At 34.8% G+C, this 144,179-nt stretch overlaps 4 protein-coding genes, 1 non-coding gene and 1 pseudogene across 7 annotated transcripts; 3 read left to right on the top strand and 3 right to left on the bottom strand.

Moving 5' to 3' along the window:
* The first annotated feature begins 11,036 nt into the window (after positions 1–11,036).
* Positions 11,037–13,452, top strand: LOC123885654 (translationally-controlled tumor protein homolog). Its single transcript, XM_045934954.1, has 5 exons — positions 11,037–11,191; positions 12,282–12,355; positions 12,472–12,597; positions 12,695–12,852; positions 13,207–13,452. The coding sequence occupies exons 1-5, from the start codon at positions 11,164–11,166 to the stop codon at positions 13,322–13,324; spliced, it is 504 nt and encodes a 167-aa protein (XP_045790910.1). The 5' UTR covers positions 11,037–11,163; the 3' UTR covers positions 13,325–13,452.
* A 41,592-nt stretch (positions 13,453–55,044) lies between these two features.
* LOC123884327 (kinesin-like protein KIN-13A) lies at positions 55,045–62,764 on the top strand. Of its 3 annotated transcripts, none has more exons than XM_045933409.1 (13): positions 55,045–55,571; positions 55,658–55,924; positions 56,333–56,554; positions 56,983–57,168; positions 58,068–58,172; positions 58,356–58,433; positions 58,611–58,692; positions 58,966–59,128; positions 59,558–59,893; positions 61,121–61,339; positions 61,451–62,024; positions 62,134–62,199; positions 62,429–62,764. In XM_045933409.1, exons 2-13 carry the CDS (start codon positions 55,727–55,729, stop codon positions 62,612–62,614), a joined length of 2,415 nt encoding a protein of 804 aa, XP_045789365.1. In that variant the 5' UTR covers positions 55,045–55,571; positions 55,658–55,726; the 3' UTR covers positions 62,615–62,764. The 3 variants fall into 3 exon arrangements, with proteins under 3 accessions (XP_045789365.1, XP_045789364.1, XP_045789366.1); XM_045933408.1 differs by having other exon boundaries at positions 55,115–55,571; positions 55,675–55,924; XM_045933410.1 differs by having other exon boundaries at positions 55,115–55,571; positions 55,661–55,924.
* Positions 62,765–71,383: 8,619 nt separating this feature from the next.
* LOC123886564 lies at positions 71,384–112,254 on the bottom strand (annotated as a pseudogene).
* LOC123887801 lies at positions 99,319–99,425 on the top strand. The gene has a single exon (XR_006801795.1). It is a non-coding gene; the product is annotated as a small nucleolar RNA R71 (small nucleolar RNA).
* A 7,350-nt stretch (positions 112,255–119,604) lies between the features above and the next one.
* Positions 119,605–128,042, bottom strand: LOC123886983 (ubiquitin-like-specific protease ESD4). The gene is made up of 9 exons (XM_045936245.1): positions 127,068–128,042; positions 126,184–126,260; positions 126,010–126,103; positions 125,784–125,882; positions 124,341–124,433; positions 124,124–124,243; positions 121,616–121,719; positions 120,571–120,643; positions 119,605–120,209 (listed from the first exon to the last, which is right to left on the bottom strand). The coding sequence occupies exons 1-9, from the start codon at positions 127,770–127,772 to the stop codon at positions 120,147–120,149; spliced, it is 1,428 nt and encodes a 475-aa protein (XP_045792201.1). The 5' UTR covers positions 127,773–128,042; the 3' UTR covers positions 119,605–120,146.
* Positions 128,043–134,442: 6,400 nt separating this feature from the next.
* Positions 134,443–142,792, bottom strand: LOC123886982 (ABC transporter C family member 14-like). Its single transcript, XM_045936244.1, has 11 exons — positions 140,405–142,792; positions 139,814–140,134; positions 139,484–139,570; positions 138,132–138,755; positions 137,873–138,037; positions 137,151–137,445; positions 136,234–136,448; positions 135,702–136,007; positions 135,531–135,594; positions 135,055–135,294; positions 134,443–134,788 (listed from the first exon to the last, which is right to left on the bottom strand). Exons 1-11 carry the CDS (start codon positions 142,535–142,537, stop codon positions 134,694–134,696), a joined length of 4,545 nt encoding a protein of 1,514 aa, XP_045792200.1. The 5' UTR covers positions 142,538–142,792; the 3' UTR covers positions 134,443–134,693.
* Between the last annotated feature and the right edge of the window lie 1,387 nt (positions 142,793–144,179).

The following is a 144,179-nucleotide window of genomic DNA, read 5'->3' as shown; positions in this document are numbered from 1 at the left end:
GCTTTCTTCTAATTTGACGTCTTTTACCGTTATAAAAACGATTCTCAATTTTAGCGATAGCTGCAGTACTATCACAATGGATCAAGACAGCAGGCATAGGTTTTTCCCATAAGGGAATCTCAGATAACAAGCATCTCAACCAGCTTGCTTCTTCACTAGCAGTTGCTAGTGCTATCATTTCAGATTCCATAGTGGACTGTGCCAAAATGGTCTGTTTCTTAGACTTCCATGATACATCTCCACCGGCTATACTAAATATAAAGCCACTAGTTGCTTTGGAATCATCTGACAAGGTGTTCCAATCAGCATCACTGTACCCTTCAAGTACAGCTGGAAATCTCTGATAGTGTAATCCGAGATTCATGGTCCTTTTCAGGTATCTCATGACTCTCTCAATAGCGTGCCAATGCTCATTACTGGGTCTGCTGGTAAACCTACACAAGAGTCCCACGACATAGGCGATGTCAGGTCTAGTACAATCAGTGGCATACCTAAGACTACCAATGATGCTCGCATATTCTGTTTGTCTTACGCTATCACCAGTGTTCTTAAACAGTTTTACACTGGGATCATAAGGTGTGCAGGCAGGTTTACAGTTAAAGTAACCGTATTTCTTTAGGATCTTTTCCACATAATGTGATTGATCTAGGGATATCCCCTTCTCAGACCTAGTGATTTTTATTCCAAGAATCACACTTGCTTCTCCGAGGTCTTTCATATCAAAGTTGTTACTCAACAGTGATTTCACATTATTTATGGCAGAAAGGTTTGAGCCAAATATCAACATGTCATCTACATAGAGACATATTATAGTGCAAATGTTGCCATCACATTTATAGTAAATGCATTTGTCACTCTCATTGAGTCTGAACCCATTCAATATCATTAAGTTATCAAACTTTTCATGCCATTGTTTCGGAGCTTGTTTAAGACCATACAGAGATTTATCTAACTTGCAGACCTTAGTTTCTTGTCCATGTATAACAAACCCTTCAGGTTGTTCCATATAGATTTCTTCTTCTAAGTCACCATTTAAAAAAGCAGTTTTAACGTCCATTTGGTGTACAATTAAGTTATAAATAGCTGCTATTGAAATAAGTACTCGAATGGACGTTATTCTAGTGACAGGTGAAAATGTGTCGAAGAAATCTATATTTTCTCTTTGTCTAAAACCTTTGGCTACAAGGCGAGCCTTGTATTTTTCAACCGTGCCGTCGGGTTTTAGTTTCTTTTTCAAAATCCATTTGCAACCAATTGGTTTGCAACCGGGAGGTAAGTCTACTAAGTGCCATGTTTTGTTAGATTCTAGAGAATCCATCTCATCATTAATAACTTCTTGCCAAAGATCTGCATCCATCGATGACAAGGCTTCTTGAAGATTTGCTGGATCTTCATTCAATGTAAATGTCGCATAATCTGGACCATAGTCTTTAGCAACTCTTACACGTTTGCTTCTACGAAGTTCATTTTCTACTTCGTCATTGCTATCCGCATTTGGTATCACTGGTACGTGACTCGACTCAGGAATATTATCCTGTTCAGTGCCCCCACTATTTCTTGATTTAAAGGGAAATTTATTTTCATAGAAATCTGCATCATTAGATTCTATGATCACTTTTTCATTTAGGTCGTAAAACCTATATGCTTTACTGTTTGCTGCGTAACCAATGAATACACATTCATAGGCTCTACTAGCGAGTTTAACTCGCTTCGGGTCCGGTTTACGGACATAGGCTAGACATCCCCAAGCTCTTAAATAAGACAAGTTTGGTTGTCTTTTCTTTAATATTTCATAAGCAGATTCGCTTCTTTTAGATTTGGGAATTCTATTCAAAACAAAGCAGACAGTCAAAATTATTTCCCCCCACCAATGTTTAGCGGCACCAGAATTTAACATAATAGCAACTACTAATTCAGTAAGAGTTCTATTCTTTCTTTCTGCTTTACCATTCATTTCAGGGGAATATGGTGCAGTTGTTTCATGTATAATTCCGTGTTGTTTATAAAAATCATTAAATAAACTAGAATTATATTCGGTTCCCCTATCACTACGAAGTCTCTTGATTTTCGTATTAAATTGATTTTCTATTTCTTTCACAAAAATTTTGAACATATCAAAAGCATCACTTTTATTTTTCATTAAATAAACAAAAGTATAATCTGAACAATCATCAATAAAAGTGATAAAATAACGTTTGTTATTTCTAGTCATGGTTCCATCTAGTTCACATATATCAGAATGTATAAGGTCCATTGGTTCAGATTCTCTTATAACTGATTTATGTTTGATCTTTGTTATTTTTGCTTGACTACAAAATTCACATTTTTCTTTGTCATTAAAACTAAGTTTAGGAATTAATCCTAAATTACTAATATTCAAAATTGAGCGTTTATTAACATGACAAAGTCTAGAATGCCAAATATTAAAATCACACAAAGAGTAAACAGAAGGAGAAATTTTATTCATAATAAATTCATCAACATTGAGTTTAAACATGCCATCAGAGGCGTACCCTTTCACAATAAAAATACCATTCTTAGTGATGGTGTACATATCAGCCCCTATAGTTTGATTAAACCCAGCCTTATTTAAGAGGAAACCAGAAACAAGATTCTTCTTCATCTCAGGAACATGAAGGACTTCTTTCAAGATAAGAGTCTTTCCAGAGGTGAACTTCAAAACAACATCTCCAACACCAGCAACATCAGATGTATGAGCATTACCCATCTGCACCTTCTTGTTTTCAGCATTCGTGTATGTTTTAAACATAGCACGATCATAACAGACATGGCGGGTAGCACCAGTATCTATCCACCATCCATCAGTACCACCGACCATATTAATTTCGGTGATCATAGCAGCATATGGCTCATCAGCCACATTCACATTAATATGTGCAAGATTAGCCGGTTTAGGCCTCTTTGGATTTCTGCACTTCTTTGACATATGACCTGTTTTCCAGCAATTGAAGCAATAAAATGGCTCAACAGCGTCATTTCTAGGAGGTGGTTGTTGCTGTTGTTGCTTAGCAATATGGCCCCTAACCGGGTTACCATTCTTAACTCGGTTTTGAATGCGGCTCTGATTCTGATTTTTCAAAGGTTTGCCCGTAGGCTTCAGAGCTGCACCGAATTTCTTTTTATTGGTGTTAGAAACAACCAATATCTTTTCTTCCTCTTTCATATCCTGTTTCCGAGATTCTTCTTCTATACGAAGACGGGTAATCAGACCCTCAATGGAAAACTCCTTTGTCTTATGACGGAGCTGATTCTTAAAGTCCTTCCAACTAGGGGGTAGCTTATCAATAATAACAGAAATTTGAAACTGTTCATGTAAAGGCATACCTTCAGTTATTATTTCATGAGCAATCTTCTGCAGTTCATGTGACTGCACTTCCACTGACCTTTCATCAACCATCTGGTATTTCAAATACCTACTGACAGCATACTTCTTCACACCAGCTTCCTCAGTATCATACTTCTTACTCAGAGCCTCCCACACATCACTGGCTGTATTGTAAGTTCTGTAATAATCATACAGATCATCTTCCAAACCATTAATGATATAGTTTTTGCAAACATAATCATTATCAATCCAGAGCTGCCTATCTATTTCTAGTTGCAGCGCTTTTTCTTTAAGCTGTTCTGCCGTGGCCTTGCCTTTATCTTTCTCGGCAGATACAGCATCACCGTTGGTGTTAACGGTCTGTTCATTAGTTCCAGAAGACGAAGCTTCAGCAGGAACAACAGGAATGGGCTGTTTCAAAACATAGGCACATTTTTTAAGAGTCAGGAAGAAAAACATTTTTTGCTGCCAACGTTTGAAATGGTTACCCTCAAACTTAAACGGCCTTTCGGTAGCACCGACAGATGAATTACCAATAATCTCTTCGTTTGCCATGATATTTTCGACTTGTCTTAAAATTGTTGTTAAACGGTTTGCTGAGTTTTAAAAAAAACAGAAAATGAATTTTTTCAAAAATGGCAACGAAACTATTATTGGCTGAGTCGCGTACTAGGTCGCTTTCTTTAAGACGTTTCGCGGAACTACTCGAAGAAGTGCACTGTAGTATATCAACCGCGAAGTCCCCAGGATAAAACAGCCGTTTTTCAAAGAAATACCGATAAACTACTGCACTGTAGTATCAGCCAGAATAACACCAAATATGGTACGAAATATCGAACCACTCTATTGATATACGAATAACAATTCTACGGTTTACAACCGTTCAAAATTTTGAAACAACAAAATAATTTCGAAGAAGAAAAAAGGAGAAGGAAAGAAGCAGTTTTCTCAGAATGCAGAGAAAAAGAAGTGAATCAAAACTGAAGAAATGAAGTGGTATTTATAGGCAAGTAGGGAGCTGGAATCAGAGGATTTTCAGGAACTGAAGGCACACGTAATTCGACCGTTTAATTGCTCAGTCAAATTTCAAAACGTGGCAAAAAATTAGGGACACGTAATTTGACCGTTTAACAGATAAATATCTGTTTCAGACTTGGTCTAAGCACATTTAACATGTGCGAATTAAGGGACACACATATAAAAGAAATTTAAATTAAAAAATTTCTTTTTTCTTAGTATTAAAAAATTAATATATCACCCAAGCCCGGCCCGTCCCGTCCCGAACCGAGCCGAGCCGAGCCGAGCCGAGCGCGCGCGTGATATTCGACATTGTGTGTGGTCTCCCTTTCTTACACGTAATTTGACCGTTTAATTGCTCAGTCAAATTTCAAAACGTGGCAAAAAATTAGGGACACGTAATTTGACCGTTTAACAGATAAATATCTGTTTCAGACTTGGTCTAAGCACATTTAACATGTGCGAATTAAGGGACACACATATAAAAGAAATTTAAATTAAAAAATTTCTTTTTTCTTAGTATTAAAAAATTAATATATCACCCAAGCCCGGCCCGAACCGAACCGAGCCGAGCCGAGCCGAGCCGAGCCGAGCCGAGCGCGTGATATTCGACATTGTGTGTGGTCTCCCTTTCTTACAAATGTGGGTACCCCAAGGGCACACCCTTGGTTGCCAACTTGTGGTATATAAACACTACCAAGTAGTGTGATTTTTCCAATGTGGGACTCAAAGAGTCTTTTTTCAATTCACACTACACATGGTTCTTGAACTTGTGTTTATTTCAATACCAAGTTCCCTCCAAATTCTTCATCATGTTCCAACATTCTCTTCCAGGTTTGGACTTGGAGGAAGAATGAATGAGAGATAATGACGTTGGTTTGTGAACAAAACTCATAATTTTAGGAAATGACATCGCATAGACTACTGTTAGAAAATAAATAAATAAAATATGTATACATGTAATATTACACTAGTTGGTTACCCATGGATGATTTTATCAACACCGAACCCGACTGCCTTTGTCCATTAGAACTTGCGAATTGGACCCGCTAACCCGCAAATATGTTTAAAACTGACCGTTTTCTTTTTTCTAGTTCCGACTGGGAGGATTATGCCGGATTTTGGATTCTGTCCACCCATAGTTTTGTTTGTACCCTCTGTTTAGGATTCCTTGAATTGCCAAGGCTTTGATTGTAGTATAGGAGTTTGTTTAGGTAGTTGTTGCTACTTTGATATATGTTGGTGGTTTTGTAACTTGGCAACATAAGCATCGTTACTATTTTATGAATTTGTTGGAAAGGTGAATCTTTGTAGACTTTGTTCTATTCGACATTTCTTATACTTTTTTTTCTATTTAAATCTCCTCTACTGTTGCAAGAAAAAAAAAAGAGAGAAGAGAATAGTGCACTCATGCTGATATTTCATTAGTATGAATAATTAGATATACAGTATGGTATACACCCATGCTATATAGCTAATTTTTCCAAAATACAACCAAAGTACATATGGGTGGGAGGAAACAAAATACTCAAACTCCCGTCGAAAATGAGTTTGAAATTCTACTTAATATCCCTATGAAAATTGAGACGAGTATGGGATACCCAAACTTTATAAATTTTGGCCAATATTTCTTCACCCATAAATTGGTCCGATTGGTGGTTTTGCACTCAAATTCAACCAATCTAGCTCGTTAGAGATTTATTTTTTGCCACCCTACCAATATTTCTTCACCCATAAATTGGTTCTGTTGGTGGCAATGTTTTAAGAATCGGACCGGAGATTGAACCGGTGAGACTTTCGGTTCATGGTTCAATCGGTTCAACCGGTTGAACCGTTATTGAACCAATTGAACCGGATAATTAATAAATAAATAAATATATTTTTTTAAAGTATATAAGAGTATTTTTGAAAAAAAGGTATATGAGTGAAAATTGTATCACAGCCCAATACATTGAGCCCAATATATTGAATACTCTTAGAGCCCAAACTTTTCAATATATATAATACTCATAAACAAATTGTAAGCTTCTTCTAACCCTGATTTCAAACAACACAGCCGCACAACTTTTCTCCTTAGTGAATATATGCCAAACTTTTTATTCTTGCTTACTTCCTTCTTTCTATTTCTTTTCACAATTTTCTTCTTCCGTCCTTAGATATTCCTTGTATTATTTTATTTTGTTTCTTCTCAATCTCATCCTTGCCTTTCCAATATTATCAATTATGTCACAAAATTTCTTCTTATTTAATTCATCATCGCCGCCTCAATATCAAGCACAACAACATAATCTGCACAGCAAAACAAAGCTCGTGCAAAAATAGCTTCATTAACGGTCGAATATGCAATCAAATATCAATTACTAGTAGACAATTGAACCTCATCTTCATCTTTACTATTACAAGATCTAGGATTACAAATGCAAATATCTGTATAATAAAAAAAAAAAACAGTTTGTTTTTTTAACTGATGTTAGAGAACTGGAAAATTAAAAATCAATGCTTTTTAAGTTTCACGCGTTTCAATGTTTTTTTTAAAAATAATTCAGTTTTTTTTTTTTAAAACAAAGAGAAAACCGGCTGGTTTTCCCGGTTTACCGGTTCACCGGTTTTTCCGGTTCTCACCGGTTTATACCGGTTCACACCGGTTTTTTCCCGGTTCTACTGACTAGCGGTTCTGGCTAGTCGTCCGGACCGCTGAGGGCACCGGTTCACGGGCGAACCGGTCGGACCGGCCGGTCCGGTCCGGTTTTTAAAACATTGGTTGGTGGTTTTGCACTCAAATTCAACCAACTCAACTAGATAGAGATTTACTTTGTCACCCTACCAATTTCAGCTCATTACCCACTCGTAGATCAAAGTATCAACATTTCACAAGCCGTGCAAAGAATCCAACCCATATGGATAAATAGAAATAAAGTGTGAAAAAGAGAAAATAATAATAATAATAATAATAATAATAATAATAATAATAATAATAATAATAATAATAATAATAATAGTAATCTATTATTTATATATTTATGAGTTTCTCTCTCATGGTCTTATTCCTATGTGGCACCATTTCCTTGATCCAGGTCTTATGTGGCATTCTAATATTTCTCCAATTCCTATGTGGCTAACTATGAAGGCCTTAGCAATTTCTCTAATACATGATGATATAATTTTACTTAGAATCTTTGGCTAATTTGGAAATTCAATCATTTTTCATTTATTGTTTATAAATCGAATTTAATGCACCTATTAAAAATAATTTTAAAAGGAAATAATTTTACTTAGAATCTTTAGTGTTTTTCTGAATCAAAATCATTTTAACATTTTACTTTCTGATTCTTGGTTGGACAATCCATTTAAATAAATATTGTTTTTGAAGTGCTATATATAGCAAGCAATTATATAGTCATTATTTTTGTTGACCGGAAATCATAAATTTACTCTAATAATTATTTTTGTACCAATTTCGTCAAAAAAAAAAATTATTTTTGTACCAAAGCAATTGTTTTTAAATTTTTTTTTTATGAAAGGAATATTGCCAACTGCATATAATAATTAGGTATAATTGTCAGTTGGATATAATAATTTTTATGGTCTTCAAATTCAATTAAAAAAATATTAAATCTTTATGGTCTCCAAATTATTCTCTCACAAATTTTTTTCTAAATGGTCGTGTATCAAAATACTAAGGTCACACACACACACACACACATATATATATATATATATATTGTATTACGGTAAAAAAAAATTATATATTTTCATAATTTTATAATTATATAGAGTCACATAATATAATTAATATTTTATTATTATTTAAAAAAATTTGAATATGTGTGTTATATTCATGTGCATTGATTTATTTAATTTATTTATAATATAATGGAATATGTCTTATTTACTAATTTACTAATTTACTAATATATTTTTAAAATTAAAAATGAAATCAATATATTTGACTTTAATGAATTTAATTTCATATTAAAGACAAAATTACTCATTTGTCCATTTTTTTTTACTATATATATAACATTTTACTGAACTCTAAAACTCACAATTTTTCAATCTTCATTATCTCTTATTCATCTCTCTCGATAATCACTATTTTTTCTGTATATTGTCACCTTTTTAAATTTCTTTATTTTTTCTTCTTTGTTCGATATTTCTTATATTTTTAATATATTGTTTGTTTTACCTTTTAGATTATTTTCTTTTGGTCATCTTTTTATTTATTAATCCTATTTATTTTCGTGACAGGGAAATAATTGAGAGGCAAGACGAAATGCATCACATTCTCACAAAATGGATTGAATTGAGAGCTCTGAGTCTGTTTTAACGACTGTTGTTTTATTTTTTTATAAAATCTTGCTTATAGCACTTTATCAATATCAATGATGTCTTGGATACAAGTTGGAATATCAATGATGTATTTACTTGATGAATCTATTAACAAATTAATCAAATGATGTATTTTTTCAATAGTATTAAGTTCATCATTATTGTATATTTTTCTATTGCAATTTTTATTTTATACTTCTTTTTTTTAAAAAAAGGAGATCTTTATTTTTGTGAATCTATCTATTATTTATATGTTTAAGAGTTTTTTCTCAAGGAAACAAATCTGCGTGTCACTTTCTTATGAATTTTAATTTTTATTAATCCAATGTGGCATCCTATCATTCATCATAATCTATGTGGCAACAATTGAGAACATCTTTTCTATATGGCAATTTAGAGAGCATCTTCAATAGAATTTATGTGTGGTACTCATATAAGGAATATTTTTTCTTTAGTGTTTTTCTGAATCAAAATTTAATGCTAATTTACAAATAATCATTCAAAATGAAACAATCGAATACGTTTTAATTTTTTTTAACAACATTACCAATTCTCTTTACAATCATTATGAATTCTTATTATTTATTTTTTTTACCAATCCATTTTATTTTTTTAGAAAAAAAACTCATTTCATATTATTAAGCACACTTGAAAGACACAAAATAAAATAAAAAAATAACAACCGTCAATATAAACTTCAAATATATATTTTTTAGAGAAATAATGTTAACATATTATTATTATTATTAATACATGCATACAGGTTGCTTTCGCCGTAAAATAAATAAACATTAAAAAAAAATTCAATTCCACAAATCAATCAAATGATTTCAACTAAATCAAATCAAGTAGTAATTCAAAATCATTAATACACGATCTCTCAATTAATGTGGATTCAAAATTTCAAATCATTTGTTACCAAAAAATAAATTCAAATCATTCTCCATTATCTATTATCTATCTATTATTATTATTATTATTATTTAGGAGGGTTTGATAGAAGGATTCTGTACACATGGCGTTCCCAAATGCATTTTTCTCCCATATTTTTGGCCATAAATGAATTAAATGCTTTATATGATTTTTTTTTTTGCATTATTACAAAAGGAATTGTTTTTGAAGTGCTATATATAGCAAGCAATTATATAGTCATTATTTTTGTTGACCGAAAATCATAAATTTACTCTAATAATTATTTTTGTACCAATTTCGTCAAAAAAAAATTATTTTTGTACCAAAGCAATTGTTTTTAAATTTTTTTTTATGAAAGGAAGATTGCCAACTGCATATACTAATTAGGTATAATTGTCAGCTGGATATAATAATTTTTATGGTCTTCAAATTCAATTAAAAAAATAATTATGACAAACAATTCCACTGTTCATTACTTTTAAATAAATAATATTAAAATCGGCCCATTTTGCTTCTCAAATGTGAAATTTTTTCACACGGGGACATGAGATAAAATACTCCTGAAGAAAACAAATGTCTAAAGGAGAGACATGACGATTAAGAACAAGTATATTAACCGTTAGATTAGTTTTTGCATAATGACCTTTTTTTTATGAAAATAAAAGAACAAATATATGAACATGTGAGTTTGGAACGAGGAGTGGAGTATCACTCTCCATTATGCCATTTCTCCTTAAAATCTCTAAAATTTGGATCTTTTATCATATTTAAATAAACTATTACATTACATATAAAATTAATTTTACAAATAATTAAAAAAATCACAATATTAAAATTTTAATAATCCATATTTTTCATGTGTGAAAAAAAAATGATCTATATTTTTCATAGAACATTAACCCGGGCGATAGCACAGGTAAGTTATACTAGTAACAATTTAAATGTAACCAAAAAAAAAATAATAACAATTTAAATGTAACAAAAAAATAATAATAATAACTAGTGGGTCAGGCAAACGCGTTCCGCGTCTGCTTGTGTCTAACTTATGTCCAAAAAAAAAATATGCACTATGTTATGATGAGTTTGTTAATAAAAGAGTTTTGCTGCTAAAAAAATTTGCCTTATGTTTTGGTGAGTTTGTTAATAATTTTTTTTTTGAGCAGTTAATAAAAGATTTTTGTTGCTACTAATAAAATCAAGGGTATTATTATTGATATTATAAAAAGTTCACACCAAAACTCATGTATGCTCTTTATATATAGTAAGTATAGATATAGATAACAATTTAAAAGATTTTTCGTAAAAAAAAAAATAATTTAAAAGATTTGATAAATTTTTATTTTTTTTTAAAAAAATTAGTATAAAAAAGTAGTAGGAGAAAGTGGGTATTTCACGAAATATAAGAGGCGTTTATGTAATTTTCAAAAAAAAAAAGTACAAACCCTAGTCTATATATTCCACACGCACACCTAAAGTTCAACTCCTCTTCACTCTCTGGTCGCTCCGTACCCTAGTTCAACTCTGCGTAATCAGGAGCGATCCAAGAGAACTCTGCAATCATGTTGGTTTACCAGGATATCCTCACAGGTAATTCAACTACTCTAATAGATCCATCGATTCACTGTTTTTTTTCTCTTCAATTTTGTTTTTTATCATTCTCTCATAGATCTATTTGAATTCTGCTTCCGAATATGATTGTTAGGTATGGAAATTTTCTTATTGTTTTGTGGATTATCTGGATCTGGAAATTGTTTTGTTTTTTGGTTCAATTTCAATTGATGCATATTCTGAAAATTTGTGCTGTTATTTCTATTCAGATTTATTCTTGAATTTTAATATTTGAATAACAAGTTTTTTTAATGCATGAATTCATTGTTTTTTTTGCGTGTAGTATCTTTGTGATTAGGTTGTGTATTGCCTGTGACATGTTTTATTGACTATTGGTTCTACAATTTTGTTTTAAGGTTATTTAAAAAATTATAATTTTTGGATGAAAATTGAGGGAATTTCTTCAATTATGGATAATAGCTAGTGTTACAATTTTATATGATTCTGAATTGCTTGATTGATTGATCATAGAGTATATAGAATGGTTAATTCCGGGACTTGGATCCCCTTTTGTGAATAATAATGACTCAGTATCTGGCCCATCCGATTGAGATCGGATGACTCATGTTCCATATTTGCTATGTTAGAAATTGATTAATCTGTTTTCAATTCAGATCAATTGCTTCACTGTACTAGCTGTCATCAGTTGATCATAGAATCCAAATCCATTTACTACTTATACTTACTTGCTCCGGCCACGAGCAAAAGACCACTTTTCAGATTCATTTGAATAATTGATGAATCAAGTCTATACTATTATTCAATGAATCTGAAAAATGAACTTTTGCTTGTAATCGTGGCCAAAGTAGTATGCTTGAAAGATAGTTTTTGGGAATCTTTTATTTAACATATGAATTTATACAGTATGTATCTGTTTGCTAGAATTGCTTGAGCTTGGTAATTGTTGATCGACAGTTTTTTTATTTATGAAATGTGTAAATTTATTATCGAAAAAGTTTTGTGCCATTCATCGATCCTTTTTTTTTTATAGTACTGTGTTTTTTGTTTGTAATATGTAATAGTTGAAAGCTTGAAGTAACATTGGTTGCACATATGGCATGTTTTGTAGGTGACGAGCTTCTGTCTGATTCTTACCCATACAAGGAAATTGAGAATGGCATGTTGTGGGAAGTTGAAGGAAAGGTTAGTTCAATGTTGTGCAATTCTTTAGACTTTTAAGTTCGTTCATCAAAAAAATGTTTTTTAAGTTGTTTTGCGGATGAATGACAAGCTTAAAACTGTTTCCATTTGGTGTGCAGTGGGTTGTCAGTGGACCTTGTGATGTAGACATTGGTGCTAACCCTTCTGCTGAAGGGGGTGAAGATGAGGGAGTTGATGACACAGCTGTTAAGGTTGTCGACATTGTTGATGTATTCAGACTTCAGGTTAGTCCAACCACCAACATTGTCGACATTGTTTATTTTTCTTAGCTCTACTTGATTTCGGAAGATAATTTTTTTTGTTATGTATTAACTTTTGTAGGAACAACCTGCTTTTGACAAGAAGCAGTTTCTTGGCTTTGTTAAGAGGTACATTAAGTTGTTGACACCCAAACTAGATGCAGAGAAACAAGAGCTATTTAAGAAGCACATTGAGGGAGCAACTAAATTCCTCCTTAGCAAGCTCAAGGACCTTCAATTGTAAGTGAACCTGAACTCGAGAACCTCTATTATGCACCTTCAAGAAGGATTCATTGTTTCATTATATTTGTCACTTTTTAGGTTTCGGTATTATCTTTTCATTGATTATTAAATCAAGAAGACAATAATTTTTAGAACTTTTTCCTCGTCTTTTGGCTGTCTCTTAAGACTGCGTCTAATGGAAAGTGAGAGTAATATGTTTAAATTAACTTATAATTTATATTTTTTATGTAATTAAGAGCATTTAACCTTAAACCACAATCATTTTTAAATGGTAGCTTGGTGTAGTTTCATGTAGTTCATTTTGATTTAGTGTTTAATGAAAACAATGTACTGAATTGAATTCTTGTGCAGCTTTGTTGGTGAGAGCATGCATGATGATGGTAGCTTGGTCTTTGCCTACTACAAGGAGGGTGCTACTGATCCAACATTTCTCTACTTTGCATATGCTTTGAAGGAGATCAAGTGCTAAGTGCTGATGCACTAGGTTTTCTGCTTCTAATTTATCCTGTTTTTGTTCTACATCGTGTTCTTAAGTTATACTCGACAATTGAGACTATGATTTGGTATTTTTGATAATGATGTGATGGTTTGCACTTATTTATCATTCCCATTTAATTGAATCAGATTGGTTAGAACTCATAAATATGTTTGTTCTTGTGTTTTGAAAGGCACCTTAGTTGTCGTCTTCAAATTTTGTTCGGTTGTCCTAAAATTGTTTCAGTTTATCCTTAATACTACTTTAAAAAAGAATCCAGATTCCAGACTTCTATATCAATGTTTTTAATATTGACAAGATTATAACCAATGTAGTCCGGTTCTCGCACCGGGTCTTAGGTTCTTAAGATCCTACGAGCTCGTGAAGGCCAAACGAGCTTAGAACCCATGCAGGTTCCTTTTTTGACCTGTCTGTAGTCAGGTTCTCGCATCGGGTCATAGGTTCTTACGATCCTAGAGGGTTTTTGACCTGAGCTCTAGACGGCGCTGTAGCCATAGTGTATGTTTGTTCTCACTCCTTTCTCATTTTTGTTCACTTCTCTCTCACTTTCAACCATCTCTTTCACTCAAACCTCTGTCTTCACTGAAACCTTCTGAACTCATCTCTTTCACTCTCAAGTTTCAACCCTCTGTTTTAATTTATTTATTTTTAACCCTATTGTTGCTTCTTATAACCCTCTGTTATGAACTTATGAACATTTGGAATGATGTCTATGAAATATTAATTAATTAAGTTTATTTTGTTCATGTATTATATTTTTTTTATGTTTATGTGTATATGTATATACGTGAAGTTACAATTTTATCCTTGAGTAGGATCTTACGAATCGAGCTACGATCCCGATCTTACGATTCTCAACCAGCCTACCGATCCTACGTAGGATTTCGAACCTGACTACATTGATTATAACAACATAAAATTAGACTTGGGAGAATTTATCCAAACCATTGAAAACCCTCCAAAATCTCTATAATGCAATTTGTATTTCCTTAAATAAGAGAATTTTTTTTTATTTTGTATTATAAAGAAAATCCTCCGAAGTCCCCCGTTTTTCTTCCACTTCATCCTTACCAATACCATTCCCTTCCATTCATTTTTTTTTTCTTTTTCAAAATCCTTATCTCCCTTCTCCTAAATTCCCAAACACACACCTAAGACATTCAACGAGTTACATATTTGTATGGTTTAGTGTAGCTTAAAAATTGAAACTTGGTAAGTTCTATAGTTGAAAATTGATAACCTCTCTTTGTGAAGTTCTTGCATGACTAGATTGCGACTACTGGCCACTTTAATTGTTACCAAAAGCTGTGAAATATTCCAACTTCCATCCATATAGGGTTTATCATAGTTAGGTTGGTGAGTTACAGTTTACTGTACCAAAGCTGTGAAATATTCCAACTTCACCTATTACTTATGACTATTAAAACCATACGTTCTTCCAACTATTACTTATGACTATTAAAACCATATGTTTTTTGTGAAAATTATATATATATATATATATATATATATATATATATATATATATATATATATATATATATATATATATATGAGTTTTACTAATATACACCCACTAAGAAATTAGAAGGTGTGTTTTAGCGAGCCACACCTCATTGATAAAGACAAAACACCCAATTTTTTCTTCTTACAAAAATCAAATCAAATGGGCATGATTGTAATTTAAATCAATTATCTCTATTCCATTGGTCGTGGCCCCACCACATCATCGTTTTCCAACATCCATGGCTGTCTCACATGGTCATCCATAACCAGTTGAATTGAATATAAAAAATGTAAACTCAAGGAAATATATTTCAATAAGCAAATACAAAATATTTTCTATAGCAAAACCAAAGATCAGTGTTTTAAAAACCGGACCGGACCGGCCGGTCGGACCAGTCGGACCGCAAACCGGAGGTATATCGGTCTGGTTTGACATCTGGACCGGGTATGCAATTGAACCGGTGTAAATCGGAAAAAACCGGAAAAAATCGGAAAAACCGGCGAACCGGCGGTTTTGAAAACCGGCGGGTTGACTACTTGACTGTTTTTTTTTTTTTTCCTCTTCGTCGGACGAACAGAAACATCAACAAACAAGTCCAAATCCAGATCTAACAAATTCATTATACATAAAAGTATCAATAAACAATTCCAGATCCAGATCTAACAAATTCATTATACAAAAAAGTATCAACAAAGAAGTCCAGATTTAACATTGAGATTTTTAGAAAGAGAAGAAGATTAGGAAATAGCAGGACGAAGGAAGCCAATAGATCAGTTTAATCATGATGTTTTTGTCTGCTTTGATGTTTAGCTGAGAGGAGAATAAAAATACAAAGAACATGACAACATACATTTGAAAGAAAACCAGAGAGAGAGAGATTGAAACTAGGGTCTCAAAAGAAAAAGTATAAATGGAAGGTAAATATTTGACGTGAAAAAAAAAAAAACAAATACTCCTAATAAAGTGGTAGACAGCTGTGTGTGGTAAATAATAGTTTTTATTATGAATTATTATAATACATATACTCCAATTGTATCTAAATTGAGATATGAATTTATTATATAAACTTTTACTTTTTTTTTTTCCTCTTAAACTCAAACTCCAATTTCTTAAACAACATTTTTCGTTAAAAAAAATTCCCTTATTTTAAATATTTTTAACTTCATTTTAATTTATAGCAATAGTAATTGTAATATATTATAATTAAAAACACATTTCTTACTAACTTGGTTGTTAATTTTGTTATAGAGACCAATTTATTCAACTAAATTTTACGATTCGACCGGTTTAATAACTATATAATTTTATTATGGAGACCGGTTCATTCCATCGGTTTAATTCGGTTTAATCCGGTTTGTCATGCGGTTCGACCAGTGATCTAGTGGTTCGACTAATGAACCAGTGACCCAGTACCCTCGCCGGCTCGATGACCGGTCCGGTTTTTAAAACACTGCCAAAGATGCCAACGTTTTTTTTTTTTTCTGTCACAAATTTTTATTTTTATAGGGCATGCCATCATTCCTTCCATGAGATCGGGAGAGAAAAAGGGTTGTTTCATCATTGCTGGACGATGAAGGCTGGTTGGGGACGAAGAAGACCATTGAGCTAAAAGAATATTGGGGTTTTCATTTTTTTTAATAAGTTAAATTACTATTATACCCTCTTTTTATTTAATTCTTGTAAGAAGAAAAAATTGGGTGTTTTGTCTTTATCAAAGAGGTGTAGCTTGCTAAAACACACCTTCTAATTTTTGAGTGGGTGTGTATTAGTAAAACCTTATATATATATATATATATATATATATATATATATATATATATATATATATATACACTAGAACATCGACCCGTGCGGTGCACGGGTCTGATTAGCTGTAAGGTATATGATTAGCTGTAAGGTATAATGATTAAATAAGATATGATAATTCCAATAATGTAAGGTATATGAAAAAAGTTGACTAACATTAAACGATAGTTCAACAATAATTTTGGATAAATATTCATACAAAGAAAATTATGTTATATTACGAAAGACTTCCTTATAGATCACATTCGAAGTCTTAGTCGTATCTTCACCGTCGTCATCGATCATCAATATTTTTAACTAGCGATATACCCGTGCTATCGCACGGGTCGTAACGTTACGCCGATTTTTTTTTTAAGTCACACTTTTCGATATCAGATTTAATAAAGAAATTATTTCATTAACACAGTAATTTGATAAAAAGTAGATTTTAATTAAGTAGACATTGATAACATTTTCTTAACATACATTTGCTTGCATAACCTAAAGTAGGTATCAAAATAAACTTACATGAGCACAACATTGTTGATTAAAATGTCATTGTCAACCAATCCATTACAACTTATATTTTAAACACACGAAACTTGAATTGAATTCCAAACTTCTAGTTGTCTAAGTACTGAACAATGTAGAGGCAAAATTCAAACTAATAATGACAAATTTAGGTTTTGAGCAACAACTTGTTCTTGAAGTATAATATTTTCAAGAAACTTGTCCTCAAATCATTTAAAATTTTCATGAGCAACAATTTGTTCCCCGTATATAATAGTTGATTAAAAAATTTCATCAACAACAATTTGTTCTTTGTATATAATAGTTAATAATTTTTTCATCAACAACAACATCTTCCCCGTATATTATAGTTAATATACGTTTTTCATAACCAAATACCTTGTTTCCTGTATAATAGTTAATTTAAATTTTTCATCACCAACAATTTGTTTCACGTTACGCCGATATTTTTAGAAGTTACACTTTGCTAATAAAAATTGAAAAAAATATAAATTTATTTAATCAGTATTATGAGTCAGTAGTATAATTTGTCCCATGTATGAATTTAAGGCTTAAATAGTCTATTGGTCCCTTAAAAATATTTTAGGTTTCACAATGGTCCCTTAAAGAAAAAAAAGGTCCGGATTGGTCCTTTAAAGAAAAAAAAGGCTCGTATTGGTCCCTTAAAGACATATATGTTTGTCATATTGGTCATTTTCGTTAAATTTTAACTCCAAATATAACAAAAAATTCCAATTGTTAAAATTTTGAAAATTAATAAGGTTTTTGGTGGACCACTTACACTTAATGACATCCACAATTCAGTCAACTAAAACTAACGTTTTTTGTAAAAAATTGATGGAAAGAACCAATGTGAGAAACAAATGTTTCTTTAAGGGATCAATCCAGACATTTTTTTCTTTAAGGGACCATTGTGAAACTTACAATGTCTTTAGGGGGCCAATAGACTAATTAAGCCTTAATTTAATATATATGATAGTTATTTTGAAATTGTTATTAGTTTTATGAATCAGTAATATAATTTGTCCAATATATATATATAATGATATATTTTCTTCCAATATATACTTTATTTAGTATATTATAGTTATGTGTTTCCCGTATTAGTTCATTATAAATTATAGATAAATGTTTCTTGTATTTAAAAAATTTATCACTTTTTTTTAAGCAAATTTTTTTTATCACTTATTTATTACAAATATTTCCCGTGTATAAATTAATAATATTACTTTGTCCCTTGTTTAATTTTTTGAATAATAGTATATTTTTAGTCTATGATTTATTTTCTTAAAAATACAAAAATAATTTTTTACTTATTTAAAAATACTAAAATAGGTTTTTACCTATCAATTAAAAAAAAAAAATTTGTAAAAAGATAATTAAAGTGAAGTCCAATTATTTGATGAGAAGAGACCAATATTGCAGCCCAAGCCCAAAAATTCATTACCCAACACAAACCTTTATTATTATTATTATTATTATTATTATTATTATTATTATTATTATTATTATTATTATTATTATTATTATTAAACTTTTTCTTTTGTTTGTGAATTTTGACAGACAAATGAGTCAATTTTTTAAGTTTAACATTAAATCTCTCACAAATCATTTACTCTTTTCTTTCTCTCTCTTCATCAATTTTTTTTTAAAGAACCTCTCTCCCCTCTGAAAACCCTAGCCGCCCAGCACCCACACAACCTCCTTCAATATGTTTTAGACCTTGTTTGGTTGTTCAACCATCATCATCTTCATCCTCTCATTATCCTCTATTCTTCTATCAAATTTATTTTCAGATTGGAGACATTTTTTAATATTCTAACCGCCACCTTTTTGCTAGATCTTGACCACCATACAACATCTTTGAAAAACCATCACCATATAAAGACACTCCTCCATCTCCTCTACAAAACCCATAAATTAAGAAAATATCAAGATTTGAGCACTTCGTCGGTGACCACCACGCCGAGAAATACAATCTTTGGCCGGAAAACACATCGTCTTTGTTGTCTTCCTCTTCACTTCTTTAATACATGCAACAACAATGACAACATCAAAAAAATCAGGGTTTGGATATCAATTTTTTGCATATGCTGGAAAATGTGTATGTATTTTTTTTAGATCTGTTTCTTTTGTTTGATTTAGAAAAGATTATATTTGGATTTTATGTTTTTTCGTGAATAACACATATTTGTACTTTCTAAAAACCAATAAAAGTGAAGAAAAAAAAAGTGTATGTATTTTTTTTAGATCTGTTTTTTTGTTTGATTTAGAAAAGATTATATTTGGATTTTATGTTTTTTCGTGAATAACACATATTTGTACTTTCTAAAAACCAATAAAAGTGAAGAAAAAAAAAACATTCAACCTGTTCTTTGTTTTGTAAAACACCACATTTTTATATTTTTTATTTGATCTATTTTTTTTTCAAACTGTTCTTTGTTTCATATTTATTAAAATAAGTATTATCATATTTATTAAAATATTGTTCTTTATATTTCATTTCACTACTTTTTTTAATGTGCAAGTTGTACTTTTGTACTTGATTACTACTCTTTTATCATATTAAATTGTGTAAATGATCTTGATCTTCATACAGTTCATACAGTTGTACAGCTTGCAAGCTGTACTTGATCTTGATCACTACTTTTATATCATATTAAAATGTGTAGAACTCTCTTGAGACCCACAAAACAGAATAGTACTCACAGTCTCCCAAAACTTTAATCCATTATTGATTATTGTGTATCTTTCATCTGTTTTATTTTTCCTGACTAAAGAAGAGAAAGAAAATTTAAACAATGTAAATGAAAATTCATTGAAGAATATAGCATAAGCATATAACTGGATGTTTTATTTTTTCTAAACTTTTACCCTTGCTATTGTTCTTTTAACGGTGTTCTATTATTCCTCTTATTTGTTCTTCCTCATATTTTGTACTCCAACTGTCTACTGTGTAGTACTATACTACCATACCTGACAAATCACATCAAATATATGATATTAAATAGTTACAAAATGAAAAATTAAACTATACTGCATCATTGTAGCCAATGTTCCTCTCTCCGTATCCTTTTCTATTTTTTTGGTTATCGATCTAATCTAATAAAATTACAAAAATGATGATGTGGTGATTTTTAATGTTTTGAATGGTATTACTTGGTATATTTTAGTTTATGTTTAAATCTGTTTTTTTATTTACATACAATTATATTTTGGATTTTATGTTTTTTTTAATGAATGAGACATATTTTTTAGTCTACCTAAAGAGTGTTTAAAATCAAATTGTTCTTTGTTTTATTTTGTGTAACATTACATTTTTTTATTAATAAAAGCAGAGAATATTTTTATGAGTTCAGAGAACATAGAAAAAAGATTTTAACATAGAATAAAAGAATGAAGTTCAAAAAAGAATTGGAAGATAACAAAAATGAGTTTGATTTTCATACCTTCATACATGTGTTTGATCTTCAGATATTTATTCGGTTGTGATGAAGTTCAAGAAAAAAAATCATAAACATGATATGATAGAAAAAAGAATGAAGAAAATTGAGTTTCATCTACATACCCATGTTGTTGTTGTCATTAGATAGAGATGAACTTATTTGGCTGTCATGATGTTCAAGGAAAAAAAAAATCATAAACATAATATGAAAGAAAAAATAATGAAAAAGAAATATGAGTTTAATTTGCATACTCGCGTTGTTGTTGGATTGAGATGAGTATATTCTTGTTGTTGTTAGATAGAGGTGAATGCCTTTTATTTTTTCTACAAAACACAAAAAAAAAAAAAAAAAGATATTAGTAGAATGGAGAATACCACAAAATATGAATAAGAAAAAGCAAGAGAGTGAAGAGTTAAAGGTAGAAGAAAGAATGATGAGAGATAAATGATATATCAACTTTTTGATTTGAATTTTGAATTTGAAAGTTTGCCTCCACTTTGATGAAAAGGAAGTTTTGTCCAACTGTGATGTGACATAAAGCCACCAATTGAAATCCAATTGGTATAGTTTAAGTGGAACCATGACTTGCAATAAAGTGGTATTTTGTCTCTCAAAATAGCTATTTGGCTTAGTTAGCCAGCAATATGGCTTGGTTAGGCAGAGATCTGGTTCCATTACTTAATTTTTGGACTCAAAATACCCTTCAAAAGGACAGGTGGCATTTTATTAAGCAAGGGCAAAACTGATTTTACCATTGTCATTAGTTTTCTTATATTGTAATTCTTATATTGTAATAGATCCTTTTCTAGAAGTAACTCTTGAAATTGCAACATACAACTGACCATGTGAAAACACTGGCGACGGAAGATATATCCCAACATGCTTTAAAGATTGTCCCTAACTCTTATTAATAGTCATCGCAAAAGAAATCATTATAGGAAATTGTCTCCGGTGAAATTTAAAAGGAATTCTCACGTCAGATGGTGTCAGAGAAAATCTAGGTATGAAAACCTGATCACCAATATTACTTCATAAAATAATTTTTCCTTCAAGAGCACGTTTTCCCAATCTCGTAATAATAAGTCTTGTTCCATTGTATAATCCTAATTTTTTATTCAAATTCCTTAATAGCATAACTGGAACTCCAACTTTAAGTCTCAACTTGTGATTTGGAAGTTCCGACGTAGAAATCGTGTTAAAAAATTCGGGAGTATGAACATCATCCACTGTTTGACCGTCTACATTTTGTGTGAGTGGAGTATCATAACTCAAATATGTTTTTTCTTCACCAGGAATTAAATCCGACATATAATCATTTATTATGTCGACTATTGAATTTTTAGGAGCTAGTATAGCTCTATTTTGGAAATACGTTATATCGTTCATGTTTTGTAAAAGTTGGGGATATGTGCTTTCAACGATAGAAGCAAGAGGATCACCTGAATTTGGAATCAATAAATCTGATGGAATGTCAAGTTCTAAATCATCGTCGTTGTCATCTCCAATTTCTCCATCGCCAACACCCAAAACCCATTCAGAAAACAATCTTCTTTGTTCAACGTCTGCACTCGAAGCACCACCGAGAAGCCTCATGTTTTTACTCAATGTTAAAACTTCACAAAAGTTCCAAAGAACCGAAGAATTAATAATAGCATGAACAACTTCTGGCCTTGTACCTTTGGGTATTACTGGTAGAATTTGTCTAAAATCTCCGCCAAAAACAACAACTTTTCCGCCGAAGGGAATGTGTTTATTTTTTTCATCAACAGACTTGAGAATATCTTTTAAAGTTCGATCAACAGTTTCGAAACAGTGTTTGTGCATCATTGGTGCTTCATCCCATATAATGAGCTTTGCTTTTTGTATTAATAGCGTCAAAGAGCTTTTAGGAGCTATGGTACATGTTGAAAACTCCTTAACATTTAGAGGAATACAAAACCTTGAATGTGTTGTTCTACCGTCAGGTATAAGCAATGCAGCGATTCTACTTGAGGCAACTGTTAAAGCTATCTCACCTTTTGAGTGTAATGCGGCTGACATGGCCCTCCAGATAAATGACTTCTCTGTACCGCCATAACCATAAAGAAAAAACACACCAGGTTTGTTTTCGTTAACTCTTGTCATGATTATGTCATATACTTTACGTTTCTCTGAAGTCATAGTTGACATCAATCTAACATTTTCCTCAGCTAATGATTGTCTGTTATAATTCAATTCGTCGTGTATTAAACTATTTTGTATATCAGGAACTAATGATGTGTCTGCTCTAGGCATTGGAGGATAACCTTTTAAACTCTTCCGACAACTACGTAACATCATCTCAATATCTGCTAGTGCATATTGTATCAATTGATCATCAGTTAATATTAACTCTGCAATGTTAAAATCAAAATAATGAATGTGATTAGTGACATGACTATGATTGTGTTTGGTTGTATTGCAAAAAAAATTGATTTAGCAGAATTGGGTTTGATAGATTTGATTTTGGTTAAAAGTGAGTTAAAAAGAATTGATTTATGTTTGGATACATTAACGTAAAAATAAAGGGTATTTATAAAAAATATCAATTCTTTTTCCATTTTTTTTTGACAAAATTCTTTTTCCAATTTTAAAAAACTACAATTTAATAAACTGCATAATAAATAATTTAAAAAGTGATATAAGCAAGGTTACATGAGACATTGAAATGTGAAAGATACTTTTTTTTTAATAGATTTCAATATTGTTGAAGGTGTTATAGTATCAGAATATATATATAGAGTCAGGATCCGTTGACACCAACTAGTTTGACACCAAATGTTACACCTCTCAATAACGTTTTAACCGATATAAATTTTATAAAATCAACCGTTGGATTGAAAGTTTACATCATATAGATTATTTGTGTAAAATTTCAAATAAATCCAAAATCATTTGATATGTTATTGAGATACATCAAAATTAACGGTTTTTGTATTTTTTTAAATGCCGTTAATCTTTATGTGTCTCAATAGCATATCAAATGATTTTGGATTTGTCTGAAATTTTACACAAATGATCTATATGATGTAAACTTTCAATCCAACGGTTGATTTTATAAATTTTATATCGGTTAAAACGTTATTGAGAGGTGTAACATTTGGTGTCAAACTAGTTGGTGTCAACGGATCCTGACTCATATATATATATATATATATAACTTTCCAAATCTCACATGATAATTATTCTCTAAATTTATGATCCGGTAGAAAAAAAATCATTGATCAGGAAAGACATAAAAATATTTCGTGATGAATAATATAGTCAACAATAATTTTGATATGATATATTTTTAAAATTGATGGTGCTTATCCATTATTGCACATAATTTTAATCACAATTGGTATACTTGCTATAGTGATTAGAAATATTGCTTTGCACTAAAGGGTTGTGGGTTTGAATCCTAATCAAGACAAAATTGTATTATTTTTTAATAAAAATTGTAAGAAAAAATGGAGGGAAAACAGGGAAAATAAATTAGGGTTTAGGATTAATATAAAAGATTTGAGACTAGCTCACTTCAGAGTATCCCAAAATTGTAAAACTTGACGAGATTAATTTTGTTGTTCGATACACTTTATTTTATTTATTATGTGATGAATGTTCATAAAAATTAGGGCAAATTACACTAACCTCCCCAAAGTCTCTTTAAATGACACAAATCCTCCCTCTATTTTTAAAACATACAATAACCTCCCCTTAGTTCTCTTCAAATGGACAAGCACCTCCCTTGCTCATTAACACCGATAGTTTCACCTAGGGGTGATCGTATTCGAACCAATCTGTAATGGGTATAATAACAGAGACAGGGAATGGATTGAAGGTTACTCTATTTATTAATAATCACTTACAAGCAAAAGCACTTATAAATGAAAATTGAAATTCTGGTATCACTAGAATGATGTTACCGAAGATGTCCCAACAACTACTTTATGAATAATGTTGTTTCTATTGTTGGCACATCTTACATAACATATAAAATACTGACAGAAAATAAATAAGGTGCACAAGTAATTGTTAACCCAGTTCAGCCAACTGCCTACTCTGGGGGATACCAATCCAGGAAGGAATTCCACTAATAGATCTAGTCACTAAGACCTCCAGCAAACCCTTTGAATTTACGTCTTACACTAAGACCTCCAGCAAACCCTCGGTTTACGTCTTACACTAAGACCTCCAGCAAATCCTAGGTTTACGCCTTATGACCTCGACACTACTCATGCAACTTCTGCCTAGGAACTCCTAGACATGAGATCCCATCTCACTTCCACACAGCCAACACAACCTGTGTTGTTTAAACAATGTTGGGAATAATGTAGCGACAACTTACTAAGACACCACTTCACTTTTGCTTAAAAGCTTCAAGTGAATCACACACGGTAAACTCCGTACTTCAAAGCTTAGGAGTAACCTTAAAATAACAAACTCACTTCTTAACTTGTGTTATAGAATCCACAAGCAAGAATTACAATCAAATAATAAAAGACTCAACAAAGACTCAATATGTGTAACTAATACTTTTCAATGAGATACTTAGTCTTGAGCTTGGTCTTCGTATATATAATGATCAGACACGCTCCTCTTTCTTCACAAATGCTCAGACGCTCCTTGAGAATCATAAAGGATGATCTGATACTTTTTCAATCTTCATTAAGGATATATCAAGACTTTCCAAAAGTGTTTAAAGGACTTTATATGATAGGATAAGTCATCCAGCTATTTCATTAAGTTTGTCTTATCCTTAAAACTCCTGATCAGATCAAATCTCCATTGAGCGTGCTCTTTAAGTGGATTTCCATAAATAGCAGATGCTCTCATAAATGCGCGAGATTTCCTTGAATAAATAGGATGTTGTAACATGTTTTCCAACATCTTGTTAGTATATTTGTTTTAGCAAAATTAAGCCAATTCAAATATCCAACAATCTCCCCCTTTGGCAATTTTTGGCTAAAACAATTTCAGGCCATTACCCTTGAGAGATTAAAAAGCGCAATCCTTCAAATCACCATGATCACACAAAAGAAGGAATGTTAGAGCATCATTTAAACAAAATTTCACATAGGTGAAAAATGTATGCATCAGAGGCAGCAGCAGCGGAGTTATCATTAAATAGCCTCGAGCAAAAATAGAACGTGGTATCAGAGCAAATGGTTACTCATATATCATATGTCATCAAAGTTGTTGTGACATATGGGAGCACATCTTCTAGCACCTGTTCGTCCAATCAGGGCGGCATCCATTCAGTAGCAAACTCCCCCTGACTTCATCAGCTTGTGCATCATCTCAGGGTAAAAAAAATTTTACTCCCCCTGAATACTTGCTTACTGCTACTTAAAAACATGTCATAACAGAAGACACAACAACATGTAGCAGAAACAAACAAACCAAAATGCTACTCCCCCTTTTTAGCCACAAAATGTGCCAAAACAGGAAAGTAAAGTATCCAAAGTGCAGAATTTAAACAAAGTACAGACCATGCACTCAGAAGGTGCTAAAATCCATGGCACAAAACCCACAAACCAAATAACAAAGTACAGTAAAACTTAAACAGATTACAAAATCATTCAGCATCACTGCTATCAGAGTCTTCATCCTCATCTGTAGCAGTTTCATATCCTTCATCCTCATCTGCATTGTTGTGATCACCTGTAGCAGCCACATTTGCACTAGCTTTGACAGGGACCTCATCAGCTTCCAAGCCTTCAATCATCTGCAAGAACACTGTCTTCCTCTCCTCAAGCTCAGCCTGCTGTTTATCAATGTCCTGACATTGAATTTTCAAACCAGCAATAATCTCCTTTTTGGTCATAACACCAGCTCCAGCAGCAGATGTTCCAACATGATCAGTGACATTATGATTACCAAACAGCTTGTGGTGAAAAGTAAAACCGGATTCCCTCTTCTTAGGTGTGTCAGTCACAACCTTGATGTCTGGGTATTGGGCCAAGATAATTCCACATAGTAAAGATGGAAATGCTATTGGCATCTTCACAGCAGTTATTTCAGCACTCACAACATCATTGTCAACCTCTAATTCAGCCTTAGGTTCTACAGACCTACCTAAGTAATTATTGATGACAACAGGAGAAAAATTGATACATTTACCTCTGACAAAAACTTTGTGGTAGTCCTTGCTCAGTGGGTTATCACATTCTTCAGGGATGTTCACAAGAAATTCTTTCACCAGCAGCTCATAGCAGGGACTGAAGTCACAGACTGTCTTCAGCAGACCAGCTTCCTTGATGTAGTCAAAGATGTCTTGACATTTCAGAGCATCTTTGGTCAATTCCCTTTCAACAGCTAATCTCCTCTGGTAGATGTAATCCCATCTCAGTGCAAAGGCAGCACGATGGAAGGAAATGTTGTCACAGGGGGCTTCTTCAACACCTTGAGGAGCCTTCTTTGCAGTAGCCTTCTTAGGGTTGGGAGATGAGATGATAACAACATCTTCAGCAGCATCATAATCTGAGTTACTGGATGACTCCATCTTCCTCTTCAGGGTCTCCTTTTTCTTGCTTTTTCCTCCAAGGCTCTCCACTTGTATTGGCCCCATAAGGTCTATGTGCAGCAATTCTAGCACCCTTGTTGTGGTAAGATGTTGCAACTTTGGATGTGACATCTTTATCTGCTTCCCTATTTGGCATTCTCCACATATGCTTTGTAACACCCAACCCCTTAACGCGTATTTATTAAATATAAATAAATAAAACACTTAAGAAAATCTAGGCGTCACATGTTAATAAAACAAAACCTCGGCATAATTAAATCATGCTAGCACAGCGGAATTAAAAGCGAAATTTATCATAGTGCAAATCATACAATGATCATAATTGTTCACTCAATATCCCTAGGCTCTAGGCCATATCAACAAAGGATATTATGTTTACAACAAAAGAGTAAAGTATTAGCAAGGTCAATATGCCATCACGGGCTTAGATACAAATCAAGCGAATATCCCAACACGGTATTACACCTAATCAGAGCAACTCTATACAACCCATCAAAAGAGACATACAAATATATCTAAAGGAGTAGTCTAAGCTAAACTCCTCACCAAAAAGCGCTACACTAAGCACGAGCAACTCCTCTAACTTCGAGCAGGATCCTCAACCTGAGAATCTGAACCCCCAACGGTCCAGCACATAACACAAAGCATGAGAGTTAGATCACATAATCAAAATACAAGTGCAAGTAAAAGGGTACTTACACACTTCTTCAATAATCATGCATATATCATACATTCATGCATATTCATCAACATTCTACCATCCAATTATAAGTACATAAACACATATAATCGAATACTCACACAATCAATTATCATTTATCACCATTAGCCAAGTATGTGTCACATATCACTTATCACATAAATGTACACATAACCTAATGCATTCTAATGCGTCAACTTCATGCAATGTCACCCTAGACATATCTAATGCATGTGGTACCGTTTCGTCTTTATTAGAGTATCTCACCTCTAATATTCGTCTTTATCAGATAAATATAATTCGATATCCGTCTTTATTGGAATATCCAATATACAACAACAATTCATGAATGCATGTGTATGTTTTTCATGAATTCATCAACAATTATTTAGCATAAAGCTCGTCATTTACTATGTGGAACACTATCCAACATACGTCATTATTAAGATTAACAAAACCTCAATATTCGTCATTTACAACTTCATACATGATTAACAATCGTTATAAACATCAACAAGCATCAACAATTCATGTAAGAATACCATTAAACCATGTTACAAGTGTCTAATTACACTTACAAACATCAACAAAAATTGCTGAATTAGTACTGTTCGCTAAGCGAACCCGTAGCGAACAGGTAGCGAACTAAGTCAGGGTAGTTCGAGCTCGTGGCGAACCAGTAGCGAGCAATCAGCGAACTATTCGCTAAGCGAACCCGTAGCGAAGGCCTCCTGTCAGGACAGTTCAAACCTTGCGATTTTCATCTCAAATCACCCAAAAATCCCATTTTTCATGTTATAAATCCCAAAAGAGTTTGTATTCACATATAACAAACATAGATAAACACAAAAGGACGGTCCATTTCTCAGATCTACCTCAGAAACATCGAAAAAGTAAGGATTAACACTATTTCATCAAAACTCTCAAGAACATAAAGTTCTTGAGTTTAATCCATTAGAAAACTCGTTTTTAACCATTATTTCCGTTCATTAATCATGTTACAAACATGTTAAACATATCAAGAACCTTAGGAACGATTTTCATCAAGAAAATCCATTCCCATCCAAAACGAAAATGGGGTGGAGGAAGTTCGGGTGAGGAGAAATCGACATTCTCCCCTTCCTCGGATCACCCACGATTAAGGAAACTACTCTCATACCTGGATTCGAAGAAAATACGAAGATTTGATCTTGATTCTCCTCACTTTCTTCTTGCCCTAGCTCCCAAGCTCTCCCTTCTCTCAAGAACTCATAAGAACATGAGAAAATGAATGTTCTCTCTCCCTCTTTGGCCATATGGGCGCCCCCCACTATGCTCACAAGGCCCATTGGGCCTCAAGCCCATTGGCTTGGCCCAATTCAAGTTAACTCTCACTACTCGCCTAATAACTAAAGCATTCGATAAATAACTAAAGTTATTAACTTATTTAAAATGCCACGTCAATAAAACATTTTAACACATAAAAACGAATAAATGAAAATTGGGTCGTTACAACTCTACCCTCCTTAAAGAATTTTCGCCCTCGAAAATTACCTGAGAATAACTCCGGATACGAGCTCCTCATCTTGCTCTCCAATTCCCAAGTTGCATTCTCACCAGCGGGTCCTCCCCATACTACCTTCACCGAGGCGATATCCTTGTTTCTCAACCTCTTCACTTCTCTACCTTCAATCCTCAAAGGCACAGTCTCGACCGTTAAGTCATCCCTCACTTGAACATCATCCGATTCAATCACATGTGACGGGTCTCTTACATACTTCCTCAATTGTGACACGTGAAACACATCATGCAAATTCACCAATGATGGCGGCAAAGCAATCCTATACGCCACTTTCCCCACTCTTTTCAAAATCTGATAAGGACCAATAAACTTCGACGTCAACTTCCTTGACTTCAAAGCACGTCCAATTCCGGTAGTCGATGTAACTCTTAAGAAAACATGATCACCTTCTTGAAATTCAATGTCTTTCCTCCTCTTGTCATGATAACTCGTTTGACGACTCTGAGACGCTTTCATCTTCTCTCGAATCATTCTAATCTTTTCCGTAGTCTCTTGTACAATCTCCGGACCAAGAATCACACTCTCTCCGGATTCAAACCAACAAAGCGGTGTTCTACACCTCCTCCCATACAAAGCCTCAAAAGGTGCCATTCCAATACTCGAATGAAAACTATTGTTGTACGTGAACTCGATCAACGGCAAACACGAATCCCAACTTACTCCTTGCTCCAAAACACAAGCTCTCAACAAATCTTCCAAAGATTGTATTGTCCTTTCCGATTGGCCATCCGTTTGAGGATGATAAGCCGAACTCAACCTCAACTTAGTCCCTAAAGCCTCTTGTAAACTTTCCCAAAATCTCGAAGTAAACCTCGGATCTCGATCCGAAACAATACTCGACGGAATACCATGCAACTTCACGATTTGTTCCACATAAATCTCGGCCAACTTAGGCACCAAGGTACCTTTCTTAATAGCAATAAAATGCGCACACTTCGTCAAACGGTCTACTACCACCCAAATCACTTCATAACCTTTAGTAGTCTTGGGTAAACCTCCTACAAAATCCATCGCAATACTATCCCACTTCCATTCCGGGATAAACAAAGGTTGCAATAAACCAGACGGTTTCTGATGTTCAATCTTCGACTTCTGACAAACTAGGCAAGCATAAACAAACTCAGAAATTTGCCTCTTCATTCCTGGCCACCAAAATAACTTCTTCAAATCTTGATACATCTTGGTTACTCCAGGATGAATACTCATCCCACTCCTATGACCTTCTTCCAAAATCATCTTCTTCATTTCGGGCACATCGGGCACGCACACTCTTCCATGAAATCTCACAACTCCATTCTCGTCAACTTTGAAATTAGCTTCTTTTCCTTCCTCAACTACTAGTGCCAACTTCTCCATTAACTTCTTATCCGTCTTTTGACATTCTTTGATATTCTCTAGAAAAGGATTCGTCAACTTCAACATTCCCAATTTCACACTCTTAGGAGTCACTTCACACACTTGACTTAAGTCTCGAAATTCTTCAATCAACTCTAACTCTTTCACCATTAGTGATGACATGTGCAACGATTTCCTACTCAACGCATCGGCCACCACATTAGCCTTTCCGGGGTGATAACTCAAATCTAAGTCATAGTCCTTCAAAAATTCGAGCCATCTTCTTTGTCTCATATTCAACTCCTTTTGATCGAATAGATACTTCAAACTCTTGTGATCACTAAAGACTTCAAACTTCGATCCATACAAGTAATGCCTCCACACCTTCAATGAAAACACAACTGCGGCTAACTCAAGATCGTGTGTCGGATAATTCCTCTCATGAACCTTCAGTTGTCTCGACACATACGCTACCACTTGACCTTTTTGCATAAGCACACCTCTTAGTCCCATCTTCGAAGCATCACAATACACGACGAAAGATTCCTTAGCATCCGGCAAAATCAACACAGGCGCGGTAGTCAACCTCTTCTTAAGCTCTTGAAAACTTTCTTCACACTTCACATCCCAAACAAACGCTTGATCCTTCCGAGTCAACTGCGTCAAAGGCAAAGCCAACTTCGAAAACCCTTCAATGAATCTCCTATAATAACCAGCCAATCCAAGAAAACTTCTTATCTCAGAAACAGACTCCGGTGTTCCCCACTGTAACACGGCATCAACTTTCGCTGGGTCAACCGCTATTCCTCCACTTGAAATCACATGACCAAGAAAACTTACTTCTTTCAACCAAAATTCACACTTCGACAATTTGGCATACAACTTCTTCTCCTTCAAAACTTGTAAAACAATCCGCAAATGCTCCTTATGTTCCTCTTCGGACTTTGAGTAAACCAAAATATCATCGATGAATACCACTACAAACTTATCCAAGAATGAATGAAAAATCCTATTCATGTACTCCATAAAAACACCAGGTGCATTGGTCACACCAAAAGGCATCACCGAATATTCATAATGACCATACCTCGTCCTAAAAGCAGTCTTTGGTATATCCTCCGTTTTCACTCTAATCTGATGGTATCCGGATCTCAAATCGATTTTACTAAACACGCAAGCTCCAACCAATTGATCCATCAAATCATCTATCCTCGGGAGTGGATAGTTATTCTTGATCGTCACTTTGTTCAACTGACGGTAGTCGATACACAATCTCATACTCCCTTCCTTCTTCTTTACTAACAGCACAGGTGCACCCCACGACGATACACTAGGTCGAATAAACTTCTTCTCAAGAAGTTCTTCTAGTTGCTTCTTCAACTCATTCAACTCTGACGCTGACATTCTATACGGTGCCATAGATATCGGACTAGTACCAGGTACCAAATCAATCGTAAACTCTACTTCTCTTTTCGGCGGCACATCTGACACGTCTTCCGGAAATACATCGGGAAATTCACAAACAACCGGCAACTCTTCCACCTTAACTTCACCTTCCATCTTCAAGGATGCAAACAACGCATACACCTCTACAGGTTCCTTCAACGATTCTACTACTTCCTTCTTACTCATCAAATGCAAACTCTCCTCCAGTTTAGGAAACACAACAGTCTTCTCGCAACAATTGATATGGACTCGATTAAATATCAACCAGTTCATACCAAAGATAACATCTATTCCACTAAGTTGGATACACACTAGGTCCATTCCAAAGTGTCTACCAAACACGGTTACGGGACAGTCACGACATACGAGACGGGTAGTTACAGAACCATTAGCAGGAGTTTCTATTTCCATACGACCAGACATTTCAGACACAGGTATACTAAGACGCTTCATGCAATCAACGGATATAAAAGAATGTGTTGCTCCCGTATCAATAATCGCAATTAAAGGAGTGTTATAGATGAAACACGTACCTCTAATGAGATTATCCCCCTGATCCGCATCATCTCCACTCAAAGCAAACACCTTTCCCATAGTCTTCTTCGGCTTCTTGCACATAGGACTCTTGTGACCCTCTTCACCACAATTGAAGCAAGTCACCTTCACTTGACAAACATCAGACCTATGTCCCCACTTTCCACAGTTGAAACACTTGTCTCCTTTCCCTGGGCATTCATAAGACTTATGGCCCACTTCTCCACACCTATAGCATTGACCGCTACCTTTCTTCTTCCCACCACTAGTCTCAACAACTTTCTTTCCCTTGTCACCATAGGGTTTCCCACGGTCTTGACCTTTTCCTCTTTTGTCACTCATGGCCTTGTAGTAGTTAGTCTTGGCATTTCCATCATCATCACAGATACGGCACTTATCCACCAAAGTTGCAAAGTCTCGGATTTGAGAAAATCCGATAAGATGCTTGATGTCCGGGCGCAACCCACTTTCGAACTTGACACACTTGTCATTCTCAGCTCCCACGGTGTTGTAGTGTGGACTAAACGCACATAGCTCTTCAAACTTCACGGAATACTCCGCCACAAACATGTTTCCTTGCTTGAGCTCCATGAACTCCACCACTTTCTTGTTCCTAATATCAGCCGGAAAGTACTTCCTCAAGAACTCTCCCTTGAACATCTCCCAAGTGATTACCACACCACCAACTCCCATCCTCAGCTTAGCATTCTTCCACCACTTGTTAGCTTCCTCACGAAGTACATAAGTACCCAAGGTCAACTTACTCTCCTCGGTACACCTCATAGCCTCAAAGACAATCTCAACTTCCTCTATCCACTTGACAGCAGCTTCCGGAGCATAGCCTCCAGTGAAAAGCTTCGGATTATGCTTCATGAACCTCTCCAACCTCATCTCATCTTCCCTCCCGGGTTGATGATCTCTAGCCACGATGTTGGTCAAAGTAGCTATCGCATCTGCCATCTGATTGTGACCTCTTCCATTACCTCTTCCAGCCATGATCCTGAACAATCAACCAATCCAAGAACAGACTTAGAAAGGTAATATCAACAGTGTTATCTCTACACAAGTTGAATAAATGGGCAACTAATCCTAATTGGTTCCACATGAACCGACCTTGCTCTGATACCACTATTGTAACACCCAACCCCTTAACGCGTATTTATTAAATATAAATAAATAAAACACTTAAGAAAATCTAGGCGTCACATGTTAATAAAACAAAACCTCGGCATAATTAAATCATGCTAGCACAGCGGAATTAAAAGCGAAATTTATCATAGTGCAAATCATACAATGATCATAATTGTTCACACAATATCCCTAGGCTCTAGGCCATATCAACAAAGGATATTATGTTTACAACAAAAGAGTAAAGTATTAGCAAGGTCAATATGCCATCACGGGCTTAGATACAAATCAAGCGAATATCCCAACACGGTATTACACCTAATCAGAGCAACTCTATACAACCCATCAAAAGAGACATACAAATATATCTAAAGGAGTAGTCTAAGCTAAACTCCTCACCAAAAAGCGCTACACTAAGCACGAGCAACTCCTCTAACTTCGAGCAGGATCCTCAACCTGAGAATCTGAACCCCCAACGGTCCAGCACATAACACAAAGCATGAGAGTTAGATCACATAATCAAAATACAAGTGCAAGTAAAAGGGTACTTACACACTTCTTCAATAATCATGCATATATCATACATTCATGCATATTCATCAACATTCTACCATCCAATTATAAGTACATAAACACATATAATCGAATACTCACACAATCAATTATCATTTATCACCATTAGCCAAGTATGTGTCACATATCACTTATCACATAAATGTACACATAACCTAATGCATTCTAATGCGTCAACTTCATGCAATGTCACCCTAGACATATCTAATGCATGTGGTACCGTTTCGTCTTTATTAGAGTATCTCACCTCTAATATTCGTCTTTATCAGATAAATATAATCCGATATCCGTCTTTATTGGAATATCCAATATACAACAACAATTCATGAATGCATGTGTATGTTTTTCATGAATTCATCAACAATTATTTAGCATAAAGCTCGTCATTTACTATGTGGAACACTATCCAAACTACGTCATTATTAAGATTAACAAAACCTCAATATTCGTCATTTACAACTTCATACATGATTAACAATCGTTATAAACATCAACAAGCATCAACAATTCATGTAAGAATACCATTAAACCATGTTACAAGTGTCTAATTACACTTACAAACATCAACAAAAATTGCTGAATTAGTACTGTTCGCTAAGCGAACCCGTAGCGAACAGGTAGCGAACTAAGTTAGGGTAGTTCGAGCTCGTGGCGAACCAGTAGCGAGCAATCAGCGAACTATTCGCTAAGCAAACCCGTAGCGAAGGCCTCCTGTCAGGACAGTTCAAACCTTGCGATTTTCATCTCAAATCACCCAAAAATCCCATTTTTCATGTTATAAATCCCAAAAGAGTTTGTATTCACATATAACAAACATAGATAAACACAAAAGGACGGTCCATTTCTCAGATCTACCTCAGAAACATCGAAAAAGTAAGGATTAACACTATTTCATCAAAACTCTCAAGAACATAAAGTTCTTGAGTTTAATCCATTAGAAAACTCGTTTTTAACCATTATTTCCGTTCATTAATCATGTTACAAACATGTTAAACATATCAAGAACCTTAGGAACGATTTTCATCAAGAAAATCCATTCCCATCCAAAACGAAAATGGGGTGGAGGAAGTTCGGGTGAGGAGAAATCGACATTCTCCCCTTCCTCGGATCACCCACGATTAAGGAAACTACTCTCATACCTGGATTCGAAGAAAATACGAAGATTTGATCTTGATTCTCCTCACTTTCTTCTTGCCCTAGCTCCCAAGCTCTCCCTTCTCTCAAGAACTCATAAGAACATGAGAAAATGAATGTTCTCTCTCCCTCTTTGGCCATATGGGCGCCCCCCACTATGCTCACAAGGCCCATTGGGCCTCAAGCCCATTGGCTTGGCCCAATTCAAGTTAACTCTCACTACTCGCCTAATAACTAAAGCATTCGATAAATAACTAAAGTTATTAACTTATTTAAAATGCCACGTCAATAAAACATTTTAACACATAAAAACGAATAAATGAAAATTGGGTCGTTACATGCTTCCTTCCTCTATTTTGAGCTTAGGAAGACCTCTGATTGTCTCTTTAGCTATTGCCCTTTTCATGCCCTTAAGGTGCAGGTGGCCAAGTTTTTGGTACCACAACTTTACCTCATCTTCTTTGCTAATAAAACATGTGGATAAATTGTCTTCTTCTTTAGGGATCCAAAGATAACAGTTGTCTCTTGACCTTACTCCTTTCATCAATAGCTCTCCTTGCTCATTTGTAACTAGGCATTCAGTTTTTGTAAAGTTTACTTTCATGCCTTGATCACAAAGTTGGCTTATGCTGATTAGATTTGCTTTAAGCCCTTTTACAAGCAACACATTATCTAGCTTTGGTAAGCCATAGTTTGCAAGTTTACCAACTCCCTTAATCTCTCCTTTGGCTCCATCTCCAAAGGTCACAAAACTGGTAGCATATGACTTCAGATCTTCAAGGTAGTGTTCAACACCTGTCATATGTCTAGAACACCCACTATCAAAGTACCAGGTTTCTCTTGAGGAAGCTCTCAAGGATGTATGAGCTATTAGACCTGTGATCTTCTTCTTTTCTCTCCATTCCTTTCTTGTTGTAACATTAGAGAAGGCAGGAGTATGAAATTCTTGATGAACTTTTCTTGGATATCCATGCAGCCTATAGCAGAAAGGCCTAATATGTCCTTTCCTTCCACAATGATGACATGTCCAGTTATAGAACTTGGGCATAGGATGTCCCATAGATTGTTGCGACAATCCTCCTGACACAAACGTGTTGTTGATTGGAGTATGTATGGTGGCATTGTTGAACTTCATCTGCTGCTTTACTATTTCATGTTCAAAACCAATGGGCTTAGGTTTCCCATAGTTTTGTTTTTGTAACATTTCTTCAAAGTCATCAGTACCTTTGGTCATCATTTTAGCCACTTTTGTGACTTGATCCAAGTCAGTATTTAGCCTGGTCACTTCTTCACCTTGTTCAGCAATTTTACCTATGAGATTGGATTTCTCCAGTAGCAACTGATGAATTTGACTACTCTGATCTTCAACCTTAATGTTGAGATTTTCAATGTTTGTGAGTAATTCAATTTTTTCAGCTTGTAGTTTGCCATTGATTTTCTTTTGTTTCTCCAATGCTTTGCAAACCTCTATGCTTCTATTATGAAGATCTTTGTAAGTAGCAGCTAGTTCTTCATAAGTTACCTCATCATCACATGATTCTGAGTCAGATACACAAACTCCTGTTAATGCATTAACAAATTTAGCAGATTCTTCTTCCTCTGAATCTGTATCAGACCATGAAACCACAAGGCTTTTCTTTTGCCTTTTTAGAAAGGTTGGACATTCTGTTCTGATATGGCCAAAACCTTCACATTCATGGCATCTTACTCCTCTTTCATCTTCATTTGTCTTTTTCTGAAAGCTGGACTGTTTGTTGTTGTTGAATCGACCATTTGACTTGGGCCTTTGGTCCACTTTCTTCATCAACTTGTTGAACTGTCTCCCAAGCATAGCCATAGACTCAGCTAAGCTTTCTTCTCCTTCAGATTCAATTTGTAAGTTATTAGCAGCACTTTTTGAAGAAAATGCTAGATTCTTATCTTTCTTTTCATTCCTCCTGTTCAAGCCAATTTCATAGGTTTGGAGTGATCCTATGAGTTCATCTAAATTTAGACTTGAAAGATCATGAGCCTCCTCAATGGCTGTCACCTTCATATCAAATCTTTTAGGCAAAGATCTGAGTATTTTTCCAACTAGCTCCTCATCTGAGATAGGTTTTCCAAGTACATCAAACGAATTTGCAAAGTCAAGCACATTCATTTGAAAGTCATGAATGCTTTCCTCCTCCTTCATTCTGAGATTCTCAAAATTGGTTTTAAGCATCTGAAGCTTAGATAGCTTTACTTTAGATGTTCCTTCATGAGCTTTTCTCAGAATTTCCCAGGCATGCTTAGCAGTAGTACATCTCTTGACAAGCCTGAACATGTTAGCATCCACACCATTGAAAATTGCATACAAGGCTTTGGAGTTGCCAAGTGCTAGATCATCCTCATCTTTTGTCCATTCGTCAGCTGGCTTCTTTACATCAGTTTTCTTGCCATCCTTGTCAAGAACCATTGGTGGTTCCCATCCACGCATCACAGCCTTCCATGTCCTGCTGTCAATTGATTTTATGAAAGCCTCCATACGAGATTTCCAATAGTCATAGTTCTCAGGACCTGTCAGTAAAGGGGGTTTAGACAATGACCCTCCTTCTTTATCCATTGTACCAGAAAGTACTTCCCTGGAGCTCACCCAAAATAACAGAACAGGGTGCCTGCTCTGATGCCAATTGAAATTCTGGTATCACTAGAATGATGTTACCGAAGATGTCCCAACAACTACTTTATGAATAATGTTGTTTCTATTGTTGGCACATCTTACATAACATATAAAATACTGACAGAAAATAAATAAGGTGCACAAGTAATTGTTAACCCAGTTCAGCCTACTGCCTACTCTGGGGGATACCAATCTAGGAAGGAAATCCACTAATAGATCTAGTCACTAAGACCTCCAGCAAACCCTTTGAATTTACGTCTTACACTAAGACCTCCAGCAAACCCTCGGTTTACGTCTTACACTAAGACCTCCAGCAAATCCTAGGTTTACGCCTTATGACCTCGACACTACTCATGCAACTTCTGCCTAGGAACTCCTAGACATGAGATCCCATCTCACTTCCACACAGCCAACACAACCTGTGTTGTTTAAACAATGTTGGGAATAATGTAGCGACAACTTACTAAGACACCACTTCACTTTTGCTTAAAAGCTTCAAGTGAATCACACACGGTAAACTCCGTACTTCAAAGCTTAGGAGTAACCTTAAAATAACAAACTCACTTCTTAACTTGTGTTATAGAATCCACAAGCAAGAATTACAATCAAATAATAAAAGACTCAACAAAGACTCAATATGTGTAACTAATACTTTTCAATGAGATACTTAGTCTTGAGCTTGGTCTTCGTATATATAATGATCAGACACGCTCCTCTTTCTTCACAAATGCTCAGACGCTCCTTGAGAATCATAAAGGATGATCTGATACTTTTTCAATCTTCATTAAGGATATATCAAGACTTTCCAAAAGTGTTTAAAGGACTTTATATGATAGGATAAGTCATCCAGCTATTTCATTAAGTTTGTCTTATCCTTAAAACTCCTGATCAGATCAAATCTCCATTGAGCGTGCTCTTTAAGTGGATTTCCATAAATAGCAGATGCTCTCATAAATGCGCGAGATTTCCTTGAATAAATAGGATGTTGTAACATGTTTTCCAACATCTTGTTAGTATATTTGTTTTAGCAAAATTAAGCCAATTCAAATATCCAACAAAAATAGTGATGAATGGATTACAAGTAGGAGAAAACATTTGACTCAGAGAAAAGAAGAGAAATTAACTACTCAAATCATCCATCAATCACATCTCAATCCTAATTGCTTATATATTACTGCTCATCAAGAAAACCACCCGGTATAGAGTAATACCATAACCAATTACCACTTAAAAATCCTTCAACCGGATATTTGGGGTGCGAGTGCGTTTTTCGTGCACATTCTCAATCGGTATTTCTTGTCCTCTAGTGTTGACTGTGCTTTCTTCTATTATGTCCAGCTGGCTCTCCTCTATTGGCTCTCTTACATCACTCCCCCCTATCACTTCAACCTTGTCCTCAAGGTTGTAATTTGGAAACTGCTGTCAAAAATCTTCCAGCTCTTCCCATGTTGCTTCCTCTGCAGTCAAATTTTCCCACCTCACCAGTATTTGTTGTATGGTTTTCTTGCCCTGCACAAGTTGTCTTGCTTGTAAAATGTCCCCTGGTTGTAATACAGGTCCTAATTCATTAGTAAGGGCTGGTAGTGGAAAATAAGGTTGAGAGCAATTTCCTTTGAATAGTTTCAGTTGTGATATATGAAACACAGGGTGAATTTTAGCTTCAGGGGGTAGTTGTAACTTGTAAGCTACAGTTCCAATCTTAGCCATAACAGTAAAAGGACCAAAATAACGCATACCAAGCTTCTGATTTTTTCTTAGGGCAACAGATTGTTGACGATAAGGTTGTAGCTTGACCAAGACATTGTCACCAACTTCTAGCTGCAGTTCATGTCTTCTCTTATCTGCTTGTGTCTTCATATACTGTTGTGCTCTCTCTAGATTCAATTTAGCCTGTGTTAAGATTGCATCTCTGTCCTGCAATTGTTGTTGCGCCATAGTTGCTCCAGATGTTGAAGATTCTTGTCTTATAATGGTTGGGGGGTCTCTGCCATATAAAAGCTTGAAAGGAGTCATTCCTAAGCTTGTGTGAAAAGCAGTATTGTACCACAACTCAGCCAAGTCCAGAGCCTTGAACCATGACTTAGGATTTTGGAATGTTAAACAACGCAAATACATTTCCAAACATTTGTTGAGAGCCTCTGATTGTCCATCACTTTGTGGATGATACGCTGAAGTCATTGCTAAAGTAGTGCCTTGTAATTGGAACAACTCTTTCCAAAACTTGCTCATAAACACTTTGTCTCGATCAGATACAATAGACTTGGGTACTCCATGTAGTTTGACTATATTCCTCATAAAAACTTCAGCCACAATCTTACTAGAGTAGTCAGTTTTTAAGGGGGAAAAATGACTGTATTTGCTCAACCTGTCAATCACTACCATAATGACAGTAAAGCCATATGAGTTAGGTAAGCCTGTTATAAAATCCATGGCTACATCCTCCCATACTTGGTATGGTATTGGAAGTGGTTGTAATAAACCAGCCGGATTTCTTGTTTCATGTTTCGCTTGTTGACACACTACACATTGTTGGACAAAATGTGTAATATCATTTTTCATGTTTTTCCAATAAAACTGTGCAGTGATTCTTGCCATTGTCCTTGCAATCCCTGCATGACCCCCTATAGCAGAGTTGTGAAACTCCTGCAAGATCTGATCCCTGATGTGACTAACTTGTGGAACCATCAATCTTCCTTTCCAAAATACTAAATCGTCTTTGATAGTCACATGTGGATTATAGCCACGATTCTCATTCCATTTCAATTTGATCTGCTGTATCTCCTCCTCTTGGTTGCAAGCTTGTTTAAACTCTTGTAAAAATAAACTAGTTGGCTGAGACCAAGCCAAAAGCATAACTCTGGACAAGGCATCTGCAGCAAGATTTTCTTTTCCAGGTTTGTACTCCACAGTGAAATCATATCCCAGAAACTTGTGAAGCCAAGCTTGTTGTTCAGGAGTTTGAAGAGATTGATCCATCAAACTCTTAAGACTCTTTTGATCTGTTTTGATAATAAATTTGTGCCCCAAGAGGTAGTGTCTAAACTTAGCTATTGCTTCAGTGATAGCAAAGAACTCTCTAGTATATGCAGATTGCTTCTGCATTCTTGGTCCCAACTTCCTTGAAAAAAATGCTATAGGGTGACCATTCTGACTTAGCACTGCTCCAATACCTGAGCCAGATGCATCTGTTTCCAAGGTGAAAGGAATTGTGAACTGGGGCAATGCTAGCACAGGGGCAGAAGTGATAGCTTTTTTCAATGTGCTAAAAGCCATTTCAGCTGCATGATTCCACTTGAAAGCATCCTTCTTAAGTAACTCAGTCAAGGGTGTAGCAATTTGGGCATAACTCTTGATGAATTTTCTATAGTATCCAGTGAGTCCCAAGAAACCCCTCAATTGTTTGATATTCTCAGGTGTAGGCCAATCCAACACAGTTTGAATTTTGCTCCTATCCATAGCAACACCAGAGCCTAAAACTGTGTGGCCTAGATAATCCACTTGTTGAATTCCAAAAGCACATTTTGATAATTTTACAAACAGGGTGTGGTCTTGTAAAATTTGTAATACTATCTCCAAATGTTTGAGATGAGCTGCAAAAGAGGGACTGTATACCAGAATATCATCAAAAAAAACTAGCACAAATTTTTTGAGAAATGGTTGAAAAATTTGGTTCATGAGACACTGAAAAGAAGCTGGAGCATTAGTCAAACCAAATGGCATGACCAACCATTCATAATGTCCCTGGTGTGTTCTGAAAGCAGTTTTGTGTCTATCTTGTGGATCTACCAAGATTTGGTGATAACCAGACCTTAAGTCTAGTTTGGAGAAATATTGTGCTCCAAATAACTCATCCAAAAGCTCATCTACAGTTGGCATAGGAAAAGAATCCTTCACAGTGATAGCATTTAATGCCCTATAATCTGTGCAAAATCTCCAAGTGCCATCCTTCTTTTTCACTAGGACAATTGGAGAAGAAAAAGGACTAGTGCTGGGTTGTATAATGCCTTCCTCCAACATCTCCTTTACCATTATTTCTATCTGTTCTTTTTGACTCTGAGGGTATCTGTAAGGCCTCACTTTAACTGGTTTTGCCCCTGGTTCTAAAGGAATAACATGGTCTTGTAGTCTCTGAGGTGGTAATCCAATTGGTTTACCAAAAACTGCTTTATATTGGTTGAGTAATAAGGCTAACTCTGGATCCATGTCTTTAGCTAGTGTTAGCCAATTGTCTTGTGGTCCATCAGGATCACTTCTTTGTATGGTGAAATATTCAGAAATAGCCTCAGTAGTGTGCAGTCTGCGCATGTGATGTAGCTGGGCTTGTTGAGGGGTAGTGCTTTTATCACCCTGTAAGGTAATAAAGTGTCCTTGCTGGAAAAACTTTAATGTTAAAGCCTGGTAGTCAGCTACATGTGGTCCCAAGGTAGCCAGCCATGTGGCACCTAAAATCAAGTCAGCACCCACTATAGGCAAAAGATAGACCGGTAACTTTAATTCTTGCCCTTGTACAGATACCTTTAAATCTTTAACTATACCTTCTGATGTCAAAGCATTTCCATTACCAACCAGTACTTTAAATAATGGAGCAGGTTCAATGTCCAATTTGAGAAACTGTGCTATTCTAGGTTGGAGAAAATTGTCTGAACTCCCACCATCAACCAAAATCTGCAATGGTGTGTTGCTCACTTGGCCGGTAAATTTGATAGTGCCAAGGCCACTGGCCCCTTTCAAAGCATTCAAAGAGAGGTGTAGCTCTAAATCTTGGTGGTTAGAGTCAATTTGTGTATGGTTTGATTGGTCTATTTCTGGTTCAATTTGGGAGTCATCCTCAACTATGAGCAGCATAACATGTTTGTTGGGACACTTGTGGTTAAAAGACCATTTGTCTTCACAGGTGTAGCACAAGCCTTTCTCTCTGCGCAATTGCATTTCAGCAGAGCTAATGTTTTTGACAATGTTGTTCTTTTGTGTGAATAAGCTAGGTTTTGTTGAAGGGGTGGGTAATAGTGGTGGTTGTGTGGGTCTGTTTGGGTTAGGGTTGTTGGTGGTTGAAGCTTTTTGGTAATAGTTTGATTTAGAAGGTGGTTGACACTTTTCTTCAAAAAGTTTGGCTAAAGCTACGGCTCTTTGAATGGAGGTGGGTGTGTGTGCTATAACTTCACGTTGTAACGTAGGGTTTAAACCACTCACAAAACAATCAAGCATAGCTTCATTACTAAGACCATAGACTCGATTTGCCAACGAGGTAAATTCCATATAATACTCATTAACAGTATTTTTCTGTACTAACTTAAATAAAGTAGCTCTAGGACATTCATAAACAGAGGGGCCAAAATCTACCTCAATAGCACGAGTGAAAATCTGCCAAGATTGGAAAGGATTTGTACGCTGCATCATCTGGTACCATGGTACCACTTTCTGGTCCAAGTGAACAGCTGCAATGGTCAAACGATCCTCATCCGGTGTTGCATAATAATCAAAGAACTGCTCTGCTTTGAAGATCCATTCAATGGCATGGTTACCATCAAATCTGGGGAACTCCAATTTCACATTTCTGGTTTGAAAAGGAGGACGATGTCGTGAGTTCGCTGCATCACGTTGGGAATCTGCTGCGTTCTGCAGTAACGATTCGACGGCGGTTTCGATTCGTGCTATACGATCATCACTACTGTCTTCAAGTTGAGTGAATCGATTAGCAATATCACGGTCACGGATATCCAGGTTATCCATGAATTTCTTCAACTGGGATTGAACATCTTGTCGAATTTCATCTTGAATCTCCCTTAGGTTTGCAGAATCCGTCATGATGTTAATGAAAGCACCAATGTAAATGGGTATAATAACAGAGACAGGGAATGGATTGAAGGTTACTCTATTTATTAATAATCACTTACAAGCAAAAGCACTTATAAATGAAAATAGTGATGAATGGATTACAAGTAGGAGAAACATTTGACTCAGAGAAAAGAAGAGAAATTAACTACTCAAATCATCCATCAATCACATCTCAATCCTAATTGCTTATATATTACTGCTCATCAAGAAAACCACCTGGTATAGAGTAATACCATAACCAATTACCACTTAAAAATCCTTCAACCGGATATTTGGGGTGCGAGTGCGTTTTTCGTGCACATTCTCAATCGGTATTTCTTGTCCTCTAGTGTTGACTGTGCTTTCTTCTATTATGTCCAGCTGGCTCTCCTCTATTGGCTCTCTTACACAATCCAAAAGTAAAACCGCAAATCGAACCAAACCAAACCGAAAACCGCAAAAACCGCATTTGGTTTGGATGTATTTGGATGGCTTTCTTACTGAACCGCAAACCGCAAAACCGCAAACCGCAAAAACCGCAAAAACCGCGGATAACCGCAAAAACCGCATTAAGTTACTATTATATATTTATATTCCAATATCGTAAAAGAAAATATATTTATATTCCAATATACATGCCCAATTACCAAGTCAGTCGACCAAATTAATCGAACTTCAAGTTGTTTTTATTTTTTGTACTGAAATTTTATTTTGGTGTTGTAATGTTATTTTAAATAAACAAATTTTATCGGTACCGTGATGTTATTTTAAAAATTCAATTTTTTTATATATTTAAAATTGTAAGTTATTATAATGTTATTTTGGATAAATAATTTTTGTTGGTACTACAATGTTATTTTGGAACTTCAATTTTTTATTTTTTTTTTATGCTTAAAATTGTTCGGTACAATCGTTATGTTTTAAACCGCACCAACCGAACCGATCCAAACCGCATTGGTTTGGTTTGGTTTGGTTTGGATGACTTTTTAAAAATCAACCGAACCAAACCGAACCGCATGCATTTTTATCTCGCGGTTAGGATGACTTTTATGCTCAAAACCGAACCAAACCGCACCGCGATCACCCCTAGTTTCACCGTTAGAAAATACAAGCAGAAGAAAAAAAATATTAAACACACAAAATTTCGATTTCAGTCTGCAACTACAAATTGAAACCATGTTATACTACACCCTGCAAAGTAGTGCACTCCCTGCAAATGAAACTAATTTTAAATGCTAATTTTTAGAATTTCACACACCAATTATGTGCACAAGGTACAACCACGACAAAAAATATCAAGATTTAAATTCTAAAACACCCCAATCAATTGAAAGCGGTTTGGTAATTGAGATACTTGAAAGTGATATAGTATTGCATAGATGATCAACTGATAAGACTTGATTCCAAAAACCTCACTAACTAATAGGTAAGGAATTCATTGAGACGAAAAGAATGTCTCACTCTTCACATTATTTGATTTCAGATATATCAACGGGTGGAAAGATATAAAAAAAAGCGATGGAGTAGACGGAGCTAAAAGAACTTTGACTCTGTGACGCAGTACGGAAGCGGGAAGGAATAGCAAACGCTAATCTTATAATAAAATACAGGTTCACAAGCGAAAGTTCTGGAATCCACCAAATCTCCGAAATCCACCAGAAAGAGTAATTTGGAATCCACCAAATTTGAGAAAATTCTCTATAATTTTATTGAATCAAAAGGTTGCCTTCAAGACTACAATGGTTTAGTTTGAATAGTAGTGAAAAATAAAAATAGCAAATCGGCTAAAAGATATTAAAAGAAAATAACACATCTAGCAAAAATAAAAATATTAAATCTAACTAAAATAGAAAAATAATAAATCTTGCTAGTAAAAGAAAAATAACAAATCTAATTAAACTAGAGTAAAATCAAATCTTCACTATTTTTCAAGTGAACCTTTCTTGCGTGCCACTTCGTCTTCAATCCGGCGCGGCCAGCCTTCCTACATCAGTCTCCTCTACCTCAAAAGAACTCGACTCCGAGTTCTCATCTTGATAAAGGACCTCATCGACATGGTATTCATATATATTTGCTACATTGAAAACTTTAACACTTCTACATTTTTCAGCAACTGCTTTATTCTTCTGCCTAGTATCTTCTAACTTAGTCTTGACAGCTTCTTTAACATCCTCATCAAGCTCCACTTCACTTTGCGTCATCAACAAGAAGCTAGACTTCTTTTCCCTTTGGTTCTCATCAAAGTGTAAAATAGGAGCCATAACAATCTTATGTGTGCCCCATGTAAATATCATCACATTATCCCGTCCTCGATAAGTGATATCATGATCATACTGTCAAGGTCTACCAAGTAAAACATGACAAAAAACATGACAAACATCCATATCAAGAACATCACAAAGTACCTTTTCTCTGTAATGCTTTCCGATGGAGATAACTCGAACTTGGGAACCCTTGCTTACCCAACCGAGGGTGTATGGCTTCTGATGAGGTTCAATGGATAACTTCAAATAGTCTACTAGTTTATGCGACACTAGATTTTCCGTGCTGCCAGTATCCACAATCAGATTACACACTTTGTTATTGATAGAACAATGTGTTTTAAATAAATTTTTGTGCTGCCCTTCATCTTTGGATGCTAGTAAAGTTCTTTGCAACACAAAACTTACCCTCTCATCAGATTCTTCTTCAGCAAATTCAGATTCTGCGTATTCATCTTTGTCAGCAGGATGCTCATCATCATCATCATCCCTTTCCTCCACTACTCCAGTAACCCTCCTTGATGGACACATATTGGATTTGTGACCCTTCCCACCGCAACGGTAACAAGTATCATCGATAAGCTTCACATAAGGGTTGTGTTGTTTTTGGACGGGGGCCTTGAATTGCGGTGCACTGCCAGAATTGCCTGCTTTGTTAACAGGGTTTGAATCTTTGGTTGTTGCACTTTTCTCTTTGTCATCAGCATTATTCTGTGGAGAATACCTTCTGAAATTTGAGAAATTTATGGGGGATTTCTCTAATAATTCCGCCTTCAAAGCTAGGTTCGACGCTTCAGCAACAGTCCAAACAATATGTAATCCCATCTTCTCTTGCAACAAACTTTTCATATAACGAGCCACTTTCTGATTCTCTGACTCACCTAATTCATTAAGTTCAGAAAAACGTATGAATTCAGCCGTGTACTCGGTCATTGATCGCTTGCCCTGAACACATTCAATATACATGACCGCAGTCTGGCAAGTGGACCAGTCTGTCGTCGAGTAATACTTCACACTCTAGTGTTTAGAATGAGTTTGTATCAACATGGATCGTGCCAAGGCGACTAGTTTCGTTTAAGAATTAAGATAATTTTACTTTCGCTTTGTTTGTTTGAAAATGGTTTTGAGACATAAGTTAGATAATATAAGACTAAAGATAAGAAAGAGTTCAAGATGATAAAAGTAGGTTAAGTGCTTTCGAATCCCTCCCCTATTCCTGCTCGGTAACTGACGCTATATCTGCTCACTTTATTATCTGGTAGATTAATTTTTATTAAGATAAGTTCAGTGTTACCATTCCTTACCTCTATTGCAATTGACTAAGTGAAATCAACCGTTGGTAGGTTTCCCCCTTGTTTTTATAGTATCTCTACCCTGAAGTTCAACGTTTAACAAATTATGTTTTTATAGTATCTTTACCCTCGAGTTCAACGTTTAACAAGTTGTCACGTGTTCTCCTACCTTGTTTGATTAACTTAAATCATGCAGAATTTAATTATGTGATAATCTTAATCACAAACCTAACCTCAGATACTGAATTTAATGGTTTCATGTTGGTTGGTTATATTATCTCTTTAGTTCAGAGTCTCATATGTGTCACGGGATCCACTTCGATTCTAGTTACTAACAAAATATGCGGCCATTCATATATAAAAGTGTATAAATAAGCAGAGACAATAACAGATAATAACTAAATAGTAATTGTATATAGTCTTGTTCGAACCAAATTACATGTCTGAGCATTCATAAGGGAGTTCATCTACTCGACCTAACCTAAAGAGACTTAGCTCTTATTAATCATATTGAACAATATAGAAAACATGCATAAAAATAACCTCGATTCCTTGCGGAGGAAGTTTCGTCTCCCGATGGTGGGGGGAGTCTCCTTCTCTTGAGAGCTCCTTAGCCCTCCTTGTTCCTCCTCCTTTTCTCCTTAGAGGCTTATAACTCTCTAAACTTCTGAATGAATAATTGTGAAGGAGGGGAGCTCTATTTATAGTTTTTCAGCTTGGGTTTGGGCTTTTTCCTGCGACCCATCGTAGCCACGATGACGTTCAAATTCGCCTCATCATGGCCACGATGGATCTTATCGTGGTATGATGAAAGATTTGCTTCAAATATTCTTTGTTGTTAAACCGCATTTCATCGTGCTGCGATCAATATCATCGTGGCTACGATAGTTTGTGCGTTTTCAGCCATGTTTGCTTGTCATCGTGGCCACGATGTAACCCATCGTCGCCACGATGGCGTCCATAATTTGATTTTCTCTTCAACACGAAAGTTGTAGCTCTTTGTCTTAGCTTACGCATGGTCACATGCCTCGATCCGACACTCGTAGCTCCAGTTATGGCGTTTTTGGTACGATGTGGTTTTGAGTGTTTTTCTTCCTTTTTTGCTCTTTTTATGCATTTTCCACTTTTCTTGCTTCTTGGTCAAGTAACTTCGTAACTTTAGGTATTTGCTTGGATTTGATCTTCAAACACTACTAAAACTACTAAAAACTAACCTAAAATACTACTAAAAACATCATATAATTGACTGTCATCAATAAATCTTATACAAAATTTGTTTGTAATCTTTAGGTAAAAATCTTTCAAGCATCAACCGTTTCATCTTTCTCCAAGTTCGAATAGGGCGTTTCTTTTGCCTCTTCCTCTGAACAACGAGTCTATCCCACCAAACAACCGCGATACTTTTCAGCCTAATCGCCACCATCTTAACCTGCTTGTTTTCCGGGACATCCATGACGTCGAAAAACCTGTCAACATCGATCTGCCAGTCCATAAATTCTTCCACCCCCATTGTTCCGTGAAATAAGGGAATATCAACCTTTATGCGATAATCATGGTGATTCCCACGTTCACCTCCATCTTCAGACACAACTTCCTCATCCTCAGAACTCGAGTCATCGGTAGTAGGGTTGTTGCGGTTGTTGTCGTCGTTTTTGTTGTTGTTATTGTTTCTATTACGGTTGTTGTCGCTGTTTCTATTGTTGTTAGCAATGTCGTCTCCCTTAGTTGACATAGCTTTGACCATTGTGGCTAAACCGTCAAATTCTGCCCTCGTAATAGGTTGATCTCCCATGGCTGAATCACGTTCACAAAGAACATGGAAAACCTGCTCTGATGCCAACAAACGCAGTACAAAAGCGGGAAGGAATAACAAGCGCTAATCCTATAACAAAACATAGGTTCGCAAGCGACAAACCTGTCAGATAAAGTTATGGAATCCACCAGATTTCCGGAATCCACCAGAAAGAGTAATTTGGAATCCACCAAATTTGAGAAAATTCTCTATAATTTTATTGAATCAAAATGTTGTCTTCAATGCTACAATAGTTTAGTTTAAATAGTAGTGAAAAATAAAAATAACAAATCTCCTAAAAGATAGTAAAAGAAAATAACACATCTAGCAAAAATAAAAATACTAAATCTAGCTAAAATATAAAAATAATAAATCTTGCTAGTAAAAGAAAAATAACAAATCTAATTAAACTAGAGTAAAATCAAATCTTCACTATTTTTCAAGTGAACCTTTCTTGCGCGTCACTTCGTCTTCAATCCGGCGCGGCCAGCCTTCCTACATCACTCTTTTTGGTAAAAAATAGCGGATAACTGATAAGATAGCTTATATCAGATGAACTTATAAGCTAGCTTTTAGTTTTTAGCTTATAGCGAATAAGGTAGCTGATTAAATTTGTAGTGTTTGGTAAAATTAGTGGTTGAACTAACTTATAAGTATGAAATGACGATATGTTTAATTAATATTTAATTTTTTTTCAAGTAAGATAATAAGAGTAATATTGGAAGAAAATATGATAAGGTATAAACTCATAAGCTACTTGAAATAGCGTTTGAAAAATAAGTTAAAAACTTTTTTTAAAAAATTGTTACCAAACAGAATTTTTAGCTTATAAGTTATATATAAACTAGCTTATTGGCCTTCACATACAGAGATATTTTATTTTTTATCTTATTGTTACGGATTGTTCATTGTTGTATAAGAGTCAATTTTAATCTTATATGTTAGGCTTAATTACATATTTGGCCCCTTACGTTTATTTTAGGTTTCAATTTGATCCCTTACGTTTAAAAAGAATCAATTTGGTCCTTATGTTTCCATTATGTTTCAATTTAGTCCTTTCCATTAGTTTTATCACTAACACCGTTTGAATTATACATGTGTCACTGTGTCAAAGTGTCCACGTGTCAGTCTACATATGCAAATTGACTGCCACATGTGACAAAATTGACGGAAAGGACTAAATTGAAACCTAATGGAAGCGTAAGGGACCAAATTGATACTTTTTAAACGTAAGAGACCAAATTAAAACTTAAAATAAACGTAATGGACCAAATGTGTAGTTAAACCTATATGTTAACTATATGGATTTCTTTAGAGAATTATTGTTGAAAATTGTGACGGCTGATGTTGAAATTGTGATGGTGATGATGTTGAGGTTATAGTTATAGACAAAAACCACGTGAGATTAGCGGGATAGCCATGTTACCAACTTAGATTGTCGAAAATGTGTTGTTGGTGTTGGATGTACATTTGGGACATCTAACAAATTTAATTATTAATCAACAAAATTAAAATAGTGATATCTTTAATTCAAACTTGTGTTCCTTCTTAATTGTTGGATTAAGGCTCTCATCATCATGCTTTAAGCAAAAGCAATGACTTTTGCTCAAAAGAAGTGAATTGCAAGGTTTTACAACTAGTTTGGCATGATTGAGTTGAAGAGGATTTCCTTTTTTATATCCTTTAACTCACTTTGAAATTCTTGTGCGTCACTTCCTATCATTCATGTAGGGCTACAATGTGATTCAAACATGATACCCCATTTTTTTTTTTTGCTTAAAAAGAAGATACTATTCATTTTTGTCCTTTTTATTATTTCTTTGAGATTATGGGAATTATTAGGGCAAATTAACTTTTTTTGACACAAAAAAGGATTAATTAACTTTTCATACATATAATTTAATTATTTTGTTCTAGTACTAATTCCTAAAAAATATTTTTTTAAGGTCGAGTTTTTATTTTTATTTTAGTCCTCAATACACGCTGAGTTTGATATGTTGAGCCAGATAAATGAAATTATAAAATGTCGAATTTATGCAAGTAAAAATTTTTTATTTTTTACTACGTGTATTCGGCCGACTTGACTGTCTATTATGGTTTGGGGGTCAGCTCATCTCGATCGCAGTTGTGGGGGATAAAACGATGATTCTCTATCAAATTCAACGTCAATCATCATTGAATCAACTAACTATTAATGCGTAAATACAAAACTTATATCATAAAAAACTACTCTCTCCGTCCCAATTTGATTGACACAGTTGACTGTTGGGCACTATTCACACATGTTACTTTGACCTTATTTTTCTATTAATAAACAAAAATAAATATTAGCATATAAGATGTTGTTTGATTCGTCTCGATGAGTATTTTCAAAATATCAAATTTTTATAATTTTTACTATTATACAATTAAAAATATTAATCGTCAAAGTTATACATCGACATGCGTGAAACAATCAACTGTGTCAATCAAATTGGGACGGAGGAAGTATATAGTTAATTATTCAATACGTTGGAACATGAGTTGGAACATAGAATTCATTATTTTACATACCCATCACATAGTTTACACTCTAAAACAAAAATGATTCTTGGCTTTAATGCAGTTTTGATCCCCCTATTTTGAAAAACCTGAACTTTTGATCCCCTTATTTTAAAACTCAGCACTTTTGATCCCCCTATTTTAGTTTTTTGTTAGTTTTAGTCCCCCACCTCAATTTGGTCAAACTTTTGCTAATGTCTCATGCTCACTGATGACGTGGCATTGTACATGTGGACAACTTGCTATGATGATGTCAGAAAAATTGGTGACACACAATATTTGACCTATAGAGATGCATGTTTTGCAATGAGATTCCTTAAAGATGATCGTGTTTACATCACTGCAATCAAAGAAGCAAAAGATTGGGGCTCGGGACACTATCTAAGGAAATTGTTTGTCCACATGTACAATGTCACGTCATCAGTGAGCATGACACATAAGCAAAAGTTTGACCAAATTGAGGTGGGGGACTAAAACTAACAAAAAACTAAAATAGGGGGATCAAAAGTGCTGAGTTTTAAAATAGGGGGATCAAAAGTTCAGGTTTTTCAAAATAGAGGGATCAAAACTACATTAAAGCCATGATTCTTTAAGAAAGATCCTAACTCGGTAAATGTCTTGCTAAGAAAAGTTAAAATGGTACACATAGTAGGAGTACACATTACTATTACTAATAAAAGTAAAAAATGGTACACATTGCTAAGAAAATCTTATTTACATGATGTTGAACTTTCATTTTTTTATACAATGGGTACTTTTATTACATGATGCTTGCTTGATATACCAATAAATTCTCTTTCTCGTGTTGATTTTAATTTGTACTTGTATGACATGAGTATGAGTGTAAGTATATGACTAACTAACACGTTCATAGAGTTTGGTCAAAAATAAATAAATAACACGTGCATAGTACAGTAATATCATTATTATGCCATTAAGGTAATGGGTGCGTAATCCTAATGTCACAAAACTAAGATCTTTATCTCAAGTTAGTAAGCATTTATGGACATTTGGTAGCAGTAGTAGTGTGGCTTACACGAATACGTAATCAGACATTTAACTAAGTACGTACTACAAGTATAACTTTTCCTTATTTTATGTATTAGCCAAGATATTTTGGCCAGTTTTTATTTTCTAAGGGACAAAAATAGGCATGAGAGACTAGAGTTGTGTGCAGTCGGGTAAACAGTGACTGCAGTGCAATCGAACCAGTAATAATTGTGAGATTATGATCGTACGATCTAAAAATTAAACTTAAACATTCAATTTAAAACAATTCAAATTCATTATAAAATTTGGACCTCTGATCTTAATCGGACGATTCAGGTGCTGTGACTGCATGTTGTCGACTACATTGAATCAAAATCCCAATAAAATAGAATATTTTTGTCTTCTTCGTTTTTGAATCTGATGGGTTTGAGTAACTATGTTTCCATCACTCTAAATTTTGACGGATATAAAAAATAGAATCACAATCTCATATTTAATTATGTTCCAGTATTTATTATTCAATCTCATGTGAACTTGTAATGTATTTTTTTAATTTTTTTTTAAAAATAAAATATTCAAAACTACGTCGTTTTGACAATTTGATATTTGTCTTCAAAAAACTTATTTAAGAGTTTGTTGAAGAGTTTATAAGTTAAGAGAGACAAAATTTATTTTTGGTAATACAAAGTATCCCGATTACTCCGCTCCATTTTATGAAATCGAGAAAAATTCAAACCCAGTCAGTCCATTTGGATTTTTCCTGTCAAAATCAGGGTGGGTACCCACAAGTACGAGTTTTGTTATTATGCATAGACTAAAAAATTACATAGATTTGGAGACCAAATACACAATGTATTAAAATTCTAGAATGAATATATCATATCGAAATCACTTCTGCGATTTCTTTTGGGCAAATTTAAATATCTTTTGATTTTTTAAAGCTCCATTTATGACCATTAAATATAAGATCCGCTTATAATTAAGGGCGACCGACTTTTTGTATTAAAAGTCTTGTTAACAATGTGGTGATCATACAACTTGTTATGTTGATGTGTGTAAGCCAATGAAAATGTAAGTAACATGTAAATGCTTACATTTTTCATTGGCTCGTATGTTTCATCCACAAATACTCATGCATATGAAAAATTTCGGTCGGAAAGGGAGAATGTTGGGTTATCCCTCCTATTTGGAGTGACCTAAATGTATGTGGGTTAGTGACCCATATGTATATGTCTTTGTTATTATCCAACAAAGAGTAATATGGTTATTATTACGTGAAAAACAACAAAAGAAAAGAAGAGAAAAATGAAAGAAGTTGCAGCAACATCATTCCTACAACCATTTTTCTGCCATAATTAGTCCCACAAAATCGGAGTTTTGGGTCGTCTTGAAACTTTGACACTGTGTTCATGACGCATAGGAGCACATTTTGACGGTTGAGATTTGGATTTGGAGCTTTCTAAGTCTGTCCGTTGAGTCCATTTGTGAGGTACGAAAATCATGGTGTTTTTGGGTTGTTTGTCTCTCTTGATTCCTGTATTATTCCAAGATTGATTGTAGATTTTTATGATGTTCATGTTTGCCTCTAACTAGTGTTAGAGAGAACCTTGTTTGTACCCATTGTTGATTATAATGGAGATATTAAGTGGCCTAAGGGTCTCGTGGTTTTTACTCCTAGTTAACGGAGGTTTTTTCACGCAAAAATTGTGTTGTGTTGTTTAGTGTGTTTTTGTTAATTTTCATTGCATTTAGTATTTGGGGGAGATTGCATTGTTGAATTGTTCCGTTGCGTTTATGATTTCCTCCTAACAGATAACACACTTTATATACCCCACATATTTCTTGTTGGAGATTATTAATCAATGATAAAAATTTCATACCATGATAAAGAAAAGAAAAGAAATCTATGTACCAAAAAAAAAAAAAAAGAAATCTACAATAATTATCATGGTAAAAAAGAAATCTACAATAAAAAAAGAAATCCACCCCATATGTCTTAAGGTCACGTGACTTAAGGGCACATATTAAAAAGATAAATATAAAAATAATTTATTGAACTTGTGATATATTCAATTATCTATACATTAAATTTTTTATATCATTAAATACTATATTTTTAAATACCTTAAATCCGCCTTTAGGCCATAAATTAACATGAACCAAAAACAAAAAGCAGTTCGTTGTACGAGAATTTGGTAGAGTACCGACTAATTTAGCTGCGGTGGCGTTTGTTTGATTCATAATGTCCAATTAACCATCGTCGTTGTTAATCTCAACTCAAGGGCATATTAGTCTTTTAAAACTCGTTTGGTTCGTTCTACTTCAATGACATAGCCGTTTACATAGGTTTTGAAAATGCGAGGATTAATCCTTAATCAATCAAATCACAACGATCAATTAATCTTTAATTAATCCTTAATTAATCTACAAACAACAAACAAACTCTGCATTTCATTTTCATTTTCATTTTCTCCCTCTGTTTCGCATTCGAACCCAAAAAAAACTTTCATAACAACGTTCTCTCTCTTCGCCGCAAACAACCGTAACAAACGCCAGTTTCTTGTTACCGATTCTGTTTCTGCAATCGCATCATTTTCAGATCTGAATCGCACAAATCTAAAGTTTCTGCAATTTTCTCTTCACTTTCTTCCGATTCGGTTTCTCTCACTTTCATGTTCTTCTCGTGAGTTTCGCTTTTTATTTTTCTTCTAATTTCATTCAATTTTTTTTTTCCTATTTGTTGATTTTTTTTTTGATTATGTGTTTAAGAAGCGCGTGTGTAACAGATCTTGAAAATTGGCGCCTCAACGACGTTCCCAGCGCCACGTGGCTGGCCAAATGCCGCCACAGGGTAATGCAGGAGCAGCCGCCGCGATTTATGATCAAGCTGCCGGCGGCTCCCTGCAAAGCTCGTCAACTGATGCCGGAGATGCTGTCATGGCGCGGTGGCTTCAGTCCGCCGGTTTGCAGCATTTAGGCTCTCCGCTTGCTTCATCCGGTATCGATCATCGCCTTCTCCCTAACCTTCTCATGCAGGTATCGTTGCTTCTCTTCAAAGATATTGGATTTTCTGTTTTGGAGTGATTTAAAATTTGTAGCACTTGCTTATTTGATTATGTATGTATATGTATATTTAATTTAATATTTTTATGCTTTGTGAAATTGGAGTTTGAGCTAAACTATAATTTAGGGATGATTATCGATGCACTGTATTTTCGTTAGAGGTTTATCAATGATAATAATTGATTTTGAATGCATTGATTCTTCAAAATTGATAAAAATGAGTTGAGTGTAAAGTGAATTATGATTCATATAAAAGTGAATTGAACAATAATTTAAAGGCTAAAAATCAATTCTGGGTTAAATTTGTCCAATGTTGTGTATATTTTCTTTTTGATAGTATGAGGTGACTTTATATGAATATTTTGTATGATATTTGGGTAGGGTTATGGAGCACAGTCTGCTGAAGAGAAGCAGAGGCTTTTGAAGTTAATGAGAAATTTAAATTTTAATGGGGAATCTGGTTCGGAGTTGTATACGTCCAATGCTCAAACTTTTGGTGGAGTGGCTGCATCGGATGGATTTTATACTCCTGATTTCAGAGGGGATTTTGGAGCCGGGCTTTTGGATCTTCATGCCATGGATGACACAGAACTTTTGTCTGAGGTATGAATATGACTCACTGTGATTATTATTATATCATAATGTGTATGCTTAGTCTGGCTAATTTTCTACGTATTATAGAGAGAATATATTCAACCTGTAGTGTTGTTATATGTGTATCAGATAAGGTTAACAAGTAGTATGGGCAGTTTGTCCTGAAAAGTTTTAAAACGGTTTATACCATCTTATACTACAATTTTAGTTTGCAATGGTGAAAAACTAGGTTATATATCCAGCAATTACACACCAATGTTGGATCTGCATGTGCATGTCTAAACTTACAGCACTTCTGTTTCAATCAATTTATTTCCTTCTCAAATGGCATGTCTATTGTCTATGATCCTTGATAGTCCTGCATTCAGCTTAAATTTCTTGCAGTAATCGTCAGTATGTGCTCTCATATGTTGCTCTGATTTCCCCCCTCTTATCAGCATATGATTTCAGAACCTTTGGAACCATCACCCATGCCTGGAGATACAAGAGTATTTGGAGATGATTTCTATCCAATTAACAGCAAGCTGGAAAAAGAAGCAGATGTTGATGCATCAATTAATTTACCTATGAATGAAAAAGAGAATAGTACAAGGGAGAATAACGTCGCTAAGATTAAAGTTGTGGTATGTCAAAATTTTATAGACACTTATGTGCTTGCATAGCTTCACACTTTATGCGTTAAATAAATAGCATAGAAAGATTATTCTCAATGTGCTAAGTAAATATTGGAAGTTTGACTTCTTCCTTTATTTGGCTCTATAACAAAAAATAAAAGAACCACGACTACTACTGTCACCCTTATCACCATTGTTTCCCTAACTAGCAGAAGAGTTTCACCAAACTCATCATCAGTTGATGGTGTAAAACAGAGAAGGAAAAACATCAATTTATGCAGATTTACTACATTTTAGTTCATTTTATGTAACCTTATATAGTAATATAGAGCCTTCATTTAAGAGTGAGATAATCTTTCATTGTATCCATTTTCTCCTCAAGACATGTCAATGTTGTTTTCCATTGAAAACTACCGTTTTCTGTTTTTCCGAAATTTCTCAAACGAATCTCTTTCAAAAAAAAAAAATTATTTATTTTTTTATTTATAATTTCCTCTTTTTTTCAAACTCATAGTGACTGACACGTTCAAATTAATTACTTTTATTGTCCGCCTCTATATAAATTAGAATATGCTCTATTGAGAGTGGCTTAGTCACGTAGTACACTCCATATTAAAGGATGACACGTCATTCTTAGTTTTATTTTAAAATTTTGAATTTAAACTCTTTTGAAATAATTATACATATTATATTTATAATTTATAAACTGAAACATATTTTTTCTTTGAATAAGTCCTTTACAATTCTACATGAACTAATTACTTATACTTTCTTTATAATTTTTAGCATTTTCCTCTCAGATATTTTTCTTTGAATTCATACTGTTAAAATGCCATTTTGATTCATTAGCATTTGGGGGGGTATTTGTCATTATGTAAAAAAAAAAAACTTTCTAATGCTTGTTGTAGGTACGTAAAAGGCCTTTAAACAAGAAAGAGCTTGCTAAGAAGGAGGATGATGTTGTAACTGTAACTGACAATGCATATTTGACGGTCCATGAGCCTAAACTAAAGGTTTGTTTCGATATTAGACCCAAGGTCCCAACCTCTATTTTTCATTTGTATATTTATTCAATTCAAAAGTTGAATCAATTCCTTCATTATTAGTTATCTTAATGTTCTTATTTTATTAGTTATCTTAATGTTCTCATTTTCATTTACTGTTGAAAGATCTGAATGTTTGTATGATTTTGACAGGTTGATTTGACAGCTTATGTGGACAAGCATGAATTTTGTTTTGATGCCGTTCTTGATGAGCAGGTTACCAATGATGAAGTAAGGCATCGCTTATCCAAGATCGAACTTCACTGTTGTTTACTAATATTTAGTTACTTGTTTCAATTTTCTTCATACCATCTACTGGCCCCAATTTGTGATGCTTGAGATTTATGAAAGTTATCTTGGTTTTTAGTTGTTTGGTTGATCTAAGGCATGATTGGTTTATAACAACAGGTATACCGAGCTACAGTTGAACCAATTATCCCTACAATTTTTGAACGAACCAAAGCTACCTGTTTTGCTTATGGTCAGACAGGTCAGAGATTTTATTTGCTATTGTTTTCATACCTGTACCAAATTATCATTATTATCCAGTTTTACCTATCAACTTTTTATTTGCTATGTGTTTGTTTTGGAATGATAAGGAGTGAGAAGGTTAAATCCCCACCCACAACAAAATTCTAACTACTAAATTTTCTATTTTTCTTAATTAAAAAAGAAGTGTATTTGTTGGCACCATATCAGTTCATTCGTTCATGTTCCATTGCTGTACTTGATCCTCAGACAGCAACTTAATCTTTATTTTCAGGAAGTGGCAAAACATACACAATGCAACCTTTACCACTCAGAGCTGCAGAAGACCTTGTTCGACAGTTGCACCAGCCAGTTTACAGGAGTCAGAAATATAAATTGTGGCTTAGCTACTTCGAGATATATGGTGGAAAGCTATATGATCTTCTTAGTGACAGAAGGTGTGTATTTTTTCCCTAACACACTCACAATATGATCTTTTTTATATGAACACACTGGATATACTATTTTAATGTATTAGATGATGATGTTGCAGAACAGTTTGTCCTTAAGCTATTATGTTTGCCTTTCGATCTGGGCCTTAATCATGAGAGCCTTTATTATGTCTTCATCGATGATTCAGCTGCTTAAATATTTCTTATAATATCAAGCATCACTACTTAATTTTATCCTACATAAAGCATTAATTTATCTTTATTTTTGACTGAACAGGAATGAAAATATCTATCTGTCACAATTAATAATATACATTTACAAATGTCATTTTGACATCTTGTTTACTCAATGCTTCAACCTGCATGTTTTATTTGTTCGTTGGAGAATGCTGTGTTAACTTATTGGTGAATGGTGGTTTATTACATTATGAATAGGAAACTTTGCATGAGGGAAGATGGACGACAGCAAGTTTGCATTGTAGGACTGCAAGAATTTGAAGTTTTTGATGTTCAAATTGTCAAAGAATTCATTGAAAAGGGAAGTGCTTCAAGAAGTACAGGATCTACGGGTGCTAACGAGGAGTCTTCCAGGTCGCATGCTATCTTACAATTGGTTGTAAAGAAGCACAATGAAGTGAAAGAGGGCAGGCGAAACACTAACAATGATGGAAATGAGGCAAGAAATGGGAAGGTTGTGGGGAAGATTTCTTTCATTGATCTTGCTGGAAGCGAAAGAGGTGCTGACACTACTGATAATGATCGTCAAACACGGTATTTATACATTCAAATTATTTGCATAAATATTTCCATGCATGAATACTTATGAACTTAATCACAAATTTACAACAATTTTAGATTTTGGTGCATAAGCTGTCTTTCCGAGCCTTCTAGGGTACATAGTATTAAATTGGATTATTATCGAAAATGAGAAAGCTCTATAGAACTGACAAGAAATCTCTTTTCCTTTTTGTTTCACAATTTTTACTCAACATTGCCTGGATTATCATAAAAATGAGTGCAGCAGTAATAAATATAAACCTTACTAGTTGACGAAGGTAATGAAATGTTAGGACCCAGCATGGAGAGAACAAAATTAGGAACAATATCGACACTGCATAAGCTAAAACAGAGGGGATAAATCCCTGTTACAATGAGTATATATGAGAAAATAAAAGAAATGGACTGCGGATAAAGTTATATCCGTGCAGAAATGGAAAATTAAATGGATAAATAATCATAGAAAATCCTTTCGCGAGGAAGAACCAATTTCTCCAGTCAGCCTCCCCTAATATTCTCTCGCTATTTTATTGATATCCTTTTTGTTACCTGCCCTCCTCATATATTCATCCTTTTCCCTATCATTTCCTAATCTTAGAATCTTCTCACCCACTCACTCTGCCATGTGGGACTTTCTGTTTTTTCCCTTTCCACCAAATGCACACATGTCTTCTTTCATAGACTTGCATGCCTTCAGTTATAGGCCCAATCTCTTTCTCTACTCTCTTTTGCCTCTTCTGTGTAATGGGCATATCATGAACCATCTAATTGACTTGTACCAACTCTATTAGCTAGTTAATATTTCTGTATGAAAAGTAAACTTTGTAAACGCTTTTCTTGGTAGTTAATATTTCTGTATGAAAAGTAAACTTTGTAAAAGCTTTTCTTAGTAGCTACCAATTTTATATATGTAAATTTTTGTTGTCTGTTTTGGAATTTTGAGTCATTGCTTTGATGTTTCTATGTACTATGTAACCTGAAGAATATTTCCACAAATTGTTTTAATAATGTGAGATTACTTTGTAAATAGAAATCTAGTCTAGCAAAATCTTGGCTATTTGTTGTCGAAATTTCACCATGTTTTGAGTTAACTGCTGAAAACAATATTTGGTGGCTTACTACCGTTCCTTCCTCAAGTAAATTTTACTTGTTCAGATCATACACTTTTTGTATGTTAATAAATCAAATTCACTCTGCAATTTTTATGTATCTCTACCATAGGATTGAAGGAGCCGAAATCAATAAGAGCCTTTTGGCTTTGAAGGAATGCATTCGCGCTTTAGACAATGACCAGATCCACATTCCATTTCGGGGAAGCAAACTTACAGAAGTGCTGCGGGACTCCTTTGTAGGCAACTCAAAAACTGTTATGATCTCTTGTATATCTCCAGGTGCCGGGTCTTGTGAACACACGCTTAACACCCTGAGATATGCTGATCGGTATGTGTGTGTATTGTATGCTCAAATGTTACATTTCAAAACAGGGTGCGTCTGTTCTTTCACAGCCATTTGTGTTTGCATGTATTAATTCTTTCATCTTAATGTGAACAGGGTTAAAAGTCTTTCTAAAAGTGGAAATCCTAGAAAAGACCCAATTCCTAATAAGGACGTTTCATCTACGTCAACCCCTCCAGCTAGTGCTTGTGCAGAGGATTTTAGTGATCAACGCCAAGAGAAACCAATGGATATGGGCAAGAAGCCATTTGAAAAGGAGAATACTATGTATAGCTCTGCTGCTATTGCTGACAAACAGTTACCTAGTATTTCTTCAAATTACCTATCAAATGGAAGAGAAGATAAAGGCTGGACTTATGCTTCAATGGAGAGGGAGAGGTTCGAAATGAAAAACTCTTATAATGATTCTTCCAGTCAAAAGATGAGCTCTTATTCACAATATGATACAGATGAGAAAGTGCAAAAGGTGTCTCCCCCACGCAGAAAAGGTTCTAAGGAAGAAAAGTCTGAAAGGCCAGCAAACTTGATGAAAAGGGATACCAATGGTTCTGATCTCTTCACCACAAGCTCCAAGCAGCAGACCGCAGGAAATCACAACACTGTTACCACTGGATCCAGGCTTTATGAAGCAGAATCCGCTCCTGATGAGAATATCAATGCAGTAATTGAGGTTTGTATCATAATATATAAAAATTAATAACCTATTGCTTACCAGGTTTCAGTTGAACATAAACTAGTTTAAGCTATCTGTTTAATTTCTTTATTGTATACTTTTGCAGGAGGAAGAAGCACTAATTGCTGCTCATAGGAAAGAAATTGAGGATACGATGGAGATTGTTCGTGAAGTAAGTCGTTGCTCGCTTCTCTTCTAGATAGACATCAAATGTTTGATTCTTAATTGTGCCGCGGCTTCACTACTTTAGTTTTTGTGCCATGGCTTCTTTTAGTGTGCTTTTCAACTTATTAATAAAATCCGTTTATAGGAGAAGAAATTAGTGGAGTATTTAAATTTCAGAGAACGTATATTTGCTATTTTTGTGTGCTCATTCATCATGTATTGCTTTTGGATTTCAGGAAATGAAACTCTTGGCCGAAGTGGACCAACCAGGAAGCCGTATTGATAATTATGTAGCCCAATTGAGCTTTGTGCTTTCTCGCAAAGCAGCAAGTCTTGTGGGTCTCCAAGCTCGCCTGGCAAGATTCCAACATCGACTAAAAGAACAAGAAATTCTAAGTAGGAAGAGAGTTCCCCGTTCATAAGAGATTCGGTTTCTCTTATTGTAAGTGTCTTGTGCATTGTGATCTGTATTCTAATGTTTGATATCAACTGATCTTTTACTTTAATTTGGATACATTCTAATTGAAGTTACCTACATGTATATACTCTTATGTGATATTTTAGCCAACAAAGGCCTTTGCAAATTTTCCATAAATATTGTATGTAGGTTATTACTTGCCCAAAATTTTAAGTTTAAGGGCAAAATGAAAAAAAATGAAAGAATTTGACACCGTTGCGAAAACAAAATCTGCTTTCCCCCATATCCATCCTCTTCATGGTAGAATCTATTTCCTATAGAATGCAGTATTGCATTGGTAGAAAACAATAGTTTCTTTTTATTCGCTACAACAAAAATTAGGGACTGATAAGTAAAGTAAAGCTTAACTTGTTAATATTTTATTCGTAAATTCTAATTACTAATTTCTAATTTAACATAGAAGGGACACAGATGAAATATGAAATACCGTATTCTTTCTTTTTGAGTATTCAACTATATAGCCTTAAGTAACGTTCCTTCATGGAGTGTTCAACTATATATATATATTCCAGTATCTGTTTAAAATGGAAATCCTAAGTAACTCAAATTGAATAGAAGGATAATATTCATCCTGTTAGTATCATATGGCTCATAAAAAAACTCATTTCATCATCTCACAAGTCTCAGATACTACAGGGTAACGACTACTGACACACTCGGTCAAAATTATAGAAATTAAATTTGTATTTTTGTCGTAAAAGATTTTTTTTTTTTTTTTTTTGAAAACTTGGTATTCGGCCCAAGGACCGACTAATCCGCGGGGGCCAATCCCACCGCCCACTTGCAGAGGTCCCATTTAAAGCCAAAGTTTACTGTGTAATGGACTAGCCCACCGAAATTAACAACGGAAGGAATCAAACCTGAAACCTTAATAGGAACACACTCTAAGATCTCAAGCTAACACCACTAGACCAACCTAAGTGAGTTTTTTTGTTGCCAAAGAATTGAAATGAATTACTGACTTAATTTTTTTTGACGGAATTACTGACTTAATTAGCAAGTTTGTTTATGGATTAATAAATAATAATTGGAGTCCTTTTTTTAATTGACTTTTGTGTGTCTAAATAAGACACTCCTCGGGTCTTAGTTACACCTTAGCCCTAGTTTTTGTTATCCAAAATTTGAAGTCCCTCTTTGTTAATGCTATGATGTTATAAGAGTGAACCGCTATAATATGATGCTGAAAGGAAGTACCAGGTCATTTCTGTGCAGAATAACTCATTCAATGTGAACCCATAGAAGGCACAAATAGATTGAGTTTTCTCCCATGAAATCAAACAAACTAGCTAGCTATATTATTCAATATATGTAAATATTCTTATTAGCAAAAGTAATACTTGAAGTCATGGCCACAGCATGCCATCAGTCATAGAGACCACAAATAAATGAAGTCCTAATATTACAGAAACTGATTCCTATTCCCTAATACCATCTACAAAAATAATGAGGATAAAAATTCCCTTCTATTGATTGAATTGCTGTACACTGTTATATAGACTTACATGAGCTTAAAATGCTTAAGGGCTGTTACAGAAAGAGAGAACTAAATCTAATAACAGAAAGCGGTTACAGGGCTATAGAGATTGACAAATAAGGCCAAAATATATTTACAACTTACATATCTAAAATTACAAACAGAAAGATAGGATAGCAGTAGCGCAAAGCCGCAAACTATTTGGAGCGGTCTGTCCAGCTCTATACACATTCCCATTTGGTGCTTAGATAAAGTAAGCAATCATCAAAAACTGATCAAGAAAACTATTCCTATGTTTCAAAGCTTGGGATGCCTGGAAGGCGTACAAAATAGTCTTTGAAAACTGGAATTAGTTAACTCCTGCATTAACAAATAGTTATTCCTTTTTGTGCCATAAACTAGTTCATTGACTTGATACTGCATATCTCATTTTTCTAGCATTAGAAGTATTACTCTCGGAGTGACAACTAAATTGTGCACCAGCATAACTGAATTATTATGAAAGAGTTGGTGTTGGATTGAATGGAAGAAACAACTGTTTTATTTTCCCTTTTATCATATTGGAAGATAAGGTTATTAGGGTCCTAAGGATTACTTTGCCTGCATAATTCTTTCAATCCAGAACATACTTTTTATGAGAAGAATAAGGCCTTCTTTCATTACCTCTATTATATCATTGGGTCTAATTAATTAATTGGTTATGATTTCAGCCTATTTTATGGTACCCAAAATTTGAAGTCTCTCAAGTAGGTGAAATTATCATGGCTATGCTTATGCACAAGAATGAAGAGCACACCTGTTGGAACATTGTAAAATTCACATAATTTGAAAATGAAGATATAATAACAATTAACATCCCATCTTAAAAAAAGTAAACAAATGGAAGGCACTAATAGATTGAATTTTCTCCCATATATCAAAATCTAACAAACTAGTTATATTCAACATATGCAAATATTCTTCTCAGCAAAAGTGGTACTTAAGGTTTCATAAAGAGGATGAGTGCTCTAGCTCCCTGTAATGTCTTATTCGTGATCGTATTCCAATTTCTTCTATGGATACTCGGATACTCCTATGGATCCCAGCGTCAAACTTCTTCCGGGTCAGAGGGAGCCTTTGAAAGACCCGGGAAGATATCGACGTCTTGTGGGAAGGCTTAATTATCTTACAGTCACCAGACCTGATATTACATTTGCAGTGAGCATTGTGAGCCAATTTCTGAATGCTCCTTGTGATAGTCATTGGGACGCAGTTGTTCGTATTCTCAGATATATAAAGAATGCACCAGGAAGAGGACTATTATATGAAGATAAGGGTGATGCTAAAATCACTTGTTATTCTGATGCTGGCTGGGCTGGATCACCGTCGTATAGGAGATCCACTTCTGGATATTGTGTTCTTATTGGAGGAAATATGATCTCATGGAGAAGCAAGAAACAAACACAGTTGCACTATCTAGTGCTGAAGCCGAATACCGTGCTATGGCAGTAGCCTCAAAGGAACTTGGTTGGCTTAGAAATTTATTCTTAGTTCTAAAACTAGGAGATCTTCAGGCCACAAAACTCATATGCGACAATCAAGCTGCACTCCACATTGCATCCAATCCAGTTTTCCATGAACGGACCAAGCACATAGAGATAGACTGTCATTATTTAAGAGATAATGTACTTTACGGAGAAATCATCACATCTTTTGCCAAGTCTGAAGACCAATTAGCTGATATGTTCACTAAGTCTCTTAAGGGCTCTCGAGTGGATTACATTTGTAACAAGCTCGGCTCATATGATATATATGATCCAGCTTGAGGGGGAGTGTTAAGAATCCATTAGAATCAATTGGTCTTAATATTGTATTTATATAGTATTGATTACATTACCTTATGTGTACATCCAATATGATTATAAATAAACCCTTCGTGTGATATCGTTTGACACACAACATTATACAAAATACAGTTTTTCAATACTTTCAGAGGATCATATTTACTATTTAATGAACAATCTAATCATTATGCATTTTGGCACCTACAAAACTATTCATAAATTTACTTCCTTTCTTTGTAAATAAACTTCTTACATAATTTTGATTATCGATAGAAAGTTTACAGTAAGATCTTTATGAATCTTACATTTCTTATTTCTTAAACTGCACATCATACAACAATCAATTATCTTTAAGCATATCATCTCTCACTCAGTACTGCTACTGTCATAGCTTCATTCTGTTACTTGGAAACTCATATATATCAGCTATATTTGTTACTGTTATTCCTTATGTTGTCCTAATTTGCCACACCTAACACTTACTTCAATGCCAATCAGATCACGTGGCGGTATCTTAGCAGTATGCACATATTTTGCAGAAACAAGTTTTGCATTCTAAATTTTTAGAAGCTATCTGGTATAAACCAATCTCAATGTACCTCAATAATTGAAAGTTATATAATTCAAGTTCAAGCTTGCTGACTCCATTTGTAGTCAACCAGAATACCTTTGATGTGGGAAATTTTGGGCCATATTTGTGGGTGTTTCATGTGGCACCGTTCTTCCAACAGAGGACATCCAACAATTTCAAGTTGTATTAGAGAAGCTGTTGAACGTGTGTATCAGCAGTTGTTACTGCTAGCTGCATTTGTTGACCAAGTCTTTAGGAGAGTTTGTTTATTTTTCCAGCTACTTATTAGCAAATAAAGTAGTGGCTGAAGTTTAGGAGTTTTTTACTCAGTATTTGTTATTTATTTCAGTTACAACTTTGTATTAAATAGTAGATTTCCATTCAATAAAAAATAGTTTTCCTCTTCCTATATTGTGTGAGTTACGGTTATTTACCAACAAATTGGTATCTAGAGCTTTCTTCTTAAAGGGGCCTTGTGAGTGAAGTGAGTAAAACCCACCATAAAAGCCTAAACACGGTTCTTCAATTCATCAAGTAGATGGATTCTGAAACATCCTTTAAAGCCTTACCATTACCTGTGTTTGATGGTGCAAACTATCATATATGGGCAGCAAGAATGGAGGCATATTTAGAGGCAAATGACCTCTGAGAAGCTGTTGAGGAGGACTACGAAGTTCTTCAATTGCCAAACAATCCAACATTGGCTCAGATAAGAAGTCACAAAGAAATGAAAACAAGAAAGTCAAAGGCAAGAGCGTCTTTGTTTGCTGCTGTCACGGAAGAAATCTTCACCAGAATCATGACCATCAAATCCGCATTTGAAATCTGGAATTTCCTCAAGAATGAATATGAAGGAGATGAACGGATTAGGGGAATGCAAGCGCTGAATTTGATTAGAGAATTTGAGATGCAGAAAATGAAGGAGTCTGAGACAATTAAAGAGTATGCAAATAAACTTATTGGCATTGCTAATAAAGTAAGATTGCTTGGTTCTGAATTTTCTGATTCCAGAATAGTTCAGAAAATACTGGTGACTGTCCCTGAGAGATTTGAAGCAACCATCACTTCCTTAGAAAATACTAAGGACCTGACAAAACTTACCTTGGCAGAACTTGTAAATGCTATGCAGGCCCAAGAACAAAGAAGAATGATAAGGGCTGAAGGTTCAGTGGAAGGAGCATTACAAGCTAAATTGAAAATCGGCAGAGGAGGAAAGAGCATGGGAAATAAATATAAGAGTCTCAACAATCAAGCAGCTGCAAACACTAGTTACAATAATGGTGAAAGAAATAGAGAATTTCCTCCTTGCAAGCATTGCGGTAAATCAGGTCATCCTCCTTTCAGATGTTGGAGAAGACCTGATGTGAGGTGTGCAAAGTGCAACAAGCTAGGGCATCACGAGAGAATTTGCAAAAGCCGTTTTCAACAAAACAACGAGGCTCAAGCTGCAGATCAACAAGAGGAAGAAGAGGATGAGCAACTGTTTGTAGCAACATGTTTTACAAGCAGTAGCTCAAGTGAATGTTGGCTAGTGGATAGTGGTTGTACCAGTCACATGACCCACGATCAAGAAATATTTAGAGAACTGGACAGATCACAAATATCAAAAGTCAGAATCGGTAATGGTAAACTTATTGCTGTTTAAGGAAAAGGAACCGTAGCCATTGAAAGTTGCACAGGTACAAAGCTAATTTCTGATGTTTTGTATGTACCTGAGATTGATCAAAACTTGCTAAGTATGGGTCAATTACTTGAGAAAGGATTTAAAGTCATCTTTGAAAATAAGAGATGCTTGATCAAAGATGCCAATGATAAGGTAATTTTCAACATTAAAATGAGAAGCAAAAGTTTCTCATTTGATCCAATGAAGGAGGAGCAAACAGCCTATCCAGCTACAGTTAATACCACGGAGATTTGGCATAAAAGATTAGGTCATTTTCATCATGCAGCGGTATTGAATATGCAACAAAAGGAGCTGGTTCAAGGCTTGCCTCACTTAGATGCTGAGTTACCAAGCTGCAAGGTATGTCAGTATGGTAAGCAAGCAAGATTACCCTTCAAACAAGCAACCTGGAGAGCAACAAAGAGGCTGCAACTGATTCACACAGATTTGGCTGGACCTCAAAGGACTACTTCACTTAAAGAGAGCAAATATTACATTGTCTTTATAGATGATTACACTAGAATGTGCTGGATTTATTTTCTTAAGTCCAAGTCAGATGTTGCAGGAGTGTTTTGGAGATTTAAGCAGTGGATTGAAAAGCAAAGCAGCTGCGAGATTCAAGTTTTGAGGTCTGATAATGGCACAGGATACACCTCAAAACAATTCACTATGTTCTGTGAGGAGGCAGGCATTGAGCATCAACTTACAGCTCCTTATACCCCTCAACAAAATGGAGTTAGTGAGAGAAAGAATAGGACGATAATGGAAATGGTCAGATGCATGCTTCATGAGAAAGGGTTGCCTAAGGAATATTGGGCAGAGGCTGCAAACACGGCTGTATTTTTGCTTAATAGACTTCCCACCAAAGCAGTAGATGGGAAGACTCCTTTTGAAGCATGGGATGTGCACTTCATGGAGAATGAACAATGGAATTGGAATGATACAGAAAAGAAGCCAGTAGTCGGCCTTTGGCAAAATCAAGATGATTTTGTTAGTGATCCTCCTGTAGTCGACCTTTTGCAAAATCAAGACGAATTGGTTGATAATCCTCCTATAAGAGGTAGTAGACTGCTCTCTGATATTTACCAAAGATGCAATGTTGCAGTCCTTGAACCTGCGGGGTATTGGGATGCAAAAGAAGATCCAAAATGGAGGGCTGCAATGCAGGAGGAGCTTGCCATGATTGATAAAAATCAGACTTGGAAACTTGTTACAAGGCCTGCACACAAAAAAGTCATAGGTGTGAAGTGGGTGTTTAGAACAAAGCTAAATGCTGATGGATCCATCAACAAGCATAAAGCAAGGTTAGTAGTTAAAGGGTATGCTCAAATTTTTGGAGTTGATTTCTTTGATACATTTGCTCCGGTTGCAAGGCAGGATACTATTAGAATGTTGTTATCTATTTCTGCACAAAAGGGATGGAAAATATATCATCTTGATGTCAAGTCAGCGTTCTTAAATGGATTTCTAGAGGAAGAAATATATATTGAGCAACCTAAAGGTTTTGTGGTGAAAGAGCACGAGGATAAGGTCTATCTATTAAAGAAAGCCTTGTATGGTTTGAAACAAGCCCCAAGAGCTTGGTATAGTAGGATTGATGAGTACTTAATGAAATTGGGCTTTGTTAAAAGTTTCAGTGAATCCACTTTATATATCAAAGGTGATCAAACCAATTTTTTGGTGATCTCTTTGTATGTTGATGATCTTCTGGTTACTGGCAGCAGTGTTGAATTTATTCAACAGTTCAAGGATGACATGAAGCAAGTCTTTGAGATGTCAGACTTGGGAGAAATGTCTTATTTCCTTGGTATGGAAGTTGAGCAGAAAAATGGTGATATCTTCATCTGTCAAAGAAAGTATGCAAAGGAGATGTTGAAGAAATTCAACATGGAGAACTGTAAAAGCATGAGCACTCCTATGTGTCCAAAGGAGAAGCTATGCAAGGATGATGAAGCAGAGCAAGTGGATGAAATACTCTACAGGAGTTTAATTGGTTGTCTAATGTATCTCACAACTACAAGACCAGATGTTATGTATGATGTAAGTGTAGTTTCAAGATTTATGAATTGTGCTAAAGAATCTCATTTCAAAGCAGCAAAAAGAGTGTTGAGGTATGTCAAGGGGACCATAAATTATGGTATCAAGTTCTGTCGATCACAAAATTTCAAATTGCAAGGTTACTCTGATAGTGATTGGGCAGGATCTTTAGATGACATGAAAAGCACTTCAGGCTACTATTTTAGCTCTGGATCAGGGATATTCTCTTGGTGTTCAAAAAAACAAGAAATTGTTGCGCAATCAACAACTGAAGCAGAATTTATTGCAGCCACATCAGCTGTTAATCAAGCTTTGTGGCTAAGAAAAATACTATCTGATATGCACTTGGAGCAAAGGGAAACTACTGAGGTAATGGTGGACAACCTGGCAGCCATAGCCATCTCCAAAAATCCAGTCTTTCACGGAAAAACAAAGCATTTTAGCATCAAATTATTTTTTCTAAGAGATGTACAGAAGGATGGAGTTGTGTGTTTGAAGTATTGCAAGACCGAAGATCAGCTTTCAGATATCTTTACAAAAGCTCTTCCAACAAGCAGGTTTGAGTTACTAAGGGAGAAACTTGAAATATCCAACCGCTGATACAAGGAGGAGTGTTGAACGTGTGTATCTGCAGTTGTTACTGCTAGCTGCATTTATTGACCAAGTCTTTAGGAGAGTTTGTTTATTTTTCCAGCTACTTATTAGCAAATAAAGTAGTGGCTGAAGTTTAGGAGTTTTTTACTCAGTATTTGTTATTTATTTCAGTTACAACTTTGTATTAAATAGTAGATTTCCATTCAATAAAAAATAGTTTTCCTCTTCCTATATTGTGTGAGTTACGGTTATTTACCAACAGAAGCAGGCAGCCTTTCTCCCTCCATATTCTCCAGCTTCGGACACTCTTCAATTCTTAATTTTTGGAGGGATGTTAGGTGGAGAAGCCCCGTGCATTCCAACGTGTGCAAACTTGACATTTTACACAGCTCTAGGGAGGTAAGGGAGGGAGGCAGCAATGCGAAACCATTCTTAGGGAAGGACTCAACACCATCACAATTATGGATAAGGAGATAATTGAGGTGCAGAAGGTTCTCTATTCTAAAAGTGTGAAGTGACTTGTGTTGGTGGTTTTGCTTTGGACATAAACTTCAAGGATGTGGGTAAACAATCTCCCATAATATCACAGACGAACAATCATTGATATCAAAGGTTTGAAGAGATGTTAGTAAGGTGATGTCAATGGCTTTAAAGGCAGAATTTGTCACCTCTCTTCCATGAATTCTTAATTCTTCCAATGAAAGGGGTAGTTCATGCACGACTACTTTATTGCTTTCAGTTATGCAAAACAGGAAGATGAGACGGCAAATCTCCCTCTAATTTAGGACAATCAAGAATCATAAGAGACTTCAATACAGGAAAAGAATCCTCCGACACACGGGAATGATGCCACATTTTCCAACATGGCATGTCATTAAACTCCAAATATTCAAGGGAAGGAAAGAGTGTCTGAGAAAAGGAATCACCATATTCATATCCAATAGTCTCAAGCATACTCATTCTTCTTATTGCCAAATCCTTGAGAGAGTGTAACCATCCAAGTTGTGGAAGAATACAACAATTCGAACAACCAAACAAATATAAACCAGTCAAGTTTTGGTAGGAAGAATCTCCAACCCATTTTGGAAATCTTGTGCCCCTGTATCCATGTACCTCTAGCCTTTTCAGGTTCTTGGTAGGCTGTAACTTGTCAAGTATGTCCATCTCACTTTGTGAATTTGTAAAATGGTCCTTTACATCTTCAGACCATGACAAACATAATTTCTCAAGGTACTTCTTATCCATTATCTTTGCCGCTGATGCCTCAGAGCTATTGATAACATTCTTTAATTTTTTATTGGAAAGTGATCCATGAAGATTTGAAAGTGTTCCCAATTCCTTGATCCCATTATCTTTATGTGTTCCCACATCATAGTTACTCAAATGTTGCAGATGAATCAATTTGCTCATTTCTCTTGGCGTAACTTCTAACTCATAACATCCACTGATATCAAGATGACACAAACTTACAAGATTTTGCATGTCATTGGGAAGCCTAGTTAGGGACATACAATTCTGCAACTTCAATGTTTGTAGATTATAAAGATTACACAATGACTCTGGTAACGACTTTATATGTGTCCAAGTGAGATTCAAATAATGCAAATGGATTAGTTCATCTATTGAATCGGGCACTTCAACAAGACCACGAAAGTTTCTCAATGACAAAACTCTCAAGCACTTCAAATTCGAAAAAATGGTGCATGCTATCTTTTCATTGTTGAACGGAGGAGGAGATATAAAATTGATTGCAAAAAGCGTCCTAAGATGTTTTGCTCGGCCAAAAACATCTCATTTTTCATGGACAGGATCATTGAACTTGCTAAATGATAAATGACGAGTCATGGTACCAATCTTCGTTTCATTACAGACTTCTTCTCTTCTTGAATAGAATTCTCCACCGAGAAATGTTGCTAAATCACGCACTAGATCATGCATCACAAAATGCGGGTACTGGTTCCCACTTCCAGAACATTGAAAAATGATCTTGAAGCTAAGTCATTAAAATAACCATCACCAACTTCTTCTAAAGTCTTCCCATTTTGTGGAGGCTGTAAAAGATCTTCGGCCATCCATAACAAAATCAAATCGTCTTTCTCAAATTTATAATCCTTCGGATACAACGAACAATAAACAAAGCAACGTTTTAAATAGGGGGGAGATAATGATAACTAATTCTTAGTGCCGGAATAATCTTAGTCTCATTTTCCCAAATGTTATTTAGTATTGGATTGGTATATGTCGACCGGATAAAGAAATAAACGTCTACACCTTAACTGGCTTGACGTTTGAGGGACTGTGGACTGATATGGAGACCATATCATAAAATAATATTACAGTTTGACCATACAGGTCACCATGAGCTTCACTCCTACATGCACGTCATGATTTCCACTCCTATGTCACTAGTTCAACCACATCATAAGCTCTATCTTCCCACTAGCTCATCTCCACTATGAGCTCCATCTTCAGGCCTAGCTCATCTCCACCGTGAGCTCCATCTTCACATTAGCTCATCTCGACCTCCACGTGATCTGCACGGACGAATGACGTGAGCTAAGTTTGTTACGCCTCCACGTGATACGCACGGACAGGTGACGTGAGCCACGTGAGCTCTAATTCCACGTGTCCTGTACGGACGAGCTGCTTTTGGAACTCAATGTCATACCTATTGGGCCTGAATACTTCAACACAAGAGAAGGCCCATTAGGTCAAGAGATGTTTGGACTATAAAAGGAGACACTTAGGAGGAAAAAATGGGATTGATTCTAAGTCAAAAACAATATATTGTAAGAGTTATTCTCTTGACGTCTTAATAAGGATGGCCGAGCAGAGCCAGACCTTCAAGACCTGAGCGAGTTTCGGTATAGACCCGACCCTTAGGCAAATTTACGTTATATGGAAAGATCTGTTAGAGACTTTCTATGACGTCTTAATAATGATGGTCGAGCAGAGCCATGCCTTCATGACTTTCTATGACGAATTTATATTACAAATGAACGAGTAATGAACAAGCAGAGATTATAAATATCATAATATCATAAACGATCCACTATTGAGCTCAGCTCGAATTCATGAAGTTCAAGTAGTCATGAATAATACAAGTACAAGATAACATAGTAGTAAGGGTCCAAAAGTGAATTGAGCTCAGCTCGAATTCATGAAGTTCAAGTAGTCATGAATAATACAAGTATAAGATAACATAGTAGTAAGGGTCCAAATGTGACCAAATAAATATTGCAAAATTCGAAAAGAGGTTGTGGAATAGTAGAAATGCAAAATATGCTAAATATCACAACTAAGTAGATCGGTGGCTAGTCACAACACCAAATGTAGATCTAGCTTCTGGATCCACAATTCGACCTTCTTCAACCACGAACCTCGAATCTACTCCATTAGTATCAAGTCCGGGATGCAGGACCTCGAGCTGCTCAAGAGCTCGTGAAAACCCAAACTCGCACTCTTCAAGGGAGGACCTCTCCAAGACGTAAATACACTTATCCTTTTTCTCAAGCTCCTTCATATCATCCCTAATCTGCTTGTCTTTTTTCTCAAGTTCTTTTTCGTAATCTGCGATTTTCTTGTCCTTTTTGGTACATGATACTTGAAGAGACCTCATCTTTGATTCTAACTCTGAGTACTTCGCATTTGATGAGGTAAGCTCATCCTAGGCAGCTTATAACGACGCATTCAGGGTCTCAATAGCGTCAGTTTTCGCACTAACCGCAGTAACATAACGAATGCGCTGCTCTTTGAGAATTTTGTTGGTTTCATTAGCAAGGGCGGCTGACCACAAACTGTAGGTCCTGATAGCCTCCAATGACTGTTCAAATCCAAGATCTTTAATCAACTGTACGTCAGAAGAGGTAGTGTAATGTGGTATTACTCCCTCACCCGAAAAATGCACGTCCCAAGCAGATTGTGATTCGCCGCCACGGTCCTCAATGGCAAGCTTAGCACGCCAGTTGCTTGATGGTAGAGTGGAGGTGCCGGTAGGAATCGGGACCTGAGCAATAGGTCGTGGACTAACGATGGGAGAGCTCGCACGAGTTGAAGCAGCAGCCAAAACTACCTCATTCCTAGCAGAATTCTTTCTCTTTTGTTTTTTCAGAGAGGTAGGGTTGGCATCACCGGCAGGAACGGAGGCACATTGGTCCTTACGGGCATCTCGCTGTGAACCTTGATCCTCTTCGTTAACTTGCCTCCGAATTCGAGCGCGCTCTTCGTTACTCATCACCATTTCTTCCGATCCTGTAGATATAAAGGAAACGATGGTAAGCATGGGTGATAAGAATATTCAAATACAACAAAATTGGAAAAACAGTTCAAGTGTGAGAAATTACGTAAATAGGCAGATAGTTGAGCTGTGTTATGCTCATAAAGAAGTAACTTGGCTACAGTAACAGTTTGCATCGCACGTAGCACTGCAACGGCTTCCCTATCCTCGGTGGAGTGAGGCAAGCTACAAAGGTCAGGCTTTGTCACAGGTCTTTTGGTCCAATGAAAAGGAAAAAATGGAGCTCCAGAGTCATCGTACCATAGTGGGGAGGTAGGACTAGGAAAAACACGAATGAAGTCATTTTTGAAGTGTTTCCAAGACGAGGTGAGTGGACTAATGAGAGTGTGCTTAGCTTTGTTGCTTATATAAATCCAGGAATTGTTCTTAAGACTTTTAGCTTGGAAGCAAGAAAAAAAGGAATAAGCGGAGAGGGGAAGACCTAAACCATCGCACAGGATTTCAAATGCTCTAACACAGCCCCAACCGTTTGGATGTAGTTGGGTGGGCGCGACGTTGAGCGTGCGAAGAATCTCACATTGGAAGTTAGTGAATGGTATGCGAACTCCCAATTTCGAGAAAATACAGTAGTAGACATAAGTAAAACAAGCATGCTCTCCTTCTGAAGGAGAGTCGTGTAACACCCAAACCCATTATTTATATATTTCTACCTTTAGTAAAATCTTTTTCAAAATACGCAACGGAAAATCACATTTAATTTATTGAATATCGGTTCGAGTATTACACTCCTCTATCAAAATAATACTAATGTAATTAATTAGTAAAAATAGTGTTTATACAAATCTTTGAATAAAATAATGTATTTATTGATTATACAAAACAACCTAGACAATAGACTTTATATACAATATAAAACCCTTTCCTGTGTCACAATCAGAGCAGAGCTTCACCGACGACTCGACATCGAATACCACAAAACCTGTAAATCTGGACCCCCAACGATCCAGCACATAACACATAAAAGAGAGTTAGACAACATACTCAAAATATACAAGTGTAAGTAAAGGGTACTTAAACACTTCTTCATAAAACATGCATAATCATACATTATACATATACATCACTATCATTCATGCATATTCATATATCATGCATATACTTCATTTATCGCATAATCAATCATTCACAAAATACACCAAACATATAGTTTCACGTCGTCTCGGACAATACCAAAACATTAACAAATACATTGTTCAGATTATGATCATGACGGACCCTGCGTTGTTCATTTTATAGTCATGACGGACTCTGCGTTGTTCATTTTATAGTCATGACGGACTCTGCATTGTTCATTTTATAGTCATGACGGACTCTGCATTGTTCATTTTATAGTCATGACGGACTCTGCTCCTCACATACGGATTAACAATCAACATTTACCAAGTATGTGTCAAACATCATTTATCATAAAATGCACACAAAATCCCTAATGCAATCTAATGCTTCACATTCATGTTATGTCCTCTAGACACCTCTAATGCATGTGGTACCATCGTCTTTATCAGAGTATCTCACCTCCGATATCCTTCTTTATCAAACAAATATAGTTCGATATCCTTCTTTATTGGACAAGCCAATATCCCTAAATATTCATGATGCATGCACTCAAAACTCATGAATATATTCATCAACAATTATGGCATATAGCCCATCAACAATAACGTGGAACACTATCCAACGTTCGTCTTTATTAAGATAATCAATACCTTAATATCCGTCTTTATCGAATAACATAATTCAATATACTTCTTTATTAAGTTGATTAACACCTTAATATACTTCTTTGACATTTAAATAAACATCATCATAATCATAATCATAATCAACAACAATTCATCAACAAGCAATCAATCATGGTTACAAACACTTAATTGCATGCTAGGATACCTCAAATCCATGTTACAAGTGCCTAATTGCACTTAAAACAACTATCAAAAAGTTGCTGTCACAGTGCTGTTCGCTAAGCGAAGGCTTAGCGAAGGCTTAGCGAAGCTGTTCGCTAAGCGAAGGCTTAGCGAAGCTCACCAGAGGATCACCTGCTCGTGGCGAAGCTGTAGCAAAGCTGTGGCGAGCTGTTCGCCACACGTTCGCTAAGCGAAGGCCTAGCGAACGCCTCCTGTCAGGACAGTTCAAAACCTGCGTTTTCCACACCAATTCACCCAAAAATCCCATTTTTCATGTTATAAACCCCAAATAAGTTCATATTCAAGCATAACAAGCATATCTAAACACAAAATGACGGTTCATTTCACCGATCTACCATTTTTACTACGAAAAAGTAGAGATTTAACACTTTTACTCAAAACTCTCAAGAACACAAGTTCTTGAGTTTAATCATTTATAGACTTCGTTTTTATCCAATAAATTCGTTCATACATCATGATAAGAGCATGTTAAACATGTTATGAACCTTAGAATCGATTTCCATTAAGAAAATCCATTCACAACTAAAATGAAAATGGGGTGGAGGAAGTTCGGGTGAGGAGAAATCGACATTCTCCCCTTCCTCGAGTCACCCACGAATATGAAATCTACTCTCTTACCTGGATTCGAAGAAAACTCGATGAATGATCTTGAATCTCTCCCTTTCTTCTTGCCCTAGCTCTCAAGCTTTCCAACTCTCTCAAGAACACAAAGAACTATGAGAAAATGAAATGTTTCTCCCTTTCCTCATGGCCATATGGCGCCACCTTCACACACTCAAGGCCCATTGGGCCTCAAGCCCAATTGGCTTGGCCCAAACGCACGATAACTCTCACTATTCGCTTAATAACTAAAGTACTCGATAAATAACTCTAGTTATTAACTTAATTAAAATGTCACGTTAAATAAAATATTTTAACTCATTAAAATTAATAATATGAAAATTGGGTCGTTACAACTCTCCCCCACTTAGAAGATTTTCGCCCTCGAAAATTACGCGACTAAAACAACTCCGGATAACTCCTGTATCCGACCCTCCAACGAAACGCTCAAAACGCTACACATTACCAAGTATGACAAAATTAGTTTATCCCATCCAACACAATTTTTGTCCATTTATCAACAAGAGATCAAGGACGGCCAGTTCCTCAATTTGTCGATAGATAGTCAACAATCATAATATCGGCATAAACCATTCTTGTCAAACCGCTAAAACGTCAACTTCGTACGAAACATCCACAGACTCACATTCTACGACCTCACAACGTTACCCTAAAATAGGTACAACCAATCGAACTCTCCGAAAGATACTTCCGTGGAATACTTCCACAACTCCTTAATTCTCATAAGTCTCTGACTCCCTCATGAATCACTTAACCGTGTTACATCACTTATTCATATCGGGTCTTATCCCAAACATATCACTTGATAGTTCAATTCCAACAATCACTTGATGACCAACATTCTCAAACTTCATTGACACATGCTAAAAACTACCGTCTCTAACCGTCAAATTCCTTTTCTCACATTGAGTCGAATCCAATACGACTACTCTGTTCCCAAGTAATCTCTCAACCAATATTTGCATTCCTTAACGCAAACATTTTCCAATACCACTTCTCCTTAATCCCTTAGCAATTCGCTACTTCAAAATTAGGCTACCGCCTAAAATTGGTTCTCCAAACAATCATAACCTCTATCTCGTTGATTCCAAACGACATCTTCAATTCGTGCACAATCCATCTATCCATGTTCCTCATCATCTTGCATTGCAACAAGTATACTCTTCTTCGTTTATTCACCCATCGGTTTCTTATTCACCTTTATCTTTTGGGCACCACAAAATGCTCTCCGACACTTACCTTAGGCATCGCCTTCAACTCCTTACTATAAGTGCTAAAACACGACATCTACTCACATGCGCGATAATCCTTTTCGCAAACTCTCACCTAACACAAGTCACTTCCAACGTGACCTCCTACTACTCATTCTCAACACGTTCTCCAACGGCTAACTTTCTTATTCTTCATCATTCAAAAATGATACCTCTCTTTTAGCTTCATCTCCACCTCTAGGATCTCTACGTTCTCATTCAACATGTGACACAAATTGTCCGGCCATTATCCAAATCCAATCACTCTTCGACAAGCCTCTCACAAAATCCTTTGAATCGTTATCCTACTTCCATCTTCGAATAAACTCGATTATTCATCCAATCCTTCCTTCCAACGATTCAACAAGCATACCAATCCTATTATGATATTTCTCAATTCCATTCTCATCTATTTTAAAACCTACTTCCATTAATTTCCTCGATTAATTAACACCAACGGTTCACTAATCTTCACATCTCTTTCTCTAAGCTTCTCAAATCTCTTATGAAAATCACTTCACACACTAGACTTAGAATTCCAAATTGTCCAACCAATTCAACCTACTACCATATGCACGACTCACATAAAGCTTCTTACTCAAGAATCCGGTACAACATCCGATCCACTTGGATGACAACTTACTTCAAAATCATCACCTCCTCAAGAATCTTAATCACTCCCTCTCCTTCATATTCGACTCATTTCGATCAAATAAATACTTCAACTTTGGTCCACAAAACACGCCTCCATACTCTTCATCTCACTTAACCAATCTCACTAACGCCCCACGGCGAAACACTTGGTCCGACAACTTCTCTTCTAGTAGTTTCTCACAACTTGTTGCTCCCATTCGTTCCACTTCGAACAACGTCGCCAATTCCTGAATATTCCGCTTCAAGAACATCTCTACTCATCCAATCTTCTCACGTTCGAAACACCTCGGAGGGATGCAATCTTCTCCCCCACTTATCTCAAACTCACTCGCACTCTTCCACTAGAACTTCTGGTGCTCACACCTAACGGTTCTATCGTCTCTAAACACATTCTTCCCAGAAGAAGAAACTAGTATCGACATCGTTTACACGCATGTCGCATACAGGGCAAAACCCAACCCACGATACCTAAACACTAACACAAATTCATGCAAGCATTCAAGTAACCTATACTTCCCTCACTTCTCAAAGTTAGGAAATCAAAACAATACAAGAAAAATGAACATTGCATAGCAATAATTCATACTCACATTCAATCAACTCAGAACAAGACATCAACAAAATAAATTTCTTGTCTGGCTCCCTCGCTTAGCAAAAGCTAGCGAGCTCCCGGCGAGACAAGTCAAAAACATTCACAGGACTTAGCAAGACTTAGCGAGACTCAGCAAGGTTCATTCTTCGCCTAGCGAGCACATCCAAAAATCTGGGTGCTCTGCTACGGTTTTGAACTTACGCTCACTAAACTCTCGTTTTCTCGACTCACTAATCCACAAAATCCAAAACATCAAGCATATAACATCATTATAGACTTGAAAGCACAATTAGAATCATGCATCACAATTACAACATAGGATTATGAGATCTTCATGTTTTTACTCATAAAACGCATAGCAATTCAAATGCCTAGTAATCATCTAGCACATGTTATAAACAAACATATAACAAACACATACCAGGACACATTAATATCCTACTCTTCTCACCATTTTGAAAATTAATTTTCACTTATTCAAAAGAAAATAACTCTTTATTTTCACCAAAATCTTCACGAAATAATATTAGTTTTTCTTTTAAAATTATTTCAAATCATTACCACATGCAGTTTTATATCATGCCGGATCGTCACATGCAGTTTTACATCATGCCGGATCATCACATGCAGTTTTACATCATGCCGGATCATCAACAATCAGCAATAAGCATCAATCAATCAAGTTTAAACTACAAAAAGGTTAAACTCTACGCATATACAACTATTATAAACATAGGAGTATAGCACTCACACCATTACTCAACAAAAGAATGGATCGATTAATCCAATTCACACCACTCATAGTTCCTAAACGAACAACATGAATGATTTCACAAAACAAACACAACCAAATCGTTAGACAAACACGACTGACACACAACACTCACTTGGTCTGACTGCACAGACCTGCTCTGATCGACACATAACCCACACAGTCCGAAGACAACGGGGCTCTGATACCAATTGTAACACCCAAACCCATTATTTATATATTTCTACCTTTAGTAAAATCTTTTTCAAAATACGCAACGGAAAATCACATTTAATTTATTGAATATCGGTTCGAGTATTACACTCCTCTATCAAAATAATACTAATCTAATTAATTAGTAAAAATAGTGTTTATACAAATCTTTGAATCAAATAATGTATTTATTGATTATACAAAACAACCTAGACAATAGACTTTATATACAATATAAAACCCTTTCCCGTGTCACAATCAGAGCAGAGCTTCACCGACGACTCGACATCGAATACCACAAAACCTGTAAATCTGGACCCCCAACGATCCAGCACATAACACATAAAAGAGAGTTAGACAACATACTCAAAATATACAAGTGTAAGTAAAGGGTACTTAAACACTTCTTCATAAAACATGCATAATCATACATTATACATATACATCACTATCATTCATGCATATTCATATATCATGCATATACTTCATTTATCGCATAATCAATCATTCACAAAATACACCAAACATATAGTTTCACGTCGTCTCGGACAATACCAAAACATTAACAAATACATTGTTCAGATTATGATCATGACGGACCCTGCGTTGTTCATTTTATAGTCATGACGGACTCTGCGTTGTTCATTTTATAGTCATGACGGACTCTGCATTGTTCATTTTATAGTCATGACGGACTCTGCATTGTTCATTTTATAGTCATGACGGACTCTGCATTGTTCATTTTATAGTCATGACGGACTCTGCTCCTCACATACGGATTAACAATCAACATTTACCAAGTATGTGTCAAACATCATTTATCATAAAATGCACACAAAATCCCTAATGCAATCTAATGCTTCACATTCATGTTATGTCCTCTAGACACCTCTAATGCATGTGGTACCATCGTCTTTATCAGAGTATCTCACCTCCGATATCCTTCTTTATCAAACAAATATAGTTCGATATCCTTCTTTATTGGACAAGCCAATATCCCTAAATATTCATGATGCATGCACTCAAAACTCATGAATATATTCATCAACAATTATGGCATATAGCCCATCAACAATAACGTGGAACACTATCCAACGTTCGTCTTTATTAAGATAATCAATACCTTAATATCCGTCTTTATCGAATAACATAATTCGATATACTTCTTTATTAAGTTGATTAACACCTTAATATACTTCTTTGACATTTAAATAAACATCATCATAATCATAATCATAATCAACAACAATTCATCAACAAGCAATCAATCATGGTTACAAACACTTAATTGCATGCTAGGATACCTCAAATCCATGTTACAAGTGCCTAATTGCACTTAAAACAACTATCAAAAAGTTGCTGTCACAGTGCTGTTCGCTAAGCGAAGGCTTAGCGAAGGCTTAGCGAAGCTCACCAGAGGATCACCTGCTCGTGGCGAAGCTGTAGCAAAGCTGTGGCGAGCTGTTTGCCACACGTTCGCTAAGCGAAGGCCTAGCGAACGCCTCCTGTCAGGACAGTTCAAAACCTGCGTTTTCCACACCAATTCACCCAAAAATCTCATTTTTCATGTTATAAACCCCAAATAAGTTCATATTCAAGCATAACAAGCATATCTAAACACAAAAGGACGGTTCATTTCACCGATCTACCATTTTTACTACGAAAAAGTAGAGATTTAACACTTTTACTCAAAACTCTCAAGAACACAAGTTCTTGAGTTTAATCATCTATAGACTTCGTTTTTATCCAATAAATTCGTTCATACATCATGATAAGAGCATGTTAAACATGTTATGAACCTTAGAATCGATTTCCATTAAGAAAATCCATTCACAACTAAAACGAAAATGGGGTGGAGGAAGTTCGGGTGAGGAGAAATCGACATTCTCCCCTTCCTCGAGTCACCCACGAATATGAAATCTACTCTCTTCCCTGGATTCGAAGAAAACTCGATGAATGATCTTGAATCTCTCCCTTTCTTCTTGCCCTAGCTCTCAAGCTTTCCAACTCTCTCAAGAACACAAAGAACTATGAGAAAATGAAATGTTTCTCCCTTTCCTCATGGCCATATGGCGCCACCTTCACACACTCAAGGCCCATTGGGCCTCAAGCCCAATTGGCTTGGCCCAAACGCATGATAACTCTCACTATTCGCTTAATAACTAAAGTACTCGATAAATAACTCTAGTTATTAACTTAATTAAAATGCCACGTTAACTAAAATATTTTAACTCATTAAAATTAATAATATGAAAATTGGGTCGTTACAAGTCGCAAACCGCATATCCCTCATAACAAGGTTGAATATCAAAGAGGGCACATGTAGAAGGATGACTAAAGTTCAAAATACACGCCAAAGCTGAATTGAAGTCGGAGTATTTAGAGGTAGCATTACGAACTTCAATATCGGCCCAATCTTCCATGGATAGTTCTATTCGAAGAGGATTAACGTCATATGCTTCCTCTATGTCAGATCCGGGAGAGGATGAAGGTGTATATGAGTCGGGAGATTCACGCATTTGCCTCTCCCTACGAGACATGGGTAGTTTGAACCCACCTCCAATCCTAAAAACTAAAAATAAAAATATATAATAAAATATAGATAATTGATTTGGTGAGCGTTAAGCTAGGCTGGACCAAATAAGTGAAAAATTTGATAAATGAAAAATAAAAAGGGAAAGTTTGAGCTAAGGTAGAAGAGCTATTAGGTAAAAGAGCTCGTGGCCGAGCTGCCTAGTTAAAGGCGGAAGAGGTGTTGTTAAGGGTTGGAACTCATAGTTGTTTTGATCATGAGCTAGTAACATGAAAGAGAAGAGGAGCTCTGCTAAGAGACCGAGCCATCCAAGAGAAAACAGCTTTGAAGGCCTTTTGCCAAACACTTTGAGTGCTATTCAAAAGGCATATCATGTGGAAATAGTGTTTGGAGCACACAATGTGCTTGCTCAAAATTGGAAAAACAAAGAAAGAGGTGAAAATTCATTTCAACAACAAAGTTTTTAAGTTGAAATGGAGAGACCTAAAGTGAAAAGAGTGGATGGATTTCTAGTTTTTAGTGTTGTGTATATTTAACGAGTCTAGTGGTTTTACTCATATGGGATTTGTTTAAACATAGTTCACTGATAGTTTTACTAAATTTTTACCTTGGAGGAAGATAGAGAATTTTTACCTTGGAGGAAGATAGAGATATACTGAAGGAAAAGGATGTGTGCTGAGCAGAGCTGTTATGAAAGGTAGATGAATTTTTCTTCTAGTATTGAATTTTAGACAAATGATTTGGTTCTTAGCATGGCTCGTTTGATCTTGTGCAATTTAATTTGTGAAAATCGTGAGTATAATGAGAGAATTGTATGTATGATGCATGTATTTAACAAGTCTTAGTAGTAGCTTTGATCACTTCAATTCAACTTTTAAGTAGCAGCTTTGATATTTGATGTGAAAAGAGAACAATATTTGTGTACTAAATTTTCTCAAGATCCTATTAAATCCAGCAAAGATCAAGATGTGACTAGTAAAAAATAAAAAATAAAAAAATCAGCTAGAGATCAGGGTGGTCATAAAATATTAGGCTGAATTGAAAGCAGAGCTGTGTAGTTTGAATATAGTTCACATAGAGATATGTGGAATTGAAAAGGGTTGTTGTGATGTGTCAAGCAGAGGTGTGGTGGTCATAAAGTACTATAGACAAAGTACTAGATAAGTTATAGTGCCTGTTTGGTTTGGCGTTTCAAACCCACAGATTCACGTTTAGGAGCCCTCACCGTGATTTTGTCATTTTGCATTATGTTTGGAAAATATTATATGGAAAATTCTATGGTACATTTCTTAGTTGGAATGTTTTGATACATTCCTAATCTGACCAATGAGGATGCAATGTTGACTAACTTTGAATTATATGGTACAACAACATATATGGTACTTACCATGTATCCTTACATCTATTAATATTTCAACTAAGTCCCTAACATATTAAAAGTTTCAAAATTACCCCAATTTTTAAATTATTTTTAATTTTAGTTGTGATTTGTGATAATTAAAACAAAATTACAACTAAAATTAAATAAAAAACAAAATGTCACAAAATCATACGTTCTTTTCTTTTTTTCTTTGAAACAAATATCATGGTTTACAAAGCTTTCATTCTTCACCAACAAAAAAAAGTTCAAATGGCTTCTTCCATTCCTATTCCAAAGAAAAAAAGAAAAATTTGTCTTCTTCCACCACCAACAAAAGAATATTTCTTCATCCTCATCCAGATTGATCAGATCTGATATCAAAGGAAGTTCATGGTGTAGATCTAATAATTCAGATGGAAAAAAACGTAAAAGAAAGTTACAAAAGATAATATATTTGAGTTTATTATAATAGATCTGGATTTAAAGTTACAAAATAAGAACGAACATACCACTTCATCAACAAATCAAATGCAACATCGTTTGGGTAACGGCTGAGTTGTTTTCAAACTTTTGAAAAATATGATTTTAGATTTTTTTTATTTTAGATCATTTGAATCAAAATTAAAATCATAAATGTATTGTAAATGATTTTTGTGATGCTTCTGGGTATTTAGTTGTTATTTTCGATGTTTAAATGGACCTGAAACTGTCGGGTTAAAGCTTGGGATCGCGGGTCTAAAACCGGGTCGGAGTTACCCGGATGGAGGTTGAAGATGAAGTTTGATATTTCTATCAATCGTAATTGTATATATACTAAATACCGCAAACAATATAAATATATATACACCTGGCCGAGCGGTTAACCTGTTTGGCAATTGCTACCATGTTACGGGATCAAATCCCTATTGCAACATTTTTTGAATTAATTTTTTTTTAAATAGCCTTCAAACTATGGAAAAAGAAAAAAAAAATCGTAACAAGGGTTTCAAAATTCAAACCCAAGACCTTTAGAAAGTGGCAAATAATTCAATTAGTTAAAGTTACGATTTTTAAGAAACCTTTAATTAATCAAAGAAACCTTTTTGTTACGATTAATAAAGAAAATTTATTAAAAGTTTCTTTTTATTAAATATTTCTTTTAAAAAAAAATGTTTTTTATTCTTGAAAAAAAAATTAAAAATAAAAACAAAAAGTCTCAATTATTAGAAAGATTTGATTGGTTAAAAAACATTTTACATTGGTAAAGGAAATATTTTGAATTCATATAATACTAGCAGGACACCCGTGCGCCCGCACGGGAGTCGCGGCGTTGCCGCTTCTCCGTAACATGAAATAGTAAAAAATAAAAAGATATAATATTTGGTTAAAAAAATAGAAGAAAAAAACAACAATGGTAAAACTATCACAAAAAAAAAATTTAGGTCTCTGTATTAATATATGAATATAAATATAGATAATGTAAAAATTATGAAAAAATAGCCTACCTTATTAATATATTAGTAAAAACATAGGTCGTGTAAAAATCACCAAAAAAACTTAGGTCCATGTATTAAATATTTGAGTATAAATAGTCCTGTAAAAATATGAACAAAACATAAAAAAATAAAAAGAATGTAGAAAGTTTAGTCAATAAAAAAAATTATAAAAAGAATAAGATGAATACAACAAAAATAATATATACAATAAAAAAAAGTAGTATATATTTAGTCACAAAAAAATAAAAAAACAAAAAAAATATAAAAATGGTATATATGAATCTATGCATAAAAATAACACAATATATTCACTTATATTTTGACAATATTATATAACAAATTTTTAAATATTTTATTCCAAATAAATTTATACCTTAATATAATGACAAACTTAAATATCGAATAAAAGTCAATAGACCCGTGTGAATGCTTCGCACGGATTTGTTTATTTTTATTTAAATACATTAATTTATTTTTGGTCTTGCAATACTATCATTAATTTATTGAAATTTTCATATTTTATGAGATTTGACTTTCTCAAGAAGTTTGTATATTAATTTCTAGCTTTCTATAGAAGTCTTTATATTAATTGGGTGTTAATTACGAATTAATTATTGCACCAAAAATATTATGTCAAACTTTGGTATATAAGATAGCTACACTCAAGGAATATGATTTGATGATAAAACAAAATTTTAGAAACATTGCCAAAATTGACTAAAAATATTTTTGCTCTCAGCTTTCTTTCATCTCTTTTTTACATATTCTTTTTACATATTCTTTTCTCTTATTTAGTTTTTTTATCATTTCTCATCTCTATGGCCTATATGTTTTTTCTATTGGATCTAAAGAGCATATTTAAAGACGAAGAATAAATTTATTTATTCAATTTTTTTAATATGTTGATGAGATCCTTACAGAAACTGATGCAGATGTCTATGAGAGAAAAAATAACATGTGAGTTGGGAACGGGGAGTGGAAGATTAATATACACCCTCCCCTTTAAAATATGTAAAATTTGTATTATTTTTCATATCTAAATAAATTACATTAAATAAAAAAAATTATAGATAATTAAAAAATTACAAAATATTAAAATTTTAATAATTTATATTTTTCATTCACGGGTAAATTATCTATCTATTATTTATATGTTTAGGAGTTTCTCTCTCATAGTACTTTTCTTATGTGCCATTCTCTATTTGATTACTTGATTAGGTGTCACTCTACTATTTACTAATCTCCTGTGTGGCGACTTATTAGAACATTTCTCTAATTTTATTTATTTGACCTTTGGTTAATTTAAAAAGGCAACCATTACTATAGTAATCAGGTTTAAATCACAAAAATCAAAATCAGAAAGACAATTATTGATATATTAATCGGGTTTAATCACAAAAATCAAATTTAAAAATTATAACTATATATAGAAATTTCTTATTCTTATAAATTAATTTGAACAACATTAGATGTTGAGATTTTTTTTTTCGTTTGAAAAATATCAACAATATTTTCAATTCTTATTTTTTAAGTGTATTATTATTTGATTAATAAAAAAAATCTGTATTATTATTTGAGTGCATTTGTCTAAATTACCTTTAACATAAATGAGTAGTTTTACAACAAATTATTTTTATATTATATACATGCACAAAAAATATGAAAATAAATGAGTAGTCAGTTTATATTCTATATTTGAAAACAATTCAAAACATTATTTATTTTGGTAAGAATTCAATACATTATTATTAGGAGATTAGGAGGCAATCAAACAACTTATAGTACTAATATTCTAAAATGGTAAGACCCCAATTTTTTTAACATACGAAAACAAATTCTTATTATGTGATAAAAAGAATTATGCTAAAAAACTAATATATTTTTATTAAAATATAAGCATTAGTTTGATAAAAAAATTATTCACATTCAATTTATTAATAAAAATTAAAATTCAAAATTTATTTTAAAATATAATTCTTCATTTTTTTAACAAGCCAATTCTTCATATTTTATTATCTTAAAAAAATGGAATCTATTATTTATATGTTTAGGAGTTTCTCTCTCATAGTCTTATTCCTATGTGGCATCATTTCATTGATCCATGTCTTATGTGGCATTCTAATATTTCTCCAATTCCTATGTGGCTAACTATGAAGGCCTTTGCAATTTCTCTAATACATGATGATATCATTTTACTTAGAATCTTTGGCTAATTTGGAAATTCAATCATTTCTCAATTTCTCAATTATTGTTTATAAATCGTATTTAATGCACCTATTAAAAATAATTTTAAAAGGAAATAACTCAAATTCAAATATAAATAATTATATCTCATATATATATATATATATATATATATATATATATATATATATATATATATATATATATATATATATATATATATATATATATATATATATTTGTAATACATAATATTATACATGTTTTTTTTTTGTGAAAGTATTATATATGAAATTTAAATGATGTTTATGATTAATCATAATTATACTAATTTTGAGCTATAATTTTTTATTAGCAGGTCCATACGGAAGAACATATTGTTCGTTATTCAAATTAAGATTAGGTATTATCAACTGATGTTAGAGTTTTAAGTATTTATTTATATTTTTTTATATTTTATTGTCATTTTTTTTAATCATGTTTACTTATTAAAAAACACTTTTTGTTCATATTATTTTTTATTGGTGTAAATCATGCTTATAAATTTTTTTTTTTTACTATTATTAATAAATGTTGTACTCTTTTTTTTACTCATTATTTTTTTGTTTGTCTAATTTTTCATGTGATATTTAACAAATATACTGATAAAATAATAGAAACTCCTCGAAGGACTATGTTATAGAACGAATTGCTTATCAAAAAAAAATTATATAGAACGAATTGGCCAAATGTGGAACTGAGAAATTGAAGGCTTAATATGTTTCAAAACAAAATTGAAGGCTTAAGAATCTCTGAACAAAAATACTCACCTTAAAAGGAATATAAAAATAAAAATAAAAATTGTAATTTAATTGTTCACAAAAAAAGTTATTCTTAAACTTCATACTTATCGAACAGAGAAAATGGTGTGATTGTCTGAAATATAAAAGGAATGAAGTAATTGACTTCATAGATTATTTTTCTATTTTATTTTATTATTTTATTAATTTTATTAATAAAAAAAAGTTACATAGTGATTTATACCAAAGGGGTATTGATAAAAAAATAATCTACATGGAGGTATTAAGCAAAAAAAACTTACACGGGGTGGGACATACATTTGTAGATTTTATTATATAAAAAATACGATAAATATCAATTGAAAGTGAGGAAAGTAACAATGATTTTATATATAATAAAAGAAAGAATTAAAAGTAATAATATCATGTATTACTTTGTTTTTATTTTCCAAACATCACTGTAAGATAAACAAAAAGATAAATTTTTTAAAATTTGCACCATTAACAAATGAGATATGCATAAAAAAAATGATATATTTTTTTTTTGTGTCAAGCAAATGACAAATAATTCTTCTGTTCATTACACAAATGTGAAATTTTTTCACACGGGGACATGGGCTAAAATACTCCAGAAGAAAACAAATGTCTAAAGGAGAGTGATGACAATTAAGAACTAATATATATTAACCGTTAGATTAGTTTTTGCTTAATGACCTTTTTTTATGAAAATAAAAGAACAAGTATACAAACATGTGGGTTGGGAACGAGGAGTGGAGTATCACTCTCCGTTCTACCATTTCTCCTTAAAATCTCCAAAATTTGGATCATTTATCATATTTAAATAAATTATTACATTAAATATAAAATTAATTTTACAAATAATTAAAAAAACCACAAAATATTGAAAATTTAATAATCCATATTTTTCATGTGTCAAAAAAATATCTATATTTTTCATTGAACATTAACCCGTGCATTTGCACGGGTAAGTTATACTAGTAAATTAATAAATATATTATTACAGCAAGATAAAATTAAATACATAATAAAGGAGTGAAACATATACTAAGAGTTTCTCATAGCCCAGTGGTTAAGTTCCCATATTTGAGCTACAGATGTTGTGTTCGAAACATTGGCAGTGCTCTTTTAATTTATTTTTATTTTTTTGTATTTTCAAGTCTGTTGTTATAATTGACAAAAAGTTGCTGCAAATGGGATTCGAACCCACGACATGATAAGTATAGATATACCGATCAACCACTACACCACATTAATGAATCGTGTTTATTCGTGCGTTTTATAATATTTATACAAAACATGTTGATAAAAATATATTAAATAACCTTCATCTTCAACCTTCAACCGGGTCACATCGACCCGGTTTCATATCCGCGATTTCCAGCGCAAAACCCGACGATTTCTTGTGATTTAAACGTCGAAAATAACAATTAATTATCCAGAAACATCACAAAACGATTTGCAATAGATTTATTTTTTTAATTTTGATTCAAATGGTCTAAAACAAAATACCTAAACTTAAAATTTTTAGAAACTTAAAAACGAGATCTTGTCACCGCCGCATATGCCACCATGAATACTACTCGATTTAGATGAATGAAATCCATTAATACTACTCGATTTGTTTCAAATCTTATGAGTTTAACAAAATTTTATGGAAACAATGGATCTTGAGATTGAAATTCTGAGTTTGAAATCTTATACAGCAAATTAAAGTTGAATAGAAAGGAATGGACACTTGAATTCAAGTTAAAGTGATCCGATTGAAACGAAAAAAATACAAAAGGAAAGGATTGGTTTTGATTGTAGCTCCCATTGCTGGTGTGGTGGCTGCTGTTCTTTTGGGCTCAAATGAAGAACAATTCTTCATTTGAGCGTTGTTTTGGTTTTGATTTATTAGATTATAATTATAATTATAATATAATACATACTTAATAATATTAACTTAATGAGGGACATGTAACAAAAAAAAAATTAATGAAGGATTGATGTGCAATAAATAAATGTTTCATAGGACTCACCATGAACTTGCGCTGATGTGGCATAAGTTCGAATTCTATTGGTTAATTAAAAGGAATGCATCAAAACAGCCCAAAACAAGGCTGCACCATAGAAGCTCCCATATTATATGCCTGTGCAAGGTGAAAGTTATATTGCACTATAAATGTACTTATTTTTATATTATGTGTTTGAATTTATATGCTGTTTTTTTTTGTAAGGAAATTTTTTAACATTTTTTTTATAAGAGGAATTTATTTAACATTGTTATTGTTCAGTTTGTCTACTAAAAAAAATTAACGAGCTTCATAAAATGGTAATAATAAAGATTTGAATACAATAAGTCATTATGCATTCAAAAGCAATTTTTGTTCAATTTATCCAAACATCATGAGTTGATAAGAATCAATTTTATGTGAGTGTATCCAAACATAAATTAATTCTGTCAAACTCACTTTTAACCAAAATCAATTCTACTAAACTCAATTATTCCAAACTCAATTCTAGTCACCGCCAAATCAAACACATATAAAAGAATTGCTTCTTTATGAAAACAAACAAGTTACTATAGTACAAAGCTCTGCTACCTTTTTTTTTAATATGTTAGTAAAAGAAGATATAGTCATCTATTGTAAAAGGTGCGGCGTGTTATTAGCTCATGTTGGTCTAAGCAACATTTTCATTGTGATTGGACACTACAAGTCTACAATGCATAAATCTATTTTAATATTATTATTAGAACTTTTCTCTCCCGACCCCCCTCATTTCTTTTCTACCCCCAAAAATTCAATTTTGCCCCTTGCGGTATGAAATTTTTTTGCCAACAAACTTCGGTTTATATAAACCGAAATAACATATACCCCCCAAAAAGAAGGAAAATTTATGTGAAAATTCGTGTAGAGCTACCTGTGGTAAATTTAGCATATCTCTTTGAATATAGGTCGTATGCTAATGATTTTTAATCCAGTGTAAAGAAGACAAAATTGACTACAAGATTGACACCGGAATTATTAAATTTCATTAAGTATAGTATGAGAAAATCTACCTACAAGTTTGAGAAAAATTTCTATAAAATGTTGTAGAGATACCTGTGGTAACTTTATCATAGCTCTCTGAATATAAGTCGCATGCTAATGATTTTTTATCCAGTGTAAAGAAGACAAAATATACTACAAGATTGACACCGGAATTGTTAAATTTCATTAAGTATAGTATGAGAAAAGCTATGATGGATAATTTTTGCAAGTGAACGAATTACCACGTAGTAATAAAAATATCGATCCACAGGGATTGTGTGATTAAACTAGTCTAATAGTGTTCATAAACATGATGCAAGAAATACACATAAATTGGGGGTATGTTGAGTGATGAATTGTTAGAAAACGTGCTTTGATATAATGGAAAAGCGAGGTAGAATCATCGGAATCACCTAGTCTATAGCTAAACCACATGCAATCTACTATATCATAGGAATCTACTCAAGTGTTCACAACTAGATCGACAAATTAGTGAATCGCAATCTCTTGTCAAAATCCACTCTATTCGTTGTCGATACTCCCCCGATCTCTCGGGCGGAAGCTACCTACAACGAATGATATGAAAGCGCGTCAATCGTTCGCTACACTCTATGTCTCAATCTCTCGACCGGAGACACTCGAGTGCTCAATGCAATTCAGTTCAGAAATTAAATCAATACTCTCGCACGTGACTTAACTCGAAATCATTACAACACTAATGAAGGATTATAAGGCATTAAGAATCGAATTGCATTAAATCAACACTATGAACAGAGTAGATTCTTACATATAGCAGATTACAAATAATTCATCTACATCCTAGTCTATCCTAGATCCTACCTCCAAAAGAAGCTTAGCTCCTCATGTTGCTTTGTTCGCGTCCTCGCTTCAACTTCATGGCTTGAGAATCCATGCTATTGAGGTGCTTGGAGCTATCCTTTGAAGTCCTTGATCTGGATCTTGATGCTTCCAAAATCAGAGAATAGATGAATATTGCAGAATTTTTCCAACCTTTAACAGAATTATGCAGAATCCTTATATAAAGAACGCAACCACGCCGCGCGCCAGATCTATCACGCCGCGCGTGGTTGCAAATCCATCAACTACGCCGCGCGTGTAACGGTATCACGCGGCACGTGATCAAGTCAGAGAGCAATCCAATTCCTGAACAAAGCTTCACGCCGCGCGTGGTCAGGTATCACGCCGCGCGTGATCAAAGTGAAAACTTGGCTCCCTGTGATCTCCATCACGCGGCGCGTGATGGGCTACGCCCCCAGCGTAGTGAAAATCAGCAATTTCCTGCAATTCTTCCTGTTTTCTTGCAAAACAAGTAATCAAGCTTATGATTAGATTTCTCTTACATTTATTGCTTAAAACCTACTAAAATGCATTTAATGTTGCTAAAATAGGCATGGATTAGAGAGTGTGACGATCCGTCATCACAACCCCAAACTTAAACCTTTCCTTGTCCTCAAGGAAACAACTTTTACCTCAAGCTTTTGTGTCAAGACCTTGGCATTTTCCTTAAATTCACTCGAATCATACATACATGAGAATCACCTGATGATCAATGATCCACCTGCAAACAATGCTCAATTGCACAATTGTTCCCGCAAGACATTTTCAAGTAGTTCACACTTTTCGACCAAGGCTCTATGATCCCATCACACTACTCACATACACTCTTCAGTTTTGGTAATTCACTCAAATCAACACATCAATGCAAGTCAACAATAATTTTGCAAGTAGTCTAAGAATTCATTCGGTTCACTTTGTGCACACACTTTAGAGGTCTTTTAGGGTTATAACGTGGCTTGGCTAGGGTGGATGGTGACATTTTGGATAAGTAGTAGAAAAACTTGGAGTTAGATCCCCCTATTAGTCAAAGAAAATTTTCATAAACCAAACCCTTATTCTTTTGAAACATAGTGGACTAGAGAACATTTTCATTTAAACACACAAGTTTGCAATTCTTTTTGTAACTCAAGGCTATCACTTCTTTTTCCATTTCTTTTCTCTTTTTCTCAACATTCATTTCTTTTTTTCTTTATTCTTTCTTTTCTTTCTTCCACATAAAGCCTTGTAACTTTTGAAATTTTTTCTCAATTTTTCAAATCAAACTTTTGTAAGTTCTCTAGTACCCTCACCCCAAACTTTATTGTTTGCTAATTCCAAAGAGCAACCCCAAACTTAGTGGTGAGCAATGCGCATCAACCACTAATTAGGTGCCTAACCTCCAAGAAAGTCATTCCTTTTTTTTTTCATCAAAAATTCTTAAGGTTGTGCAAAATAACATTTTCTTTTTCAGCTCAAATTGGTTAAGCAAAGGATAATTAGATGTAAGGGTGGATAGAAAGGCTCAAAGGGACCAAGGAACATGCCTCGTGTGTGCTACAAAAGTACCAATCAAATAAAAAGACGACAAGCAAAATCGAGCGACAATACATGAGTGGATATCACACATAGAAGGAAAAGGAGTGTTTGGCTCAATACCTCTCAGCTGGGTCGAATCAAAGAACCGGTCAAAAAGTGTGCGTTCCCTTCCTTTGCCTCTTGATCACATGAGTGCAACAAGCTATTGCACTGCAAGTTTCACACATCACACACGGAAACAATCAAGCAATTGATACTCAAGTAACTAGAAGGAACATGCCAAAGTATTGAAACAAACTCTAAAAGTAAAAACCATTCCTCAATCAAACAAAACAAAGTCCAAATTCAAAGTTAAAATAGTACATCCAGCCAAATCCAAGCAACATCAAATTATTATTACAAACCAACAAAAGTAAAGTAAATGAAAGTAAAAGTAGAGATAGAGTAGCAGCAGCAGAAACTCATAACCAAGGCCGTCAAGCGGTGTCATCCGGCTGGCCAGTGAAGTAGTTTGTGAAAGGGCTATTCAAGTTCAGATTCAGCCCGTCCACATCCAGCATCTCCCTCTCCATAGCAGCTGCCTCATCCTGCTCAACCCGGCGGCGCCTCTCGATCTCCGCTAACTCAGAATTCCTCAGACCCGAATTGTAAGCTTGCCTGGCCTGGAATGATGTCAGCTCCCTCGCCTGATGTGCCTCCCAATCAGCATCAACGGGATACCACGTCCCAAAAGTAGGAGGAGGGAAGGTAGAACGGTAAGTCATCGCCTCGGTGTACATGGAAGAGGCTGTATCAAAATAAAGATTAGGAAGCCCGGAGTATTGAGAGATCTCCATCTGATGCAACATAGAAGCCAGCTGGTTGACATCGTGAGAATAAAGAGGAGGGGCCGGCTCCGGCATCCCTTGTGGTTCATCAACCGGCACATTATGTTGGTCCAGGTGAACACCGTCTTCAAACTGATTAATCTCTTCCTCCTCTCTTGCAGCCTCTTCTCTCGCAACATTCCTTTCACCACGGGGCACTATTGGACCTCTCTCAAATTTCTTCTCAAAGTATGATAAAGATAGTGGGCGGATAGGATGTAAGTCACCTTCTTGCACACACATAGGGACATTGTTTGCTCTACACAAAGCAGCAATCAAGTTGCAATGCCCCAAAGTAAAAGTCGGATTATTATTATTTGCCATTTCATGTAAATCCTTTTGCAACCAAAGACCAAGATCGACATAACGACCTTCAGCTAATAATCGAACAACATCAACATTATCAGTCTGGATTTCAGAGTTATTACCAACCACTCTAACATTCTTAAGCCAAAACTCACCCCAAGCACGGTGAATAGGGTTAAAACTCGTCAAACTCAGCCTAGTAGGAAGTGATGAGGGCGAGTGTGTCAGCCATCTAGCACCAGGCCTACAAACAACTTCCTTTAACTCTTCCCTCACCATGAGACCACCATTAGCAATTCTTTCCTTCTCGGATACCAATTCACAAGCACCTCTCACACGACAACCCAACAATGTATTAATGTGAGCTGCGGAATAGTGCACTCTAATACCCCTAACTGTCGAATAATACTCCGAAACCGATGACTGATCAGGTAAGTAAGCATTTGCGAGAAACTCCCTAACCCACATCTGATTACCAGGATTAGCTTCATCTTTAATCATCAATTTATTAAACTTCCCCCATTTTCTAGACTTAATCTCAGTTCCTATCTCAGCAACACCCTTTAACAAGTCCTCTCCAAAACCTTTTTCTTGATTAATAGTAAAGGTTTGGATTTTTGTGTACCTTTTCTCATGAACTGCGCTGATGAAGTGGGGGTGGACCTGTGGCTGAGTCACATTGCTCCGGCGAGGAGGAGATGCTTCATGCGACGGTTGACTAGACCGAGAAGATTGGCCCTTGCTTGCACTCATCTTTGTCCTTTGTTTCTTTGGTGGTTCTTGTGTCGGATTGGCGTCGCTCTTCTTCTTCCCTTTCCCTGTTAACCGTGTCAACATGTTGAGAGTGTAGAGGTTGAAATGGGTTGATTTGGGAAAGTGGTGAAATGAGGAATTGGAAGTGGAATTGGAGTGGTTGATATGGTGGTATGTGAATGTGAAGGAATGGGATGATTGAAGGTGATTAGAAATGAAATTGGAGAGGTTTGAAGGATGAAAATGGGTTAACAATGGAGTTTTTCGCGTGAGAGGGCGTGTGGATTGATGATGGGACTGATGGAATGGTTGGGAAGATGAAGAAATTCAAATTTTACACGCTTTCATGTGTAGCCACGCCGCGCGTGACCCTTGCTACGCCGCGCGTAGTGCAACTTGTAACGGTCAAGAACTTCTTTCATAAAGGCCACGCCGCGCGTAATGACCATCACGCGGCGCGTAATCACTAGTCAGAGAGTCCTTTTTTTCTCCAGGCGTCACGCAGCGCGTGATGCACCTCCACGCCGCGCGTAGTATATTTTAAAAACTCCTTCCTCTGTACTGAAGGATCACGCCGCGCGTGATTGTACTGCGCCCCCGGCGTAGTTGAGCTCTGTTTTGCCCTGTTTTGCTTCAGTCCTTGTTTCTGCTGCATACCTACCTACATACTTCAAAAACACAACAAACTAAATCATTAGAACCCGTTGGGTTGCCTCCCAACCAGCGCTTGTTTAACGTCCCGATGCTTGACGTTCCATGCCCCTAAGGGTTAAGGAGAAAAAGTAGTGCCACCATGTGGCAAGTAGTGTGCATTCCAAGGTAACTTAAGAGCATCTTTAACAATGTGATCATAAACCTGGACTTTAAAGCATTGTGGGTCTCCACCATCACACTTCATCTTATCAAAGACATTGAATGTAACCTGCTGCTCATCGGTCCTTAGCATGAGTTCACCCATCTCCACATCGATTAAGGCACGACTAGTGGCTAAGAAGGGTCTACCAAGGAGTAAGGGTTCCCACTCCCTAGTTTCTTCTATGTCCAAGACCACAAAATCTGCGGGAAACACAAACCCAGCAACCTTAACCAATACATCATGGAGAATACCTTCCGGGTGCACAATCGATCTATCCGCCAAAGAGAGACTCATCTTTGTCGGCTTTGCTATCGCTCCCGGTATCTTTTTCATCATTGATAACGGCATCAGATTTATGCTAGCACCCAAATCACACAAAGCCTTTTCAATAGTGAGATTTCCAATAGAACATGGAATTGTAAAGCTCCCCGGATCTTTCTTTTTCTGAGGTAGCTTCCGTTGGATGAGGGCGCTGCACTCTTCCGTCATACTTACCATTTCATCATCTAGCGGTTTTCTTTTCTTTGTAAGCAGCTCCTTCAAAAACTTTGCATAACTTGGCATTTGCTCCAATGCCTCAACTAATGGTATAGCCATCTCAAGCTTGTTCAAAACCTTCATGAACTTCTTGAACTCCTTTTCTCGCTCAAGATTCTTAACTTTCTTTCTCCTAGGATAAGGCATCCTAGCATATGGCGATTCATCAACTCCCTTACCTTTCTCAACCTTCTTGCTCTCTTTTTCTTTTATCTCCCTCTGTTTTTCAACTTCTTCTTCCTCATCCTCACTAATCTCCACTTCCTTAGACATATTTTCATTTTCCACTTCTCCCTCATGTCTCTCATTTTCAACTACAACCTCTTGCTTATTTTCAACTTCTCCCTCAATGACCTTCTTTTTCAAAGGCTTCTCCACAGCTGGCCTTTCCGGTATCTCTCTACTCCTCAAAGTGATTCCATTGCAAGTTTCATTTTTCGGATTGTCATGAGTGTTTCCACCGAAACCTCCTTGATTTTGTAGCATTGAAAACTGTCTTGAGAGTTGACCCATTTGCACCTCAAGATTCTTGATAGATGCTTCATGATTCTTGTTAGAGGTTGCTTGACTCGATTTCATCGCTTCAAAGTTGCTTTGGGTCATGAGCATGAACTGATTTAGAGTCTCTTCCATCCTTGATGGAGGCCTTTGCTGCTGTTGCGGTGCACCTTGACCTTGCATATTGTTTCCCCATCCGGAACCGTTATTGTTGTTGTACGGTTTCCGGAAGTTAGCTAAGTACCTAGCTTCCTCTGAACCCTCCGGGAAACATCCGCCATTTGGGTGGTCCTGTAAACAAAAATCACAACGCACATTGTCAATTTTACCTATTGGAGAAGTTTGAACTTGTGGATTGGACAGCAGCTTCATCATTGCTTCCATTTGGCTAGTCATTAGCTTTTGCTGTGCTAATAGGGCTGTTTGAGTATCCAATTCCAACACTCCGCCTCTCTTTTTGGCTCCTCTATCATTAGTAGCTCTATACTCGTTTTGAGCCATACTTTCCACCAACTCTCTTGCTTCAGCCTCGTCCCGATTTTTCAGCGAACCACCGACTGATGCGTCAAGTATCATGCGCGTTTGCGCCCTCAAGCCTTGGGTGAACATTTGCATCTGATTGTGGCCGTCGAAACTATGATTCGGGCACCTTTTAAGACAAACTTTGAACCTCTCCCAAGCATCATAGAGCGTCTCCCCATCTGCTTGCTCGAAGTTGCTAATTTCAGCCCTTCTTTCCAAAAACTTATGAATAGGGAAGTAGCGGTCTAAAAACTTCCGCTCAAGTTGTCTCCATGTCTCAATAGTTCCGGCAGGTATTGTGTCCAACCAATCCTTAGCACGGCCGGTGAGAGAGTGCTTGAACAACCTAAGTCTCTTATCCGATTCACTTACCCCCGGTGGGTCGGTATAATCGCAAGCCTCATAGAAATGTGATAAATGTAGGTTGGGACATTGGGATTCCGATCCGGAGTAGGGGTTCTCTTTGAGTGCGGATAAGACAGTATTCTTAATGTCAAAAGAAACCGGGTTTGCTGGTTGAAAACCCTGATTGGCCAGGGCGTCATTATCTCTCCGCCCGTAATCACCAAGAGTACGTCTTTGTGGTTGAGGAACCGGTGGAACGTGGACCGGTGGATCCTGCTCTTCTTCCATTGTAGCTGAACTCTGTCCTTGACAGTCCGGTGTGCCACCTAGCAAAGCTTTTCCTCTTGAAGCTTGAGCTTCCCTTGTTGCCTTCCGAATTGCGCGAGCTGTCTTTTCAATTTCTGGATCGAACTGCAGCTCAATGGGACCTGTCCTCCGCATGCACAAGGAAACACACAAGTAGAACGCTCCGGTAGAAAAAAATATAAAACAGAAAAACACAGAAAATATGAACACTATTGCCTTGTCGAATCAATCACAATCCCCGGCAACGGCGCCAAAAACTTGATGGATAATTTTCGCAAGTGAACGAATTACCACGTAGTAATAAAAATATCGATCCACAGGGATTGTGTGATTAAACTAGTCTAATAGTGTTCATAAACATGATGCAAGAAATACACATAAATTGGGGGTATGTTGAGTGATGAATTGTTAGAAAACGTGCTTTGATATAATGGAAAAGCGAGGTAGAATCATCGGAATCACCTAGTCTATAGCTAAACCACATGCAATCTACTATATCATAGGAATCTACTCAAGTGTTCACAACTAGATCGACAAATTAGTGAATCGCAATCTCTTGTCAAAATCCACTCTATTCGTTGTCGATACTCCCCCGATCTCTCGGGTGGAAGCTACCTACAACGAATGATATGAAAGCGCGTCAATCGTTCGCTACACTCTATGTCTCAATCTCTCGACCGGAGACACTCGAGTGCTCAATGCAATTCAGTTCAGAAATTAAATCAATACTCTCGCACGTGACTTAACTCGAAATCATTACAACACTAATGAAGGATTATAAGGCATTAAGAATCGAATTGCATTAAATCAACACTATGAACATAGTAGATTCTTACATATAGCAGATTACAAATAATTCATCTACATCCTAGACTATCCTAGATCCTACCTCCAAAAGAAGCTTAGCTCCTCATGTTGCTTTGTTCGCGTCCTCGCTTCAACTTCATGGCTTGAGAATCCATGCTATTGAGGTGCTTGGAGCTATCCTTTGAAGTCCTTGATCTGGATCTTGATGCTTCCAAAATCAGAGAATAGATGAATATTGCAGAATTTTTCCAACCTTTAACAGAATTATGCAGAATCCTTATATAAAGAACGCAACCACGCCGCGCGCCAGATCTATCACGCCGCGCGTGGTTGCAAATCCATCAACTACGCCGCGCGTGTAACGGTATCACGCGGCGCGTGATCAAGTCAGAGAGCAATCCAATTCCTGAACAAAGCTTCACGCCGCGCGTGGTCAGGTATCACGCCGCGCGTGATCAAAGTGAAAACTTGGCTCCCTGTGATCTCCATCACGCGGCGCGTGATGGGCTACGCCCCCAGCGTAGTGAAAATCAGCAATTTCCTGCAATTCTTCCTGTTTTCTTGCAAAACAAGTAATCAAGCTTATGATTAGATTTCTCTTACATTTATTGCTTAAAACCTACTAAAATGCATTTAATGTTGCTAAAATAGGCATGGATTAGAGAGTGTGACGATCCGTCATCACAACCCCAAACTTAAACCTTTCCTTGTCCTCAAGGAAACAACTTTTACCTCAAGCTTTTGTGTCAAGACCTTGGCATTTTCCTTAAATTCACTCGAATCATACATACATGAGAATCACCTGATGATCAATGATCCACCTGCAAACAATGCTCAATTGCACAATTGTTCCCGCAAGACATTTTCAAGTAGTTCACACTTTTCGACCAAGGCTCTATGATCCCATCACACTACTCACATACACTCTTCAGTTTTGGTAATTCACTCAAATCAACACATCAATGCAAGTCAACAATAATTTTGCAAGTAGTCTAAGAATTCATTCGGTTCACTTTGTGCACACACTTTAGAGGTCTTTTAGGGTTATAACGTGGCTTGGCTAGGGTGGATGGTGACATTTTGGATAAGTAGTAGAAAAACTTGGAGTTAGATCCCCCTATTAGTCAAAGAAAATTTTCATAAACCAAACCCTTATTCTTTTGAAACATAGTGGACTAGAGAACATTTTCATTTAAACACACAAGTTTGCAATTCTTTTTGTAACTCAAGGCTATCACTTCTTTTTCCATTTCTTTTCTCTTTTTCTCAACATTCATTTCTTTTTTTCTTTATTCTTTCTTTTCTTTCTTCCACATAAAGCCTTGTAACTTTTGAAATTTTTTCTCAATTTTTCAAATCAAACTTTTGTAAGTTCTCTAGTACCCTCACCCCAAACTTTATTGTTTGCTAATTCCAAAGAGCAACCCCAAACTTAGTGATGAGCAATGCGCATCAACCACTAATTAGGTGCCTAACCTCCAAGAAAGTCATTCCTTTTTTTTTTTCATCAAAAATTCTTAAGGTTGTGCAAAATAACATTTTCTTTTTCAGCTCAAATTGGTTAAGCAAAGGATAATTAGATGTAAGGGTGGATAGAAAGGCTCAAAGGGACCAAGGAACATGCCTCGTGTGTGCTACAAAAGTACCAATCAAATAAAAAGACGACAAGCAAAATCGAGCGACAATACATGAGTGGATATCACACATAGAAGGAAAAGGAGTGTTTGGCTCAATACCTCTCGGCTGGGTCGAATCAAAGAACCGGTCAAAAAGTGTGCGTTTCCTTCCTTTGCCTCTTGATCACATGAGTGCAACAAGCTATTGCACTGCAAGTTTCACACATCACACACGGAAACAATCAAGCAATTGATACTCAAGTAACTAGAAGGAACATGCCAAAGTATTGAAATACATGTGGTAAATTTATCATAACTCTCTGAATATAAGTCGTATGCTAATGATTTTTAATCCAGTGTAAAGAAGACAAAATTTAATACAATATTGACACCGGAATTGTTAAATTTCATTAAGTATAGTATGAGAAAATCTACCTACAAGTTTGAGAAAAGTTTATGCTCTGTTTCTGTACCAGTACCCATTATTTGGTCAAACTGAACCAATTGGATAGTTAACCCTCAAAACAAAAATTATATTTGTATTCTTGACACCCTAAGCTTTCCAACGAGTGGTCGTTTACTCAAATCGGACATCGTTTAGTATTTCAAATAAATTGTGGAAGTTGAGGGTCTCATGCAGAATTTATGCAGAAAAGCTGAAAAAAAATTTGGAAAACAATATTTCGGTTTATATAAACCGAAATATTTTAGCATGACAAAAAAATTCGGTTCGTATAAACCGAAGTACCCCCCAAGAGCAAAAACGGAAATTCAGGGGGTAGAAAAGAAATGAGGGGGGTCGGGAGAGAAACCATCATAATAATTAGCTCATGTGTGGCGTGTTATTAGCTCATGTTAGGAGCTAGATGTTTTTCTTCTATTATTATTTTTATACGAGGGAGATGAGCAGTGTTAGCCTAGTACATTTATACCTCAGCCATATAAATTGTAATATTCTAATTAACTAACAGCTCGTGACGACCGAATCAGCAAAAAAAAAAAAAAAAAAAACAGAGGGGGTAGAGGAGTAGAAGAGATAGAATACCTGAGAATGAAGGATTGTTCCTGGTAAGAATTGAGGCAAAGAGGAGAAATCCAAAGGAGTGAAAAAGAGAGTTTGTGAGAGTAATAAGTGAAATGGTAAAAATGAGGGAGAGACAAGTGTTTATAGAGTGGATCCCAGAAAAACAAGTCATGGCAAAAATATTATATAAAAAGATGAATGAAAACGCAGCTGATGTGACAAGACTAGACGATTGATGTGACAAGACTATATGCATTAATTGGTTTGACAACTGGTTGACTGTGGACTCGTATAGGTCGACCAGATAAAGAAATAAACGTCTACACCTTAACTGGCTAGACGCTTGGGGGACTGTGGATTGGTATAGGTCGACCAGTTAAAGAAATAAACATCTACACCTTAACTGGCTAGACGCTTGGGGGACTGTGGATTGGTATAGGTCGACCAGATAAAGAAATAAACGTCTACACCTTAATTGGCTAGACGCTTGGGGGACTGTGGATTGGTATATGTCGACCGGATAAAGAAATAAACGTCTACACCTTAACTGGCTTGACGTTTGAGGGACTGTGGACTGATATGGAGACCATATCATAAAATAATATTACAGTTTGACCATACAGGTCACCATGAGCTTCACTCCTAAATGCACGTCATGATTTCCACTCCTATGTCACTAGTTCAACCACATCATAAGCTCTATCTTCCCACTAGCTCATCTCCACTATGAGCTCCATCTTTAGGCCTAGCTCATCTCCACCATGAGCTCCATCTTCACATTAGCTCATCTCCACCTCCACGTGATCTGCACGGACGAATGACGTGAGCTAAGTTTGTTACGCCTCCACGTGATACGCACGGACAGGTGACGTGAGCCACATGAGTTCTAATTCCACGTGTCCTGTACGGACGAGCTGCTTTTGGATCTCAATGTCATACCTATTGGGCCTGGATACTTCAACACAAGAGAAGGCCCATTAGGTCATGAGATGTTTGGACTATAAAAGGAGACACTTAGGAGGAAAAAAGGGGATTGATTCTAAGTCAAAAACAATATATTGTAAGAGTTATTCTCTTGACGTCTTAATAAGGATGGCCGAGCAGAGCCAGACCTTCAAGACCTGAGCGAGTTTGGGTATAGACCCGACCCTTAGGAAAATTTACGTTATATGGAAAGATTCGTTAGAGACTTTCTATGACGTCTTAATAATGATGGTCGAGCAGAGCCATGCCTTCATGACTTTCTATGACGAATTTATATTACAAATGAACGAGTAATGAACAAGCAGAGATTATAAATATCATAATATCATAAACGATCCACTATTGAGCTCAGCTCGAATTCATGAAGTTCAAGTAGTCATGAATAATACAAGTACAAGATAACATAGTAGTAAGGGTCCAAAAGTGAATTGAGCTCAGCTCGAATTCATGAAGTTCAAGTAGTCATGAATAATACAAGTACAAGATAACATAGTAGTAAGGGTCCAAAAGTGACCAAATAAATATTGCAAAATTCGAAAAGAGGTTGTGGAATAGTAGAAATGCAAAATATGCTTAATATCACAACTAAGTAGATCGGTGGCTAGTCACAACACCAAATGTAGATCTAGCTTCTGGATCCACAATTCGACCTTCTTCAACCACGAACCTCGAATCTGCTCCATTAGTATCAAGTCCGGGATGCAGGACCTCGAGCTGCTCAAGAGCTCGTGAAAACCCAAACTCGTACTCTTCAAGGGAGGACCTCTCCAAGACGTAAATACACTTATCCTTTTTCTCAAGCTCCTTCATATCATCCCTAATCTGCTTGTCTTTTTTCTCAAGTTCTTTTTCGTAATCTGCGATTTTCTTGTCCTTTTTGGTACATGATACTTGAAGAGACCTCATCTTTGATTCTAACTCTGAGTACTTCGCGTTTGATGAGGTAAGCTCATCCTTGGCAGCTTATAACGACGCATTCAGGGTCTCAATAGCGTCAGTTTTCGCACAAACCGCAGTAACATAACGAATGCGCTGCTCTTTGATTAGCAAGGGCGGCTGACCACAAACTGTAGGTCCTGATAGCCTCCAATGATTGTTCAAATCAAAGATCTTTAATCAACTGTACGTCAGAAGAGGTAGTGTAATGTGGTATTACTCCCTCACACCCGAAAAATGCACGTCCCAAGCAGATTGGGATTCGCCGCCACGGGCCTTGATGGCAAGCTTAGCACGCCAGTTTCTTGCTGGTAGAGTGGAGGTGCCGATAGGAATCGGGACCTGAGCAATAGGTCGTGGATTAACGATGGGAGAGCTCGCACGAGTTGAAGCAGTAGCCAAAACTACCTCATTCCTAGCAGAATTCTTTCTCTTTTGTTTTTTCCGAGAGGTAGGGTTGGCATCACCGGCAGGAATGGAGGCACATTGGTCCTTGCGGGCATCTCGCTGTGAACCTTGATCCTCTTCGTTAACTTGCCTCCGAATTCGAGCACGCTCTTCGTTACTCATCACCATTTCTTCCGATCCTGTAGATATAAAGGAAACGATGGTAAGCATAGGTGATAAGAATATTCAAATGCAATAAAATTGGAAAAACAGTTCAAGTGTGAGAAATTACGTAAATAGGCAGATAGTTGAGCTGTGTTATGCTCATAAAGAAGTAACTTGGCTACAGTAACAGTTTGCATCGCACATAGCACTGCAACGGCTTCCCTATCCTCGGAGGAGTGAGGCAAGCTACAAAGGTCAGGCTTTGTCACAGGTGTTTTGGTCCAATGAAAAGGAAAAAATGGAGCTCCAGAGTCATCGTACCATAGTGGGGAGGTAGGACTAGGAAAAACACGAAAGAAGTCATCTTTGAAGTGTTTCCAAGACGAGGTGAGTGGACTAATGAGAGTGTGCTTAGCTTTGTTGCTTATATAAATCCAGGAATTGTTCTTAAGACTTTTAGCTTGGAAGCAAGAAAAAAAGGAATAAGCGGAGCGGGGAAGACCTAAACCACCGCACAGGATTTCAAATGCTCTAACACAGCCCCAACCGTTTGGATGTAGTTGGGTGGGTGCGACGTTGAGCGTGCGAAGAATCTCACATTGGAAGTTAGTGAATGGTATGCGAACTCCCAATTTCGAGAAAATACAGTAGTAGACATAAGTAAAACAAGCATGCTCTCCTTCTGAAGGAGAGTCGCAAACCGCATATCCCTCATAACAAGGTTGAATATCAAAGAGGGCACGTGTAGAAGGATGACTAAAGTTCAAAATACACGCCAAAGCTGAATTGAAGTCGGAGTATTTAGAGGTAGCATTACGAACTTCAATATCGGCCCAATCTTCCATGGATAGTTCTATTCGAAGAGGATTAACGTCATATGCTTCCTCTATGTCAGATCCGGGAGAGGATGAAGGTGTATATGAGTCGGGAGATTCACGCCTTTGCCTCTCCCTACGAGACATGGGTAGTTTGAACCCACCTCCAATCCCAAAAACTAAAAATAAAAATATATAATAAAATATAGATAATTGATTTGGTGAGCGTTAAGCTAGGCTGGACCAAATAAGTGAAAAATTTGATAAATGAAAAATAAAAAGGGAAAGTTTGAGCTAAGGTAGAAGAGCTATTAGGTAAAAGAGCTTGTGGCCGAGCTGCCTAGTTAAAGGCGGAAGAGATGTTGTTAAGGGTTGGAACTCATAGTTGTTTTGATCATGAGCTAGTAACATGAAAGAGAAGAGGAGCTCTGCTAAGAGACCGAGCTATCCAAGAGAAAACAGCTTTGGAGGCCTTTTGCCAAACACTTTGAGTGCTATTCAAAAGGCATATCATGTGGAAATAGTGTTTGGAGCACACAATGTGCTTGCTCAAAATTGGAAAAACAAAGAAAGAGGTGAAAATTCATTTCAACAACAAAGTTTTTAAGTTGAAATGGAGAGACCTAAAGTGAAAAGAGTGGATGGATTTCTAGTTTTTAGTGTTGTGTATATTTAACGAGTCTAGTGGTTTTACTCATATGGGATTTGTTTAAACATAGTTCACTGATAGTTTTACTAAATTTTTACCTTGGAGGAAGATAGAGAATTTTTACCTTGGAGGAAGATAGAGATATACTGAAGGAAAAGGATGTGTGCCGAGCAGAGCTGTTATGAAAGGTAGATGAATTTTTCTTCTAGTATTGAATTTTAGACAAATGATTTGGTTCTTAGCATGGCTCGTTTGATCTTGTGCAATTTAATTTGTGAAAAACGTGAGTATAATGAGAGTATTGTATGTATGATGCATGTATTTAACAAGTCTTAGTAGTAGCTTTGATCACTTCAATTCAACTTTTAAGTAGGAGCTTTGATATTTGATGTGAAAAGAGAACAGTATTTGTGTACTAAATTTTCTCTAGATCCTATTAAATCCAGCAAAGATCAAGATGTGACTAGTAAAAAATAAAAAATAAAAAAAATCAGCTAGAGATCAGGGTGGTCATAAAATATTAGGCTGAATTGAAAGCAGAGTTGTGTAGTTTGAATATAGTTCACATAGAGATATGTGGAATTGAAAAGGGTTGTTGTGATGTGTCAAGCAGAGGTGTGGTGGTCATAAAGTACTATAGACAAAGTACTAGATAAGTTATAGTGCCTGTTTGGTTTGGCGTTTCAAACCCACAGATTCACGTTTAGCAGCCATCACCGTGATTTTGTCATTTTGCATTATGTTTGGTTGTCTTTCTTAAAAGCAATTATGGGCTTTAAACGTGATTCAAACTGAAGCTGAAATTTGGAGCTTCCACGGCAAGTGTAATTGCGTTTGACCTTTATTATTCTGACAAAAACCTACTTTTCTCTATTTACCACTCATATCCTCATAACCTCCTTATAGTGTAGAAATATTTTGCTCTCTATTTTTCGTGTCCTGTGCAATGTAAGTTATATATTCCAACACTTTTTTTTCATAAAAAATATTCCAAATTTTTTTAATTGCGTAACAAAATATTCCACTTTTTTGTTTGTTTTTGTAAGTGGAAAATATTATATGCCTGTGCAAGGTGAAAGTTATATTGCACTATAAATGGGATATGGATTCAGTGAATTCACACATATATTGACTGCAGTGCAGTCGACCACATATAAACCGTCCGATCAAGATCGGACAGTTCAGATTTTAAAATCAGATTTTATAATTAAACCGACCTTAAAATCTGAGCCGTCTGATCTTGATCAGACGGTCCAAATCTACTGACTGCATGCAGTCGACTTCACAGAATCCAAATCCCTATAAATGTACTTATTTTTATATTATGTGTTTGAATTTATATGCTGTTTTTTTTTTTGTAAGGAAATTTTTTAACATTTTTTTTATAAGAGGAATTTATTTAACATTGTTATTGTTCAGTTTGTCTACTAAAAAAAATTAACGAGCTTCATAAAATGGTAATAATAAAGATTTGAATACAATTAGTCATTATGCATTCAAAAGCAATTTTTGTTCAATTTATCCAAACATCATGAGTTGATAAGAATCAATTTTATGTGAGTGTATCCAAACATAAATTAATTCTGTCAAACTCACTTTTAACCAAAATCAATTCTACTAAACTCAATTATTCCAAACTCAATTCTAGTCACCGCCAAACAAAACACACATATAAAAGAATTGCTTCTTTATGAAAACAAACAAGTTACTATAGTACAAAGCTCTGCTACCTTTTTTTTTAATATGTTAGTAAAAGAAGATATAGTCATCTATTGTAAAAGGTGCGGCGTGTTATTAGCTCATGTTGGTCTAAGCAACATTTTCAATGTGATTGGACACTACAATGCATAAATCTATTTTCATATTATTATTAGAAATTTTCTCTCCCGACCCCCCTCATTTCTTTTCTACCCCCAAAAATCTAATTTTGCCTCTTGCGGTATGAAATTTTTTTGCCAACAAACTTCGGTTTATATAAACCGAAATAACATATACCCCCCAAAAAGAAGGAAAATTTATGTGAAAATTCGTGTAGAGCTACCTGTGGTAAATTTAGCATATCTCTTTGAATATAGGTCGTATGCTAATGATTTTTAATCCAGTGTAAAGAAGACAAAATTGACTACAATATTGACACTGGAATTATTAAATTTCATTAAGTATAGTATGAGAAAATCTACCTACAAGTTTGAGAAAAGTTTCTATAAAATGTTGTAGAGATACCTGGGGTAAATTTATCGTAGCTCTCTGAATATAAGTCGCATGCTAATTATTTTTAATCCATTGTAAAGAAGACAAAATTTACTGCACGATTGACACCGGAATTGTTAAATTTCATTAAGTATAGTATGAGAAAAGCTACCTACAAGTTTGAGAAAAGTTTCTGCAAAATGTTGTAGAAATACATGTGGTAAATTTATCATAACTCTCTGAATATAAGTCATATGCTAATGATTTTTAATCCAGTGTAAAGAAGACAAAATTTAATACAATATTGACACCGGAATTGTTAAATATCATTAAGTATAGTATGAGAAAATCTGCCTACAAGTTTGAGAAAAGTTTATGCTCTGTTTCTGTACCAGTACCCATTATTTGGTCAAACTGAACCAATTGGATAGTTAACCCTCAAAACAAAAATTATATTTGAATTCTTGACACCCTAAGCTTTCCAACGAGTGGTCGTTTACTCAAATCGGACATCGTTTAGTATTTCAAATAAATTGTGGAATTTGAGGGTCTCATACAGAATTTATGCAGAAAAGCTGAAAAAAAATTTGGAACACAATATTTCGGTTTATATAAACCGAAATTTTTTAGCATTACAAAAAAATTCGGTTCGTATAAACCGAAGTACCCCCCAAGGGCAAATACGAAAATTCAGGGGGTAGAAAAGAAATAAGGGGGGTCGGGAGAGAAACCATCATAATAATTAGCTCATGTGTGGCGTGTTATTAGCTCATGTTAGGAGCTAGATGTTTTTCTTCTATTATTATTTTTATACGAGGGAGATGAGCAGTGTTAGCCTAGTACATTTATACTTCAGCCATATAAATTGTAATATTCTAATTAACTAACAGCTCGTGACGACCGAAACAGCAAAAAAAAAAAAAACAGAGGGGGTAGAGAAGTAGAAGAGATAGAATACCTGAGAATGAAGGATTGTTCCTGGTAAAAATTGAGGCAAAGAGGAGAAATCCAAAGGAGTGAAAAAGAGAGTTTGTTAGAGTAATAAGTGAAATGGTAAAAATGAGGGAGAGACAAGTATTTTTAGAGTGGATCCCAGAAAAACAAGTCATGGCAAAAATATTATATAAAAAGATGAATGAAAACGCAGCTAATGTGACAAGACTAGACGATTGATGTGACAAGACTATATGCATTAATTGGTTTGACAATTGGTTGACTGTGGACTCGTATAGGTCGACCAGATAAAGAAATAAACGTCTACACCTTAACTAGCTAGACGCTTGGGGGACTGTGGATTGGTATAGGTCGACCAGTTAAAGAAATAAACGTCTACACCTTAACTGGCTAGACGCTTGGGGGATTGTGGATTGATATATGTCGACCGGATAAAGAAATAAACGTCTACACCTTAACTGGCTTGACGTTTGAGGGACTGTGGACTGATATGGAGACCATATCATAAAATAATATTACAGTTTGACCATACAGGTCACCATGAGCTTCACTCCTACATGCACGTCATGATTTCCACTCCTATGTCACTAGTTCAACCACATCATAAGCTCTATCTTCCCACTAGCTCATCTCCACTATGAGCTCCATCTTCAGGCCTAGCTCATCTCCACCGTGAGCTCCATCTTCACATTAGCTCATCTCGACCTCCACGTGATCTGCACGGACGAATGACGTGAGCTAAGTTTGTTACGCCTCCACGTGATACGCACGGACAGGTGACGTGAGCCACGTGAGCTCTAATTCCACGTGTCCTGTACGGACGAGCTGCTTTTGGAACTCAATGTCATACCTATTGGGCCTGAATACTTCAACACAAGAGAAGGCCTATTAGGTCAAGAGATGTTTGGACTATAAAAGGAGACACTTAGGAGGAAAAAATGGGATTGATTCTAAGTCAAAAACAATATATTGTAAGAGTTATTCTCTTGAGTGCTCAAAAACTTTCTAGGGCTGCTCATCTTTAATATTCATATACGTGAACAAGTATATTATTCCAATCCTTGATGTCACGTTTACATCGCAACAATCCCCCGAGTGATTGTGCTGCTAAAGGCAATTCCTTACATTTTCTGACAATCTCTTTGCCAATTTTCTGGACTTCCATATTCTCAGTGGATTCTTTTGGAGAAAAGCAAGCATGGTTTGCAAACACTGACCAACAATCTTCATCAGACAGTTGCTCAAGATGGTAAGTTTGATGAGTTTGGACCATAGATGCAACTTTTTCAATACGGGTTGTTACAAGAATTATACTTCCCTTGTTACCATATTGAAGAGACCTTATAAGAGAATTTCAACCGTCATAATCCTCGGTCCAGACATCATCCAAAACAATTAAGAACTTTTTTCCAGATAGTTTTTTCTTCAAATCAAGATGAAGCAACTCTTTGTTATTTATATTGCAAGCACTTCTTGTAACTGCCTCCATAATGTCCTTTGTTACCTTAAATTCATCGAAATCATCGGAAACACAAACCCATGCTTGAGCATCAAATTTATGCTTTATACTGTCATGGTTGAACGAAGATTGGGCCAAAGTAGTTTTTCCCACCCCACCCATGCCAACTATGGGGATCACAGAAAAATTTTCATCATCGTTGTTGTCATCATCTAACAGTAATTTGAGTATGTCCATTTTCTCCTTGTCCCTACCAAATATGTTAGATCCGCCAGCATCTAGAGAGGTCGATGGAGTTCTCCAAGAAGAGTGGTGGTGAGTTGCAATATGTTGAAGACCAAGAATATCTTTGAATTTGAGAATGTAATCAAAATCTTGAGATGCGTGCAAGGCGTACAAAATAGGCATCGGAAACTGTGGAATTAGTTAACTCCTGTATTAACAAATAGAACTAATCTTTAACATAAATTTCATAACAAAGCCAAAAAAAGTAGATTTTAATTATCAAGTTAACAATGCCAACAAACCTTGTATCACATTAGTAGATGTCTCAACTCAAGCTTCCCAGAAAATCATGGGCTCGGATTATTGTCTATCTGCATAAATATGCATTCCTTTAATTCCAAAATGGTGCCGACAAACCAATAATCGGCAGAAATATAGCAACTCTCTATTTGTTTACCTCCATATTTTCTATACAAAGAAAGAAAATAAAATGAGTGGCATGACAAGATATTGTTGAGGAGGATACGAGACATCAATATTTTCCATCCAGTTTGTGTTTTCCTTTTTGGAGTGTTCAGCTACATATCCCAGCAGGCAGCCTCTCTCCCGCCATATTCTCCAACTAGGGACAATCAGTAATTTTAAGGTACTTTAGTACAGGAAAACATGCACATGAATCAGGGGGATGATGCCACACTAACTACTTCGTTAGAATTGTGGAATTGCTGCAATTCTTCCTGAATAGCTTGTCCAGAAATTTATCATAATTTGGTATTGGTATTTAAGGCTATGTTTGGAGAGAAAAAAAAAGGAGAGGACTTTGGAAGAGGAAAGTAGAGAGAAATCTTTTACATTTTTAAGAGTATTCTTTGGAGCCACTGAATGGTGCTGTTTGATTTTAATATTTGATTTTAATATTTGATTTTTATTACATATTTACAGTCAATACCAAACTGATTAACAGATATGTCTTTAAGGGACCTATTCGGACCTTTTTTTCTTTAAGGGACCTATTTAGACCTTTTTTTCTTTAAGGGACCAATATGAAACCAAAAATGTCTTTAAGGGACCATTTTATTAATTAAGCCTATTATCAATAGATCTGCACATGACATAAAATTGGAGAGGAAGAGTAGGAGGGGATCCGGATCCGTATTTTTTCAGGAACGATGAATGTTTTTTATTAATATATCTTTTATATTATAAGTGATACACAATCAAACCCTAAACTCTAATTTGTTTTTCCCGTTTTCCCTCCATTTTATCATGGAATTTTTATTAAAAAATAATACAATTTTATCTTGATTAGGATTCAAACCGACAATCCTTCAATGCAAGTCAATATTTCCAACCAATATGGCAAGTATACCAATTGTGATTAAAATTATGTGCAATAATTGATAAGCACCATCAATTTTAAAAGTATATCATATCAAAATTATTGTTGACTATATTATTCATCACGAAATATTTTTATGTCTTTCCTGATCAATGATTTTTTTTCTACCAGATCATAAATTTAGAGAATAATTATCATGTGAGATTTAGAAAGTTATTATTACGTGTGATTTGTAAAGTTATATATATATTCTCATACTATAACACCTTCAACAATATTGAAATCTATTAAAAAAAAAAACATCTTTCATATTTCAATGTCTCATGTAACCTTGCTTATATCACTTTTTAAATTATTTATTATGCAGTTTATTAAATTGTAGTTTTTTAAAATTGGAAAAAGAATTTTGTCAAAAAAAATGGAAAAAGAATTGATATTTTTTTATAAACACCCTTTATTTTTACGTTAATGTATCCAAACATGAATCAATTATGTTTAACTCACTTTTAACCAAAATCAAATCTATCAAACTCAATTCTGCTAAATCAATTTTTTTTGCAATACAACCAAACACAATCATAGTCATGTCACTAATCACATTCATTATTTTGATTTTAACATTGCAGATTTAATATTAACCGATGATCAATTGATACAATATGCACTAGCAGATATTGAGATGATGTTACATAGTTGTGGGAAGAGTTTAAAAGATTATTCTCCAATGCCTAGAGCAGACACATCATTAGTTCCTGATATACAAAATAGTTTAATACACGACGAATTGAATTATAACAAACAATCATTAGCTGAGGAACATGTTAGATTGATGTCAACTATGACTTCAGAGCAACATAAAGTATATGACATAATCATGACAACAGTTAACAAAAACAAACCTGGTGTGTTTTATCTTTGTGGTTATGGCGGTACAGGGAAGACATTTATCTGGAGGGCCATATCAGTCGCATTACGCTCAAAAGGTGAGATAGTTTTAACAGTTGCCTCAAGTGGGATCGCTGCATTGCTTATACCTGGCGGTAGAACAACACATTCAAGATTTTGTATTCCTCTAAATGTTGACGAGTTTTCAACATGTACCATAGTTCCTAAAAGCCCTTTGGCGCTACTAATACAAAAAGCAAAGCTCATTATATGGGATGAAGCACCAATGATGCACAAACACTGTTTCGAAGCTTTTGATCTAACTTTAAAAGATATTCTCAAGTCTGTTGATGAAAAAAATAAACGCATTCCCTTCGGTGGAAAAGTTGTTGTTTTTTACAGAGATTTTAGACAAAATCTACTAGTAATACCCAAAGGTACAAGGCCAGAAGTTGTTCATACTACTATTAATTCTTCGGTGCTTTGGAATTTTTTGTGAAGTTTTAACATTAAGTAAAAACATGGGGCTTCTCGGTGGTGTTTCGAGTACAGACGTTGAAAAAAGAAGATTGTTTTCTGAATGGGTTTTGGGTGTTGGCGATGGAGAAATTGGAGATGAAAACGACGCTGATTTAGAACTTGACATTCCATCAGATTTATTGATTCCAAATTCAGGTGATCCTCTTGCTTCTATCGTTGAAAGCACATATCCCCAACTTTTACAAAACATGAACGATATAACGTATTTCCAAAATAGAGCTATATTAGCTCCTAAAAATTCAATAGTCGACACAATAAATGATTATATGTTGGATTTAATTCTTGGCGAAGAAAAAACATATTTGAGTTATGATACTCCACTCACACAAAATGCAGACGATCAAACAGTGGATGATGTTCATACTCCCGAATTTTTGAACATGATTTCTATGTCGGGACTTCCAAATCACAAGTTGAGACTTAAAGTTGGAGTTCCAGTTATGCTATTAAGGAATTTGAATCAAAAATTAGGATTATGCAATGAAACAAGACTTATTATTACGAGATTGGGAAAACGTGCTCTTAAAGGAAAAATTACTTCAGGAAGTAATATTGGTGATCAGGTTTTCATACCTGGATTTTCTCTGACACCATCTGACGTGAGAATTCTTTTTAAATTTCAACGGAGACAATTTCCTATAATGATTTCTTTTGCGATGACTATTAATAAGATTCGGTGACAATCTTTAAAGCATGTTGGGATATATCATCCGTCGCCAGTGTTTTCACATGGTCAGTTGTATGTTGCAATTTCAAGAGTTACTTATAGAAAATGATTAAAAATATTGATCATCGATGACGACGGTGAAGACATGACTAAGACTTCGAATGTGGTCTATAAGGAAGTCTTCCGTAATATAACATAATTTTCTTTGTATGAATATTTATCCAAAATTATTGTTGAACTATCGTTTAATATTACTCAAGTTTTTTCATATACCTTACATTATTGGAATTATCATATCTTATTTAATCATTATATATATTTTACAGCTAATCAGACCCGTGCACCGCACGGGTCGATGTTCTAGTTTTTAATAGATTTGAACTAATTATGAAAAATTTAGGTAAAATGCATGAGATTTTAGGTTCAATCCTCATCGACTCCGTTGTAAATTAAAAATTAAACATTAGTTAATTTAAAGAATTCATTTATATAAATCCTCCAAAAATCTCCTCCAATACTCATTCTCGTCAGTATGGATCGCCTTGAACCTGAATCACAACTACCTTCCAAACCAATAAGTTCATGCTTTGAATCTTTTTTAGTTCTGAATAATAATAATGATGATGTTATGTTATGACATTCACGATTAGGTCATCCTAGTTTTCCTTATTTAAAACACTTATTTCCTGAGTTATTTCGTAATAAGGATTTATCTTTGTTTAAATGTGAAGCATGTGAATTTGCAAAACATCATCGTTCTCATTTTCCATTACAGCCCTACAAACCATCAAAACCTTTTTCTGTTATTCACAGTGATGTTTGGGGCCCTAACCGAACGAGTACACTTTCTCATAAAAAATGGTTTATCACATTTATAGATGATCACTCAAGAGTTTGTTGGGTGTACTTGTTAAAGGGGAAATCTGACGTTTGTCAGGCCGTAAAAGATTTTGTTAAAATGGTGCAAAATCAATTTCAAACAAATATTCAAGTATTTAGAAGTGATAACGGCAAAGAATATTTTAACACAATGTTGAGTATTTTTTTCGTGAAAATGGAATTGTACATCAAAGTTCATGTTCTAACACTCCCCAACAAAATGGAGTTGCAGAAAGAAAAAATAGGCACTTGTTGGAGGTGGCTAGAGCTTTACTTTTCGCAAGTAAAGTACCAAATTATTTGTGGGGTGAAGCAGTTTTAACTGCTGCATACTTAATTAACAGAGTGCCCTCCAAAGTTCTTAATTTTAAAACTCCAATTCATATTTTCAAAGAATGTTTTCCTAATGATCGTGTTTCAAACGATTTGACCTTAAAAATTTTTGGTTGCACTGCATTTGTTCATGAACATAAGAATATTAGCAAACTTGAACCGCGTGCTATAAAATGTGTTTTTGTTGGGTATTCTCCAACCCAGAAGGGATATAAATGTTTTGATCCAAAAAATCAGAAAATGTTTGTCACCATGGATGTTACATTCTTTGAAAACAAACCTTTTTTTGACACGCATCTTCAGAGGGGAAATTTAAATGAAGATTCGTCTCAAACTGAGGACATGAGTTTTTTTAACTCGTTTCAAACTGAGGACATGAGTTTTTTTAATAATTTATCTTTGCCGGTATCACAAAGTTCTAAGACTTATACTTCTGCACCAACGAAAAATGGCCATGATTCTTTATCTAATCCTACTCCTGTTATGAGTAGTGAGCTTGGTGAATCCGAGCCTACATTTTCTCATGAAGAAAACAATGAGAATCTTGAAAACAATGATAATGATGATCTAATTGAAATGCCACAAAATAATGAGTCATATAAAGATAATAGGTTTGAAGCAGGAAACAAGACTTGGAAAGGAAAGGTTTTTGTGAGAAAGAATCACAAAGAAAGTGATGAGTCCATATCTCAACACTGTCATGAATCTGAACCGGGGAATGATCAACTTCCTAAAAAAAGAAAAGGTAAGTCTATCTCTGTTTCTGAGAGTCGTATTTTGTATCCCGATATCGATGATCATGTGGCTGTTAGAAAACCTATTAGATCTTGCACTAAATACCCATTGTCCAATTTTATATCATATTCAAATTTGTCTTCGTCTTTTTCTGCCTTTACCTCAAAATTGTCTAGTGTAGAGATTCCAAAAAATGTACAGGTTGCTCTAGAAGTTCCAAAGTGGAGGGAAGCTGTACTTGAGGAGATGAAAGCTCTTGAAAAGAACAAAACCTGGAGTGTTATGACACTACCGGATGGCAAGAAGACGGTTGGATGCAAATGGGTGTTTACTGTGAAGTATAATTCAGATGGGTCAATCGAAAGGTACAAGGCTCGATTGGTGGCTAAGGGTTTTACTCAAACTTATGGTATAGACTACTCAGAGACTTTTGCTCCTGTTGCAAAATTGAACACTGTCAGAATTCTCTTGTCTCTTGCTGCTAACTTAGATTGGCCCCTACATCAGTTGGATGTTAAGAATGCTTTTCTCAATGGTGATTTAGAAGAAGAAGTATATATGGACATTCCTCCTGGCTTTGAAGACAAGTTTGGATAAATAAGTCTTTGTATGGATTGAAGCAGTCTCCTAGAGCTTGGTTTGAAAAGTTCACTTATTCCATGAAGAAACAAGGGTACATTCAAGGACAAGCTGACCACACCTTGTTCACAAAGTTCTCCCAAGATGGAAAAATTGCTGTCCTAATTGTTTATGTTGATGATATCGTCCTTACTGGAGATGATATAGTTGAAATGGCAAGAGTAAAAGAGAAATTAGCATTAGACTTTGAAATCAAGGACTTGGGATCCATGAGATATTTTCTTGGTATGGAGGTTGCTCGATCAAAAGATGGTATTCTAGTTTCCCAGCAAAAATACATTCTAGATTTATTGAAAGAAACAGGAATGAGTGGATGTCGACCAGCAGATACTCCCATGGATCCTAATGCAAAACTTTGGGAAGAAGGTAGTGTTCCTGTTGATACTGGAAGGTACCAGAGATTGGTTGGGAAACTGATTTATTTGTCACACACTATACCTGACATTGCTTTCTCGGTTAGTGTAGTAAGTCAGTTTATGCATTCTCCTTTTGAGGAACATCTTGAGGCAGTCTATAGGATACTGCGATATTTGAAAGCAAATCCTGGAAAGGGATTATTTTTTAAGAAGACTAATGAAAGAAATGTGTCTATCTTTACCGATGCTGATTGGGCAGGTTCAGTCACTGACAGAAGATCAACCTCCGGATATTGTACCTATGTTTGGGGTAATCTTGTGACATGGAGGAGCAAGAAACAAGGAGTTGTAGCAAGAAGTAGTGCAGAAGCTGAGTTTAGAGCTATGGCTCAAGGTATTTGTGAAGGATTATGGATCCACAGAGTCCTAGAAGAGCTTAAGATGAAAATTGAGCTTCCGTTGAAATTATACTCTGACAGTAAAGCCGCTATTAGCATAGCTCATAACCCAGTTCAACATGACAGAACCAAGCATATTGAGATCGATCGACATTTCATAAAAGAGAAGTTAGATGCCGGAATCATATGTCTACCTTTTGTAACTTCGAGTCAGCAAACTGCAGATATCTTGACCAAAAGCTTAGCAAGACCCACCTTTGAGCATTTGATCGGCAAGTTGGGCATGATAGATATCTATGCACCAACTTGAGGGGGGATGTTGGAAAATATTTAGTTTCCTAGTTTGTTATTTCTAGGAGATTCTAAGCTTATCTATTATTTCCTTTTATGTTTGTACTCTTCCTATTTAAACCAGCCTTGAGCTAAGGAATAATATATAACAGTATTCACTTTCCAAATCAAAAATATTTTGTATTACGAAAAAAATGAATCTTCCAATTTTATTTTTTTTCCTTCCAAAAACCTCCCCTCCCTTCCTCTTGAAACTCAAAAATAAAGTCTAAAATGGCATGGGGTGCAGAACCAAGTCTTCAAACTCGCAAACAAAGTCTAATATGGCATGTTGCAGAGCCAAAAATTTCCTCCCATGTTTTATCAATCTTTGTATCAGAACCAGATTTGCCTAATCAATAGTTTTTGGAAAAGTTATTCACTAAATTTTACTTCAAATTTATTTTAGAATAAAAAATCAAACACAAATAATTCACTTCAAAATCAATTTTAACCAAATTGAGGTTACAAAACCAAGTTTATTCAAAATTAGGATTGACAAATGCTCAAATGTAGAGCCTGCCACAACCATTATCTATGAAATCATCATTTTTTCTTTCCTCAATTTCTTTACTCTCAATTTCCTTGAAGAAAATAACAAACACTAGCTGAAAACCTACTTCATTCTACACTACCAACAATGCAAAACTGAGTAAAAAAAGAATCCTTACTGGTGAGGAAGCAAGAATGTCATTACATAGTTAACACCTCAACCTCGTCGTCTAATAATTCACTCTTGTATACTGTATATACAACCTACGCCATTCTACACGACTGACGTGCTATACCTAGACACCGGGACTATATTTATAGTCGTCAGTTCAGCTTCCAAGCAAGCAAAAGCTCCAAAATCCCTGAATGACTATAGTTAAGACATTGCAAAAAAGGATCCTCCGTCAAATTAGACCTGACAAAATTCCGATATTGACGACGGAGTGTTGGATTGGGATACTGATGAATGGTCACTCCTTTGCTTAGTCAGCTCTCAATCTCAATACCTCTTTAGCTGTCCTGCGCCGAAAGTAAGGCATGTGCTCCTACAAATGGAAAAAGAAGTTAAGTTTTGACATGTAAAAGAATAGTAATCTAACAAAACAAGTTTCCTATAAATCGAAACAGAAGTTCAGTGTTGGTCATGCCGTGCACGAATTACAAAAACCACAGATTTTAAATAATGAAATATTTCTAGCAATTAAAAGATGCTTTTTAATCATTTTACCAAAAAATATTGAATGGATTAATGGTTGTGTTTCTGATATTGAAAGATTTCAAGCGACTGAATTTCTCGTGTTCAACTAACATGCTATTGAATTGTACACTTGAGAAAAAGGAAAATACTTCCAACAAAATACAAATGCATAATTTTCCTGCTACAAAATGAAATGTTTCATATCCTACCTGGTTAAAACATAGCCCCAAGCCTCTGCTGTAAAAGTCTGCATATTTTATCATAAACACACCGCAGTCAAACCTGTTGAGTAGCAAAACTTATGTTCAGAATATAATTCGCTAAAAATGTTTGCTAATTTGAACAATTCAGAGTTGCAATAACTCCTGAAAAGTTGGAGTCAAGGAGACAGGGCAAAAATAAGGAATATAAATTAAAGATATTTTCAATTGTTCCATTTTCAATGCTAACAAGTTCAAATTAGAGAAGCTCTTCCAAGAAAGTGAAGATAAAAAAGTTATCTCAAACAAACTAAATGCAAAAAACTTTTCTCCAATGCAACCATTTTATGATCAACTTTCAATTTAATAAATTATTCTAATCAATTACTCTTTAGAGTATCCAATGCAACCATTTTATGATCAACTTTCAATTTCTTAATTTAATAAATTATTCTAATCAATAACTCTTTAGAGTATTGGAATACTAGGCTTAACTATACATTTGGTCCTTTACGTTTATTTTAGGTTTCAATTTGGTCCCTTATGTTTAAAAAGTATCAATTTGGTCCCTTACGTTTACACTATTTGCATTAATTAGTCCTTTCCGACAGTTTTTCCACTAACACGTGTCTGTCCACATGTGCCAACCATCTGCCACATGTGACAAAACTGACAGAAAGGACTAACTAATGCAAACGGTGGTAACATAAGGGACCAAATTAATACTTTTAAACCTAAGGGACCAAATTGAAATCTAAAATAAACATAAGGGACCAAATGTGTAGTTAAGCTGCAATACTATCAATTTTTGGTGACCAAGAACTATGCGTCTTAATACCAATAACTATTACCGATTGCCAACTTCGAATGAGGAATAACTATCGATTTTAGGTTTTTTTTCTTTATAAAAGACGTGTTGATAGGTTCAGCTAAAAATGTTGGAAAGCTACAACCAACTTTTCTTTCCAGATATCTCATTTTTAAAGAGTGAGCAAAAGCTCGCTAAACTAAATGATGAAGTATATCATGATATGTAGAAGATCAGAATACAAACCCATTTTCCTGCTCCGGAAGGTCATCCACGAATTCTCTATCCCAAGTGCTTACATCAATATCTTTTCCAGTTTTGTCCTTTACTTCGTCTACGAAGTATCTAGCCTGGGAAACATGAATGACAAACATCATTCTTTGGTTTCTCATGTAATCAATTCAGCCAAACATGTGTTAAAATTCAGGCCTTCGGAGAAAAACAGAGCAATGACATAAAATTTCAAGCATCAAAACCTTTTGTGGCTAGAACTTAAAAATTAAAATAAGAGATGGCAGTTAACAGAGGCTACAGCTGGTGTTCTAAGAAGAACACAGAGTCATGGGGAAGACCTAATTTATAAATATAAACTTTGTGTCCAATCATTTTTTGTTGTTTATAATGTTAAGTAGATTCTTTTCTTTACTTCCCTCCCAAATCCACTTGGTTCAATTTGTTTATTAAGGACAAAGATATTACAGACACATTCGCTTTGCATAAGTTGTCAATGGCTAACGTTTGATTAAAAAAAAAAAGGTTTGGACCCGCTTGTTTTAGCTTGTAAGCTACTTTTGAACTAAACTTGAAAAACGAGCTTTAATAAATAAGTTAAAGTTGCTTGTTTACGAATATTTATATTTAACAAAAATTACTTTTTAATTAATGATATTTTTATAAAGTGCTTTTATTAAAAACTACCTTAGATGACATACAATTGCAGTTTTACATTTACAATTTTTACTCCATAAATAAAATAAAAAATGTTACTTGGCAAACCACTTGTAGTAAAACAAGTCAAGTCATCCCAGTATCCCACCATTACGTCATTCAAAATGCACTTTAAGTCAATACATAAGTCACAAGTCAATACATATCCAAATGCACTCAGACTAGCTAATGACTGATTTTGACCATTTTATACCCAAAACCACAATGTAAGAACAAGCAGATGGACAATCAAATATAGGAACACAAGGTCAGGTCTTAATGATAATTCATAAAGAGTGAGGAAGAATTGTGATGAGTGTTCAACAAATGACAAAAATGAATAGTATAAATCATGGTAGGCAAGATCGTGAGTCAAAACCTAAGATTGTACACTTTTACGATCCGTGTTACAATCCCCCGATTCACGATCTTGTGACCCCTCCCCAATCTTGTGTAGGACCTCGACTCTGACTAACTTGGTAAAAATGAGCATAGTAGTATATTTATCTAAAATAAATATTTATCCAAGATAGCGGAGCGGTCAACCCCAATACTGGGATAGCGGGACGGCCACTATTTGCACATTTATATTTATCTAAAATAATTTATAATTTATATTATCAAAATCTAAAATAATTTATAATTTATATTCTCTATATTTAAATATTTTTATACTAATAATAATGATATACAAGTTATTATTATACTACTATTCAATTATTGGTCTATTATCACTAAATAATAGTACTATTTTCATTGAATTATGTTACTATTTTTTTTTATGAAAAATATGTTTATATTATTAATCATACTACTGTTTTTTTCTTTTTCTAAAATAAAAGGCAAGTATTAAAGTCCCGTGTTTTGTTTTTAAGTCTCATGATTTATTTATATGTAGATTGGGCCTGAAGGGGGACAGATAAGCCGTCTCTATTAATTTAATCTAGACCTAGTTTTTTTCTCTTTCAACATGGAGCGCCGCTCCTTCACCTGTACACAACCAGCCGACACAGCAGAAATGGCTATCATGAAAACTGGGGTATGGGCGGCGGCGAACTGGAAGAAGATAGGAACAGTGTGATCTCAGTATCTCACGATCTCAGTTCGACTTTTACCCATTAAATCACTATAGCGTTTTCGCCGAGGACCCGCAACACGTGAAACCGCCCGGAGCAACCGCGATCCCTAACTGAGCGGCTATAGGGCTTACCATCGCAGCCATGCTCTGCTCCGCACGATCGTGCCACTATTTGGCGCTATCGACTACTCTAATAATGAGAATTCAACAAATAAAAAAGTTAATGAGGGTGGATTATGCCATTCCGCCGCTTCGAAGAGAAGATGTGTAAAATCAAGCTCCGTGTAAGTGCTAGAAAAGCTAACAAAATCAAAGTTGTTATCTTTTTTTTTTTTTTTTTCACAATATAAAAAGTTCCTTATTTCCAAGAGCTTTTTATGAAACATGTTTGGCCCAGCTTCTCTTTGAAAGGAGAAGATAAGCTCAAAAATAGTTGGGCCAAACAGTACTTTAAATCCCATCAAACTGAATATACTTATGTTTGATTCAACAACCACCTTGACAATGTCGCTAAGTTTGGTTTGTTTTCAAATGAAACAGAACTCAAGCAACTGACGAGATCATTTGCCCTTGGCTTAATCTCAGATGACTAGTTAGCTATATGAACTAAAGTAAACTAAAATGACACAAGATTTCCAATGATTGAACAGGAAAAGAGAAGGAAAATTAGAAGGCAGTGTCCAAATTCACAAAATATGCAGCTTGGAAAATGGAATTTGCAATTAAACTAAATAGATCAGAAACTTTACCAGCACTTTTAGCACGCGGTTATCCTTTCCTTTCAATGAATCAAGATACTGGAATTTTGCATCTTTTTTATTAATAACCGCAAGGCACCAGTGAATTTCTTGATGGATGGGTACAAATATCTGGTAAAGACAACAAAGCAGGTAAAGGGTAAAAATGTGAAAACAACTTCAATTGGCCAAAAGAAACAGAAAAATGATTAAGTTCACACATAATTACTTTATCACAATCAAATAGGTTGTATCCCAATTTCCTTTGAGTCGTCCATCTTCGGACAGATTTGTAATCATATCCATCCCTGCCACTTATTAACTGGCAATTAACATTCAAAATAAAAAGAATCAATATCTGACCAATATGACTAAATTACAGATTATAAATATAGAAAAATGCACACACACTAATACCCCTTAATACCAAAAATTAATTATGCACAATGTCATGTAAATCATGCACGCTAACACTCTAAAAAGATGCTTTTGTGATCAAGTAGTGTATAGTTGATTTCCATAATAGTTCGTTCCCCCTTAGGAGAAGCTTGATTTGCATTTCCCACTCCTCTTACGTTAAAATCTACACTCCCCACCCCAAAAGATATCCTCTTATGTAATTCACTGTTATATAAACAATTATTAGATATGATTGTGTAAAATGAAAAAGTATGAAAAGTGCTTACAACACTCTTTGCAACACTCCCTCTTGTATTAGGTGAAATTCATGTGGGTATCACTTCGTGTCGGGCCATTCTTAAGCAAGGGGGTCTACATGAGTTTCACCCATTGATAGGGAGCATCGGAAAGAGTGTAAGAGTTGTTACAGGCACTCGCCAAACAATATTGAACTAACGTGATGCATTACAAGGTAGATAATCTAGAGGTCGTAAAAATATAAAAAGGAATTAATCAATCGTGTGGTAGGCGATGGGAAGAAAGTGGTGGTTTTAGTTTGTCATATTGACTAGGTGAAGTTGAAGTGTTTTAAATAAGGAAAAGTTGGCACCGAATATGCTGATTGAATTATTAGAAAACAAATGCCAAACACAAAGTAGATTTTCAGGTATTTGATTATAAAACAGTGAAGATTTTTCCATTAAGAGTTTAAGAGAGAGAGAGAGAGAGAGAGAGAGAGAGAGAGAGGAATGAAAGAAGAGAAATTGTACGAAATCAAATGTAGGTTACTTGAAATTGATTAAAATAATCATCACTATTGTGTCTGAATCCATATTAATAAATTGTCCAACTGTTGTAAACCAGTGTTATCGAATATCGGCCACGGCGGATATTGGTGGCAGATTTTGGCCTCTCCAATATGGTAAATATCGGCTGACATGGTGGGTTTTTCTACCATAATCCGCTATTGCGGCGCCACAAAACGGTGGTATGGCGGGATTTTGGCTCTCTGCTATGGATCGCCACCCGCCATCGACAACACCGATTTAAACAAAGAGGACGGTAAACAAGGTACTGGAACATCAATAGATTAATATATGAAGATAACAATTTTACTGGTAAAAAAAATGAGATGACAATAATTTCCTGGTCTACACAAACAAGTGCTTCGGGAAGAGGAAAATGGCTCCCTCTACTCAACAATGGCAGTCATCTGAATGTAGAATTGTTTTTCTAAGCCAACACTAAATAATTATGTGAACAGGTATTCTACCTTTTTGTAGAAAAAGGTGCTGAAAAAATGACATTTCAGAAACTTCTTTGGTTCTCTTCGCTCCCTTTCTTTCAGCAACTCAAGATACAAATTTATTACCTACACAATTAAGGTAAATCAATCACAATACTTCATGGTGCAACAATGTTGGATCATCGTATAGTTACGTAAAGTTCTTCTTTTCCGTAAATCGGCAAAAAGATAAACAAAAAGCAAAAAAGGTCACCTCATCATTTAACCATGCACCCGGAAGAAGACACCGAATCTTTTCTCCCGCTATCTCAATATTAGAACTCTCATGTGTAACCAATATCTTCTTCCTGTAAAAACAAACCCTCAATGACCAACAACACAGATTAAACACTTCTCAATAACATATAGCCAAAGCATCAAATTATACCGGTTGGTAGAAAACGCGCGAGAAACTTCATGTTCTTCATCATCCGTTAGAGGGATAAAAGGCTCAAACGGAACTTCCTGAAAATCATAGTAACATTAAGTAAACCACAATAACATTCAGAGTAAACCAACCCACCCACACAGTTAATCGCCGATAATAAAAACTAGAGTCTAGCCAACTAGTGTCCTTCCCTAATATACTATTAAATGCTACTACAAATTACATAAACATTATAATATTTACATTTTCGATACAATAAATAATTTCTTTTTCATCAAACATTTGCTACTCATTAGCATAGTTTTCAACTGCAGTCCACCGTGTCTAAACCGTAATCACAGTCCACCAATAACATCTATTCCACAATATCATGGTTGCAATCAAGGTTTTAAATAATGGCCCATTACCGCCAAAACAACCGCGAAAAAACAGTACTGGTAGTGTTTGTAACCATTTTCCTATTTTGACAGAGTGAACAGAAATCACAAAAACAACTGCGCCGAAATGCCGTTACCCGCAATACAAGTAATTTTAATAAGATTTGTGCAAGTTTGTGATTAATTCACACCATGAAGATCGCAATCTCTAATGCAACGCATCATACATAACAGCCAAAATCGCAAAATCCTTAAGGCCGAGGCGACCTCAACTACTATTTAAAACCTTGATTGAGACGTAACAGCGACAGGAACTGCAATTTAAAATCTTCCTCATATAGATAGAATTCGCGCCTAAAACTTCAACACAAACTAAGATAATAGCACATTACTATTACTGCGGCTACTACTACTACTACTACTACTCAATAATACTAAGAAAGAACATGAAAAACCAAACAAACAAACAAAATGTATCAACTCAAAAAGCAATAATAATAACCTCACCTCAACAATTTCCTTCTTAGGACGCAACAATTGAAAAGTATCTCTCCTTTTCTCATTCAGCTCAATTTCAAAATTCAAATTCTGAATTGCATCAGTTCTTCTCTGAACACCTTCAAGCAACTTCTTATACACATGAACACTCGAAAAATCATGCTCCTCCAAATCCACAATAGCTTTAGTCAAAGCAGAATCCGGCGACCCCCGTTGAACACCATTTTCAATAACCATATCATCCAATTCCTCAACTTTAGCATCCGAATCACGAACATCAACAACCTCAACCACACCAGAATCATCCGAACGACGATCACTATTCTCCTCCCCATCCAAATCAATCACCACAGTCTCCTTCTTAGACACCAATCTACATTTACCCAATGCAGAAAGCTTCTTTTTTTCGTAATTCCTCACCAGAAAATTCCCCATGATGTCGTTGGTGTTGGAAACGAAGCTGGATAATTTTCTAGCAAGATTGAATTTTTTAGGTCTGCAAGGCGCGTGAACTTCACGAACAAACGGTGGTTTGGTGTCGGGGTAACGGGAGATTCTGGAAACGACGCCGTATGAAGATGAAACGGGTCGGGTTAATTCGGATGAAATTTTGGGTTTTTTTCTGTGGTAATTTGATGAAGGTGGAGAAGAGAGAGTGTGATTTACGGACATGCATTCTTCAGAGCGTTTTCGATTGCTAGTTGTCATACCCATTGATCGAAACAGAGTGTGTTTCGATAACGAGCATGTCCAGCAAAATTTCAATTTGGGGATTTAGGGTTTATGGTTTTTGGGGATTTTTTTTTTTATTTTGATTATTGGATACGAAAGGAATTTAGGTGGTATAGAAAGAAAGAGGAAAAGAGAGTGTATCTTAATTTCTGTGTTGTATTTAAATTGACGAAATTTGGTGTGTGTGTGTGTGTGTGTGTCAGAGTTAGAGTTTGTTCATGAACGATAATTTTGCAGTGGAAAGGTGGAATGTGATTTAGATTTTTTTTTTAATATATTTTTAGAATTTAAAATAATTAAAAAAAACTTAATAAATAAATTTAGGGTTACGTTTTTTTTTTTGTATAAATTTAGGGTCATGTTTAAACCGTGCTAAGCAATAAACATAGCAAAAAGGGAAATAAAAATAAAATCAATGATGTTTTAAACCGTGCTTTGTTGTAAAAAAAAATAAAAAAATCTTATTAATATATTTAATTCATGTTCGGGAGTATTGTTTAATATTTTTATAAAGGTGAATTATTCGGTACACATATTATGTGGATGTGTACCGGTACATCGCTGAGGTGGTTAACAAGTGGCAAATATTTAATGCAGATTTTGTTTCTTTATTAAGTTTTCTATATTAAATCCTATTTTTTAATAGAATTTAATTTATATGCACCGTCAGTCTAAAGTTATTTTGCACATGCGTCCAATAATATATCGACACATCATGTATGGTAATTAAAAACACATGATGTGTCACATTCATGAAATGATGTGGCAACGCGTCATTGGATGTATGTGTAAAAAAAAATTACACTGACGGTGCACAACAATTAAACTCTTTTTAATATTTGCAAATGCATCATTCACATAAATATAATCACTAATTATGTCCCACAATAAATCAAAGCATGCATCAAATTTTTCGATCTAGATTTTCATTTTTTTTAACAAGATTCAAATATTTTAATATTATTTAATTTCCCTTTAAAAAGATATTATTTAATATCCTATAAAATAATATGATTTTAGTATTTTTAACAACATTTGATATTTTTTCTTTAAAAAACACGTATGATTTTAATAACTTTTTTTTTATTATTATTTCCTTTCAATTTTTTTAATATTAGTAGTGTATAAAGTTTAATATTTATTTACCGTTTAACAATTAATACATATAATTATTAAATACAATTATTTTCTTGTAAAAAAAACTTATAATTTTTAATATGTCTGTTAATTTTTAGTGATTGGTAATATTTGATAGGGTTAAATAAGTTTTTTGCCTCTGCAAAATTACTAAATTTAATTTTTCGCATGCAATTTTAGTCATGTTGTTAAGTTGATGTGTATTTATGATGATTTTGCAAATATGTATAGAGCGTTATAAAAAGTTTGTCAAAAAATAAGGATCTCAAAATTTGATTTTTAGGTCAGAACATTCGTTACTATTATCTTGATATTTTGATCTAGAAAATTCATATTTTATTCATCTCATTTTGGAAAATACTAAAGTTTTGTAAATATTGTTCTAGACGCTTGATTGTCGAAATTTAAATTCATAAGTTATTGTTAGTCCAATTAGGTGATATTGAACGACTTGATTGAGAAAATTTGAATTCATTAATGAAAGTAAGTATAATTAGCTAGGTTTACATATGAACTATGTTTCAAGTTGAAGTGTTTGATCTATAAATTTTTATTTCTTGAGTCACATTTGACATTATTAGTTGAGACTTAACAATCATTTCATATAAACTAGGTTTCTTAAGTCATAGTTAATCTAACTAGTTGAGGTTTAACTATTTGTTGATTGTCAAAATTTGAATTCTTAAGTGTTTCTCATTCCAATTTGGTCAAGTTGAATAGTTAGGTTGAGAATACATGATCTCCTTAGTCCCTTTCAATCTAGCTAGGTGGATGTGACTTAGCAATCCTTTCATAATAACTAGGTTTCTTGAGCATTAGTTACTAGTCTAACAATATGATATTGAACCGTTAGATTGTTGAAATTCAACTTCTTAAGCATTTATTATTCTAATCAGGTCAAGTTGAACAAACTGAATGAGATGGATTGATTCTCATGGTCAAAATTGAGAAAATTAGTTGAGACTTATTTCATATGAACTAGGTTTCTTGAGCCATAGCTAATCTAATTAGTTGAGAGTTGTGATTTTTGAAATTAGTAGGTTAATAGGGTTAAATATGATTTAATAAGAATAAAATTTATGCGCAGTTGAATTGACTTAGTTTTAAGCTTAGACAAATAAATAAGCTCTTATGTATTATTCATAAGCTTGTCAAAAGAATTTATGAAAACAATAGCTTATGAAAATACAATTTTCGCTAGGTAGAAGTTATAAATTAATATTTTTTTGGAGCAACTAATAAACTAATATAAAAGTTTATTATTTGTATAAAATGTTTTTTATAAGCTAAAAAATAAAAAGCAAAATAAAATTTGGTCCATGGTGAATTTTTAAGTATTGTTAGTTCAGTTAGTTGAGATTTAACAATTATTTATTTGCATAAGTCATTTTTTATAAGCTTAAAAATAAGTTAATACAAACAAACCTATTTTTTTGTAAAAGCTACTACTTTTTTTTTGTTTACAATTGAGTTGAAAAGCGAACTATGACCTCAAATGTACAACCCAAACTCCTCACCACTAGACCAAACGATCATAATTTTGTAGACAATTTTTTTTTTAAAAAAATAGTAAAATAAAATTTGGCCCATGATGGATTAGAATTAGAACTCAGACTATACGTTAACAACACATACAACTTACCAACAAGACAAATAATCATCTTGTTAATTGAACCTATTTGTTATTATGGGCCCGATTGAATTTAGCTTATTTTTTAGTTTATGAAAATAACTTATTCAAATAAATAAAATTTATGTTATTTTGATAAGTTTTCACCAACAAGAATTGTATCTTTATAAGCTGATTTCTCATAAACTACCTTGAAAAACTTATATAATATTGCATAAAATCTTATTTGTTTGTATTGTTAGATTGATTAGGGTTGTTCTACCTTGTTTGTTTGATCACGTTGTATTCCCGTTTAGGTTTTAGCCAGGCTAGGTTTAATGTCCTCCGGTCTCTGTATTTTTTATTTTTACTAAATATATTTTCCTTTTGTCTAAAAAATCATTTGACCTAAAAATCAAATATCATGCTCTTTATTTTTGGACAAACTTTTTATAATACTCTATACATATTTGCAAAATTATCATAAAATACACGTCAACTTAACACCATGACTCTATCTGCATGCATAAACAGTTTGAAGAGATGAAAACACAATTTTTTTATGTATACGAAAAATTTAATTTAGTTGTATTTAACCCACTTTAATAACTCGATATCGCCATTATATTTCTTCAATCCAACCGTTGAATTCAAAGATCTTATTGAGTAGATCAACTCCACAAATTTTTATAAAAATTCAAAATATGTAGTTATGTATTCAGACCATTGGAATTCAACGGTTTTTTTTAAAAGTTTATCGTACGTTCAATTGAAGTTGTCAAAAAAAGTATCAAACGATTTTGAATTTTAAAAATATTTTGTGGAGTTGATCTACTCAATGAGATATTTGAATTCAATTGTTGGATTGAAGAAATATAATGCCAATATCGAGTTATTCAGTAAATCAATGGAGACTTACTCCTGGAGTCAATATATATACACACACACTAAGAATTATAAGTTTTTTTTTACATAAAATAATATATAATTATATCTATTAATGGTTCAAAGGTAAATATATATTAAACATTACAAACTAATGATATTAAAAAAATGGAAATATAAATAATATTGAAATATTAAAATCTTCGTTGGATGCAAAAATAATATAAATTTATCCGTTGCCTTTTTTAAAGAAAATACCAGATGTTGTTAAATAATAAAAAATCATATATTTTACAGGATATATAATAATATTATAATATTTGAATCTTGTAAAAAGAAAATATTTGCTTAAAAAAAATTTGAAAATTTAAGTTGAAAGATTTGATGCATACTTTGATTTATTGTGGGACATGATTAGTGATTACATTTATGTAAATGATACATTTGCAAATATTAAAAAGTAGGATTTAATATAGAAAACTTAATAAAGAAACAAAATCTGCATTAAATATTTGCCACTTGTTAACCACCTCAGCCGAGTACCGGTACACATCCACATAATATGTGTACCGAAGTGTTCACCTTTTATAAATTTATACAGTACTTAAAATAATAAATTAAATTTAGTTTTGTTTTTTGACTCACTAAATTAAATTTAGTTATAAAACTATTAACCACTCTTTGATCCTTTTTATAAAAGATGTTTCACCTTTTAAGATTTCTTAAATTTAGTTATAATTTATACGGTATTTCATTCATAATATATATCAGATACATTAATTATTTAATGAATCTAAAATTATAAAAAAATTAAATCGAAAGCATTAATATACTAGTAACATCATAAAACCATGTGCAATGATATGTTTAAAGAGGGGTTGAATGGGTGTTGAGAGTGTTGAATGATTGGAAGAGGTGTGTTGAAGATGATGTGGAGGTGGGAAGAGTTGAAAGTTTTCAACATGTTAAAGCGTGACACGGAGGGACATGCGGCCTATTTTCATTTGGCAAAACAGGCGCAGCACACGCGCCGATAGGGAGAGTGGTGCACATCAACGCGGAGAGAGAAGAATAGATAAGGACACATGTTGGTGGCTGATTGGCTGGGCGGATTTTTATCAAAATAATATTTTGAACTCAATTATTTCATCGCAAAATAATTTTTTATTTTTTTTATTTGTTTACCAAAATTCATGATTTTTTTATCTATAAATAGAGACTTGGTTCATTTGATTTGGACACAGAAAAAAAATGGATTTTTTCAGTATATTAATCTTATTATTATCTTCCTATTAGTGTTAATCTTAAAGTATTAGTCTTTTTTTTAGTGAAATGGATCTCAATAATCACTTCAACACCCAAAATTCTTCTAATCATCCCAACAATTATCAAAATCCCAACAATTATATGTATCGTACTAATTATGTTGCTTGTGTGTTGTATTGCATTGCATTTCAAATTATTTGTATCGTACTAAATTATTTAAATAAATTTTGTTTTTATTAAAGAAACTAAAAAATAAATTGTTAAGTATTTATTATTTTAATTTAATTTTAATCGATAATTGTAATTTTATATAATCATAAAAACAAAAATATAAATTTAAATAAGAATAATAAAAAGTGGTGGGGTAGAGAAAGTAGTTGGGTAGAGTGTTGAATGAAAAAACTATTGGATAAGGTAAATGTTGAATGAATGTTGAATGATTAGGTGGAAGAAAGAGAAAATGATGTAGAGTGTTGGGAAGTGGAAAAATTGTGTTGAATGGAAAAAACCATTGTACATGGTCTAAGAAGTATGTCAAATGCATGTATAAATCATCTTAACTTTACAAAATCACACTAGCTCACTATAATTTTTCAAATATACCATTTATTTATATTCTTCTGTATAAATTATAAAATATTTTTGTAGTAGATAATCTTAATGTTAATATATTTATGTATGTTTGTTGAAGTGTGCATGTACCACTTCACAAGCAAACCAGAAAACAAGAAAAGGGAAAAAGAGATTATAAAGCACAAAATATTGTGAGTAGTACGTAATAAATGTGTGATGTCTTTCTAAATGTAAGTTTCTTTCTAAGATTAGTGTTATTCATCATTACTTCTCCTTCTTACAAAATTCCTTGGAATGGTAAAAAAAAAAAAAAAAACTTTTGAATGGTAGTTTCTTTCTAAGATTAGTGTTATTCATCATTATTCAGGCGTGGTGTAGTTGCGGAGTCATCCCTTATGTGTGTCGCGGATTGTTCTTGTGCCGAAAGCTTGAATCACATACTTTTTGAAAGCCCAGGTTTTTAGTAAAGTTTGGGGTCGTATTCTAGTTTGGTTGGATGTTCGTAGCGCATTATCAAATTCACATGTTGCTCATGTTTGACAATTTTGTGGTCTAGCTAATAATATCAAGTTTGAGAAGGGCATCTTCATTATTATTTGGTTGACATGCTCTTGGTCAATTTGGAAAGAAAGAAATAGTTGTTTATTTCGGCAAAAGGTTATATCCATAGATGATACTTTTGAGAGAGTCATTACTAGCTCTTGGTGGTGGATCACTTCAAAATGCATTGGTTTTCGTTATGATTGTTATCATTGGAGGACAAATCCTCTTCAACGTTGTTAATCTTTTATGCTTGTACTATTTTTTATGGACTTTTTTTATCTTGTAATGTTTCCGTTATGTTAGCACGTCTTGTGCTAAGGTAACCGTTTTAATATATTTTTAGCTTCTAAAAAAAACCAGTTGAATTTATTATCAATTAAAAAAGTAATATTAAACGAAATTGATTAGTATATGATTTTGTATTCTAAAAAATCTATAAAAAAAACTTACACGAAATGTCTGAGAAGTTACTTATTATTGATGGTTAAATATTTTAGCATATACTTGTCTAAAAAGTTAAATATTATTTATGGTTGAGTCATTTGAAAGAAATTGTGCTAACACTTATGATAATTTTTTGTTTATAATTTACAATGGAGTTGATGTTCGAATCTACGACCTCTAGTATACTACTCAAACTGCTCACCACCGGGTCAAACCTAGCGGCTTTTATGATTTTTTTTTGTATACAGCTTCTGCCAGCAAAGCAAGAATAAAACACAAGAAAGAAAGAAAATTAATTAAGCCAAACTTTCATATTATCCTACTCAAATTATAGGGCTACATAAATGGCAAAATTTTCATACTCTAGATTTTTTTGGATCTACCAACATAAGTGGCAAACAAGTGAAACAACTACCATTAAGCTCTACTAAAACAAAAAACTGTCATTAAGCTGATCTATTAGAATACTCCTTAACCAATGCTGCAAAAAGTGAATGCCTTTCAAGCAAACGTGATGGCTTGTCATATTCCTTTGCCAAACCTGCCAAAAACATCAAATACCCCACAAATTCATCAATCCACACATATAAACCTATATTTTTGGTATCACTGACACAACATTGACATATCACATGTGTGGTTACGTTCAATCAAACATCTGATAGCAGACGGTCTAGCGGATCGTGGAAAGTGAGGATTACCCTCACTTATAAACATATATTCAAGGTCATCTCGCAACAGATGTGAGACTTATTAACAGTTCTTAGGTTTCCTATGAACACATATAGATATATAACATAAACATACCTGCATCTATGACCAAAACTCTGTCACAATCCATAACTGTTGGTATTCTGTGAGCGATGCTAACAATTGTACGATCCGCAAAGTCCTCTCTGATGATCTTTTGTATAACAGCATCAGTTTGTGAATCAACTGATGCTGTTGCTTCATCCATGAATAGTATTTGGCTTCGTTTTAGCATGATCCTTCCCAAGCATAGAAGCTGTCGTTGCCCGACACTCCAATTGTCTCCACCATCAACCACTAACAAAATAGTATAATAAACACATTTCAGCTCATAGTTTCTTATCATATTGGATCAAACTAGTAAAAAACGAAATTCCGAAGGAGTAGCGCAGTGGTATGATTTGGGATATAGAATGAGTATTATATAGAATGTTTTCGATTCGTGCTATTGAAAAATTCCTACTTACCCTAATATTTTCGTATAAAAAACTATTAAATAATGAGATTTATGAGAAGAGTTTGTATTTGATCACCTAAAGCCTCGAGTTTCTCAGGCTTTGCAGCCACCACTTCTTTCAATTGGCAGCGCTCGAGACTCTGCACCAGATACAATTTTCGTTAGTAAAAACTTATGAACTAACATAAAACGTGAAGGATTTGAATTTAAACAAATCAAACAAGCAAATGCAGTATATTATACATACCTTCCAAATTTCTTCTTCTGAATATATTCCAAGAGGGTCAATGTTGGTTCTTATTGTTCCTTGAAAGAGTACAGGCTCTTGTGGAATAATTCCAAAACGTGACCTTAAATCATGAAGGCCAATATTGGAAATGTTGATACCATCAATGATTATTTTCCCAGCTGAAGGTTCAATTAATCTAAACAACACTTGAATGAGTGTTGATTTTCCACTTCCTGTACGGCCAACAACACCGACTTTTTCTCCACCTTCAATGGTTAAAGAGATTCCCTTAAGAACTAGAGGAGTGTTTGGCCTGTACCTAACCTGCTCACACCATTTTATAACCAAAGATATTAATGCATGTTACTTTGTGTGTGCTTGGTTCTGTGGTGACAAAAATTGATTATTCAAAACGTAAGTATACTCCCTTCGGTTGTTACTATGAGCAAAAACCCACTTTTTAGGTTCGTTGAAAAAGTAATGTATCAGGTCAATAATAGTGACCGGAGGGAGTTTGTGCTTAGCCAATGTGACTACAATTAATATATACCTGTAAATTATTTAACTCTATAGTGCCATGACTAGGCCAATTCTGAGGAGGAGATTTGTCAGCTATTTTCCATTGAGCTTCTGATGGGAGGTTGGTAAACTGTTTTATCCTCTCAACTGAAACCATTTTGTTCTCAACTGAGCAAGTCATTGTTATGGTAAATGACAAGAGACCACTCAGAGCCAGGCCATATGATAGAGACATACCAACATATTCTGCAAAAGCAAAATCATATCCAAGTGGAACAAATCTTGTTAGTTATATTTTTACCTAAATAATGAGATCAAGTTAATAAATAAATGGTTCTATACTACAAAATTCATTGTTTTAGTTTTTGTTTAAAAGAGGGTTTTGAAAAAGTTTTGCGACCACCAACAATGAAATGGTCCAAGTGGTAAGGAGGGTCTTGGTCCCCCTTAAGCATGTGGTCAGGGGTTCATTTCCTGGCTCATGCATATGAAGAAAATTTGGTTAACTCAATATTATGTTAACGGTGGTGGAAACTTCGTACCAATATTATGTTAACTAAAAAAAAAAGTTTTGCGACCACAATATGAGTCTTGACATCAAGATTTTTTAATATCTTTGTGACCACATTACAACTGCGATCAAGGTCGCATCACCTGCATTTGACTACGATTCTCAACAATATCAAGAACCGTGAGTGATGTTGTGACCATATTTTAAAACCTTGGTCTGAAACTATGTTGCAGTAATACATCACATTGAAGGTGTGTCCTTTGTCTAGCATGTGTTGGTGTCGACCGACAACGCACAAATATATATGATTACATTCAAATATTTCATTTTATCAAATTATTATCATTATCAATGTGTCCGTTTCTGTGTTTCATAGGTCTGAAATAGTGATTGAGCATGATGATTGTTAAATAGAAAGATGGTGAAGAGGATTTTACCTGGCTTAACAATAGCACTTGGCAAGAAAATCATAAAAACCGTGGCAATGCAAAGGAAAACCACTCCCATATAGTCCAAGCGAAAACCAAGCCATTCATTTGCTCCATTGTTATGAAAATCCATTCTTAGACTTGCATTCACCCTGTCGATGTTTTCCTGAGAAAACGCATTCTGCTTTCTCAAGCTACGGATTGTCATAACGCCAGAAATGGTCTCTGAAAAGTGATGAATCACTGGAGCTTTTGTGATTGAATCAAGTCGAGTTAATTCCCTAGAAGTTGCAAGGTAGTATTTCTGCAAACCAGAACAAGTTAAGTGTTAAAATGCACCAGATATTTTGTTTTACTTGTAATATCAAAATGCACCAAAGGCCTCTTTGCACTAAGTGCTCACAAAAATCATATAATTCTTTTTTTTTTTTTTGAAAACTCGGTATACGGCCGCCGAAGGACCGACTACTAGGTTTTCGAAAAGATCAAACTTCAAAAACAAGCTTATGACAGGTAACAAATCAGACTTGTGCCTTCAATTTTTTAACAGACCAGACTTATGCAAATCCTAGCTCGGCAGTCCAGCCTATTTTGACCCCTAACTGTAAGGTGAAGATTATCTAGGCTTTATAAGCTCAATTTAGGTAATATCTTTGGCCAATGTGAAAATTTCATGACAATTACTATATAGTATTGCTAAAAATTTAAATAGGAGAGTAAGTATATCATACCCTATACAAGTTGTTGAGCCAAAACAGTGGAATTAAGAGGAATACAGTCTCCCAAGAATTCTGGCATGTGACAATGAGGATACTGAATAATGATAAGTATGCTATCATTACAAAGTTTACCAACATTGGAATTGATATATCCACCCAGAGTATATCAGTAGATACCTAAAAAAAATCATAAAAAGAGTAGAGTTAGAAAGTCCAAACACCGTTATTCAAAGAAGAGACACATTATTTTGACACAAAATGAGAAACTCACTCGACTCAAAATTCTGCCAGAAGGAGTAGTATCGAAGAACGACATAGGTGCATGCAAGATGCTTTGAAGCATTCCAATGAAGAAGCTTTGAGATGTCTTTAGACCCCAATATGTAAATAAGAAAGCTCTTGCCATCACAACTATGCACGCAACAACGGCTATAATAGCATAGACGATAATGAATGTGAACGAAGGAACGCTAGAATCTTCTGCAGTTGCAATTGCTAGCCAATAATCACCAACCAAAAATGAAAGCATCCAAGCCACAGACATTGCAACCATTAATACAATTCCCCACCATCCAAATGCTTGAGTGAAATAATGTTTGTATACTGTAAGGTTCACGCGACCAGTTTCTCTTTCCTCGTCTTCAACGAGCTTTGCTGCAGTTTTATCAGACTTAGGTTGATCTTGAGAAGACTGTTTTTCGCCGGCAGTTTCTTTTTCTTTTGAAGCGATGCGGGCTAGTTTTGGAGATTGAATAGAATCATCACCAGCTTTATCACTTGTTTCTGTAATTTCCATAGAGGATTCATGAGCTGCCACAAGTGCACCAAAGTCTAGCCCTGCTTTGAGAAGTTCATCATATTTTCCACTTTGCACTACTTTCCCGGCACGCATCACCTTTAAAGTTGGTATCAAAACAAGCCAAATTAGGTGCTCAGTTGCAAAAACTTTATTGTTTAAGGTTATTTATTGCTGACAAGTTATCAGATCTTGGACATGGAAACTTTGCCAAATCCACGAAAACAAATGTTATAATAACAGATACAAGTATATGGATTTGGTGCCTCTAATGTAAAGTAAGTAACTTGATGAGAAATCTAATCGTTGATATTCCAACACATCTATGATTTGTTATGCACAACTTGGTAAGATAATTTGTTATGCACTTTTGGCCCCTTAACTTTCAAAATAGCACTTTTGGCCTCATAACTTTCACAAACTTGCGATTTTGGCCCCTTGACCAAGTCAACGCACATGTGGCAAGTGACTCACACGCCATGTCAGTATGTATTGCCACAGGACAATGTCGCACATGCCACGTCAGCATATGTAGTAAGCCATGCTGACGTGACATGTGAGTCAATGTCCATGCGGCAAGACATGCTGACGTGGCATGCAAGTCACTTGGCACATGTGCGTTGACTTGGTCAAAATCAGGGAGGCCATCCTTTTGCAAAAGGGGTTAAATTAGAGAAGTTTGTGAAAGTTAGAGGGCCAAAAGTGCTATGATGAAAGTTAAAGGGCCAAAATCGCAAGTTTGTGAAAGTTAGAGGCCAAAAGTGCAATTAAGCAAAGAAAGAAAAAAAAAACTCAAACATTTTAGGGACTTGTGAGCATATACATACCATTATAGAGTCAACATTATGCAAGAAATCAACTTGGTGGGTTACAAGTAAAACAGTCTTATCTTTGAGAGCTCCCAAGATACATTCCTGCAACAATATAGAAGAAAAAAAAACAGAAACTTCATCATTTGTGATTGTATCAGAAATTTAAAACTGACAATTCATTCATGACAGAAAATGGAGCTAATCTGATATAATATAATGTTTCTAATCTGATTTTTTTTTTATATAATATAATGTTTCTAATCTGATATATAGCTATAAACTAGAAAATGGAGCTACTTAATTTAGCACTACTTGTAACTTATACATTGTAACTTTTTTCCTTACCTTAAAAATAAATGATCCTGTTTGAGCATCAACAGCACTGAATACATCATCAAGGAGATAGATGTCAGTCTCTTGATATACAGCTCTAGCAAGTTGCACGCGTTGTTTCTGGCCTCCGCTGAGGTTAATACCACGCTCTCCAATCTCGGTTTCGTCACCGTCTTCCATCATTTCAAGATCCTTTTCAAGGCAGCACACTCTTATAGCTTCCCTGTACTTTTCTATATTCAATGGTAAGCCAAACAATATGTTTTCTTTGATGGTTGCATTCTGAATCCATGATGTTTGTGCTACATATGATGTCGTCCCACATACTCTAACCTGTAAGATTATGCAAGTAAAATATTTTTTAATACATTTGAAAAGCTTAGTCATGAATTCTTGAAACAAAAAAATTTGCACCTAATGAAACACTCACAAGTGCTTATTATGTTAATATATAAGTTCAAATAAGTCGATCCAAACAGACCCTACACCTGATATGCACCTTATTGAGTCAAATACTAATCTTCTTTGCAAGAAGAAGAAAATAACTTGAAATGCAAGAAATAAGAAAGGAAACTACATGAGTCAAAAGCAAGCATAACATACCTTTCCTGAGATCTTGAACATTTCTCCCAACACAGAAGCCAGTAACGAAGACTTGCCGGAACCAACAGTTCCTACAACAGCAGCATGATCCCCTTTCTTAATTACCAAGTCATCAACTGTCAAAGCTACATTCTCATCCTTATCATCCCAAGAAAATTTCCCATCTTTTATCTCGACAGCTATGTCACCATCACAATTTTCCTCTCTTTGCACTGCATTCACATCCATTTCCGTACTACTCATGAATGCATCCAACCTCCCTAAAGAAATTGTTGCTTGAGAAATATTGATAAGAGCTTGAGGAAAAGTCCTCACAGGCTCTTGAAGTATCTTGATAATCGAAGTTATTGTGAAAACCGTGCCAGCATCCAAAGGCATTCCAATAAAAGTTGCAGTTCCAAAGGTAAGAACAGTTACGGCTAATGGAGCAGTAGACAAAACTCCCATGTTAACAGCAAAATAGTACAAGAATTTGCCAATCCATCCATGCTCGGTTTCACGAAACTTTTGAATTTTGTTACCAAGGTACTCTTCCCAAGCTTGAAACTTAATCACACGCATATTATTAAGCAACTCATTTGTCGCCTTCATCCTTGAATCACGGCTAGTCATTATCCGAAACTGGAAACTATTACTACTCTTCGTTCGATAAAGCGTGAAGAGAAACACAATGCTTGTTCCAAGCAATGCTGCAAGAACAGATATACCGACATAGCTATACATAAGAGCCAATGCTGCAGCAACTTGTAATGGCATCAACCATATAGGATGAAACTGCATCATCAAATCGGAGAGTTGTTGAGCATCAACAGCCATGTGGTTAACAATCTGTCCAGTTCCATGAGCTTGTCTTGAAGAACTTGACAACCTTAAACCCTTTTTGTAAACCGAAGTGATTATGCTCGAACGAATAAGCATACCGAGTTTCTGAGAATGGAAGTTGAATTGATGAACACTAAGTACTTCAACCGATTTCGCTGCAAAAAGGATCAATATCAAAACAATACCTTCACTAGCAGTACTATCTTTCCTTGATGTGAAATCAACAAAACTTTGAATCAACAATGGACCGACATACATAACACAAAGCCTAATGATTGCAAGGAAACCGGTGAAAGCTAATTGTTTCCAAAAACACCGAAAAAGGGTTAATCCAACTGGATGTTTACTGTTTTCTTCTGGTTTAGGCCAATTATTTTGAAAAAGTTCTGACATTTTTTCAGCTCTAAAATCAAGAGGAAGTGAAGGAACATCTTCTAGTTTAAGGGGTTCTTTGTAACCTTTATTAATTAAAGGATTCATCCAATACCAAACTGTTTTGGACAAAAATGAAGAACAAGCATAAGGACTCAAAGTTCTATCGGTTGAAACCGATCGATATGTTGATACTACCACATCAGATATTCTTATCACATGAATCCCTGATGAACCTTTTATAGCTATCACAAAAAACAACAAAGATAATGGAAGATTAACCAATGAGAATATATCATCTATTCTCAAACTAATCTCCAAACTTTTTTCACCAACAGTTATCATTCGAACAATAGCCGAAACAGCAAACAAAGTAGAAATCACAAAGTTTCCTATCCAATAAATTCTCACTGATAAAGGGTGTTTAGAAGCTTTGAACTTTTTCTCACGTACTAATAGAATCACTATCACTATGTTAACTATTGCTTGAAACAACCGAAAAAGTGATTCTATTTGTTTCCATGAAGAAGCTTTTGTTTGAGTAAGAGCCAAGATTCCTAAAACAGTATAAGTTAAAGCCAAAAGGATAGTTACCAACAAAGGTAATTTGAACCAAAAAGTGATTCTATAATCAGAATCTTTCTCCTGCAAAAGTGGTTTTGTGATTGAGGAGTTAGAGTTTGTTCTTGAATTGAACCTTGAGTAGAGCTTATGAGCTGCAAAAGCTAAGAGTGAGAGCAAAAACAAGGAATCAAGAGCAGAAACAAAGACTCTTTGAGGACATGGAGATAGGAAAAGAAAGGTTAACCATTGAAGTATGAGGTTTGGTGTAGATGAAGATGAATCTATAAGAGTGCATGAAGGTGAAGTAAGCCATGAAGATGAAAAAGAAGACATGGTTGAAAGATTATTATGTGATGAAAACTGATAAGGTTTCATGTTACATAGAAAATATGTAACATGTTTGATACATGATTTTGATGCAGGAAGAGAATAGAATTATTAAGAGTTGTGTGTTGAGGGAAAAGTGGTGTGAAATGAAATTGACAATGGGAACATGAAGAGTGTATGGTGAAAAAACCAAAGTATTGTTTCTTGTTTGGATTTTGCTTGTGAGTGGAGGAATAATAATATTAATAATGTTAATAAAATAAGGTCCATGCGAACCACGCTTATAGTATACTAGTTAAAAATATTTAAATGAAATATAGGAGGCAGCATGTAACTGTACCTGTGTCGTATTATTGATCAAATCTTAAACTTTATCTTTTAATATGTACATCACAGAGTTTTGCTTTTTGCTGATAATCTCTCTACGAAGCACGAACACTCTTTAGTTAGATGTGTTAGATGTCAGACACATGTTGGTGTCTGATGCTATCACGATACTAATATATATAATTATATTAAATTATATTATATTTTTAAATTGTTATTGTTGTCGACTGACGTGTTTGTATGTATGTTTGGATTTCGTAGTAGTATGTATTAACTTGTCAAAAAAACATTATTAATTTAGCAAAAGTAGTGATAATAATTTGCTTACTGTTTATTTTTTGATAGCTGCATATCAGAGTGAAAATGAAATGGAACCACGAGATTATGATTATTTTAGCTCTCTTCGGAACACAAAAGAATTACACAGAACAAATAATCACAATATAGTTATTTTCATTTAGTATTTTTATAAATATAAATGTATTTTATGTATACTTTTATTTAATTATTCTTAATTCAACTAACTTATTTATTTTTAATATTTTTTTCATAATAAATAAATGTATAAGTGAAATTAATTATTTAAAACATTTGAAAATTGGTCAAAATTTCTTCTAAAAAGAACCAATTTTATTTTTTTTACTTTTAGATGAATGCTTAGATACCCAACTTAATTTATATTTAAAAAAAATTATGTCTTAAATAAATAGATTTTGCCTACGATAACTAACAATATAATATAAATTGGGCACTAAGAATTTGCAAATTTTTTAACATGAAATGTATCAGTGTTGCAGAAATTCATGAATAAAAAATGACCAACAATTGACGCACAAAATTATACACGGGTGAGTCAAATATTGAAGTGTACTCAATTAAATTACACGTGGCATCCATTCAACAACAAAAGTGGTGTTTTTGCATCTGGTCGACAATTCTTTTAATAGGTGTAATTCTTAATTAAGAGCACCTCCAACATTGGATATTTCAACTTGTTGACCAGCCTCAACTATAATACTTTCAACTAATTGTAAATCATTAATATTTAGTTTTATTTTCCTTTTCTTCATCTTGTTTCTTACTCTTGTTATCTTTTATATTATAAGCTTGTATACACAAGCAAATTCTAAACCCTAATTTGTTTTCTCTGTTTTTCCTCCATTTTATCTTGCAATTTTTATTAAAAAATAATACAATTTTATCTTAACTAGGATTCGAACTCGCAACCTTTCAGTACAAGACAATATTTCCAACCACTATAACAAGTATACCAATTGTGATTTAAATTATGTGCAATAATTGATAAGCACTATCAATTTTAAAAGTATATCATATCAAAATTATTGTTGACTATATTATTTAT

Source organism: Trifolium pratense, linkage group LG5 (assembly GCF_020283565.1).
Source record: "Trifolium pratense cultivar HEN17-A07 linkage group LG5, ARS_RC_1.1, whole genome shotgun sequence".
Taxonomy (NCBI): Eukaryota; Viridiplantae; Streptophyta; class Magnoliopsida; order Fabales; family Fabaceae; genus Trifolium; species Trifolium pratense.
The sequence above is the reverse complement of the archived record's forward strand: the minus strand, read 5'-3'. Positions and strand labels throughout refer to the sequence as shown.

Bases quoted from the DNA above. Each gene is read 5' to 3' on its own strand.
- LOC123886982 (XM_045936244.1), bottom strand. From the start codon at position 142,537: ATGAAACCTTATCAGTTTTCATCACATAATAATCTTTCAACCATGTCT. The intron at 136,449-137,150 runs GTAAAATCCTCT...TTGCTTTTGCAG, and splicing joins AAGTGCTATTGTTAAGCCAG to AATATGTTGGTATGTCTCTA. The intron at 134,789-135,054 runs GTATGTTTATGT...TGTTTTTGGCAG, and splicing joins AGTTTTGGTCATAGATGCAG to GTTTGGCAAAGGAATATGAC.
- LOC123886983 (XM_045936245.1), bottom strand. From the start codon at position 127,772: ATGGGTATGACAACTAGCAATCGAAAACGCTCTGAAGAATGCATGTCC. The intron at 126,104-126,183 runs GTATAATTTGAT...TTGTTTTTACAG, and splicing joins CGCGCGTTTTCTACCAACCG to GAAGAAGATATTGGTTACAC. The intron at 124,244-124,340 runs GTAATTATGTGT...TGTCTTTACCAG, and splicing joins ACCTATTTGATTGTGATAAA to ATATTTGTACCCATCCATCA.
- LOC123884327 (XM_045933409.1), top strand. From the start codon at position 55,727: ATGCCGCCACAGGGTAATGCAGGAGCAGCCGCCGCGATTTATGATCAA. The intron at 57,169-58,067 runs GTATGTCAAAAT...TGCTTGTTGTAG, and splicing joins TCGCTAAGATTAAAGTTGTG to GTACGTAAAAGGCCTTTAAA. The intron at 59,894-61,120 runs GTATTTATACAT...TCTCTACCATAG, and splicing joins GATAATGATCGTCAAACACG to GATTGAAGGAGCCGAAATCA.
- LOC123885654 (XM_045934954.1), top strand. From the start codon at position 11,164: ATGTTGGTTTACCAGGATATCCTCACAG. The intron at 11,192-12,281 runs GTAATTCAACTA...CATGTTTTGTAG, and splicing joins TTACCAGGATATCCTCACAG to GTGACGAGCTTCTGTCTGAT. The intron at 12,356-12,471 runs GTTAGTTCAATG...TTTGGTGTGCAG, and splicing joins TGTGGGAAGTTGAAGGAAAG to TGGGTTGTCAGTGGACCTTG.